This window comes from Lepisosteus oculatus, chromosome 1 (assembly GCF_040954835.1).
Source record: "Lepisosteus oculatus isolate fLepOcu1 chromosome 1, fLepOcu1.hap2, whole genome shotgun sequence".
Lineage (NCBI taxonomy): Eukaryota > Metazoa > Chordata > Actinopteri > Semionotiformes > Lepisosteidae > Lepisosteus > Lepisosteus oculatus.
In genome coordinates, this window is record NC_090696.1 from 27,032,966 (window position 1) to 27,175,449 (window position 142,484).

The following is a 142,484-nucleotide window of genomic DNA, read 5'->3' on the forward strand; positions in this document are numbered from 1 at the left end:
AAACCTACATCCTTTTAAAATACAATTCTTCAATGAATAAAAAAGGACCTGTAATTCAGTGTTTTTGACAGTCGTTCTTCACTTTTATTCTATTTATCAACCACACTCCTCCGTCGTTTCATTTGCAAGTAACTCCTGAACTATAATTATACAGTAATATACTGTGTAAAGGTAACGTTTAATTTTTTTTAAAATCAAAATGTTAGAGATTATAGCACAAAACATTCACATGAAAAAATCGGTTACTTAGAAAAACAGCCACATGCGCATTTTTTTCATAGAAATAAACACGTTTCACATCTGCGTGTACTTATGCATGCACATACATGAATATGCACACATGTCATGTAGTCATGTAATGCTGAGGTCCGAGCAGTCAGAAGTACACCCCCGAAATGTTGGGGGCACCTTGCCCGTTTCACTGCCAGCGAGCTGCGCCGGGGCTGCGCCGCGCTCCGAGCCGAGATCCTCTGTGTGTGCGTCTGCTCCGCTGTTGCTGCCCTTTGATCCCTGCATTAGTGTTAGTTAGGGGCTCGGAGACACACACATACACAGAGAGCAGCCATAGTCAAGACACAGCAACAACAACACCAACCACCTCCTCCTCCTGTGATCCTATTCCCAACAACACACTCTAAACCGGGGACAGCCAGGTGCACGGCAAGTCCCTGCCATCAGACACTCGCATACAATTTCAATGGAAAAAATCCTTTTTTCTTCTTATCCCTAAACAAGGAGGAGAATGTGAAAAAAGGGGGGAAAATGCCCAGGAGGAAGCAGGAGCAACCCAAGCGCCTGCCTTCACGTAAGTCGATTTCTGGTTTCGTATATTTTTAAATGGCTCTCAGTGTGTTTTCCGCAGTAGTTTAGGGTTAAAGAGGTGAAACGGACAAAGACACGGCGTAGGTTATTTCTCCTTTTTTAGGTCTGTGCTAGGCAGCCATGTTGGCGATGAGTAGCTAGCGAGTGTATTATAAGCAGTGTCTTTAACGCTAAATGATCGATAAAGGTCCTGTTCTCCTAAAGGTTGCGGTCAGTTAGCGTGTCTGTTGGCAGTAAATGGCTTTATGGCAGAGCGTGTTTGCGAATCCGTCCATGGAAGTGTCTCTCTCTCCTGGAAGCGAAAGGGGAGGATCTGAGGATCTGGCCGCAATAAAATGAAGGGTCAGTCGGATCAGACAAGCCAGGCTAGACTCAGGCTTCCATGCCCCAGCGTCAGCAGCAATAGTGCGATCCAGCACCGCTTGGTAACTTATTTCCTCTCTCCATGTAAAACATCTAACTTTCTTCCTTACGATCAAGAGCCCGGAATGCTTTACTCGCGATCCGGGCAGTTTCCGATCGGGGATGCGACGGATAGACGGAGATTTTTAAAGCTTATTTTTTCCGTCCAGCCCTCTCGGTTCAGAAGGGTTCATGTCTGCAAGCTGCCTGTGTCAAAGCCATGGTCGGTCACCTGAAGTTCAGGGTATTTTTCCCCCATATGCAGCCATTCATTGCAGACAGACTGCGATCAATAACGCAGGCATGTAGGCAAGATGGCACTTTTCCTGACTGCCCGGGACCTGTGAAGCGACGCAGCCTTTTAAATTAGCAACGCGCTAAACTTAGCTTTGAATGGACCATCAATCGTTGTTTTTTGTTCATTTGACCCTACGTACGATGTTTACATTGTGCTTTTATCAGTCGAAAAATAGAGCCTGCTGTTGCGCTCTTTGTCCACTAGAGGATACCGAAGGTAGATCTCGGAAAACATTGATCAAAAGACTTCTGTGAGGGATGTTTTCTAAGTAAAACAAGGATTGTGAACCTGTACCTGTGTGTTTCCCTGAACATACGCTTATGTGGAAAGCGAGCTGCGCATTTATAATGACGGGTTGATATTTTAAAAACACAAAAGGCATATTATTTTAAATTGTTTTCACTTGTGTTTTATAAGCCACAGAGGAGCACATATATGTGTGCCCACATATTAAAATCTCTCTCCAGTCAGTTGGCGAAGTCGATGAGAAGTATTGTGAATTAGTGTTGACATCGTATTTCCACAGATACAGTGTATGGCGTATCTGATATCATTTGTTCATTGCAAGTTTTGTCTTTCCCAATATAGGAAATTCTTCAGTAAGAAGAATGGGTAAGCATGCTTATAGGTTTGTAAAGGTTATTTGACAGGGTCTTTCTCTGAACTGCCTTCATCCTTACAGTGTAGTTAGCTGAAATTAAATGGAGCAACACCAAGCAGGCGTTGTTCATACACTGACTGAAAATCAGCAGTGACATTGCTGCCAAACACATCACAACACCATTTCAAACACATTTATTTTTAATTTTGACACACAGGACTTGATGGTACAATCCCTTAGAGATTGTGAGCACTACACTGGTTCTTGCCATAGTCTTGAGGTTAGATACATTTCTGAAGAGCTATGCCATTAACTCATAATAATTATTTCTTGTCGGTGAAAATTGGATCTGAATTCTCTTTACTAATGCTGTTCTCAATTCCTTACACATCCTATGTCTTTACAGATAAACTGACAGACTGATTCCTGAACAGTGTTGCCATTAAATAAGTTACCATTTTCTTGTTCCCTGATATTATCACTGTAAATTTAATGTATGTTTATTTTATTTATAGCCAGTATGGATGCAGTCTATGTTTACAGAGCCTGTCTAATTGTTGTTTAGTTTTCTGTATGATTCCAATTGTCAGTTAAATGCAAGTAAGACAATTGGAACCACTTTATTTTTCCTTTTTTGAATGATGATGAGGGTGTACAAACTGTTTTAGAAACGTTACGTAAGACTTTAGACCAACTGATGTCAAAACAGTCTCTTCACCTTTTAGATTTTTTATGTTCTGGATCAAGTGGGTACATTTGTAGTTCATCCACTTTAATTAATAGTCTTGTTGCATTGTGTTTGTTTTTCCCCAAGATTTATTTTTAACACCTGAGTGCCACTTCAGTGTGTTTTCGCCCTGCAGCCCTTATCTGGCTCCTTTTTATGCTCTCCTTAGGTTCCGTTGCAAAATAAAAGAGGGTAGTCCTTGATATAATATATGAAGCACAAAAGTACTAATTAAAAACTCACAATTTCTTATATGATCTTATGTTTTATATGATCTTATATGATCATTTCTTATATTATCCTAATTAATTGAAGATATCGTTTGCTATGTGTAGACCTTGTTTTCCTGTAGTTAACTCCAGATTAGTGTTATTTCCTCATTATAGACAACCTCTGTACTGTCGATATCGCTTAACCATATAGGCATACCAGGGCTGTCGGGGGCTTCAGTACTTTAGTTTAATTAAGGGACTCAAAGTCAGTATCGGGTAATTCAGAGCTTGGCTGAAATGGAGACCAAAAGCTTCAAGACTTCCCAAGGTCCTATATTCCATAGGCATCACCTGTGATAAGATTCCTTAGAACAGCTCGATATCGCCCAGCATCACATAGAAAATACTTCCTTAATACAGCATTGTGAAACAAAAAGGCATTTTCTGTAACTCAAAGCCGTAAATGTAAAACCTTTGGGTTAAGTCTCAGTTCTGTTAACCAAATTGTGATGAACAAACCTTTAGCACACTGCTGTCCAGGGCTGTATTATAGGTCAGTCCTTATTGTATTAGTGTATTCTGTAACACTGTTGGTACTGCTGCTGACATCAGTAGAAGGAATCTACAGGCAGCTGAATTTTCAGTGCTTTCCCATTGTTCTGCGGTATGAGTTAATATTCCAGTTTGCTGTGGAGTTCCTACAGAAACAGAAATGGCATGTACATTGACCACATAGATGATCCTGTAATGATATGGGTCTGCTTCTGAAGTTAGTAGTTCCAACAGCTTAAGATGGGTTTGAGGAAGGTGGACACAGGCCCATTTACTCAACTTCATCATTTTCTTTCCCCACAACATAAGTCTAAGACAGCAGCACAATTATGTACTGGTTCTTCAGAAAACATCCGCTTGTGGTAGTACATAAACCTTAGCCCTTAGGATTTCATAAAAACATTTTTATGGCAGTGGTTCTTAACCTGGGTATGCAACATGTCAGATACACAACATCTTTGTTTCGTGAAACCAAGGTATTTTAAGGTAAATGTAAAAACAAATTATTGTATTCTAAATGTTACTACAACATTTAAATAAATAAATTAAAGGAATAATTCTCTCTCTTTCATTCTATAATTATGATATAGGTTTATAGAACAGACCTACTTCCAGCGGTTTTTGAATGGGTGCAAGAACAGATTTTGAGAACCAAGGGGCTGCAGACAGCAGTTAAGGTTAAGAACCACTGGTGCCTGTGCTCATATCAGTGTAGGCACCTTACTTTTTGGTTGGCAGTTTGATATGGTGCCAGTGTCTGGTGTTGCAGTGCTCACTTGTTGTGGCACTAAGTTACGAATTCAGAGTTTGATAATTCATGTCTCAGTTCAACAGTTCCTTCTCCTAAAGATTATGTGAAGCTGACTATCAACGATTATTTGCAGGAAGACAAATCGCACAAACGCCATATGTGAAGAATTCAAACACACAAAATCCAACATGCCCTGAATAGAAAACATCAAATGTCATGCATACATTGGTCCAGACCTCTCGCCATATTGACGATTGGATTTATATCATGTGATAAACCAGCCTGAATCTATGATGTATACAGTATGTCTGTATTCTGAAGCTATGTATTCTGTATCTGTAAAACAAAGATACAAATGTGTGCTTGAGCTCAGCTCCCCTTTTTTCTTTTCTTTTTCTCAGTTTTTCCTCCTTTTTATTTTATCTGTTGTTATGAAAGAGGAAAAGTTAATAGTTTAAAAAAAAAAACATCAAATGTGGATTCTTTGTTTCTGAGCTGGTGACAGGGGATGAATTAATTAGTACTCTGTTGAACTCTCCGATAATTGTCCTTTTTAGTGTAGCGGTGCAGTCTTTTCTTCAGAATTCACAGTGCCCTTGACAAACTAGAGGCAACTCTTTTCTCACATGATGTCCAAATTACCTAATGTACAAATAAGGGTAATACAATAATTGTATCTTATCCCCCCCCCCCATTAGCATAATAGTATATATACTGGTATTGATTTATTTTTGTGTTGTACCAAAAGAATGTCCAATACAGTATACAGTAGTATACTGATTGCAGTAGGCCCTTAGTGTGCTTACTATATAGGTTTGGATGTAGCATTATAGTATATATTTGGAAGAACAGGCTAGCAGCTATTTTTAAATGATTTTGGCCATTGTTCCTCTTGACTTCCAAAACACAGAGTACCAGCCAAGAAACAAAGAGGAAACAAATCACAAGCTGTGTTTGAAGTGCTTGTTTGAGTCCTGTGCTGTCTAGTGAGCCAGTGCGGCCTTTCAGCTTTATGATCGTAATCTCTATGCAGTTTAAACGAGGTGAGATGTTTGTTCCTAAAAACGGCATTTGCATTTGTGTATTATGATATAGTCACAGAGATGATAAAGTTTACTTATGACAAAGCAGACATCTTAAAAAAACTTAAGATCACATTAAGCTCTCACTCTGGCACATTTCTTGTCACTTTGCACATTTTTATTCTTAGTGTTTAAAAGCCTCACAAATATTGTGCCAACATTATTGTCCTGTTTTGATTTCCAGATTCTTTTACTGCAGGTGTTACTTTTGTCTATTAGTTAATGGGGCAAATTGTGTGACTGGGACCAATTTATTGGACCACACAGAAGGAACTGTAATATAGGAGAATACCAAACTGTTTGTGTACAAATCACCCGCCATTTAGTCTCATGTAGTTCTCTTTGTGTCTGGGCGAACTGTACATTTTTTTGCCAAAGTTGCTGCTTTGTTTGTAATTATCTTCAAAATGTAACATTTTTACACCATTATGTTCTTATGGGTTGTCGCGGTACAGTATATTTTTAACCAGTCTTTCAAGTTGACCTGTTTTGCACCAATACAGTAAAGTTTCATTTAGCAGGAAATATCTACTAGCTTTTTAGATTAGATTAGTAGTCGACTGCTAAAAAAATGTAGTTGAATGATTTTGTTTAGATTAATTTATTTATTTTGTCAGATGTACTCCAGGTATGTATTAATTTTTTTTTATATTCACAAAATATCACCATATCCGTTGTGTGTGCTGAAACAAAGCAGACAATGTTGGTATGGAGTTGGAAATGTAACAGAGACTTTCAGATGTTGGGTGCCATGAATCAGAGCAGTAACCTCAGACTAAGAGATACAATTTGTTTTTGTCACCATAGGTAACAAGTAGGAAGGAGAAAGTAAAATTGTACTTCGAGAAAATATCAGACCTTTCCTTTGAACAAAAAGCCAGTCTTGCCCTGAGCAGTGAAGAATCTTTTTTTTTAGACCTGTATTTTATCTGTAACCTGTTTTCTAAGTGTAAGATGATTGATGTCTGGCGGTGAGTGAAAGGCCATGGTATCTCCTCACCAGGATTTTTCAGTGGCCTTAATGGTACAGAATCTCTCTTTACTAGTGAGTCATCATGGCTCCCCCCGCGACGGTTATTTTGACCTTGACTGGCCTCGGGCCTGGAAACTTTGGATTAAAGGAAGAGGAAAACACAAGGGGATTTTCCATGTCAGCCTTGGCACCTGATCTGCACAGAGGTTCTGCCAAAACCAAGGTGGTCAAGCCGTCACAGAGACTCTGCTGAATCGAGGTGGAATGATTTGTAATCCACCAGCTTTTATGTACAAAACAATTAGAGGGCACCCATAAAGTGGACTGTGTGTAAAGTACCATGTGTTTCTGTACAGCTGTGTGGGTATCAGGCTCGTGGATGTAGAACTGAATAAACCTCTTCAGCATTCTCCAGCATCTACAATACAGAGAGAAATACAATTAAAGGTTATGAGACATCATGAGTGATAAAATCATCTCAAGGCACTGTGCTGCTCTGAAGTTCAGGAGGTTCAATATTGAAACTATAATAAAGTAACTCTGTTGCTCCTTCTAAATCGATCCTCGATTGAAATGCATCATTTAATAAGTACTTAATATGACGGATCATTACTTGTAAGATATCCCATTGCTTTCTGCTAGATCTTTGTATGTCTGAGACAATTTTTTGCAGTGAGAGACACTGCTGATTCTTCCAATTAATTGTACAAAGACACATGTAACGGGGTCAGTAAGACTATGTGTCACCATAGGCTTCTGTGACGGATATTTGAAAGAACCTAAAACGAAACCTAAAATATTTTTTTTTAGACTGGGCCCATGCGGCTGATTGTTTCACAGTTAAAAGTCTAATTTAAAGATAAATACATTTCACAGTAATTTCACTTGCCCACACCAACCTAGAAAAAAGGAAACCTTTGTCACCCCCATGAGTCTTTTCATTTGTCCAGCCAGTGTGAAGTTTATTCCTGAAGTTGTCTGAGTGAAATAGGTGTGCTTTTCCTGCTTGAGACTTGAAACGTTTTGACAAGCCGCAACATTAAGATCTACAGCAGTGAGAGCAGCCCTTTGGCTACTGTTGCTTTACACTGAGTAATAAGGATCTCACAGGAGCAGCAGACATACAGTTGGCAGCAATTCACAAAGCAAGACTCAGTATTTCAGCTGGGAAGAGGTGGGGGCTGTCCACAGCTCCGAGGCCCTTTCTGTGTTGTAGTACTAGAGACCATCCAAATCTGTCCTTCCCCACTGGAAAAGGCTTTCAGCTCCCAGCGACAAGAGGAATGGAGCCCTGGGAAGGTCAGGGAAACCTGTGCTGTCCAGTAGCTAGGACACAGTGCTAAAAAGGGATGTGATTTATGAACCGACAAGTTATTCATACTATGGTTTGTTAAGAAAGAAATGTGTAGTCATCTAGTAAAAGGAGAGAGGGGATTTTAGAATGGGCATCATCATGAGTCAATGTTTTTAAAGCGTTGACTTGAGCTCTGGTTTGCTGCATCCCTTCCAGTTTGGAAATTGGGCCTCCTGACTGATCTTATCCCTGCGTTGTCAGCAGGTACTTTTAGTGCTTCAGTATAAGCTTCCTGAGCAGCTCGCCTGAACGAGGCCTCTTCCGGAAGTACAGGATGAGTCCTAGAGCCCGGAGCCCTCAGGCGCAGTCCTGACAGTGGGTTAACCAGGACTTGGCAAGGTGTGTGTATGTCTGTGTGGGGGGCATCTAGCCAGGCGGTGTAGATTCCTGAAGGACTGTTAGACTGGGCCATACTGGTAGGAGCAGAGCCTCCCTCCTTCTGGTTATATCTGGACTGAGCTGTGTCTCTTCCCCTCTGCCCCTCTGGCTGGCCAGACAGAGCAGTTCGGGGACCACACACACTCTTCTCTGCTGCTCCTCAGTCCCTAATTCCCGAAACACTATATAGAAAGTGGAAGATCTGTGGGAAAAAAAAGGTTCAAAATGTAGGTAAAGAAACATTCTTTCGGTCCAATCTAAAAAGAAATCAATAAAACCAGGAGTGTGCAGTATAATGTGAGTAATATTGGTTTTTTTTTTTTTGGTAGTGGTATCATTTTTCTCCTGCCCTGGGATTTTGAAGCAAAACACAGAAAAGTGTACAAAGAGGACTATTGCTTGTTCAAAGTGCAGTAATGGTCTTAAAAGTTACATTAAAGTAATGTCTCCAGTATGTCCACAGTTCTGTGGTTTTTTTACTTTGGTTCAGCATGTAGTTTCTGTCCAATGTAAATTGTATTCCTTGTGAAAATTAGAAAGGTTTTTAAAGTTGGCCTGCTCACGTATGAGGCATTGAATTGTCTAGGCCCAGGTTATTTTAAGGGATTATAAGGGAGTATAGACTAGCTCTTATGTTGAGATCTGCTGATTCAGGTCTTCTTAGACCTGGCAAAGAGGGTGATAGAGCCTTCTTGAGTGTAGCACTACATCAATTGAACTTATTGACCGGCATCCATTAGAGATTCTGCAAGTGTCAACATTTTTAGAACTCACTTAAAGACCTGTCTTTCACTATTAATATATAATTAATTAATCTTTATTTTATTGAGTCAGTTTTAAAGTGCTCTTTTGGCTCTGTTATGTGTATGATGCACACAATGGTATGTATTGCTTTGTGTGTTTTGAAAAGCATTAATAAAACCATGGTGGTTAGCATTGCTGTTTTGCAGCGCTGGGGCCCTGGGTTCAGTTCTGGACCTGGGGTGCTATCTGCATGGCTATTCTTGTATGTTTTTCTATGTTCGCGTGGGTTTCCTTTGGGTCTTCTGTTTTCCTCCATTTTCCTCACACACTCCAATGACATACTAATAGGTCAATGGACTTCTGGTAAAATTAGCCCTGGTGTGAGTGTGTGTGCCCTGTGATGGACTGGTGTCCTGTCCAGGGTGTATCCTGCCTTTACCCGTTGCTTTCCAGGATATGCTCTGACTCCTCTGCAGCCCTATGTTGGCTAAAGAGTTTAGAAAATGGATGAATAGACAATGACGTGTTATTGTTTTCACTAACTTAAGTTTAACAGTGGTGTTCGGTGTTATGAGAAAGCCTGTAGTTTTTCTTAAACGGTAGATGATATGCAGTGGAAAGGAAGACATTGTATAATTGTTTCACCTAAAAAGTGTTGTTCTTTTGGCCTTGATCTTCTGCAAGTTGAAACCTTGATAGCTGATTGCTATGAGAAGAAACTGTAGTGTGAGTGTACCAACATATAATACTGAACAAGATTATTATTGATGCAAGTTCTGTACTAGAGCTTGAAACTAATTGCATGAAATCAATCCTATTCTGGCATGGTTTTCAAAGGTGTATTATAGTGATTCACAAATAAAGCTACAACTGACCCACAGTTTTTCAAATGTACATGTGTTTGTAGCCCTCTTGATGTCTTATTTAGAAATGAGGAATTGGCCAGTTTGTAGCCCCTCCAGATGTAGAGTTGTCAAGTGTGGTCAAGTGCAGCCTTACAGTTGCGAAGCTTGCATTAGCCCCGGGCTAGGGTCCTTCTCCTAGTTGGCTCAGAATCCTAGCCCTTTGATGAGCAGGTGATACCGTGTCTAATAATGGAGAGATTCATTCGCTCCATTCTTTCACGATGGCACAAGAAATCTTTCACTACATTGAAAATGTCATTATTGTGGCTGTAAGCAGCTTAAGGTGCTTGTCTGCATCATTGACCAAAATGTATTTTTTTTCTGTCATCAGGATATTGTTTGTGAGGGGGAGTTAAAGAACGTTAGAATCTGAGGGCGAAATATCTGTGGACCTGTCTTGAAGTGAAGTGTCAGTTAAACCTAATGCTTTACTTGCATCTTCAATTTAATGGTATGTAGTGGGATACCGACAGGGCAAGATGGGCTGGATGACTTCCTCTTATTTGGAACTTATTTGTAATTCCTATTTTCTTAGTTCATTCTTTATTTGGTAACGTTAAGCAGACACTTTTAATGAAGTTCCTTATTCCTTGAAGCCAGACTTTCATTTACTGGACATGTAGGCCATACATCTTCTCTTATCTTCTGCTGCAAAATGCATATTTTACATGATATGTTTGTAAGTCTGGGACAACGTTACAGATTACACAATGATAGGCTGTCTGTCTGATTACTTGGTTTATGTTTTCTTTTTTGCCTCTCACACCTTCATTTTGTTCCCTGTTTAGGTTCTTAATAATTCTCAATGTACCCCATTGCTCATAATTCAACTCTTCCAGTCTTTAACCACTTTTTCCCCAAAAAACCCAAATTGGTAGTAAATGTATGCTGAAACAATATTTCCGTGCATTGCTGTGCTGAAAAACTTAAAAGTGTGCAGCATTCCCTCTTAAGGCATAGCAAAGTGCTGCTGAGTGCGAAGTGCAGTAAGGTCAATCAATTTGTTGGCACGGCAAAGGAAGAGGCTGTAGCTTCCTGTAAAATACAGTGACAGAAAATACTACACGTGTAGTATGGACACCAGAAAGGCATTGAAATTAGAGGGATTTTGAAGGACAGTTTTTTTACAAAGCAAAAAGGTGGATTCCCACACTACACACTACATGCTGAACTGTTTCTTTAATCCTTACCAGTCACTGGGAAATGGGCAGTATTAACTCTTCCTCCATAAAGTATTCTAGATTACAGTGTAAACCCTAAATGAGCACATTAAAAACCTAATTTGGCCCTTTGCTCAAGATGCATTTTCTCATCCATGATAGGAACTGAATATGTCATTTGCTTGCTTCTGGTTAAAGGTGTTGCAAGAAATGAAGACCTTACAGGAAGTTGTTTATACATTATCATCCTGTGGATTTAGTGAATTCATAGCTGGGTTCCTGCACACTTAATGTTGAGGCCTCACAATGACATTCTTTGATAAGTCTGGACACCTAATCGTTATTGTATCACACCCATGTCTGAGACTCCAGTCGCATTCTTTTCACTTAATTTTCCAATCGCTGCTTGATTGGACCAGTGGTTCAAAAGCTTAGGAGGGCCACAATTCAGGGAGCCAGTTCAAATAGATTTTACTTTGGTTGAATGTCGGTGATAACATTTAAGCAATTGGCCTTTTGCCCTTACCCCTTTGCACTAAAAATCTCAACATCACCCCAAAAAATCGAAATGAAGAAAAAAGACAATTTGTACTTGCTGTAACGTGTTCATATTCATCCCTAGATTACTTTGTGACTTTCTCCATGATAAAAGATGTTAAAAACTGTACAGTGTCTGTGTTCATTTCGCACTAGTTGTATGCATGTAGAATAATCTCGATTATTAGTTGAATTGGTTTAGCACTTCCTCATAGAAAAAAAAGGTCAGATTGAGAATCTCAGCAAATTGTGAGGAAGAACCCACCATGTATTTAGCTGGTCAGAGATGCTAGGATGAAATTTCTTTAGGGAATGCATCACACAAAACACAGGAGGTAATCATAAAATAAATCTCAAGTAGTTCAAGTAGGTAGCTGTGTCAGAACGCGTAGACTGCAGAGGAACAACTAAAGGTTTATTCCATGCTGAAAAGAGAAGAAAAGCGTTCTTCGGTTGTGAGAAAGAGAGGAAAGGAAATAAAATAAATCTGACTTTTCATCAAGCCATGGAAGAAGCCAATAATTAAAGCCTTATACACAGGAGATGGCTGAAACTTATTCAAACATATCCACTTTCCACCCCTGTTCCAAAATGTGTTGCTCATGCTGAATCTGACAGCTTTAAGATAGCATGTTTGTAGCGAGATTTCCTCTCCAGTTTATGTGCATTAAGACATTTCTTTCAGTGAAACAGCCATAATAGCAGTTTCCACATTTGTCAGATCAGTGTCCAAGGTTTTAAGATGTGGGTTGGCTGTGACAGCCAGACCCTTTGAATATTGGTACAAAGTGAATGACCTTAGTCATCAAGTAGGATCTTAGTGCCAAAATTAAACAGTGAAGGGAGATTTCATTTGTGCACCTTGACAGATGATCATTTTTGTGTTCCTGGCTGGAGAATAACACATACTGGGATCCTTCTGATAATTTGTCCCGTGGAATTGGGATTCCAGGTGTGAACTGTCCTCTACCAGGAAAAAAAATATCAGTCAATCCCATAAGGAGAAAACATTCAGGTTATCAGTGTGCTTAAAGCCTTTGAGACGCACTCATTTTGTAGTGTGGTTAATATTACAGTATGTGTGTAAAAGTGTCTGTGGCACCTTTGCTTTAAGTACTATGTATAGAAAATAGTAGTTCAGGTGGGGAGCTGCGTCAGCATGCGTAGGCTGCAAAGGAACAAGTAATAGGTTTATCCCATGCTGAAAAAAAGAAGAAAGAAGACACAACGCTTCGGCCGTGGAGCCTTCTTCAGGTGTGGACTCTTCTTTTTTTTACCATGGAATAAACCTGTTACTTGTTCTCATGTACAGAAAATATTGAGATTATCGGGGTCAAAGGTCAAAATTAATAATCATCCATTTTTGACAGGCATAGAATTTTAATTGGATGATCAAGACTTTACAGTGTCCCTAGCTGGAACTTAATACGTGAAATATTTTTGGAGGTGTGCTGGTTTGAAAGGACTGGAAGTGCAGTCTTCACAAATGATATACTTTCGGTGTCATTGTGGACAACAGCAACCCATTCGTGTTGGAGATATCAACGTTTATTTGAGGAAATCCAGAACAATCTAACATGTGTATTGTTGTTTTAATAGTAAGAGCAACGTATAGCCTATAACTAAGGAACCCCAAACAATAGACATGACTGCAGTCTGCAGTGTAGTACATTAATACATAGCAAACTGAAAACTGGAGTCAAATTATTTCTTTAATGAAAGAGACAAACCCAAATGGTATTTAAAAAGGGAACAATTCTTTCAAGATGTGGGCAGAATAAACTTTTTTATGGTTCCTCATTTACTGAGATTTCAGTTTCCATCCTGTGTGTTGTCTGGAGCAAAAAGAGGATTTGTCAGTTTCCACACACCAGTATGTCTGGGTAGTTCAGGGAACATGCAAGAGGGCATTGTTAGAGATCTACGTGTAGCGCTCATGCCAGTCCTTAGCGGCAAACGGCAAAAAGCTAAGGGTCTGTACAGACCACCACTCAAATGTAAGATGGAGTCTCCTGCTGTTGAGTGACGCTGATGCCCATAAAGAGGTTGCCCTTTCCAAGACTCGCACGGACGGTTCTTGAGCTTCCGGAGACTGACGGGATTAAACTGAAAGAGGCATTGCTGGGGGCTGTTATGATCCAGCGCCTGTCACTCCCATGGTACTTAAGACGGCGATCTTTTCGGGTGACTGGGTGGCCAGTGGTTTTGTTCAGTCATCTCCTCTGCACCAAGGCTCTGCTGTATTTTACTGCATTGTAGACTGGGTTTCTGCATTTCAGGAGCCCCCGTGACCCATCTGTTGGGTATGAGGTGCCTTGTCAAAGTTGAGCAGACAACTGCCCTGCCCTGTACTGTAATTTTATTTAGAAGGTTCTAGACTTACCTGTGTGTGTTGTACCCTTCCTGCTACCATTTTGTTTCAAAATGAGGAGAAATAAGACTGGGGTTCGTTGTCGGCTGTTCTGTTATTGTGCAAATGAGGAAAAGGGGCATGTGGGAGACTATCCATTATTATTCCTGTGCAGTCCCTGAATGTCAGTGACAGGAAGAACGAGACAGAATCCCTGTGGTATTACTGTACTATTACTGTACTTATAAAGAAACACATATGTCCCAGTACACTGTTTTCTAAGATGTTCTGTAGTCAATAAAAGGGTATACTGGGGGTGGAAATGTTTTATGTCACAGCTACAAAAAGGGTGATAGCATACCAGGGATGAATCACAAAGTAATATCAAAAGAATAATTGTTTTTCAATATGTTAGCATTGTCCAACATAGCAATGCAATTGTGTGTGTAGCTGTGCTTATATGAGAAGCTTGAATACTTTTGCTGTGATATACTGTTGGCTAGTATATCATGTACTGATATTGTACTGAATACTGAAAATAACCACTTTTCCTTTTGAAAATATATGGATTATTTTTTCATTTTCCTCCTAAGCTGTGGAATCCTTAATAGAATCACTTCAAAAATGGTAAACAGATGGGTCTACTTTTATGTTGTTCTTCTTTTTAATGTCTATTTTTACACTATTTCCCGTGGCTAATTGGATAGTAACAATTGGCCTTTAAGATTTATTTTCATATAGTTCTACACTGGGTAATTTATTAGGCTTTGCAATTTTCTGGACACTCCTGTATATTCAGTTAATAATGGTTAGAATTTGTAAAGTAACTTTGAAACAGCTTTATTCATTCTGTTTACAAGACAATCCTTCATCTTATCTTTCGTAAACAGAGTTTTAAAACAATTAAATTTAGGAACTATTCTGTACAAAGGAATAAAACACATTTGGGTTCCTGTAGCATTAATATCATGTCTTATTGGGATATGAAAAGGAAAATACTGGTAGCATGAGCATCTATGACTGTATAACTAATATTACAACGTGGATGAGTTTGCTGTATCAACAAAACAGTTGCCTTGAATATTTTGAATGTCTACATGCATAAGCAAAACCCGCAAATACAGCTACTATCATGGAATTATGGAAAACTTCATTACCACATAACCCTAATAATATATGGCATTGGTAGTTATGACCGAAATGTCCCACTCCACTTTTAATGGAAAATAACATTGTCTTAACAATGTCCGGTCTGGTTTCTCAGTTATCCACAGAATTGTGTCAATGCAGTGTTTCTGCAGCAGCATTCAAAAACCCATCCGTTCCTGCCTTGGTAAGAATAATGGCAACTGCATTCTCCATTCTCAAGAAGCAATGACTAAGAATGGAGATTATACCGCTTAACTTTGGGCTAGATAACTTCGCATCTCAAGACCATGTTATTTCCCCTCTTTCAGTAAAAAAAAATGCAAGTTAGGAACAACAATTATAATAATTTAAAACCAATTTGTCTTACACTATGTCAAATTCAATTAATTTAATTAACTTACAAAATCCACTTAAAATACAAAATGGTGAAATCTACGTTTCCCGATTACAAATGTAAGTGTAATGGAAAATCCAGATTATACATTTAAAACAGTTCTATGTGTAATAATAATTATAATATCAATAATATCCTATACTTACATAGCACTTTTCTGTACGCTGTGCTCATAGGGGTGTACAGCTTTTGGGGAATTAAATTTGGCCAGGACACCAGATTTACACCAATACTCCTTTCGAGAAACTCCCTGGGATCTTTAATGACCATGGAGAGTCATATATTAGTGGGGGGCAACCTTAAAGGACCAAAAGCTTAGACCAGTGGTTCTCAAACTTTTTGGACCAAGTACCACCCCTAATCCAACCAAAGCATCCAAGTACCACCTACAAGTCACCATCTCATAGGAACCCCAGAAATTATCAATGACCAACATGAGCGCATGTGCACACACACTCACACATACATATAATAAATATTATAATAATAAACTTTGTTTGATATATTAAAATGTGGCTTCTCAAAGTGTTTTACAGAAACAAAACAACACATAAAAATAAAAAGCACCATTTCAGTGAGAGGGGTGAGCCTGTTTAGTCGAGCAAAGCAGATGTGAATTAATTTTTCGAGCCTTGATACAGTCTAACAGATTTTAAATCGTCAGGCATTTTCTTGACGGCAAAGGTCTCGCGGTGGATGTTGCAATGAAACCACTAATTTCTGGAGCAACATCTCTAATTCGTGCAACTACACCCCTGTGTCGGCTTGTCATTGCTCTAGCACCGTCTGTACAAACTCCGACACATTTTATCCAGTCGTTCTCGCACTTCGTATCCAGTGCCATTCTCTCCGATAAATTCATTCAGAAGCTGAAATACGTGCTCTCCTGTAGTTCCTGTTGGTAGCAGTTTGCAGAACAGAAAGTCTTCATGGGACATGCCCTCAAACTCGTATCTAACGTGAACGAGCAAATTGGCCAAATCGACTACAGACTCATCTAATTGCGGTGAAAAACATCTGCTCATCTTAACGCGCGCTGTCAGCGTACTTGTGATATAATCCTTCATTTCAATAATTCTATGAATGAATGTGTCTTTCGGGGGGGGTAGCAGGTCGAGCTGTTCAGCAGCTTTTTCTCCACACATAATATTGTGGGGCTTACCTGCTTTATAAAAATACAAAATATGAAAACCCGTCCCGATTTTGTCAGCGCACACAGCACAGTTCCAGGGTTATTTGGCGTACCACCTGGCGGCACGCCACGTACCACTGCCGGTACGCGTACCACAGTTTGAGAACCACTGGCTTAGACAATGAAACAGATTGCCCACAGCAGACTTAACAAGAAATTGCAAAACTAAGCACATCCTTTACTGATAACCAACACTGAAAAAATGTAATAAAACAAAACCTGAATGATACGTCCTTGTTATACGCGAATTGACCTCAAGCGGTTTTGAGTATCTGCGCCAATTTTCTGTGTACCGTTTTGCCTTGCGCGACTAATTCTGAGGATCCGCGAGTTCAAGAAGCCTTTGTGCGCTGCAGTGCGTGCTGGCTCGAGAGTTCTTTTCGCAGAGAGAGCAGCCGCGTGGTCAGATCTCGTTCTTTCTCAATAAACCTGCTTTGCCAGTAGATGTGTCAGTCGTTTCTCTCACATTCTCATATTGCTCTCTGAATATTAGTGTACATTATTGCTTTGATGGGTATTGATATGTGATTGTGCAAAGACGTGTTCGTGATAGTGACTTCCTAAATAAAAGTAACGGCCATTAGTTATGGTTCTACCTTGTTATAGATGAAAAACTGTTTGAGAGATTTTAATCTTGGTCTTAATAGGTGGGTCTTAACTCCAGTTACCCTAACCCTTTTTTACCCATAAAGTTTACCAACCGCGAATTAACTTACCGCAAAGGGTTTTCAGGAATATAACGGTGCAAGGTATAACTGTATATATCAGGGGTCGGAACCATTTCAGAAGGGACGTGCGAAGAGTTAGCTCATGTACATATTCTTACAGGTTTGTGTGACACTTTTCTAATGTCAATATTAGTCCTGCTCAAATTTTGGTTAGTAAAAAACAAATATTAACATATAATTAATAAATTGAAATGTTACCATTTGGTCTGATCCTTGCCCTTGCTGAGCTCTCCAGTCTCAGGCTCGTGGTTTGACACTTTAAGCAGCACACAAGCTTCTTGAGTGTTCAGTTGTTGACCAGCTGTGCTTCGCAACTTCATCTGTGAAAATATCTGTCCTTAGAGGTATGTTGATCCAAATACTGAGTGCAGTGAAAATGCAACTTTCTTCAAACAGTCAAATTTTACTAGCAGGGACTTTCAGCAGGTCACGATAGAAATGCTGTGATCATTTTTAGTAGCTCAGCTGTGTTTTGCAGATCCCAGAACTTTGAGTTCCATAAGTCAGAGCACTGTAATTCAATTAGCTGCATTCAAAATCCTCAACACCCATCCACCGAACCACTGAAAAATCCATGTTGCTGGTATCAAAGCTGTCTGGTGTAATCACAAAAGAAAACATTGGACCGGAAAGTTGGAAATCCTGAAATCTGACAGAAAATCCTGATCCTATTTCTCGGACGAACACTCCCGACTCGGCAATGTGGATTGTACAATGTTTTGAAAGTTCTTTCAGATGGTAAAAATGGTGGAGAGCTGAGGTGTCAATGATCCGAGAAAAAAATGGCAAGTTTTGCAAGAAATGTCCGCCATGTTTTGAAAGGGCCTGTAAGAGTTTGACCTGCAACCTGCAGATTGAGGTTCAGTTCATTCATATGTTTGGCGATGTTTGCTAGAAACATTAGTTTTGCAGCCCATTTTTCATCATGTTATTAGAGTAGCTTTAAACTTTTCTGACATAAAGATCTTAATTGCATTAAGACTGTTCACAAAGCTTGTCAGCACCTTCGCATTGTTCCTGAAGGAGAGTTTGAAAGTGCCAGTGCCAGATTAAGCAACAAGGAAGCAACTGTTTTCACATTATTAAAATCATAATTTCGAAACTCTCGGCTCAAAGATATTCCTGACAAGTGATACAATGAAAATCTACCATGGAGTGGCCAGTGAGGTCCAAAACGATCTTTAAGAATCCCTGCTCTTTCCTGTCCATACCAGAGGAACAATCAGTCGGCACAGAAAATATTTTCTTGATGTCAATTCCTCTTTCCTCAAAATGATCAATAAATGTATTAGCTACTGTATGTCTGTGTCTTTCAGCCATTTTACTTATGTGTCTCTCCATCAATCTAACAGACACAGGTAAGTCCTTAATTCTAGTGATGACCATGTCTTTGTTGGGCAAACAATTAAACAAAACATCCGAACAACTAAGAAAAGCCTCTTTTATTCTCCCCACCTCTGAATGGCTTTCCATGTTTTGCAACACATTGTGTGATTTTGGGACTTCCCTCTGTGGCTTGGTTTTTACTTACACAGAAATTAGTAAAGATGCTGATTTGTTTCTGTGCCTCACTGTGGTCTGTTTATAGACTCAGCTTTGGCCACCTCAACCTTGAAGTGTTTGTCGTGTTTTGTCTGAAAATGTCATTGGACTGTTGATGTGCAATAAGTGACAGTCTCCCAACATGGAGCACAAACAGAACACTCTTTATGTTTTCTGTATTCATCTTTCCACAAGGGCTCAAATGAGAAGACATCTAACTTTGCTTTCTTAGCATCCACCATTTTGTCCAAAATGTTTGGCCTTATGCTTCACAGGATTGCAAGCTTTCCTGTGAAAACAATAGGCCATCCCCACTTAAAATAATGCAGTTGATAAATAAATAGCAAAGCAAATAAAGAGCTTTCATTGGATAGCATGTTGTAGTCAAGCCTAGCCCTTATCATTTTTTTAACTTATTTTCTTCTTTAGACCTTTATCGCGTGAGCTGTAAAAAATCCTATTGCTTGGTTTCAGGGGGATCGTGCACTGGTCCTACACAGTAGTAATGCAGGAGGCATTATGGGTCACCCTTAAAGAGTTTAGAGTTTAGAGATCACTTGAAATGAAAATCTGAACACCGTGCAGCTCCTAAGGAGCACAGTTGGCAATTTCCTGAGTAAATTGAAGCAATTAATTTACTAAATTAATCAAAACCCAGGTATCCCATGTCTTCACAAACTGGTGATTTGCGGGTGACCTGTGTGCTTGGTGTGACTCTCTGAGACCAGGGTTCACCACCCCTGTCTTAGTTAGTATTCACCATAGGACTGTGTCAACAAAGGAAAGCTCAACCCAAGGTTTTAAAATCTGCACAGGCCTTGAATTTCAATCACCAGGGAGAGCATGACGAAATTTGCTGTTGGCACTACAAACATCAAAAGTTTGATCTGCTTTACTTTTTATTTTGAAAAAGTATGAAATCCATCATTAAATTCTTGGGGTCTGTGTTGAGGTCAAGCAGTATGAGTTTAGAAAGGGAGGTCGGGACCTGAAAAGGGACTTTCTTGAAAGATTAGCAACGAGATTAAAAATCTCTCTTCGGCCATTGGGGTAGCCAATGCATTCTGATGTAAAATATAAACGAGCATTGCACGCATTTACACACATTGAATTCTTCAGATCTGATTATCAAGACAGACCAGAATACTTTTATAGGTGCTGAAACTGGGGGAAATCAAAGTTTCATACAGCAAATATGCAAAATATTTAGTCTCATAAGTCATGAGTCTAGCAAAAGTTGTAAAATGTTCATACAAGTTTTTGATTGCAAAACTGCCCCATCATAGTAAATCAGATCTCCAAAGAAGAAGGCTCAGCAGCTGAAACCTTGTGTTTCTTCTTTCTACTTTTCAGCGTGGAATTAAGCTTCACTTGTTTACAGTCCTTACTTGGAAGACTATGCTATTCTGCTGTCCTTGACCTCTTTATGACAGTGTCTGTACTGTATATGTGTTGTCTTCCCAAACTTCACTGACCACTCCAGGGAACTGTTCACAGATCTGACCTGGTTGTCGGGGCAATGACAAGGCACAGTGCAGAGGTGCATGCTGGGTCTTTTGGAAAAGTGCAGTGTTTCCTGTGGGTGTTAGATCCCACAGTGCGGGATGAGCCCTCCTCACAGTAGTGCCAGTGATCCGCATGGGAAATCTCAGCCATGTCGTGGGAAGGTAACTGGAGGATTCTCGTCCTCCCGTGGTAACTCAGATTGCTGTGGGTGCCCAAAAGCCAAAGAGTTGAGCCAGTCCTCTGAGAAGCTTGTGACTTTTTTTGCAGTGTGATACAAAAGAGTAGCAGTTCACAGGGACAGAAATACCCAGACCTCCATTGAAAAGGTGCAAACCGACATTGTCATTTTTTCACACATTAATCTTCCTTTCCAAAGGAGCCCAGCCATTGAGACTAATGGATTGCCAAAATGTGAGGTGCTTCTATTTTTCATTTCTTTTCCCCAACCAGTGTATAAGGATACTGGCACGATACGCTGCTTAAATTTGACATTGCATTATTAGTTGATCCTCTTGATGAACAGCTTTACTTTGAAGATAATGAAGGTTTCCAAGGGAGAGGGTGTGCAAATGACAAAAAGTGAATTGTGAAATGAATGCATGATGATAAGCTCGTATTCTGTCTCCTGTTTGGAAAAAAAAACACAGTCCACTTATCATATTGATGTACTATAAAGTAATGAGACAGGACAAATGTGTAGATGTGTTTGTTAACTGGAGAGAATGAGATACTGAGAGTGCCCCAATTAGTGGAATTACCTTCCCTTTTAACATGAGTACAAGTCATTTATAGAGACATACCCATGCAAGATGCTGTTTGCCCAATGTATTTTCCATTCAGTGTTAACGAGGCAGACTGCTGTATGTGCTCATTAGAATTGCCTGCAGTCTTGTCAGGGACGCAGTGCCTGACACTGTGTGGACGTTTAATGGCCTTATTTCTTAATTCTTATTTCTGACTACTCTCTCATTATGATGTAAGTACCTGAGGGGCTTATGGCTTTGCAGGTGTGAGATGGTAGTGTGATGGTGCCTCTGTGTTTTAAGAGGAGAAGATAAACTATAGGTGTCTGCTGAAGCTCCTCCTCTGTCTTGTCTTACTAAACACTAGAGTTTGTTTTATTTGAAACAAAGATGTTTCCATTGCCTTTCTTCAATGAGGAAATTATATTCTTGTGTTCTGTTTTAGTGTTATGCCAATGACTCACCCAGTCCTCCAATTTTGAAGTTAGACCATCTATTTATGTCTGTATGAGACACTGTAGACACTCCGTATGAGTTCAAGAAGTGCAGCATGGTGGCAAGGCCGTTAGTACTGGTGCTTTGCTTCTCTTGGGTCCTAGGTTTTTTCCAATCTCGGGCACCTTCTGTGTGGAGTTTGCATGTCATCACTTTTTAATCAGTGTATCTAAATTGTCCCAGTATGCTTGTATCCTTTCTAGAATTCAGTCTCCATCTCGCGGCTAGAGGCTTTGGGACCTGGGAATAAGTACCTTTCAAATAGTAAAAGTAAATTGGTAGCTTCAATTTTGCTGCATTCATAGGCAACATTGTAAATCCTGTGGCATTTGGCCTTCAGAGCATACTGAATCTTTTAGTATTAATGTATCTGTAATATTCAGTATTAATGTATTGTTAACATTAGGAGGGGTCCATGGAAGGAAATAGTGACTTTTTAGATATGTTCTGAACAAGTCAAGAACCCCGTTTCTTGTGTCATGTAAAACATTAAATCACTCATACTTCAGTGTGTACTTAATCTTCGTCTCCACAACTCTCAGTAGACCCATGTTTTTTCCCCACAAAAATCATTTCTTTTCTAACACAGTCTTCCTCCCGGCATACAAAAACTGAACACTCAGCTTGGGTAAACACACATTGTTTTAGTACCCCTGTTTGTCATTTGATAGTGTGCTTTTCAATTTATTTATAATCAAGCAGTCTACTAGATGTTTAAGTAGAAAGTTATATCATACACAGCCAAAATGTCCTAAACCACTTTTTCTCCATAAAGGAGAAGAGCAAGAATTAGAGTCTCCTCCGATCTGGATTTTCTTCCTATTATGTAGTAAACATTTCCATTTCAAGGAAAAAATTAACAGAGATAGTGCTCTTTACAGGAATGCGGCCAAGCCTTTCAGTGTGTGTTTTTTCTGCTCTTTAAAATCGATTTATAACAGTGATTTACTGCATTCACTAATCAAAGTAACTAATTCACCCTCTCCTGTACCCTTGTTTGCTTAAAAGACATTTTTTGAGATGATCGAGTCTCAGGTAGTTGGCCAATTTGGCATGTAGGAGAAAACATGGTGATAGGGTTCAGAGCGAAAGCTGTACAACAGGCAGGTCAAGAGCTCTAACCTTATGACCATGTGAATCTGCCCTGTCAGCTGCTGTCTGTGTCACAAGTGTATCTGAAGAATGATGGCACTCAGAGAGTTCAGGCAGAGTGTGTTGGAGGCCTCCAGTCTGGTTCACTTGAAATGATTGTTGTCATTTGGGTTTTAAGTTCTTCTTTTTCATCTAATGTCAAAAGGAGTGGTATTGTATTTTTTTTCTTTTAAAATTTAGAATCTCTTGTTGTCTTCTTTTCTATACCCACCTGATTTGGAACAGCCGAGTGTGGGCTTTCTTCATGTCTCCCCTTGCAGCTGTGAACCCTGTGACCGCACATGGGGGGACAGTGAGGACGTTTCTCTGACCCGCCCTCATTGCGGCCTGTCACGTTTTAACCCATTGGAGCAAATACTCAAGGTTCAGTGCTGGTTGGAAGACAGACATCGCACATGAAAGCTCTGCAAGCCTGCAAGTGCCCAGGAGGCCATGGGTGTTACTATGCTGCTGAGAGCCAAAAGAGTCCTAGCCAACTGTTACCAGCTTCCCTCGGCGGCGCTCAGCCAATAGCACGCCGCCACTTGGGGGTCACAGTCAGCTAGGTTGTGCTCTTGTTTCTAGCCTGGAAGACACTTTTTGATACAGGCTCATAAAGCACATAGCACATGCAACAGGATAATGAGCCTGTGCTCAGGTTAACCAGTTGCGCCCTTTATATGGTATTTTAAATTCAGAATGATGAAAGTTTTGAATGAGAAAAAGCTTTTTTTCTGATTAGTTCAACTGTGAGGTAAGATGAAATCGAGTGCATTTAAAAATCGTTTTATGCACATATAGTACACAGCACCTATAGAACGTCTACACACCCTTTCCAAAATGAAACAAATTGTGACCTAACAGTCTGAAATCGAGAAGCATTAAATCAGCATTGTACCACAAAACTTCCATGTGAAAATCCAAATTTCAAATATTCTGCAAAGTAGTTACTTTTATTCTCCAAATAAGCCATTTATAATTGCACTTAATTAAAGTATTTTCTCTTTATCAGCTGATATTTAAGGTTCAACAGACATCTGTTGTATGTCATGGAGGAAAGCCTCATGTAAATATCATTTGAATAGCTAAGAACTTTAAAATTTCTTAAAGTATTGCCACACATGCAGTAGGCCTGTTTGTGGTGTCATCCATATATTGTCCTCCTGGCCTCAATTCTCACCTCTCCAGGGCATGGTGACCCCTGCTGGCCAGAAGTAGATTGACTGTCCTGATCCCTGCAGACCAGCATGTTTCAGTTGCTTGGCAACCAGTTGTGCTTCTTCCTTAAGGAACACAATTCAACCAGAAGACAGTCATGGTTCACATCAGGGGTGCCATGATAAAGCAAACCTTCACTCCCAAAAAGGGGTTAAATATATCGCACAACATTAAAATACAGATGTTCAAAAGCCATGCCACTAAATGTAATTAATGAGCCAGTACTGGTGTTTGGAACACATACCCGAATCAACGCTGCTTTTTTTTTCTGTGATTGCCCCTGTCACACTTCCATTGTGTGCTGCTCAACATTTTGTTGATATTGGATAGTAATGTAAAGGAGTGTGAGGAGCAGCACAAAGCAGGTTGAAAAGTTTGAGGTGTGGCCAAGCAGCAATACAGACCCTGTTGCTTTGACAACATGTTCTCACAGGTTTGTGAATATTAATAGGTTATCAAGAATATTCACTTTCTTCTTTCGCCCTTGTCTGGCTGGCAGTTATCTGAGGCTTATGAATATTGATATATGAAGTGTATATTAATGACCCACCGTGACCTTAACCCTATCCTTATTGCCTCCCTGGTGGTAACCGCAGGCTCATGAATATTTATTAAGCTCTGTAACCTCCATTACCCTAATCTTTGCTGTCTAGCCTCCCAGAAGGGCCCGTTGCCATGGTTACCCCTTTACTAAACTCTTTTCAAACCATGGGAAAAATATGGTTAATAAAAGAGTTTGATAATCAAGTTGTTCTACTGTACTAGAACTAGTTCCTTTTTTTTGTAATTGCTGCTGTGTCTTGCCAAAGGTATTTACATATATCTGTGCACAAGTATACTGTTTATATTTGGTAGAATTTGCGCCCTCCACGTTTATTTATACCCTCAATGAAATAGGAATGAAAACATCGTGTAACAAAAAGATTTATGGATTACATAATGTGTCCTGCTGAAAAACAAAAAAGTAACACTGTAATCTTAACAGAATTCCACAGAGCAAAGTCATTTTTGTTATAAATTATAGGAAACACTAGTGTCACTTTTATTAACACGCCTGTGGTTAATATTTTGTAAATCCTCCACTGGCAAGGATGTAACTGACAAGACACCTCCTGTAGTGTGCTGTGAGGTTCTAGTATTTCTGAGGGGGGATTTCTGACCATTCCTCCAGGCAGAAGCACTCCAGGTCATTCAGACCCTTGGTTTCTCTTTGAGAACTGCATTCTTAAGTTCAAACCCAGATATTGGATTGGACTGAGTTCTGAAGATTAAAATAGCTGGTTAACAACATTTATTTTGTGCGCAGAGGGAATCAGATGTTTGGAGTTCATGTTCCGAATGAAATTATCAAAGGGCTGTAGGACCTGTATGTGCAAGACAACCCCAAAATATAATAATCACCCAGCATATTTCACAGTGGCCAGGAGCATTTCCTTCACAAGCCTCACCTTTTTAATGATCATACGACAGTGATGGGCACGGCTAATAAACTCCATTTTCATTTAAATTGGACAGTAAGACGTGGTTCCAATTGTCAAGCAGATGTAGTTTGGCAAACTCGCGAGTCGCCTCTTTTTGTAGTTCGCCCTCAGAAGGCTTTTCCTTGCAGCCTGGCCATGCCTGCCGCATGCGGGTTTGAGTCTCTTTTCAGCTCTTTGCATCCTGAAGATGGCAGTTTGTGTTGGCGTTCTCCAGCTGTTACATGTGAGTTTACAGTTACATTGTGAACCACTTGTCACACAGACTGCGTTGGCAAGATACTTGCTGTTTTTCTGGCACGGTTGCCACGATCCCAGGTTGCCAGTAGATTCCACTTTTTGCATATTCTTTTACAGCGATTTGACAGTGCGATATCTTTTGCCTCCGTGAAGCATGTGGCAACTGAAAGTCTCCTGTGTGTTATTTCTTTATATACCCCAGTGAAACGGGAAACGTTTGGAGGTTCCTGAATAGTTCAGAGGCTTACACTGCAATCCTAAAAAGCACAATGTTACCGTAGGTTTGTTTTTCTTGATTTGTTTTTTAAAATAATACTTAGAGGGATCTAATTTGTCCATTTTCAGGAAGAATAATAAAGAATTTGGGTTTAGGAAGTGTTCTGTAAGAAGAGGTGAAAGTAAAATTATAACTTGCTGTCAGATCAAAAAGCCTCTATCCTGCTGTTCTTTAGATTAAGGGTAATAACTAATGTGTCAGAAGTCTTTCCTAATTGTTTATACCATACAGTAGGTGGTATGAAAGACTGTAAAAGCATGAGACACACATGAACATTTGGAATTGTTCTATTATACAAAGGTGTTTATCAAGCTCTTGTATTTTGGAACATTTTCAGTGGTATTTTTTTATGTTTTAACAGCTATAAATGACCATTTAACTATCTGAACATGACTATGACTAACCCAAGTGTTTATCTGTCTTGAATTTTATTTTGAGCTTTGTTACTAGTCAGACAGTCCAGCCTGGCTCTAAATGATCTCTAAAAAAACACATGCAAGTGAACATTGAAGGCCATATCAGAAGTGAGAACATTGAGGACAATTTGGGGTATCTGTATTTTTACTTGTTAAAATTAAATTTTACTGGTGGACCAGTAGGTGGCACTCTATACCCTGAACCACAATTTCCAAACAAGGGTCCCAGTATGGCGATGGAGGGGGTGTGTTGTGCTTTAAAAGTGCCATAATTTGGATGAAACACTTTGGTTCTTTGCCTGTTAGTGTAAAGCTTTTTGGAAACCTGACGTGCTATGTGAATGCAATTAATTATTATTAAAACCAGCTGTCAAAGGAGACAGTTGTTTCAGTTTTGCCTTTGTACCTGAACAGTCTTGAGAGATTTGTAAAAACATAACAGCGACTAAGGTGAAGACATCCAATCTGCAAATTTTTATGAGGTCGTTGCCCATATAGTTTTATACTCTTATAAATAAAGACAAGGCATGCAACAGAAATTGAAGACATTAAAAGTGCCTGTCATGACTTTGATTTGAAATAATTGTTCGGCACATTGTGTGAGAGGTGAAAAGTTCTGTAGTTCATGTTAGAAAGCATTTTCAGTAGCCACTTGTCCTTTCTTCAGACTCAACGGTTTTTGACATTTTCAATTGGATGTAAGAAAATGTGAATCGTGAGGGCCTTCCATACTGCTGTTTCAAAATCCTCATTATTGTAGGACACAGTCTTCCTCAGCAAACGAAAAGCCAGGAGTATGACAGTATACCATACAGTATGTTCTGTGTGTGATGTTGTGAATATAATGCTTGTGTATCTCCAGTGAATTCAAAGCTTTAATTCCTGACCTGTTAATAATTGTTACTCACATACCTGGCTTTCTCTGTCAAGAACATTTTCAGCAAAGAGAACTGGCTTTGCCATCATTTCTTGCTTGGGCATAATTCCCTGAAAACAGTTTGACTGGGACATCACAAATAAGCTTTGAGATGGAAGCCCTGCTGTAAATAATTTATTGGAAAGCAGTTTTTCTTTTTCTCACTTCAGGGTTTTTTTGTTTTGCTCGTCACTGCAATGCCTCCCGAAATCCTGTGCATGTTCCCCTGTTGAGGCACCGTTGAACTAATTTTAGTTGTGTTGCCTTGCAGATGTGGACAGAGTTGAGGAGGAAGAAGCCGAAGGAGAGACGGTCCCAGAAGACAGCTGGTTTGGGAATGCTTCAGATACTCGCTCCGAGTCCTCCTATGGGGATGTGCAGGATGAACTTCGGGTGTCTCCTGATGCGCCCCAGCAGGATCAGGAGACCTCCGCCGAGAGCTCCCTGGGCTGCCCCACTCCGGTGCACGGGAACTCTCTGGAGCTCTTGGGGCTGGACAGTGAGTCCTTCAAGACAGGGAGCTACGCTGCCAAGGACGCCCTGTCCTCTGTTGTGTCTTCTCTCTATGGGGACGCCTCTCAGGCCCTTGGAAAGCCGTTGAGCAGCAATCTCAGGCGTCTCCTCGAGGCAGGCTCCCTCAAGCTGGACACAGGTGACCTAGCAGCCAGAGGGAGAGGAGGGGACTCCCCTCCAGTAAACCTGGCCACCAGCTTGGCTCTCTCTCCCTCCTCCCATCATGCCCAGCAGTTAAGTGCCCTTGCCCGGAAACTGGTCAACACCGGCTCCACGGCTGTGTCCCCCGCTTCCACGGCACCTCCGAACATCAAACAAGAGCCATGTGACCCCTTCGCCCCCAGCACGAGCAGCAGCGGCAGCAGTGGCAGTAGCTGTGCCGGCAGCTTTGTCTGGGTGGGTGGACCAGAGAAGTGGCCACCCACCAGCTGCTCGGCCCCCAGCAGCAGCAGCCTCTCCCCGGACTCCGCCATCCAGAAGCTGAAAGCGGCAGCCAATGCCGTGCTCCAGGACAAGAGCGCTGTGGCATCCTCCTCCTCCTCGTCCTCTTCCTCCTCCTCCTCCTCCTCCGCCACAGCTGTGGGGTCCAGAAATGAAGATGCGGTGCGCTTTGACGCCTTTGCCTCTCCTTTCAGCCCGCAGTCGGCTAGCTCCACCCTGGCAGCCCTGTCCAAGAAGGTGAGTGAGAGGGGTCTCTCTGGGGGCCAGACAGAGCACCAGGCCCCTGCCAGTTCCTTCCTCTCGCTGGTCTCCATGACCTCCTCTGCGGCCCTGCTCAAGGAGGTGGCAGCTCGGGCGGCTGGGAGCCTGCTGGCTGACAAGAAGGAGCCACCACTGGTGCCAGGACCACTGGAGGATGTCAAGCCCCTCCTAGACAAGAACCAGAAAATGCCCACATCCTCCCCGAGCCTGGAACTGCTGCTTCCAACCACTCCTAAAGGAAGGACTAAAGCGAGCAGTCAAGGAGGTACTGTATCTTTTAGAAGTAATAATGTGCAGTAGAGAAGACTGGGAAGGGTCCTCAGAAAGTCTCTGCCTTGATTATCTCACTTGATTGTTGTCTTACAATTTCTGGTTTGTGATTGTTCCATTCAGGTGCACTTCATGGTGTGCAAGGGAAACGCTTGGTGTGGTGTAAAAAGGGAGTGCAGGCCTAATATTGGGAAACAGCGTGAGGCTTTAGGCTGAGGGAGTGTGTCTTTGAAAGAGGCCCAGTCCGATGAGCTCCATGTGAGGTTGGACGTTTTCTGTGGTGGAGGTTCCAGATAATTTATTAACGATTTATTTATACCAAGTACAGTGTGGTTTTGAAAATGTTGGTCTTTACTTGGTCCTTTGCAATTTATTTCCACAATCTCCTCTCCAGTTAATTGTTTCTATTTTATATGTATAGCACTTTATTATTACACATAAAAATAATACTAATAATAAGGCTTTTAAGTTAATACATTTAGCTAGGTAAATAAATAATATGTTTCTTTATTAGCAAAGCTTTAGTCTTACCTGTTCTTTGTACATCATGAGTGGAAATAACATGTCATGCTTCTTAGTCTCAAAGGTGAAGTTCAAGCCTGTTTCAAAAGTAAATCCTCTTACAGAGATCTTGAATTTTAAATTAATACAATATCCTTGGCAACCACTGCATTAAAGAGACACGGAGCTAAAATTAGTCTCATTCGAATTTTTTTCTCGGCTTCATCAGTGGTGTGTGTCTCTTCTCATCTCAACACCACAGAGCGGCTGTAGAAGAGAGCTCTGAACTGGCTCTGTGGTGTTCCATAGCGCAGCAGCTACAGCAGTGCGTTCCACTGTAGAGAATAAACCACAGTGTGGATCACTGTACTGCTCCTCCCAGGTAGTCCTCAGGGTGACAAGCCTGCTTGTGAAACAGCTATACTCAAGAGTGCAGTACAGCAGGAGCTCTAAAACTGAAGGGCAGCACAGCAATCCGGCTCGAAAGTCTGCCTGGCTCTTGACATGAACATTGTACCAAAAGCCATTTGATTCACTGTTAGGCTGTGACTTTCACCACCTGTAGCCAAGTCAATTCAAGCCAGGTGCCCTAAGTGATCGGTACCTGGCGGACGCCTACCATCAGCTGGAACATGAGCGTGCAAGGGAAATGGTGAGACTGGAAAGACACATTGCTCACAGGCCTCGGTGATGCTCCTCCATAAACTCTGCCAAGCAGAGATGTTTCTCGGCTTGTCCTTGAGTGGGTTAAGGCTAGGCCAATGTGGTGAACCAGTGTGTGTTGCCGATCCTAGAATGTCACAGGAAGTCTTGAATGGCTCTTGCCTTGGACCAGCAGTATTGCACTGAAAGACTCTAGGATATATATAACATATAAAAATAAATTGCTGTTTCTTTAATGACATTTGGAGCTCAGCTACCAATAGCTTTTTATGATGTGCTCAAAGAATCCTGTAGACAAGAAGTCAGTTTCTAAAGTTGGCTTTAATGGCCCACTCTCAGTTCTCATATTCTAAAAGATTTCATTACTGAGCTTGATTTATTGAAAAGATCCAGAATAGAATCTTTTTTGAATGAGTTATGTGCAGTACTATTTTCAATTCATTTAAACTCCCTGTTGCTTTGGTGTTTTTAAATGCATTTCTGAATGCTTAGCTTCTTCTATGACTATAGATCATTCTGATAATTCGACCTGACCCTTGTTACTTTCCTTTTTTGCTGTGTCAGTTCTTTTAATGCTCCTGTAGAAACGTATTCTATTGAGTTGACTTACATGTTGGTTAATGTAACCCTTATTTCAGTGCCTTTGAAATTAGAAAAATAGATTACCATTAAATTCCAGTGGCTTTTATAGTGTCTGTTTCTGTCTTTCTCCACAGCATCTCCTGAGGATGGTGGAAAGCCCTTTCAGTGCCCGGTGTGTGGCTTGGTCATTAAGAGGAAAAGCTACTGGAAGAGACACATGGTGATTCACACAGGCCTGAAGAGTCACCAGTGCCCCCTCTGCCCCTTCCGATGTGCTCGCAAAGACAATCTCAAATCGCACATGAAGGTAGGGCGGGCTGACCTGTTCACAGCACCCGTACTTCAAATAAGGTTCTGCATAGTCTGCTGTACTTCCTTGTCGTGCACTCAGAGTCATTTTAGTAAAGAGATCCTAACCATTTTTTATTTTAAATCACAAGGATATAAAAATGGGTACAAAAGAGAGGAGGCCTTTCGTCCTGTCTAGCCTAGCTGGTCATCAGTAGCTGATTAATCCAGGATCTCATTCAGGCGTTTCTTTAAAGAAACCAGGGTCTCGGCTTCAAGTACATGGCTTGGGTGGGTTGTTCCAGACTCCCACAACCCTTTGGGCTTCTTGTTCTCAGTTTTAAATATATTTCCACATAGTTTCCCTTTGAGCCCTCTGGTTGGTGTGTTACTGTGTCATATGACATAGGCGTTATAGATCATAGGTCAAATCAAAGGTGTCTATACAGCACATACAGGTACAACCTGGAACTCTGTTTTAAACCACTTGTATGCCACAACTTTTAAATATATACTGTATTTTTCGAGATTGGGAACACTTTAGGTTCTAAATTGAAGGATGACATTTCTGTCATGGCAGTTTTGTCACGTACTTTGGGTGAATTCATGTATGGATCTCGTAATGTATATAGCGCGGGCAGGTGACTCTCCTGACCTTCAGTGACATGGCGCAGCAGGAACTCTTTCAAGGGGAGATGTGTGCTCACTGAACTGGGTCAATGCTGTGCCCTTGTGCAGGTCCACCAGCACCAGGACCGAGGGGAGACCTTCCAGTGCGAGCTCTGTCCCTTCACCTCCTCCCGGCACTTCAGCCTCAAGCTGCACATGCGCTGCCACCAGCACTTTCCTCGCACGGAGGTCAAGGTCAAGGAGGAGGTCACCACCGACACGGAGGGAGAAGGCTCTGTGCTGGGCGACGCCGCCGCTCTGGGGGACCTGAAGGGCGCAGGCCAGAACTCCCCCCAGCCGCAGGACGCCAGGCTGGGGGCATCTCCTGCCGAGCCCCCCAATCACATGCACATCAAGGAGGAGCCCCAGGAGAGGGACGTGTCCACGCTGTCGCCGTTCTCCCTCTGCAGGGAGCAGACAGCCGCCAGCGCCAAGCCTCTGGACCAGCCAGGGCTGAAACCCAGCCTCCCCTCTCCCGCCTCTCTCTTCAGCCCCGACATCACCACCAAGACAGCCACCGACTTCCTCATAAAGCTCTCAGGTAGGCTGTGCATTGCTTTCGCACCTGGAGAGATGAGAATGCGCAAGCTAACCACCCAAAATACATAACGAAAGGATATACAGGCCAATCCCGGTATACATATAAAGTCCCGACATGTAGCAAAATTATTTTTCCCCATACGAACAAATTAAATGTGGAGGTTCGGGACCCTAAGTTTATAAATTTAAGAACAAAGCTTTTCCCATAAGAGTCAAGACGAGAATTGAGTTGAGTTAAGAGATCATAAGGTACAGTAGATGGATGGTGTGTCTCACGTGAAGCTAAGCAAACACAGTACGGAGGGTCCCATTATAAGTCCAGGTTAAATTCCTAAATAGTACAATTTACAGTAAAATTACTTGATAAAGTGAAATTAATATGTAATTAGCCTGAGTTGCGCTCCCAACATACAGTTCAATAATGGATATATACAGTTAATGTACCTAGAGCCCATAAAAACAACAAATTGTTGTTCGCTGTTTCATGTTAGACTTTTGTTCTACACACTACATGCATTTACCATCACACTTTAATCCACTCTAATCCAATGAGAGACATATTGCACGGTGGTGGTAAGAAGTCAACTTTTAAAATGGGGCATAGCGATTCATAATCTTAAATTATGTGTAACGGCACTGTCTACAAGAACAACAATGTTTAATTACGATACTGGGTTATTGTGCCTTGAGAAACGACATTTGTTTAGGGAATCTTAATGTCGAGTTTCTTAATCGATTAAGTGCAACAAAGCATATACAACTTTAAAGTATTGTAACGGGGACCATCTGTACCAAAGACAGCACTGAGTTACACTTGATTAGCATTGCTGGAAAATGCGCTTTGGGATTTGTATTAAAGCAAAGAAGCTCTGGAGTGCAATTTGTTAAAGATGAACGGTGCGTTTGTAATTGAATGCAAAAATAAAAATGGGTAAAAACGGAGGGCCTTTGCTTTTTATCTGCAATGTTGAGATGAAACATCAGGATCATTCTGTCATGTAGTTGAACATTAGGTTAATTAGAAATTCCTATATAATTCAAAATTAAAAAATGAATGTGAAATTAGGAAAGTTCTGGACCCTCATTTGACCCTGTCTTGGGACCCTCTGACTCCAAATCTCTCTGTATACAGTGTTTTGAGATGCTTTAATTCAGCTCCTCCTGGTGCAATAATTCAGTTCCTCTTCCAGTCTCCTAATCAAATATAAATTACTCTCGGGACTTGCCTTCAGGGGGTGAATTCTAAAAATGTCACTAAGCCTTAAAGAAATCAGAGCAAGAAAGTAAATGTTTTGATCCTGGAGAATTGTTTATGTCTAAACACTTATTGATTCAGTTTAATATACATGCATTTCACACGTTTAAGATATGCAATGTGGTATCTCAGCGTAGCTGAGAGCAGTGTGTTCTAGCTATGTTATGAAAGGTGGGCGTGTGTGTTACGTTTCCAAGGTGCAAAGAATAGAATAGCATGTTCGTTTTTTGCAGAGAAATTTATAATTTTGAGAAATTATGAATGTGGGAAAAATAACTAGTGAATAAAAGATGGTCTCCTCGTCGGGCCTGAGGGGTGAGTCCACAGTGATGAAGGAGATAAGGACACTGCCTCCAGTCAAACGGCCTCCTCATATTTACCACTCAGTTTTGACCTGGAGCTGAGCTGACACCCTTAAGGTTGAAAAGCGGGTTGGGGGAGGGGAGGGAAGCATCACATGGAGACATGTTAGTGAGCAGTATGGTTCCTGTCCACATTCATGCCAACAAAGATAGAGCTGGGCAAGTAAGTGACATCTCATTTCTCTGGCTGTTAGTGTGTTAGTTCATTAAGGAGGGAAAGAGGATGTGTGAGTGTGGGTTTGGTGATAAATGGTCCTTGTGTCCACTGCTGTTTTACTTCCAGCCACGTTTGACTTGAACTGAGATGCAATTTTGATTGTTTTGAACTTCCTGAGGTGAAACAGGAGGATGGACTTTACAAGATCTTTGACATAATTGGAATTCCAAGCTTGGGTTCCCATGGTTGTTTCTGTTTGAGTAAACATTTCCCACTCTGCTACTTTGACTCTACTACCATGCATAAAACATTAAGATGAAGGGCACTAGTGAAACACAAACTAGAGGAAACAAATGGACACTATGTGGACGTGCATTTAAAAACTGACAACAGGAGGCATTTATTTTCCCTAAGGGTTGTGAGAGACGTAAATGGTGGCAAACAACATTTCAAAGATTAAAAAGTTACATTCACAAGTCTGAAATTTAAGAATCAGATTAAGGAGAGCAAGGCAGCATAAGGTATTGTCAGAGTTTAGGAGTATAAATGTTTTTTTAACATCTAAGCATCTAAGCAGACGGTTCTTGATCAGAGTCAGCTTTCAAATGATCATAAAAGTAGGTGTCATCAGCATTGAAATGAAAATAGAAATCATACCTACAAATAATCAGTAGTCAAATAAACTTATTGGAATGGGACCATGAACACAGCCCTGTGGGACACCAGGTTGTCCAGTTTTGTCAAGAGGTAAAGAATACACAATTTAGCAAATTATTTTATATCATTAGATGAGATTTAAACCATGACAAATTGTGTTCATGGTATCCACTAATACCGGCAACCCTTTTAACCAAAAAGGTATGATCAACCGTTCTTAAGTCAGCACTGACGTTCCTCAGGAAAAAAATAGAAAAAAACCAGACATAAGCCACAGGTAAATCATTAGAAATCCTAACAAAAGCTATTTCTGTCCTGTGCATCTGTCTGAACCCAGGCTGAAATGGCTGACAGGGCGTATTTGTAGCTAAGTGAGCTTGCAACTGAATAGAAGCAGGCTGCTTTAGAATCCGTGCTAAAAATGTTAAGTTAGATATCGTGTGGTAATTATAGTCAGCTGTAAATGAGTAGGCTCAAGTCTTATTTTGTTTTTTTAGTACTTGGTTAATATCTGTATGTTTATGGGCTGAGGAAAATTCCTGATCTTAATGATCCCTTGAATATGTTTGAAAATCAAACAGAGGACTACAAAATGTTACCAGAGCAAGCTGATGCTCTTCCTGTTATCATTCCAATTCCCCTTGGCATTGATCGGAGCAGAGCAGGAACAATGGGAACTGGATCCAAGGAGCATGTGTTGGGTTTTCTTTAAGTGATCATTTCAGTCAGCTTCCAAAGAGAGACTGCATGAAACTCTGTGAAGTGAGATGCACTAAACGTAAAAGTATGTAAACCTTTCTTAAAAGTGAAATCACAACATACAATTTGTCTTGTGATGTTGTCAGCTTCAAATGTAAAAAAACTCAGACAGTGGATTGCAGTTTCAACTGTTCTGAGCTGGAATGAAGAGACAGTGATTTGGGGAAAAAAGTTAACGTCTTTGCCAAGTACATTACTCTATTCAAGAAGATGGATCCTTGCTGTTGGCTTTCATACGTTTGTGTATATATATTCAAACATATAGGAAATATAAAAAACATTCAGTAGGGATGTGTTTTTTTAGGATTAAAATTGGGAGTCATCATTGTACTTTTAAACTTTTCTGTGTTAAAGAACAGTGATGAAGAAATGTATTATACTGCACACAGTGTAGCCTCTGCACGCCACCCTAAAACTGCTCATGGAAACTGACGTTCACTTTCACTGCGTAGGCAGTCTTTGGTGTCCGAGGTGGAAAGGTACTGATGTTATTCCAGCTCAGAGAGTAGAGTAAGGGGTTGAGACAAGTAGACAAGATGGATAAGGAAGAAAAAGGCAGTAGCCATATCTGGCCTGCGTTCTTACCACAGTGAGCAGGACTCTGACCAGGCCTCTCGGAAAGAGGCCTGGAGGTTGGAGTGAGCAAGACAGGTTGCTACAGAGCTTAAGTGATGCCTTCTGTGTCTATGGCTGAGCTGTTTTGGGTGTTTTGATTTGTAAAGGTGTTTTCAATGTTAGAAATGTGATATAAGTAAAACAAATCCAAAGATATTCCTTTAAATGGCCCTTCTTTGACTGAGACAATATCACAAGCTCTTTAAGCTTTACTAGAATAAAGGGCTGAAAACCAGAAATTCCATTGATAGCTGTTTTGAATGTATTCCACATCTCTTACTGTAACTGAGGGACACAGAAAGATCGTCTACTGCAAATTTGGCCCAGATTGCACTGAGAATTTTTGCACATTTACATTCAAGACCTGTTTGGCTACATTGAGGCTGTTTTTTTTATATTTTGGAAAGTCTGGTATACTCATTACTACATGTTCAAAACTGCAACGTAATCATATGGATGCCCCCAAAAAACATTATCTTACAATGGAAAACAGTAATGCAGATGACGGTACATGTACAGTATAGTGTTTTTTTTAGAACAGCAGAATAAAGAGTATTTTATCAGAGTTAACAGTTCCACACCTTTTCCAAGAGGCAGCATTGATTCAAACAGTAGCTTAGCATCTCAAATTAAAGACAAAAATGTCCCACTTTCTGATCCAACAAGGCAGTGTGTGATCTTTATTAGGCAAACAGCTTGCAGCTAACAGACAGGTTGTGCTTAGCTTCTGACACCTGAGAAGACAACATTTCAAGCTGGTCCAAAATCAGAGCTAAACCAATGCACAAGTCTTCAGGCCTTTCCCACAGCACCTCCTCTGCCTCTGCGGCCCTCTACTGACTCCCAGTTGCAGGACTTGCCCACCTCTCTTGCTGTGGTCTGGTCCAATTAAAAGTGCTCTGACTAATGCACATCACCATTAATCAGCACAAGGTGGCTTTGCAGATTGATGACATGGTTGCTTAGTTCTGGGCAGCGGAGTCTGTCAGAAGGAGTAGGAGGTTAGGGCAGCACGGATCCTGGCTGCAGTTCCCTCAACTGGAACATCATTCAGCCACAAAGTGATAACCTCTGGTGTCTGCCGCGCACAACTATTAAATATGTGCTGCAGAGAGGCAGTGGCAGATTTTGTTCATGCCTTGGCAGCGATCGTAAGTTTTTATGTGTTTAATTATTTATTCTTCACATAAACTCTTTGAAATATGACCCATTTTCACAAATCATCTAGGGAGGGCAGCGCCATTTCAAGAGGCACATGCATTCGGCATTCACCTTTACACTTTTAACCACATTTAGTCTATCCTCGGCGTAGAATCCATTGTGTGGTGCGAGCATTTTTTTCTGTGGAGTGGCAACTTTTAATGCCAATCTTTATTAGAATAAATGTAATTAAAGTTACCCAAGTGCTCTGTTGGAAAAGGCACTGACTGCCTAGTGCAGAAGAGCAGCTCATTCAGGGGTTAACCTGAGCTGCTCCGAAGACCCAGGTTAATTTAATCTGGTTCAGCTGTGGGCGCTGTAGGCGGACAAGGGCAAGCTAAGTGTTTGCATCTCTCCAGCAGTCTGTTTCATCGATTGCTCAAGGTTGTAGTAAGAAAGTCCTGGCTCGCCACTAAACTCTCTGAAGTTGTTATGTAAACCCAGCCTCTGGACAAGGGGGCAAAGCTTGGGCTGGATCCATGAGTCAGTGCCAGACCTGTTTAGGCATAGAGCTTCTCACGGGGTAATTTTGTTGCACCTAAACAGTCAACTCAGGAGGGTAATGTCACAACAAGAAATATGGAATTGATCTCAAGGGGTCTGGCTGTAATGACCTGATTCTTTTTCATTCACAAGGTCAGGGCCAGCTGTGCTGGATTGAATTGATACAGGCATTCCTTTTCATTCTTTCTTTACATGGCTTCATCAGAGCTTTTGTGCAAGCTATAAAATTAAGTAAAGAAAATTCTATTTGCTTAGAAATTAACAGAAGTTATTTCTTTGCTGGTTTATTAGAAAAACATAACCGACACACCTGGGCATGTCGAGAATCAGGCAGGTTTCAGTCAGAACAGATAGCTATTTGCAGTGTAAAAACAAAACAAAACGGTTTAGCTGCCGGCTGGGAAGCAGGTACAGCAACATCACAGAAACAGACCAGAGGGGAGAGAGCGCGGCTCCTCTCTGCTAGCTAAAGGCCAGGAGACTGCAGCTAGAGCAGTCAGTTCCTCCAGGGAATCCCCATCTTGCTCTTTTGGCTGCCATCTTGGCAGGGGGAATGAGGACAGGGGGACTCTTTTTCCCAGAACCCTTGTGCAGAGGCGAGACCACTACTCCGGGATTGTTAGTTACTATGGGAGGTTGTCACGAGTGGGGAAAAAATTGAATGCTAAGTTCCTGAAATCTCAATATGGGATTTGTTTTTTTCAAATCCAATGAAGCAGTAATATTTTTTCAACTTTCTTGTTCTTTTACAAAAATACAGAGAATGGGGGACTGACACAAACCATAAAGAGGGGTGATTTCAACTGGTGATAGAAAAAACAACTTTGCACCAGCATATTGCAGCTTAACCACAATTCTCTCCCCAAGAGCAATTGGGAGTGAATGCAACCAAGAGGAAAAACAAGGGCATCACAGTTTCCACCCATAGAGAGATTTGTTTTAGCTGCCGTTAGCTCTGCCAGCAGTCGGTGTTATACCTGAAGATTGATAGCAGTCTGGGAGCTATGTCATTGAGGAGCAGTCGGGGCCTTGGTGGCACAATGCTATCTGAGAACATACGGTAACATGTTTCCAGGAGCACAAAATGTGTTCCAATGTATCCCCTGAGGGCATCTGTGACAGAGAGGGCTGCCATTTTTCTTTGCACCTATAAGAGGTGGTACATTATTTTCCTGAGAGTCGATGATAAAAAATAAAACAGGATGTATCAGTCAGTACTATATATCCGTTCGTGTTCTCACTGTTTTATCCAGTACGGGGCCAAGGAGGAGCTGGAGCCTACAACGGGAAAGTAACAGTTCATAAAGAATCCATGCAGATAGCACACCAGGTCCGGAATTGAACCCAGGCCCCAGTGCTGAGAGACAGCAGTGCTAACCGCTGTGCTGCTATACTGCCCTAGTGCTATATTATATCCACGGGGAATTTTGTTTCATATTATCGTTACAGTTGAAAGTGTGTATGACGTGTTTCAGATGATAGGCTTTATGGAATGGTGTCATGGGGTACTCCTCACGTTAGGTTTGAATATCATAAAAACCCTCCGGACATCATCTGGAAGTCATTTCTTGTGTAAGAGTATAAGCTTTGATTTGGTAAGATTTCATTCATCAACATACTTTGACAGCTTCTGCTGGCTGAAAGGCAGCTGAAATGGAAATCCATTTGTCTTTTTCACAAGCTGTTTTACATTTTTTTTTATCTTATCAAGGGGCTTGTAACAGGATGTAATAGGCTCTGTAGGATAACATATCATTATCTTACAGAGCCTCTTATCCTATAATAAACATAATATTATTGTCCTCCAAGGGATAATGCCCACCAGTAATAAACAGTGCACAGAGTGTGGTCTTATAGCTTTACGTTAAAGCTCACTTATGGGTGTAGGTTCTGTGGTGAGCTGAAGACTTACATAGGCCTATGGTAAAATTCTGATCCCTGAACCCCTGGGTTGTGTTTCGATTTGAAAACAGTCATGTCAGTGTTCTGTTTGGCTCATCCGTGGCACAGCAGACGCTAGAGAAAGCCACTCCAAAATCGCATTCCAGTAAACCGTGGACACAAGCCATCTGGCTGCGCCTTGCCCAGGCACCAGCACGGACAGAATTTCCCATTGATTCTCAGGGATGTCTGGAAGCATTTCTGAGCGCATGGAAGAAGCTGAGTCAAACCTTGATGAACTGGCCTGACACCCAGAGGGGAGCTCCCACACCATCTGTGTTGGCCCTGGAGTTACAGAGCAGAGCGTTTGCCCACAAGGAAAACAATGCTGCTTTGTGAATTTTCGTTGGAATTGTAGGCTCAATGTCATTCCAGGTTCTGACATAAGTAAAGAACTACTAATTGGTGTGTTTGTGAATAATGCTGTGTGAGGTATGCAAGCAGTGTGGCATCGTCAAGGTTTTCCTGGAGAAGTGAGCTCAGCCTCTCCGGGAGAGAGCCAGACGTGTACTCGGGAGGCCTGACGAAAGCCAACATCTGAAGAACGCTCTTGTCAGTTTGTCACTAAACAATTATAGATAGTATTCTCAGAAAACATTCAAGCCAGGAGCATAAGGTTTTGCCTTTTGTTTAAATGAATATAGTATGTAGAAATAAGAGTCATTAAGTCATTCTTTTGTCATCTGCTCAGGGTGGGAGTGCTGTTTAGTCACGTGAGTGTTCTGTATGTAATCTGACTGTGGTTTAAATTCCAGGCCACCAGGGGCAAAAGCAGTGACATACAGTAAGTTTGGATGAATGTCTTTAGAAGCTTCGCTCTGGCATCACTGCATTGCCATACACTTTAACATGTGCATTCAAAGAATTTCTAATTCTATTTCTCTCTGTTCCCCCCCTTCAGCCGCAACTCAGAAGGAGATGATGAAGCCCCAGTTCTCCGTGAAGGAGGAACCCCAGGCAGCGGAGCCCCAGAGCCCACGGCTGCCGCAGACCCAGCCCAGCTACGTGTTCTGCCAGGACGGGCCTGCGGGGACGGCGGAGCGAGCCCTGAAGAGCAGCGAGGGCAGCCCTCTGGCCAAGAGCAGCCTACTCAGCCAGGACATCAACGTGAAGGTGGCGTCGGAGCTGCTGATGAAGCTATCAGGTACCGCTTCCCTGCAGGGCCCCAGCATCTGCGAGCTGGGTTTTCATACCACGCTGCCCAATCTCCCCAGTGATTCTGTTACTGACATACAGACAGAAGCTCTGTACACAAGAAAGACCTTGTCTGATTATTTCCCTAATGCTGACTTGCAGTAAATAGCCCTGATATATTGTTTTTATCTGTACTGTCCAACCTGACAAGTAACATACTCAGATTTCAAAAACTGTTTTTGAATTTGTTATGAAATTCCTGATGAAAATGCACCTTTTACCTGTCCGTTTTGCTTCACGTAATAAGGACAGTAAAATGCACAAATCATTCACCACGTTTGAAGCAAAGAACCCATCATTTTCATTAAAAACTGCTTGTGGATAAGCAGACATATTGGGATCCCGTGGGCAGATGCAGAGGGGGAAAGCACTGCATCCAGTCTTTCTGATGGAATTGAAAAGCAGGTTAGTGTTGCCTTGCCTGAGTCCATCCTTGTTTGCAATGAATGGTACAAGAAGTGTTTTACACATGTGCAGTTTGGCAGACTGCCTGCAGGTCAGATTTCACAGTGTGTTAGAGAAAGAGAGTGAGCATTGGTGTCTGACTACTGATACAGTGTGTCATGTGCATTTTTTTTACCTCTGGGATATTTTTAACCAGCTTTTAAAGCAACAAAGCCTTGGGCTGAATTAATTAGCCCGTTTATTGTCATGTAAGAGAACACATTATATGACAGCAAGCTTTGGGATTCTTATGGTTGGTTTGGAGATCAACCAAAGCAATGTACAGAGACACTTAGGTGTGATAAGTGTGATTGTCTGGCATACAATTGCCATGGAAACTTGCATCTTAAAAATGAAACAGGAATCCGCTGACTTGTCTTGATATACGGTACATTCTGCCTTAAGACCCTGATCACTCACATGGTCAAAATATCTGGATGGCAGAGGCTGTTTAATTTGTGCAGCATTTAAAGTTGTAGAGAAGATCAATGCAGAAATACTGTAGTTAGGAGAATGTTTCTGTTTAATTGTATAGTCTTTATGGTGTTACTGTGAACTACAGCTTCATATCCATCATGAAGACCCTGGTTACGTAATGGTTTAGTTTTTTTAAGTAGTACCCTTTTAGAGACAGAGTTTTTTAGTTTTCTAATGGGGTTAACGTAGAAACTGATTAGCTTTTCATTTGTGCACTGCTCAAAACATGCGCATTGTCTTGCAGAATTATTGCAACATCTAAAATACAAGGTATTTTTTGTGTAGGTGTTCTTAGGTAGAGGAAAAACTATAACACAACTTTGACATATGTATCGGAAGAAGCTTCTATGAAATGATCATATTGATCCATGTAATCGTGACCGTACAAGCTCGTACTGCATTTATAAGGTTTTGAAGATTGAGACATAAAGAGTCACCATGATGCATATTTTATTTTTTGGGGAAGACAGAGACAGGATGGCAAGGTTGTCATCAGGGGAACAAGATGGATTTGTAAGTGTGCTAAGAACCAGATGTTGCTAAATAAGGTGGAGGAAGATTATTTTTTGAACTGACGACTAGTACAAGTCTGTAAGAACATCAGTAACAGACATATTGGATTTGCCAACCCTTGACCCATGGGATGGAGAGTTATTGTGGGGAAGTACATGCTATTCCTGTGAGAATATATAAAAGGACATGGACAGGTCTGTATCAGTTTCGTATCATGTTTTGACTTGGATTGTGGAACAGTTTTTACCAAATTCTGAACATCTTCCAGAATGAAGCAGTACAAGTTTGTGTCTTTGTCCGCAGGGTTAGTTTCTGTGTCCACGGGGTTAGAGTTAGGGTTAGTGTCTGTCTCTTCAGGGTTGGGGTTCGCGTCTGTGTCCGGAGCGTGGGGGTTCACGTCTGTGTCCGGAGCGTGGGGGTTCACGTCTGTGTCCGGAGCGTGGGGGTTAGCGTCTGTGTCCGGAGAGTGGGGGTTAGCGTCTGTGTCCGGAGCGTGGGGGTTAGCGTCTGTGTCCGGAGGGTATGGGTTAGCGTCTGTGTCCGGAGCGTGGGGGTTAGCGTCTGTCTCCAGAGGGTGGGGGTTGGCATCTGTGTCCAGAGCGTGGGGGTTGGCATCTGTGTCCGGAGGGTATGGGTTAGCGTCTGTCTCCGGTGGGTGGGGGTTAGCGTCTGTCTCCGGTGGGTGGGGGTTAGCGTCTGTCTCCGGTGGGTGGGGGTTAGCGTCTGTGTCTGGAGCGTGGGGGTTAGCGTCTGTCTCGGGAGGGTATGGGTTAGCGTCTGTCTCCAGAGGGTGGGGGTTAGCGTCTGTGTCCGGTGGGTGGGGGTTAGCGTCTGTGTCCGGAGCGTGGGGGTTAGCGTCTGTGTCCGGAGCGTGGGGGTTAGCGTCTGTCTCCGGAGGGTGGGGGTTAGCGTCTGTGTCCGGAGCGTGGGGGTTAGCGTCTGTGTCCGGAGGGTATGGGTTAGCGTCTGTGTCCGGAGCGTGGGGGTTAGCGTCTGTCTCCGGAGGGTGGTGGTTGGCATCTGTGTCCAGAGCGTGGGGGTTGGCATCTGTGTCCGGCGGGTATGGGTTATCGTCTGTCTCCGGTGGGTGGGGGTTAGCGTCTGTCTCCGGTGGGTGGGGGTTAGCGTCTGTCTCCGGTGGGTGGGGGTTAGCGTCTGTGTCTGGAGCGTGGGGGTTAGCGTCTGTCTCGGGAGGGTATGGGTTAGCGTCTGTCTCCAGAGGGTGGGGGTTAGCGTCTGTGTCCGGTGGGTGGGGGTTAGCGTCTGTGTCCGGAGCGTGGGGGTTAGCGTCTGTATCCGGAGCATGGGGGGTTAGCGTCTGTGTCCGGAGGGTATGGGTTAGCGTCTGTATCCGGAGGGTATGGGTTAGCGTCTGTGTCCGGAGGGTGGGGGTTAGCGTCTGTGTCCGGAGCGTGGGGGTTAGCATCTGTGTCCGGAGCGTGGCGGTTAGCGTCTGTGTCCGGAGCGTGGGGGTTAGCGTCTGTGTCCGGAGCGTGGCGGTTAGCGTCTGTGTCCGGAGCATGGGGGGTTAGCGTCTGTGTCCGGAGGGTATGGGTTAGCGTCTGTATCCGGAGGGTATGGGTTAGCGTCTGTGTCCGGAGGGTGGGGGTTAGCGTCTGTGTCCGGAGCGTGGGGGTTAGCATCTGTGTCCGGAGCGTGGCGGTTAGCGTCTGTGTCCGGAGCGTGGGGGTTAGCGTCTGTGTCCGGAGCGTGGCGGTTAGCGTCTGTGTCCGGAGCGTGGGGGTTAGCGTCTGTGTCCGGAGGGTATGGGTTAGCGTCTGTGTCCGGAGGGTATGGGTTAGCGTCTGTGTCCGGAGGGTATGGGTTCGCGTCTGTCTCCGGAGGGTGGGGGTTAGCGTCTGTGTCCGGAGCGTTGGGGGTTAGCGTCTGTGTCCGGAGCGTTGGGGGTTAGCGTCTGTGTCCGGAGGGTAGGGGTTAGCGTCTGTGTCTTCAGGGTTAGGGTTAGTGCATGTGTCGGCAGGTTTGGGGTTAGTGTATGTGACTAAAAGGAGTGTGCTTCCTGTTCATGGTGCATCAGAATACCCCAATGATACCCTTTTCCAGGTGAGGGACCAAACACGGTTATTGGATGCATATTGAAAAGCTCCAGATCCTGGCCTCAGTATCATTCAGCACTGCTGAATGTAGGGTCATTTAGGGGCTACTCTTGGCCAGGAGTGACGGAGAATGCTGTAGTTCTCATTCAAATGCTCACTCAGTCAATTAGGCTGCATTGTACAGCCAGTATTGCCGTCATTATTTCTGAAAACTAACCCTCATATGCTGAGTTGATTAACATTTGCTATTTCATTCATTTTCAAAATGTACTTCAGGGAATTAAAAGCGATTACAGTCTTGTGTGATAGATTAGTACAGTGTCACCACCCTCAAAACGACATGGTGCGTTATTAAGGATGGCCATTGTATGCACTGCACTAGTTTTAAAAGTAGGTCACTTTTCACCATCCGTTTACAGTGAGTAAGCTTTTACACCTTTCACCCACCACATCTGTTTAATTTATAACATAGCCATCCCTGGGGCTAATTAAAGCGCATAAACAGACTTTCTGCTTATGGTGCTGCTTGAACAGATGTGCCATGATACAGCAGTATACTGCACACATTAACCCAGGTGTGAGCTACACGGTCACATGGAGGGGATTGAGTCATTGGTGTGGGCTGACTTGCAGTGGAGTGTCCTCCTGACTGTTACAAGTGCCTTTGGTGTGAATTGTACCCTTTCTCAGGGGAAGCCTTTTGAGTGCAGACCTCCTTGCCAGGCATGTCCTTGATAATTAAGTTGAGCCAGTCAAAAATGTGACTGCACCCTGACATGCCATGCAGGCTTTTCATTATGCCAGTGAAACCCTGATCTTCTGCATTTGCACAGAGTGGGAGTGTATGCTGGGGTGCTTTAAAACTGCAGTTTTGCTCTTGCAGTACCGTCTAACTTGCTGTAGAAAACTGCAGCCAGACTAAATAAGTAGGAAATGACTAAATTTCCTTTGTGTACAAAGTGTATAAAATGTGTTGGGCACAACAACGAAGAGCAGGAAATAGCAATGTATTTTATGTAGGTTTTATCTTTGAATTCCTCCATGAAAAGCCCACACATGACCTGTGAAATACAGGGTGCTGTCAGGCTCCTCCCTGCTACATGAAGTGACAAAACCCTTCGCCTGTAATGAAAGGTCAATTCTGATCCTGGGATCTCTAAACAGTAAGACAAGAGTCTGGAGTTCGCAGTCTGTAAGCAGATGTGCAAACGGGAGCAAAGGTAATACACACCTCGAAATTTCATGAGACATGCTGTTTCTTACAGCTATCTATCGTATGCTGTTGTATTTCCAGGGAGAACCCAAAGAAGTACCAGGACATTATGTTGTTCTTTTGAGCCCTAAAAGGTAACAAAAAGTAATGTTCATAGAACAGATACATTTTCTGGATGGTAGGGGCTGAAACATCAGTACTGACGTGATTAAAATGTTGTGTGCTTAACCAAGCAGCTTTCTTCGAGGTCACTTGTGAGTCTAGGGCCCGGATTGTGTTAACTTATAGCCTTATCTGGAGTGTAGATCTTCGTGTCCTTTTCATGACCTCAGCTTGTGGCTTTCACAGTTCTGTATTTGCATTTGCTGTGGGGGCCTTATTAAAGGATTACTGGGCTGCTAGTTTTCTCTGTCCTGGCGTGGCTCAGCTCTGGACATATCTGGCACCTGTACCCTGGACATATCTGGCACCTGTACACAATGTATGTCAGCCTCAGACCAGATGAGCACTGCTCACCCAGGGACTGAGAGGCAGGCTTGCTCAGTAATTTCCAAAGGGATGTTCCCCTGTGGACTGCATCACTGCCCAGGCACATAAATGCTCTCCTGAAAGGTGGGAGCTAAAACACAGTTCAGAGCGTGAGCCGTTGCTCAGAATCCCTAGAAGCTGGCTCTTCAACATGAATGTACAACTGCAGCTCATTAAACCGCCCTTCTTATTTCTTTGAAGTTTCAGCATTTTACCTGTAAGCCAGAATTAAGACATTTGGCATTTTTGCCAAAGAGTGTCCCAAGTTGCCAAAAGTTGAAGAATGGATTCTTAAACATCTTGCAGATCCTTTTAAAATGGAGAAGTTAGATCTTACAACTCCACAATTCACTGAATCTTTTAAGTGTTCTTCAGATAACTAAACAAAAAAACACCTGGATTTCAAGAAGTTTTCAGTATTTTATATTTTTTATATGGAATTCCAGATTTTAATGTAGAATTGATCAAAGTAAATGAACAAAAAATAATTATGCCCAGTCTTTTAATATTTTGCTAAACCTAAATTTAACAAGATACATATTTAAGCTTGAATTCTGATTTGGACATGTTAACATTGTTAACAAAATAAGTTATATTGGTCCTATTAAGCTTAGAAAAAAATACTTTTAAAAACATCAGTGAATGGTAGTTTCATTGTGAAAATTACAGTTTTAAGGGAGTGATGTCACCTTCTGCAACAGGCTCAGTTCTGGTGAGACCTGGTATATTCATCCCCTTCCCCTCCGTGAATGTTCACACATCAGTCACTGTAATCCGAGTTGCTACTTCAATGTGTGGCTTGGCACCTGCTGGGATTCCACCTTCAGCATTGTGAAGATTTCTGCTTCACCACAAGAGTGGGTCTCCTGCCACAGGAGAGCTCAACTTTATCCAATTTCCAAGGAGGTGATGTCACCTTCAGTAAGAGGCTCAGTGCCACTGGGCCCTGCTGCACAGCTTCAGGAAGAAAATAAGATACTGTTTTCTTTTTCTTATATTCAGTCTGGGAGGATTTTGTTTTGTTTGCTTGTTTTTTTGTTTTTTATGACTGGTACTCTTCATTTACAGTTGTTGAGCTCTAATTGGTAAAGATGTGGAAAAAACTAAACAAAACTATTTTCTGTTTGAAGAGAACCTAGACCTTCATTGTGTTCCCTACTTTTGACAAAAACTTTTTTTTTTCTGAGGTGAAAGCTAATCAAGCTGTTGCAGTGCAGGTCTTTTGGGTAAGCTAGCATGAAAGACATGCTGTAAATTCTTACTCCAGTAATATTGGACCGGTAAAAGTGGAGCTTGTCTGGAGGTTTTGGTCATCCGTCTGGGTTGGCTTGCTTTCAACAGAAAACAACAAAGAAACGCACCTACAGAAGGCCACAGTGAAAGCAGAGCCCATGGAGATCGACACCCACGATGACCTTCCGTCCTCTGCTCGCCTGCTAGGCTTCTGCACTTTACCAGGACGCGAGAAGAGCGAAGCACTACCCAGTATTCCTGAGGCCTTGATCCGCCCTCAGAAACCACTCTTTTCCCAGGACATTTCGGTCAAAATGGCCTCCGAACTCCTCTTCAAACTGTCAGGTATGCATCCCAGACACAGAAAATGGGTCTGAATTAGGGCTTAACCCTATGGTCTAAGAACAATGACCCATCATTGAAACATTTAAGTTTTGGTCATTTTCATTTATTCAGTGTAATGAGGCAGTGTGAGGATCTTCCATGTCAATTGCAGATAAATTGTATTTTCTTGGAATAACTGTAGAGTCCTTCCTTGGTTGATAGGGAACAGTACATTCAGTTTCCCTTGAAATGGAAGCTGCAAAACACACGCTATCACGACTTAAATATGCATCCGACATAAAGTGGAATGTTTCAAGGCTGTATAATAAGCTCACAGACAGATAGGCTACAAATAGCAAGTGAATTTTTCTACCTAATTTTAAGTGTAAGGCATTACGCATAGTCGGTTGCACACTTTTTTCCCATTTGTAATTGTCATGGCAACACATACGGAACTCCATCCTCCGTGCTGCCCTGTGCTGTAGCAGTGTCAGGCTTTAAGATGAGGGGTGTTGTGCCATAAAACACTACCAAGGGAGCAGTCACTGTGAAATGAAGTCATTACTCCACTCTGAGAAAGTGTGCAGAAATCCCAGCAATAATCTGATGTCTAATACCGATTACATGCAATGCTGCATAGTCCAAACTGACACCTGACGCTCTTGGATGTTGTGAAATAAATCAGTGTGACCATGAAAAAGCATATATCTTCTTTATCATATTGGTCTTCTTTTCTGAAATGCACTAAACTAGAACTCTTGTGTGTCCCCTTGCCTTATATTTCCTCTCTTTCAGAAAAAGTAAGCAAAGCTAACGATCACAAAGACAACAGCATGTTAAACATGAACAGGTAAGTCCCCACAACAGATACCACTAACGTCGCATGTTGATAGCTGATGTGTAAAATACAAAACTATCTTTTTTGCAAATTGCAACACATCCCAGTGTCTGTGTTCCACTGACACCTTTACTGGTCAAAGCAAATTTAGATTCTTCTGTCTCTCTGACCCTTCCTAGCCCTTTCCTTGAAGATGGCTTCAGACAATCACCCTTTGACACCTGCTCCAAGGATGCTGTTCCCAACGAGGCTGGCTCTTCTGCACGAGCTTCAATGCAAGGTAAGACACAGTCCCTTCCGACAGCCCTGAGCTCTGGAGAGATCCCCTCCACAGTCCCAGCTGCCTCATTAACACATTGCGCACACTTGACTCCCAGGGACAGACTCCTAATGAGGGAGCGCTATTCAGCCGAGTTCTGCTTCCGAGTGATTGTGCTTCAGTCCCTGCCTCCCACTGGCTAATGAAACCTTCACTTCTCATCTCGGAGTGGTTAAGGGATGCTACAACGCAAAGGGCAATTAGCATCTGCCATTCTCGTATCCCATGTTGACGAAAAAGTTATTGTGTTTCTGGATGTCAAAGGTGTCCTGAGCGTTAATTTGCCTAAATGCTTTCCTTCTCGCTTTGAATTCTGTAGACCCCTTCTGTACAATCCAGAATAGAAGCTTAACTGGGAAATATTTTGACATATTCAGTATTGGAACATTTTTTTTTCCTTACTATAACCTTAGCATAAAATTAAACCTTACAACCTCCCCAAAATCGAAAGAGAACCGTGACTTTCCTAAAATCTCCCAGAGTTACCAAACACATGTATTGTATTAATTACCTAGAATTTTCTTTTGACCATTTTCGCTGCTCATTGCCTTCGGTTTCCACGATTCCTGCTTTCGGAAAGATTATAGACGAGGAAAACTAGTAGCAAACTTCAGTTGTTTTGCAATGCAGTCTGTCAGCTGTGAAAGTAGCTGTGCTGGAGGAGGATGTGTTTTGCTCCCAGAAGACGTGGTGCTGGTGGTGACTGGAAGGGGCAGCAGAAGAGAGCCCTCAGTGTGCGTGTGCAGGCTCAGCATGGCTCCTGACCTTACCTTCCTGTCCAGGGGCAGAAGCATACTGACCGCAAGAAGCCAAGGCACTCCAGCTTTAATAAGCGCAATTAAGCCATTAACTACTTCAAGGCCTGCAGGAACACTTAATTGGCTTAATTAAATATTTAGGTCATTGTTCGAGTAAGACACCGACTTGAATGACTCCTCACTGCTTCCCTCCTTCACATCTGCTTCATAAATATTTAAAGCTCTGTATCAGACTTGATTCAAAGAGCAGGGTTCACGCAAAGAAATCCAACCAATTTTGTTACTTTGGGTGATTTTATCCCAGATTGGGGGTGGTTTCTTCCAGCTGCTTGTACAGATTGGTCCAGCTAATTTCTACCACTCTCACAGTTGCTGTCAGTCTCAAGACTATGACCAGTGTTACGGAGAAGGAGTGTAGATTCAAACCAGTATAATGAGGTGTTGTGATCTAGACACTGGGGTCTCAGAGGAGATCTAGTACTGCTGGTATTTCTATGATGTAAGTCCATAAAAATCTTTAGTACATAACGCTTTGAGAAATCCAGGCCATAATTAAAATAGATCCTATACTATGGCTCACAATTCATTGCCTTTTCATTGGATTTGTGGAAAGATCAGGGAGGTAAACTTTGTTCCTGTTTGCACTGTTATATTTTTCTTCTGTACTTTTACTGTAGTTTGGTTCCTAATCCAATACAAAAAGATGGATTGGCTTATTTCAACTGGGCATAGTTACACGCATGTAGAAATTAAAAAAATATATAAATCTGCTTGGTTAACACGGAAAAGAGACAGGTCTCAAATGAAGAACTAATCTGGTCTTTGAGCTTAAAGCTCGGTCTAGTGACAAGGTCTGGCTGTCCATCCAAGAAGGGTATTATGTCAATGTATTCCTGCTTTCTTGTTACAACCCCAGGACAACATTCCCTGGCTTGAATGCAAGGCTACTTTCTAAAACTTTTTTTTTTTTACTTTGCTGACACAAAACTAAGCGAGTTGTTGTCCAAGAGCCTGACATGCTTGACAGGCACTTAAAACAGACTGTTATGGAAAATGGGCTTAATTTTTCTGCCAGTGCAAGAATGAACCGGAAACCCATAGGAATGTCCTTCAGGTTCTTTCTCCAGGGTGAACACATCTGGTCCATAATGGATTCTGTTATAAGTATTGATACTGTATGTGCCAAAAGAGGACTGTTTTTAAATCTTCTATTTCCGCTGTGCCCCCCTCCCCCCATCAGTCCCTCACTCCTTATTGGTTCTGATAATATTCTGAAAAATTTGTGCTTTTTGCTCTTGGCATATTCACTGCAAGAGCAGTAGTAAAGGCTTTTGCTGGGGAACCAAAGGCTATTATATTTTTCAGTGGATTGAAAGCCAAAATACCACAATTTAAGTTACTTTAATTTAAATCTAGAGATTCTGCTTTCTTTTTGGTGATGGTTTAATGTTGGCTTACAAGCAGTGTGTGGAAGCTGTAAGCTTTATTTTGCGCATATAAATAGAATTACGATTATGGCACAGCGTCACAGATTGTAAGAGGCATTCTCCAAAATACCAGTACAAATACAAGATTTGAAAAAAAGAAAGAGAAATCTTCTGCTTTTTGGGAAATCTGCCTTACAGTCATCAAAAAACATTTTTCTGCTCTCCTTTTCGCTTTTGGCAATAAAATCTGATGTAGCCGAGCAGCAAAGTATGAGAAGCGAATGTCAGTGCACGAGATAATCCATTCTTATGCCACGTACAGCAAGGAACACAATGGCAAAGAAGTAAGAATGTTTCCAAGGGAACGTTTCAGAGTTCAGAACAATTACGTAGAATATCAGGGCTCGGAGCGACAGAGTGATGTTCTACACATTGTCCAACTTTTCCTGTGGTAGCAAGAGAAAAGCAAACTGCAACAAACACACAGAGCAGTGATTTCGGAAAGGCACATATGGAAAAATAAAATGTCTAAATTAAATGTATATTAATATTTTATGGAGTAAACAAAGTGTCAGGGTTTTGTGTCAGATGAGACACAACCAGCGCTCACATGGGAATTAAGTGTCACCCTTTTCAAGTCTGATGGACATAAAAATGGAGAATGTCTGAGATGAGCTGAGCAGGAGTTTTGTGTTTCACTGTCTTCAGTTTCTGTTATGATAAAGGCGACTTAAGTATAAAAATTATTGTAAATTTTGTTAATAATGTGTTTCGGTGATTTGCACGTATGTGGGAAGGGGGGCGGTGTTCTGGAAATCTTTCTGCTGATGTAAGTGTGCCTTGGGATCGAAATGACTGACATTTGAAACAGCTGATAACATACTAGCTGTTTACTTTAAGAACAGAAGAACACATCTATCGTAGGACTGAAGCGTACCAACTTAAAAAATCTTTTAGCACCACTAGCATTGCATTACTTGTCATAGACTAGTATTTCCCAACCGGCTGTGTACCAGGGTCCAGTACCCTGGGCTTCACCTTTGAGGACCACTTAGGCTGAAAAGCAGTACAGAGCAGGAATACAGTTCAATCTATCTTGTTTACAAGGTTACATGAGGGACCAGTGTCAATCTGCGGACCAGAAGTTGAGAAATGTGCTTTTAGGCGACCCTACTGTGGAAAAGGCACTGAAAAACATGGGTGTCATACCCAAGTTGGGCCATCACCAAAAAGCTCTGTTAGTGTTAGTGTATTCATCGCTTTATATCAATCCATTTAATAACTGCTTCATCAAATACAGAGTCGTGGGGCTGCTGAAGCCTATCACAACGTGCAAGAGTGGGGTACACCCTGAACTGTTCACCAGTCCATCGCAGGGCACACACAGACACACACACAGCGAGATGCACACACTACCAGTACGTCTTTGGCCTGTGGCAGGAACCACACACAGACATGAGATGAACCTGCAATGTTATTATTTTACACCCTACACATAACCTTATCAGTATAAAGTGGACAAAAATTAGAACAGGGAAGAAGCGATATAGACTGGATCAGATTTTGAAAGGCAAAATTTGAGGTGCTGTAGGTGCATCCAGGAAGATAGATCAGTGGCAGTAGTTGTCAATGAAGAATTGCCAGAACTCAGAGATGGGAAGCAGAGGAAGATCTGAGAGGATCAGCAGCACATAAGAGACAGAGAAGACATACTTGGTATAGTTAGTGTAAAGAAAGTTTCATCCTGGGCAACAGCCACAGAGATCCAAAGAAGAAAGATATCATGAAACTCAAAGGAACAGGTGGAGTTCCAAGCTTAGTGACAAAGGACGAGAGGATGGTCGATTGGGAGTGTCCAAAGCTTCTGAGAGGTCAAGGAAAACTAAGAATGTAAAGTAGTTTAAACAACAAGTGGAGAGTCAGTTATGTTAAGATATCGATATGGCATAAGAGTAATAACGGCATTTAGACATTCTGCCAGAATCATGTATTCCCACATCTTAGCAAAAGCCAGAATGAAGGTGACTGTTTGAAACATTCGCTTGGTGGCAGTACGTGGCATCAAGGTTAATTCAGGAAAATGCTTGTCTGTTCCTTATTGGAAAAGTCCTGGGCACACGGCAGCGGCTGACATGTCGATGCGTGTGTGTTACAGACCCGGAGAAGCCAGGCCTGGAGCCAGGAAACGGGATGCCTCAGTGGAGGCTGAACGAGCAGCTCTTGCCGTGTACTGTGTGTGGAAAGGTTTTTGGGAGACAGCAGACACTGTCTCGGCATCTCTCCCTGCATACTGGTAAGTACCGACACACAAGCAAATGCAAAAAAGGAAAATAAAAGCATCTGACAGAAATTGTAATGTGTTGCCACCAGTTTTTCATGGTTCTGTTATCCAAAGTTATGTAAAAAAAGTATGATTCTAAAGCACTGTACATTTGCGGCCCACTGCATTTGGTTTTGCATTTTAACAAAATGACAACAGCATAGAAATATAAAGGAAATAATGTTAAGTATGAAAACTAGACACATTTTTTAAATGTTTAATCAACGGTAGTTTTCTATTTCTTACCAACCATTCCATAATCTATTCCGATATGGAATCACCTATTGTATAGCTTGACAGCCGCTGTACCCACATGGAAAGCTTAAAAAAGTGTGGAACAGGCACCTCTGACAACCCCCCCCCCACCCCCTCATCGAGCCATACAGCTCTGCAGCGACCTGCAGGAGAGCCAGCTCTGACTGGAGGAGGAGCACGTCTCTCTCTGATGTCAGCCCTGCCGCCACTGTCTTCTGATTGTTTGCTTTTGTCTGTTGGTTTTTATTGCGTGAACATGTACTATAAATGCACCAAAACTACACACCCATTCAAAGGACATTAGATCATGTATTACCTGTGTTTGATGTGTAATGTATACTGTATATATCCAATGGTAATTCTGTATGAAGAAAACAAGAAATGATTTGGCTGTAAACAAATCTAGACAAAGACACTTCTTTCCGTTGTTCATTGCTTCATGATGACTCCTGCACCCTGTATACTGTATAATTGATTGTCCGTTTTGTGTTGATATAATAATAATTGCTTACACTTACATAGCGCTATTCTGGACACTCCACTCAAAGCGCTTTACAGGTAATGGGGTCTCCCCTCCACCACCACCAATGTGCAGCATCCACCTGGATGATGCGACAGCAGCCATAGTGTGCCAGAACGCTCACCACTCATCAGCTATCAGTGGGGAGGAGAGCAATATGTAAAGAAGCCAATTTACAGATGGGGATTATTAGGATGCCATGATTGGTAAGGGCCAATGGGAAATTTGGCCAGGACACCAGGGTTACACCCCTACTCTTTACAAGAAATGCCCTGGGATTTTTAATGACCACAGGGAGTCAGGGATGGTCTCATCCAAAGGATGGTGCCTGTTTACAATATAGTCCCCATCACTATATTGGGGCATTAGGACCCACACAGATTGCAGGGTGAGCACCCCCTGCTGGCCCCACTAACAGCTCTTCCACCAGCAACCTTAGTTTTTCTCAGGAGGTCTCTCATCCAGGTACTGACCAGGCTCACACCTGCTGAGCTTCAGTGGGTTGCCAGTTGTGAGTTGCAGGGTGATATGGCTGCTGGCAATATATTTCTCCTACAATTCAAACAGCCTGTGGAATTTAAGATGCTTAGAACAGAGACTGCATGCCTAAGGACAGGGGCTCCCTGCACAGTTTTACTCTGTTTGCTGTTCCAGAAGAGCGGAAGTACAAGTGTCACCTGTGTCCTTACGCAGCCAAGTGCCGTGCAAATCTCAATCAGCACCTCACCATCCACTCCGTCAAGCTGGTGAGCACTGATGCTGAGCAGATCGTCAGTGCTGTGACTGCGGAAACCAGAGAACGCAAGAACTGCCCCTACTACTACAGGTAGTAGACACGCCCTGGACACATAGCTACACTAAGACATTGCCTGGACAGGTGGCTCACCTTAGACATGTCCCGGACAGGCAGCTAACCTTAGACATGTCCTATATAGATAGCTAACCTTAGACATGTCCTATATAGATAGCTAACCTTAGACATGTCCCGGACAGGTGGCTAACCTTAGACATGTCCCATATAGATAGCTCACCTTAGACATGTCCCGGACAGGTGGCTAACCTTAGACATGTCCCATATAGATAGCTAACCTTAGACATGTCCCGGACAAGTAAGTTATAGCACTGGACTTGCTAATGCTGAACTAACCTCACATGCATGCTGTGTACAACTAACAAATATTATTAGTACATCCCTTGTGACTAAATTGAGAATCTTTAAACGTGTCAAATAATTATGGCTCAAAAAAGCAGTTATTTAGCAGAATTAAAAAATAATAAATAATAGTATATCATTTTACATATCCAAGTACATTTTGAAATAAGAAAGCTGCGTTGTTGATTTGCACAGCAATCTAATGCTGCTAACACATTGTTACAGCTATGACACTGAGCTGTAGAATACCACTAACCCTATCATCATCGCCAGCGACCTAGAACTAAGCTTATTCAAATGTAACTGCTCTAGTAAGGCGATGTCTGTAATCCAGGACGCTAGTGTATTGTAAGTCTGCTTTTGATTAGAAAGTGGCGTCTGCTTTTGTTTGATCAGAAGCAGCAATCTCTTCAGTTTGTCTGTAGCTGTCCGATGCGAGGCTTTGTGACTGATGATTTAAATGATGTCTGTGCCCCCTGCAGCTGCCATGTGTGTGGGTTTGAGACGGAGCTCAATGCCCAGTTTGTCAGTCACATGTCTCTTCACGTAGATAAGGAGCAGTGGATGTTCTCTATCTGCTGCAGCACTTGTGAATTTGTGTGCAGCGAGGAGACGGAGATGAAGACGCATGTAAATACAGGCCATGCAGGTAAGCCAAGGGTGAGGGGAAGGCGATCTCTGGGGCCCTGCTGTGCCTGCTTGTGTCTCTTCTGCTCCCTTCCCTTTGCCTTTTTCTTTTTTTGCCACCTCTCTTCTGGTGATTCATGTGACATTTTGTACCTCTCCCTGTTCTGCCGAAAAAGATTGCTTGCAAAATGTGACATAAAGGCTAGTCATGCTCTGACGAGTCCCTGAATCACGAGCAAGGAGTATCAGCAGTCGCTCTGTACACCTGAGGCCAAGTCTCTGTTCTTATCCTCCCCAGCTGTATTGAGTTCTGGTGAACATTCATTAGAGCTGTTTGAAAATCATGATCTAAATGAAATTATGAAACTAAACCACTTTAAAATGTTCCCTCATGAAGTTGTAAAATACATATGACAAATCATGTAGTAGCTTATTGTGTCCTGAATCTCTTTGCACCACGAATTCAACTAATACCAGTTTCTATTTATGAACATATAGTTGGAGTAAGTGTTTCTCAACCTTTTCGGTATAATAGCCCAGTGATGAATGAAATCTTTGCAGAGGGCTGATAATTACCAGAGGGTTGGTGGAATCAGGGCCAGAGAACATATATACAAAATGGTCCTGTTCTGCAGTGTTTTAGCTAGCTGCAGGTTACAACAGGCCAAAGAATCTGCCCAGTTCACGTCAAAGCTTGGCGTTTATGACTGATGGCGCAGTTGCAGAAATGTACTTTTTAACGAGGAACAACACTGTCAAGGTGAGGAAAGGGGCCACGTTTATTTGTCAGTGGAGATTCAGTGCTAGCAATAGGACATCTCCCTGAAAAGCCAAAAATCTACCGCGCTGTGTTGTCACTCATGTAGTTAGGCAGTCTGGCACAAGGATGAGGCTGTTTGACAGACGAGTGTTTAGATCCTCTCATCACCCTGCAGCAGGCTGAGTGCTCTGCTTGTTAGGACACAGGGATTCACAGTTCCTGCAACACTGTCCACAGACTGCAAACCCCAAGTAACAATATTCTGTAGTTAGTCTCTGTGGTGATATTATACAGAAAAATTGGTGCAAGTTATTTCACTCACAATGAAATATATATAAATCTATTTAATCATTGCTTGTCCTGAATTGTCCAGATTACAACCTCCATTTATGTCACCCCATTCAGAAAATAAATCTAAACAGAAAGAACTGCTTTGGGTGCTGTATTGATCTCCAGACTGGCTGGGTGTCATACTAAAGTATCTTCATGACACGGTTTAAGTGTAAATCTTGAATACGCCCAGTAGTCAGTTTCGGAAAGAAAAGCACCTCCAGTATGCTGTGCCAAGTCTGCCCACTCTCCCCCGGTCCTGGAAGCTCAACTGTGAAGATGTGAAGACGTGATGAGTGGACTTTGTCAGCCCGCCTCCATGTTTTTAAAGGCTTTAATCAAACCTCCTATTTCCAAGTCTAAAAATAATCCTTACTCTTAACCTGCAAGTGTGATTCATAACCTCAAACCCCCAGATTAGTCTAGTTTCTTTTTCTCTGCTTTGTTCAACTTCCATGAGGGGCTGGTGTTGTCACGTTTTGTGTAAGGAAAAGCCAGAGGTTAAACAGTGCTTTGTACAAATATCAAAACTTTTTAACAGCAGCTCTTGGTTAACTACCAAGGACTTATAACCAAGTCCTGCTTATTCGCAGTAGATACATTCTTGAACTGAATGTGAATAAGAAAAAATGCAAATAATGGGGAAAATCTGTTCTTAATCATATATGTCTACACCCTGGGTATAACTAATACTCCATGTAAATTAACATACATATGCCAAATAACAAGAAGAACACAATAGAAAATACACTTCTGCATTGTTTTTCATTATAGAACTGAACATAAAGCACATACAGTTATTGAGCGCAGTAATCTTCAGAAAATTGTGATGAAGCGGGAGAGATGCGATGGGTAATGAGGTGTAAAAACATTTGCTGGCCAATATTGAATAAGAATCTGTTTGATCTGAGAAGCTTTCCACCTCTGAGAATGTTCTAGAAACTTCAGGAATGACTTGTCCACAGGTCAGTTTAATTCTTTTGGACTTTTGTCTGAAGCCAGAAGTTGCACAGAAGTCTCACAGATTTATTCATTTTATCTGTGCGGTCCTCTCTACTCACTGTTTTGTGGCGTAAGATGATTTTTTTTAAAAAGTGTCTTACCCTTTGTTCACAATGTAAAAAAAAGACTTTAAAAATCAAAAAGACTTTAAAATTCGGATAGCAATTGTACATTTTAATGATATACTGCTAAAAAATCTTACATTATTTCTTTTGACATTTTAAATGATTTTCATTTTAATAAGGCTCATATCAGACAAAGGTCAAGCAGTTCAGTGTGATAATGAGTTTCTGCACACTAAGCTGTTATTGTCGTATATATTCTGGCCATTTCCATTAGGTTGTGTTTTGGGTTGAATGAGGTGCTTAATTAAAAGCGATATTGACCCTAAGTGTGTGGTGTCCTAAAAGCTGGGCTCTTTTTCATGCTGGATATTTTTACCATTAAGGTTTCAACTCTAAAAGCCCTCTGAGTGAGACTAAGAGCACGTCCTCCTCGCTGTCAGCTCTCAGCGACTCGGTCAACGGCTCTGAGAGCAGCGACATCGCCCATAGCAACGAGGAGCTGAAGAGCCTGCTGGCCCCGCCCTCTTCTGTGGGCAGCCAGGCCAGCTCCGGCAGCCACTTGGGATCTGGGGCAGAAGAGAAGTCAGAAAAGGGTACGTCCTCACCTCTGAGAGTCCCGCTCTTTTCAGTCCTCCAGAAGTGCACACCTAAGGTTTCACAAAAGATTGTCTAAATCGGGAAACATTCACCAAAAGCGTCAGTAAATATTGTTTTTTTCTTTAATTAAGCACAAACCTGCTAATCCGTAAGAGGAAAAAGAAAGGTGCTGCAGTGTTATTGCTACCATGTAAACGCAGCACTTAGAACATGGCAATTAATAAAGCAGTACTTGTGTGGTAATAATGTAGTTCCCTACTGTTGTGTAACTGCAATACTTTTGTGTAAGGAATACACTGAGCACCACAACAAGAGTTTACTGATCTCTTCACAACTGTCTCTGGTCATGTATAAAGTGCCTCCCTTATTTATATCTGTTTTAGCAGAGTATCACGGCATTAGTCCAACATTTCAGTGGAGGACGTGTCCCTTCTTGCTCTGACTGCTGCCTGTTGGAGGCACATGCTGAGTTTAATGCAGTCATCTCCAGTCCTGGTCCTCAGGGGTCACTGTGCCTGCAACTCTTCATTCCAACAGATCTCTTAATGACTGCCTAGTTGCACTCATTATGGGCTTAATAAAACCAGTTTTTCCAATTCTTAAGGTGGAGGTGATGTTTAAAGCCTGCTGGACTGCTGATCTCCAGAACCAGGATTGGACTCTCCTAGATCATAGTGCTGGATCCTAGAAAACAGCTGTCTACAGCTGCCTCAGGATGAACTCTGCTACTTTGTATGACATGTAGTATTACCATAGCTGATTCTTGCAAGAGTTGAGAGATAAAATTAATGTTTTCTTGAGAAAACTTACCAGTGCGGTTTAAAAATGGAAGATTCGTCTTAGGTTGTGATGTATTAGGAGTATACATAGGACACAAAAACATATTTCTGGAAGGGATCAGTTGTCAATTGCTCGTTGGTCACATGTTAAACATGAAATTAGCTGCAGAATAGCTCCTATTTGGTCATCTGTTACAGGGCTGTGTCTCATTGTTTATTCTTTGTAGTAATTTCAGCATTTGGTTAATATGCAGTTTAAAATAGAATAATACTGTTAGAGTGGGATTTCCAGGCTTTTTATCTACCCAACTATAAATGTCACTTTCACAGTCCAGACATCATAAACCATATTTATATTTTCCTGGGGCAACATGTGGCAGTAAATTTGACCTTAACCTCCTGGCTATTATGCAGGCAAACTGCAGTCATATTGATTTTTTAGGAAGATAAAAAGAGAGCTTTTGAAATATACTTGCTACACAGCTGAGTGCTGTTCTTTGCTCTAGCTAGTTTAAGGAAAACTGTGATGGCTGTGGTTTAAAACGTGCTGGAAACTCCAGAGGGTCAACTAGAGGAGGATGAACTCTTGTCTGTATGAGTGTAAGAAACCCACTACACCACAGATTAAGAAAAACAGATTTACAAAATGACAGGGCCATTTTTACTGTGGTGCATTCCATGATCCCAGCGTGGAATATATACCACCCAGAATACTTGGTACAACTCGTCATATAATGAAACAAAGAAATGAGCATATCTGGATTTTAAATCCCTTCAATTCAAACAAAAACATGCAAAATAAATATGATAAACGCACGAAAGCCTTTTACTCTTTTATGTGAGTTTGTGTTTATCTTAAGGCTGTTTAAAATTCTTGATCATTTGGTTGGTATCAGGTCATCAGTCAACAGATCTGTGCATTTTTTAAAATAATGATAGTGGCCTTAAAAAGTCTGCCTTTCATAAACACTAGGAACACTTAGGTGTCTTAAGAAAGTACAAATGAAACATGTCTGATGCTTAATGTGAACTTATTTTCCTATTTATTGGAACATAATACCTCCCTTACCTCAAATTATTCACCAAATCAATCCGATTCATAAAGCATATTTCTAAAATAAAGCTGGTAATGCATAATTATGATACTAAAAATCTCACTCCCTTCTCCTTTTCCCTATGTGTTGTTGACACTGTGTCAGAAGGTTGTCAATCACGTGACGTGTGAGCAGCACAAGGAACACTTCCAAATGTACTTTTTCTGATGCCCAGAGTAATGTTTCGTGAGCTGTGAGTGGATATTGTTTCCGTTTTACCTGCAGTGTTCCACACTGACATGACATCCGCATTGTACAGCTGCCCGTCTAATTCAAAACCCAATGAAATGCGCAACGGCTCTGTTTGTACGTTGGCATGGCAAAGAATGCGCAAGTATTTCATGCGTCCTGTTCTGTGAAAACAGGACGTGATTTCCGTTACGGGTTGGCCACTTCTAAATACTGGAAAGAACAAGAGATGGTTTCTCTCTGACGAGTTCACGCCCTGCCTCTCGCTTGGAATCGCCCGCAGGTTTTGAGTGCGTGTTCTGCAACTTTGTCTGCAAGACGAAAATGATGTACGAACGCCACCTGCAGATCCACCTGATCACGCGGATGTTTGAGTGCGACGTCTGCCACAAGTTCATGAAGACCCCCGAGCAGCTGCTGGAGCACAAGAAATGCCACACAGTCCCCACTGGAGGGCTCAAGTAAGGAAAGCAAGTACAGCGGAGGCCTTTTCCCCATTTGTCTCTCTGAGGCAGCGCACTTGTTTAATGTAGCTGGATCATCCACCAGACAGCACCTGATTTTTAGAGATCCTCTATTAAGCATGCAAAAAACACACCCTTTTCAAAATCAATAAGGAAATATCATTGGTGAGGAAAAACGAGGTGATTTTGGCTGCAGCGTTTTCTGCTGTATTAACATGGAGATTGAACAGATTGAGCAGCTGTGGACCTGTTTCAATTCCCCATCACATTCCCATTTTCAACCTGTATAAATGTAAGTGTTTCAGCTCTCCTGCATTAGGGAATAGAGAAGGCTGTATTGGGTCAGCTACATTAAAGCTTTGTGCAAAGCCATTGTTTTATGTTTTTTGTAACCCACAGTCAAACACCCTTGGATGACTACAAATATACATCAATCGTAATTTTGTGTGCTTTATTTTTGCACCTTCTGTAAAGTAAAGCATACCACTCCCTCCAAAAGTCAAAAAATGCATTTTCACTTTGAACTCTGATTGTAATCATTTCTCATAAAACACTTGACTGATTAGCACAACTCCTTAAAGTGAATAGGTCTGTCCTCTTAAGTCCATTAAACTGGTAGTGTGGAACATTTTCATTTTGAAGGAGCACAAGTATTGGGACAGTTGACTGACAGTCATAAAAGAGCTGTGAGCGTCACGTCAATCTATCATGATTGCCTTCATTGTTAGACCAGGGAATTTGGTAGCTGAAGGAAAAAGGGAGCTCAGTCAGAATCACTGCACAGAAACTGAGCATACCAGTATCAACAATTTGAAATGTATTGAACACGAACGAAACCACAGGCATAATTACCAATCAGCCAAGATCGAGTCAGGCAAAAATAACGTGCAGTTGATGGTCGAAGAAAGTCTTGGAGCTATGAAGGAGAACCCTGAAGCACCCTCAGGAGAGCAGGGGTGAAGGTACCACAATCCACAACTGGCAGAAGAATGAAACGGGAACTTTTTCAAAGATCATACCACAAGATGTTAACGCTCATCAGACTCTCCATGAACTGAAAATCCAGATTATTTTTTCATTGGTAGTAGAAAGGTGAGCCGGGGGTGTTTTGGACAAATGAGACCGAGATCAACCTCGGTCAGCCTAGGCCATGACATCACCTCACCTCGCCTGTGAAGCATGGTGGGGTTCCGCCTCAGGAACTGCCTCACTCCTCTTTATTGATAATGTAACTAATGGCTAACGAAAGTCAGTCTCCTGATTTAACTCCATCTGAGTTCATGCTTTACATACTGAAGGAAAAAGTAGCCACAGCACCCAAGAACAGGCAAGAATGGAAAGGGAATGCAGCTGGCAAAACACCTCAAATGGTCACACAAAGAGTTTAGTGGGTTTAGTAAGTCTTCATGCAGTAGCTCCCGCAAAGGAATTTGAAATTACATACTGACCTTTACACTGTGACCTTTTTGTAATGGTCACTGAAAATCAACTTGTTCAACTCAAAACTGTGGCTTTGTTTAATATGGCACTACTTATGCTTGCATTACCTAGTAATGAAATGTTACTGTATATTGTGCTTGTCCTTCACATTAGTCGTGTGATCACAAATGAAAATTCCTCGATTTTAAAACAAAAATAACACAATAACATGTTTTTCCTGTCCCACTACAATTTTAGGGCACTGTAAGTATATGGATATAAGATAAGTATTATAAAAATCAGCATATTTTCTTATTATTCACGAAAGATGTACCAAAGTTTGCCTAGGACCGTACATTTATTGACTTGTTTCAAGTAGTGTTTAAGACTTTTGTACAACCCAGTCATACAGTACAGCATGTGTTATGAATGGAAGATGGTAAACCAGACACACCTCCAAGAGCAGCTGGCAAAATAGAAACAGAAAAAACACAACAGGTCTTATGTACAGTAGTTTATTCAACATATTTTTTTTCTTTCTAGTTTTCAGCATGGAATTTTGCAGACTCAACTAGAAACCTGCTGTACCTCACAACAGTGATATTATCTGTAAATCTGTAAAGACTGCTGCGCCTTCCAGGCTTACGATGAGTTTTGAGAGTTCACCGTTTTTCCAAAGTTAGAATAATGGCTTGCCTTACCACTCATTGTGCTTCAAAATAGTTTTCAAACCCTAGTCCTGGAGGGCCAGTGTATCTATGAGTTTTGAATGCAGAAGAACTCTTAATGTACATCTGCGCATTTGTGACTTAATTGGACCTGTGTATCGTCTTAAGCCAGCTCTTCAGAAAGCTCTGTAGAAAGACTTGAACAACCTGCAGGCTCACTTGACTCCAGGTCCTGGGTTAGATATTCCCTGGATATTAGATATGGACCTGAAAGGGACCCCCTTCTGGGTATTTTAGTAGCTGGCCTTGGCTCACATCTCCTAAGAGCGAAGGAAGCACAGCCGTCACTTCATTCCTGTTCCATTTCAACACTTCGCTACTTCTCTGACCTTGACATGAACAAACATACTGACTTGGCAGAAGACCCTTCCTCCTCAACCCACTTTTACAAGGCTCTAACAAGGCCTGTTTCAAATGGCACTACATCAGTGATTTGGTGGCTGCACATTGGAAGATCGAGGGTCTAGCCTTTGAGTGAAGTGTGAAGATATGGGATAAAGATCTGTTGAGTGTGGTTATTAGCTGTATGTGTGCAAGTGCTGTTTCAAGAAAATAAATGATTCCTTCTTGATCTTTTTGTTGCGAGAGTTTCTCGTTTCTATCTATAATACAGTGACCATTTCAAGTTATATTTTGTTTTAGAGAGACATTCAGTATTGTAATAACAAGAATCATCCAGCTTTCAAGTTAAAAGCTGGAAGTAGAGCTTGAAAGCTCTTTTGTACCTCTTTTCCTGTGCGCTGTCATCTGCACTGTATGGAGATCGGTGGGCTTTCTTACTCAGTGATGCTCAGGCAGCCAGCTGGGCTTGGGCGCACAGGGCAGGGCAGTGTTTATCCTCTAGCATATAGGGGAGTGCAGGATAAAGGGGCTACACCATTGGTTTCTGAGGTGATTCTGTTCTGCAGGGTTTGTGAAGCACTCTGGGGTCCTGAGCAGATGAAAGGTGCTATATAAATGTAAGTCTCGTTCATTTATTCATTTACCTATGTACAAAATAAAACCTGGAGAATTAAATTATCTGCATCACAAAAAAAACACTCACATCAACAATATACACACACCAGCACTTTTTCACTTTTCAGCTCTTACCCCCTTCATCACGCTTTAGGGAGTGTGTTTGCGTAATAGTTTTTAACAACCGCTCCTGCCTCTTCTTCTTCCCTTTCCAGTCTAACACCCGCTTCTGTCTGTGTCTGTTCTGTCCCAGGTGCCCTTTCTGCATCTACTCCACCAACCGGCCCACGGCCATGGAGTGCCACCTGAAAACGCACTACAAGATGGAGTACAAGTGCCGCATCTGCCAGGCGGTCAAGGCCAACCAGCTGGAGCTGGAGATGCACATCCGCGAGCACCGGCTGGGCAACCACTACAAGTGCGAGCAGTGCGGCTACCTGTCCAAGACCGCGAACAAGCTGATCGAGCACGTCCGCGTGCACACGGGCGAGCGGCCCTTCCACTGCGACCAGTGCAGCTACAGCTGCAAGCGGAAGGACAACCTCAACCTGCACAAGAAGCTGAAGCACGCCCCCCGGCAGACCTTCAGCTGTGCCGAGTGCTCCTTCACCACCACGCACCCCTTCGTCTTCAGCCGCCACGTCAAGAAGCACCAGAATGGGGAGCCGCCCGATGAGGAGCCACACCGCCAGCTGCGGAAGGGCAAGGAGGCCTTCCTTGTGGGCAGCGCCGGCAGCGCCAGCAGCAGCAGCAGCGAGAGCAGCAGCAGCCCCCTGCTCACCATGTCCGCCTCTCAGGCGCTGCAGTCCGTGGCGCTGTCCGTGACGGGCAAGCAACAGGAAGCCAAGCCGACCCTCCACTACCTTTCGGCCAATGGCACGTCCTTTGCCTCCCGCTACGAGAAGTACAGGAACTGCGATCTGGCTCACCTCATCCCCCTCACCACCCTGTTCCCCCCGAGCCAGTTCGGGGGAGGCAGCACATTCCACCCGCCTTCCTCCTCCTCCTTCTCCAGACTACATCCCTCCTTCTCCCCCTCCTCCTGTTCCTCCCCCTCCCTGTCCCTGTCTCCCGACGCGCTCAAACACTCCTTCCTCGCCTACCTGGGACTGACCGAGAAGGCAAAGACGGTGTGATGCTGCCTCGCTTCCCTCCCTTGACCGTTGCGGGAGCGAACTGTGCCGCCCGCTGCAATAGGACCTGTCCGACCAAGTTACCATAACGTGCTGGATATAAAAGTAGTCGAGGTAGAAAATTCAAAGGCTGTATGTGCTTAATGCATTTATATCAAAGCTGCTTTCTTTTCTGTTGTAATTTAGTTTCTTTGCTTTTTTTTTTGTAAAGAGGAACCCACTGCACTACCTGAAACGTTTATAAAAGACAAGAGAGAGGAAGAAGTGCTGCACACGTCCTACTAGAGATTGCTTTTCTCAAAGCTTTAGGAAGCATGCTTTTCTGTCCTGACTTCACAGGTGTTAGTTTGGTCTTGCACCAGGGACGCTGAACACCACAGCATCGCCAGTAGCCTGTATTTGTCCGTGTCCCTCTGGCTGTTTGAAGGCGACGTTGTCGTGGGTTTTTGAACCGTCTACCAGAGCAGACCCGGATTTATTGTGAATGTCTTCTTTCAAAGGACAGCAACTATTTTTGATTCCCATTGCCTTCTTTTACCTGAGAAAGCACTCTTTGAGATATACACCTCATTTCCACTGCAAGTGGCGACAGCAGGTACAACATAGGTGTTTCAAATCATTTACGAAGATCTACGTCCAGTCAAAGTTGAATATAATAATATCATTAAGAAATCATGAAATTAATTTGGAATTTAAGTGGAATTACAGAAGATGGTCTGAATAAATTATGTATCAGCTGGTTCAGTCTGGGTAGCTGTGTATTTTTTAATGACTTTTTTTTAGCCAGAAATACTCCCATTACTTTTTTATTTTGTATTTAGAAAAGCTGAAGAAATTAAGAATTGCAAATACTCAAACATGAGCGCCTGTAAATTTGTACTATAGCTGTAAAATGTGATGTATCTGAATACCGAGAAGTGAAAACATTTTCACTCAGTGTTTTACAACCACGTGCAATTTCCTTCCAAATGTGCTCTGTCTCCTGCTTTCTGGATAAAAGGTCATTTGGAGGATGACAGATAACAGCTATTTAGTCCTTAAACTCAGTTTTATTGTAGAGTTTAACACATAATGGTTGATTTGTTTAATGACCATGGCCTTTACCTCCTATCTAATGCTGTTTCCAGGTGCCCATGTTCAGTTTTTTGTATTATAAAAGCTGTTCCAAAAGGACTTTGTTGAATGTAAATGTAGACGTGACACAAAGATAGGTATAAAGTTCCAAGATTGGTTAAGATTTAATGTAAACAACAGAGTATTTGGTGGCCTTTTGTGTTAGTGTTTAATACTTGTTTTTATTATCATTTTATTATCAGAGATCCTGTCATGACATGATATAAATCACACCTTGAAAAAGGCTTATGTGTGTAGTGAGAAAGTCACCATTCATTTTCTATGATGTATCATCTCTCTTTTCTTTGTACATTTGCCATGGAGACATTATATCCTCTTGAGCTTTTCTCCTTTTTATTTTTAAAAACATAATTGCACTTAATAGCTTCGAAATTAAAATAAAATGCACTTAATATTCCCTTTACATACTGTATAAAGATACAAGAACCAGGGTTTATTGTACAGTAGAACTGATTTTGCCTGTAAGGTAGTCCTGTAAAGAAACACTCTCATTCATATATACTATGTTATTTTTTTTGTATTTTTTTTTAGATGCACATTTCTGGTGGTGCAGTGGTTTCCATGTGTTAAACCCTCTAAGGAATGGAGAAATACAATGTTATGTACAGAAAGTCCTCTCTTCTTTGGTTATTTGATAAATAGATGTTAGAGGTCAAACTCCTGGGCAAAGGTGCTCAGGCTAAATGAAAAAAGGCAGTTTTGCACAGTGCTTTAGTCTTGCACTATTTTATATTTGTCATTTAGAAAAACAAAGTATACCTGGCTGAGATTTGGCATTATCTCTGTATACAAAAAGGAAAGAGGCAAAACTCAATGATTTACCCTCATAGGTGAGAGGAAGTTCCTACCTATGGCACTCATGTTTCCTAAGTGGTCTTTAAGCCAAAACGATTTACTGTTTGCAAAGGGATTTTGAATTCGCACCAGTTTTTTGTGTCTTGTTTTTTTATTATTTTGTTTTTGTAATGGAAAACAAAGCTAACTTTTAAAAAGGCAGGTTTTAAAGACCAAAAGAAAATTGAAAAAAAAATTGGGCTGCGCGCTGAGGAATGAGTTTGTTTGGTTCTGGAAGCAGGGGGAAGGCAGTGTGCCTTTGCTCCCCCTGCAATTTTGCTATGTGTATGTACAGCATGCAGTCCTGGTGCTACATTATTTCAATATGGGGTGCTCTTGAACAGTCAAGTTAAGAACTCCCTTCAAATTTACATTATCTTTTATACTCTAGTGCCACTTGGTGGAAGGGAACAGTCTGAGATAGCTGAGAATGAGTAAAACTGATTTTCAGTGTCAACTCTGAAAAAACGTGTCTGCTGACACTTTTTGTCTGCCTTTGAATTTATCTAAAATGGCTGCACTTTCATGCAGTGTTCAATGGAAAAAACTGACAGTGATCAGGCTGTCCTTTCTATACCAGTATTTCTAAGCACTTGTTTCAGCTATTATTTGGCTATGTGTAAGCAGCACAGTGATTTAAAGTTATTGCGTGACTACCTTTAGCACTTGGGAAGATGCATGATATTGCAAACTCTAGTTCTTAGCACTTACTTTTGTTTCTTAAAAACAAACTTTTTTTGGATTCCATTTAATCATGCTGTTATTTCTCTGCACTCTTTTCTGTTTTGCTTTAAGTTTGCTGTATTTACTTCTCAAAGAAGCTCAATAATACTTTAGTATTTTCGTTCGGCACAGTAAAATGTTATGTACTGTATAAAGCTTTTTTATTACTTCATCTTTAAGGCTGTACAGGGTTGTTTGTGACAATAACTGGTAATTAGTTCATTTTGTATTTTTTTGTTCTGTTTGGGTTTTTTTTTTGCATTATTTTATGTTCAATTGCCAGTTCTCATTGTAACAGGATTTGGAAGTAAAGCTTACTCCAGATATTGTTCTTGTTTTGTCTTCTTTATCCATTTTTGGTATTGTAATATGTTAATTTCATTTCCTCAATGTTTCAAGATTGTACCTTAAGGGAGCATTCTTCAGTGTTTTCAGTGTGATTTATTTTGTGTTTGACATTACATTGATAGACCCTTTAAGACATGTTTTGTCCTTTATGGAGGTGATAATACTGTTATATTTTGGTGTTAAATACTACTTCTGTTGTAAGACCGAAGTATTAAGTATGCAACAAGTGAAGTTCTAAGACTACAACAAAATTAATAATTAGAGCCTTAGAAGATGTATAAAATTGGGTTATATGACAAATTATTTTTTTTATTGCTACTTGTTCTTACTCACCCAAATGGAGTAATGACAGCAAAACCACTTTAGTTGTTTGCAGGTGTTAAAAGACATGTTCTTCACTGTTAACTAGAGCTAAAGACCACCTTGGACTATGGCTCCCCTGCAGTAAATAGTGTTTCAGATCTTTCCCAGACTCCTACCTGAAGTCTGTTTGGCTGTAATATTTTTTTATTGTTTTATTGTTGAATAAACAACTTATTTTTTTTTAAAGATGGAACTTCCACAGGATACTGCCACATTGTTATATTATAATAAAAGGATTAAAGAGGTCAATACCTCCATGCCACTTAAAGTGCAGTGCCAAAATGCTTTTCTAACAGCACTACTGGGACAGTTTTTCTAGCAGCACTACTTGGACAGTCTTCTTCATTTGCAGCTGTGCAAGTTAATGTGGTCTCTTAATAGGTATGTTAGGCAAAATAGGAACACCCCTTTACCAATGGGGTTTTTTCAAAGATGCATAGAACACAATATCCATTTGCTGTCCGTCTTTTGGTTGGGTTTGGTGGGAAGGGCATACGAAATAATGCACTCCTACCTGGATCTGCCTTTTGAGAAGGTAGAGATGCTCAGCTGTATATATGGAAGTTTCACACATATCCCACCCAAAAGCTTTCCCAGGGCTTCCTATTAATTAGTATTTTTAATGAGCTTTTCATTACAATGAGGTTCAATTAGACTAATCATCTAAATAACAGTCCATCACCAGTCAGTGAGACCACAAGCACGGTTTAAACACTACTTTTCACAAGCTAGTCATTTGAATTACGTATGAAAGGGTGTGAGGTCCATTTTCCTCCAAGAGGCCATAACTAGCTTTTAGTGTCCACATAGCTCACAGACATTAACAGGTTTGTTAAGAGCTTGGCTTGATTAAATCATTGTAAACATTGTAGTTTTCATTACCTCAGACGCGCTGTCCACACCAACAAAGTATTTTTCATCTGAATTAAACAGATCCAGATAAGGAATAAGATCAAAACTTATAGACAAGGACCCTGGGATTTGACTGAAGTGATTTAGATGGAAATCTGCCTGATTTTTCTGGCACATCTTTTACTTTTACAAATCATAATGTCCACAGAGAGCAATCATTTCTAAATACATCTTAGTCCTGAAGTCTTGTCACATACACTAAATCAGCTGTCTTGTCTCTGCCTTTATGCAGCTGCTAAAAAAAGGATGCTTCATGGTTGCTGATTGACGTGTTTCCCCGCACTTTCCTGTGAGTGCCGGTACTGACTGTGCCAGGGCTGAGTCACCCATTCTGGGTGGATCTGGAAGTCGGAGGCTCTGTGTCCCAGTGCCTCGCGCTGGCCCGGGCCCCTTCGCTGTGCTCTCTGAGGGTCTGTGGACAGGGTTTTTAACAGGCTCGCCACAGCCGCAGTTTCTGCAATAAATCAAGAAGAGGGGACAGACAGAGAGAGGGAGAAAATAGCTATAACCCTTCTGAGAAAGAAAAAAATAGACATATCATTCACTTTGATAGCCCTGTCTTACCAGCAGCCTTCAGTTTGTGAGACAGCACAACCTGTTGGAAAATCACCTCAGATGCCCCCCAGGCAGTCAGGAAATGCAGAATGGTTCACCATGACCCACGTGCACAGTCGCTGCACAATGTCACAAGAATTGCAAGGCTAGCTAGCTAGGTTAATTGGCACAGTAATAATGATGTTTAATACAGTATCTTAACCCAAAATGGTAAGTAAAATCTATAAAACTAGTGCTTGATAGAAAGGAAGAAGCACTTGAGACTGCAGTGAGGTACATGTGGTGTAAGCACTCCAAACATGAGTCAACAAGACATCCATTCCTCAGTATTGGAACTAGGATCTTTTTATGGAAATTGTTTTATATAGTTTTCAACTTTTTGTGTGACAACTGAAAAAATCCCCCCAACTACATCAAAATGTATCCTTTGAAACCATAGAGATAATATGGTTGTTCCACAGCTTTCCTGTTCACCTGCAAACAGATTGATTTACTTTTTATTCCTTTTTTAAAAGTTTGAATATTACAATTCTCGTAATCAGTTGAGCAGAGGAACTTGAACTGGAAACATTTATGCTTTTACGGACAGTACATGCAGTCACTTGAAATGGAAAGTTCGGTCCTGTCCAGGCTTTTCGATGTACCTTCTTTCCCTGCCCTCCTGAGCCACTGGTTCATTGGCACAATGCACTCTGGTCTGATGTGTTTGGACATGGCCTACTCACAAAAGCAACAACAGAAACAGAAATTAAGGATAAAAAATGACATTATGTCAGACCATATACAGTACATAATACAGAATCAAGTAATGATGAACATTTAAGTTGTTTTAGAATTTAAAGTTTTGTTTTTGGCAAGACTCAAGTCTTAAAATTAGATTTTTATTAATGTCACTCAGGGCACAGACATCACCCTTACCTGGCTGATGTAGCTGTGTGCAGGAGAGCCTTCTTTTAGTGAGCTCCCACGCTCCTGAAACATGCTCACAGCCAAATCCTGGACAGCTTTGCTCTCTACCACAGAAATGAAGCATAAAGCATTCAAAATGGAAAATCTTAATTTGTAAAGAGGCTTCCTATAGAAAACTGAAGAAAAAGCTAGATACTTAAAAGCAGTGTTAAGTGCTTTTGGAATTAAGGTAACAAACATTTAGTTTTACAGAACCTTATTGCCCTCCTAACGCTTCTATTCCCTATTCAACTCCCACCTCTGCTCTTTAGTTTATTTCTTTTTTTCCTCACTTCTCCAGCCTGTTTTTTATATTTGATGTTCTTCTGCCAATCCACACTCAACAGTGCACTGCTAATTGATAACCAACATTGTGATTGTTGTTTGAATCCCGTGCAGTTGGTGTTGCTGTCATTATGCCTTTTTAGGCATATAAACTGTAGAGAAGGTGACTCTTTTAAACTGCTCGGTTATTTTCTGTTTCTATGGCCATTGTGACTTGGTGGGACAGCTGCTTTTTCAGTCTTAATAATTCTACAGACGTTCTTTTAAATTAAGAGTGAGCTATTTATGTCCTGACGTGTTCCCAGAATTCTCGCTATTACTCTTTTCATCACCCTCGTTTCCCACCGAGCTTCAATCTGCCTGCAGGATGATCACTAATCAGCTCATCATGCCATCACACTGTTCATCACTTCAACGGCCAAAAAAGGATCAGAATTCAACTACTGCGTTTGCTGTGTTTTACCCCATCTACATGTTAATTTGAATTAAAAAAAATACCAGAAAATTACAAGATCCACTGAACTTATATGTACTCCACAAAAAATGCCAACAATTACATAAAATGATGACGTGCTTAATGATTTTCTCTTTTTAGCTAAAGGAACTACAGCTACAAGAGCATAACAACATTATTCAGTTAGTGTTATTCCTAATTCATTGAACAAAATAAATGTTACACTTCAAAATAAAAGCTTTTGTTTTTTTAAAGAAACTTGTCTTTAAACAAGTCATGTGACTAGGTTATTGAAAATTATTTACTTTTCACTAATCCATCTTCATTTATTAAGCGATATGTTATTCATTGCCTAATCCAAAATTGTTCTACCAAAGTGGTAATATTTTATCAGGCTGTAGATTAAGCATAATTACAGTATTTCTAATGAAAGCACTGGTAATTGACTTTAAATTAGATTGCTGAAATCTATACTCATTTTTCTGAAAAGGGAGCGGTAGTACAATTTGTTACAATGAAAAGAAACGTGGCAATGCATGACAAAAGACGGAGAGACTGTCTCAAATCTATTCTTTTTAATTAGCAAGTTAACAGATACAAAACAAAAATTAGGGACAAGGTGTACTAGTGTAGTGTGCAGTATGTAGAACCACTGAGAAATAAGCAAGGATTTTTCTCTTTTTAAATATTTAATCTAGATACGGGAAGCATTTTAAATACCTGGAGTGAAGAAGTATCTAGCACAGGGTACATGAAAAATCATAGAAAATCATCTATAGGCTCCTAGGCCATATAAGCCCCAGCACTAATAATAAACACCAGATCTAGGGTTCCACTGCGAATATTATTTTATCCAGACATTTTTGCTATTTTTTGACTCCACAAAGTTTCATATGACAAATACATTGCTTGGTTCAAGTTATCAATGCAAGACAGAGGAAACCGCAGTCCACCTGGTATGGATTAGGTGTAAGGCTGCCAACTCTCCTGGAGTTTACCTGAAATTATCACACTCTCCTGCACAGCACTTGGTCCAGTCATGGATTAGTTCTGAACAGAGACATTTTCGAGATCACCCGATCCAAGGATGCAAACTTCTGACATGAACTGACAAAATCAACCCCATGGACTTCTTCAGACTCAACATTGTAACACAAAGCAGATGGCACAAGTGGGAACTACTTGTATTAGTAGGACTCACTTTACTGAAAGGATTGTAGGTGTATGGCACTTGCTGAGATCCATTCATCCATTTTCTATCCACTTTATCCAATACAGGGTGGTGGGGAAGCCAGAGCCTATCCCAGCAAGCAACAAACACCAGGAAAAGGGATGACAGTCCATCATAGAGCACATTTTTCACAGACACAGCACATACAGTACACTCACACCAGGGCCAATTAACTTACCAGCATGTCTTTGGAATGTGGGAGAAAACTGGAGCACCTGGAGGAAACCCAAGTGAACACAGGGAGAACATACAAACTGGGCGAATGGCTTCTTCTGCAAAGAGTCTGTTTTTCAGAATGTTCCAGTCAAACATATCCCAGATGTTATCACACCTGGGGAGGGCTCCACGGCCGAAACGTTGTGTTCTCTTTCTTCTTTTTTTCAGCATGGAATAAACCTATTACTTGTTCCTTTGCAGCCTACGCATGCTGACGCAGCTACCCACCTGAACTACATATCCCAGATGTTTTCACTTGGGTTCACAGCAGGCAAACATGAACTTTGAACGTTGTAAGCTCAAAGAAATGCTTATGTTGCGTGTGTTGCAAATGCAAAGAAATGCTTAAATCCTGGCAGTGTGGGTTTTGCTACGTAAGAAACTGAGGTCTGTCTCCGCCAGTTTATACTAACAGCGGACCGAAAATGTGTGGAGACGTATGCTGGACAACAGCTTGTGACCAAAGTTCTGACTAGAACTCAGCATTCACTGCACGCCACACCATCACTCCTCCATCACAATAATCTAATTTCCCATAGTCTGCCACACACGTTTCAGCTGTTCCTGAGCTGTGGAGAGTCCCAGTGATGACGTTTAGTGTGGCAGACTGAAGCCACTTGTGAATATTTTGAACACAAATGAAACAGTGTTGTCTTGCTGGAGTGAAGTGGAGTACCAGGACAAGGGTCATGTCCCAACCCTGCCAGTTGTCCCAGCAAGGCCTAACACATGAGAAATGGACATTAAGGCCTTGGGCAACCATATTCAGTACTGCGAGATTTCAGCATCCTAAGCCATGATTCCTCTCTGCGTTAGTCAATCATGGCTTGCATCTTGCAGAAAAGTATTAGAGCTTATAAATACACGAATTAAAAGGGCTGCATCATGACATCATTACACCAAATAATGTTCAATGAAACTTGCACACTGGTGTTTGTTACACCTGTTACCAGCTCGGAAACAGCACGGAAACAGTCCCCATACTGTTATCTGTAACTCAGATTGGTGACCTGAGGATTTATTGCATCATTTCCCATAAGAGGAAGCCACTGCATTTTTATTGCCTGTAGGTACTGTATATACCAAATCATTTAACTTGAGGTGAAAAAATATAAAACGCATTACTTTTAGGGTTTGGAGAGCAGAGTACTGTTATTTTTAAACTGTGTGTTTAAAGTGTGTTTTTCTGAATATTGCATTTTTCCATGTACTGGATTTATTTTAATTGTGTTTACTTTTTGTAGAAATGCTAAAACTGATTTATATGAGTGGTTATAAAAAAGAAGCTGCTTCAAACCCAATCAAGATTTGGATAAAGAATGAATTCGTTAAATGAAATTACTTACGGATTACCAAAACCTCTTTGTACCAAACCTTCTAAAAATGACCACTAAAATCTATAGAATGACTAAAACAAAACGGCTTCCTAAATTGTGATTTTTTCTCTTTTTCTAAGAAACAAAAGCATTTTTTTTCACCACAATATTGTACAAGCTTTTCCAGTTAAAGCTGTCTAGATGGCCTTAACCTTCTTAGCCTTTGACCACATCTTAGGAAAACTGGCTTCAGCACATCAATAGTTTTGGCTTTTTTGCTCGTACTTTAGTCAGTTTTGGTTTTATTACATCTGGTTCAACTCCTGGGGGAACAGTCTGCAGATTCACAAGAGGAGCTGATCTTGTTGCCAAAGCTGTGTAATCCCACAGTGACCTCTCTTGACCTCCTCAGCAAGGGAAGCTGCTTAAACAGTGTGTGTGTACAGGAACTCAAGCTGCAGAATAAAGACAGCAAGACTTCCTGTTCGTCACAGCCTCTTTCTGAACTCAGCATCTTCAAGGAAACCTCAAACTGTATATACCCCTTAGACTTCACAATTGTATATCACACAGGAGCGCGAGAGCCGTTTCCTGAGTGAATGCAGATTCAGAATAGAAACAGGCTTGACTTTATTTTTGCTTTGAGGCCAACTTAAAGGTGTGCAAACATGCTGATTTCATAAGCAACATGCAAGGACTTTGTACATGAAGATATGGAATCATTTAGCTAAAAGGAAGAAGACCAGAATTCCTCCTCGAATTTGTAGCTATGAGCCACCTTCTAAATTTATCTTGAAGTGATGTTGAGACAGAAACATTTACATGGAATAGATGTCCCATGGATAACATCCAAACCAAGTGTGCTTTGACACTGTTTCTTTGATATATGCATTTTAGGTTCTCACTAATAGTAGAGGTAGCAAGTTGTAGGGCACTATAAATGTGACCATTTACTGTAATCTGAGAATTCCAATTTAATCTCAAATAAAGTAATATAAACACTGCAACACAAAAAAGTGCAAAGAAAGTCTTGGCAGGTGCTGATAACTTCAAGACTCTGTTGCAATTTCCTCTAAGATATGAGATGACAGAACAGGACAAATTAAACAAAAAAAGAATGCAAAAAAATGTCTGGATACTTCAAAGTCTAACATTTTCAGGTCTCTGGGCATTAAAGGGGGTGTATAATGTAAATGATCAATCAGATTGTTACCCACCAGCTTCTGGAGCAAGATTCATCCAGGCCCTAGCTGCCTGAGCCAGCTGTGAGCTGCAGAACACCATCTCAAGTACCTGCAATACCGAGAGTCAGATAAAACCCAGAGCACTCTACAGTGAGGCTTGCTGCTGTATACAGTATATGTCCACTAACTTTTCTGCAATTGCAAAATACATTGCAATGTTTAAAAAATGTTAGTGGACAATGCACTGAACATGTTAAACCAGAAAAGAAATGGGGTTGTAATAAAGTATCCTAAGTTTTCATACAGATTAATATTCTCCAGTAATAAATGATTATCAAACAAAGAAAACACTTAACACTGAAAATACAGCACCATAATTAAATAATAATAATAATAATAATAATAATAATAATATACGGTATGGTGTATCTGCCTCTGTATTGATCTCAGAATAAACGGTTCAATAAAAATATGCTGTGGTGCAGAATTACATACTGTAGGTACTGTATATATTTATAATTAGATTAAAATCAATTATGAGCTCATTAACACATAATTAATAAGAAAATTCAATCATGTACATATATTAATTTATGACAAAGTCAAGTTTAATATGTCCTCCAGATTCAAGTTTTAAAACATCAGATTTGTTTACGTTTCTAAGTAATTCAGTGATCCGTGTTGATAAAAAGATACATTCTATTATGATTTCCTTAATCTGTTATCACTGAACCAAAAATAGGTAGAGTTTTTCCAGAGAGTGAGAGGGGGGGGCATTTCTGCATCATCAAACTACCCTATTCAAACTGACAAGGTAAACAACAAAGCAGAATGTCAATGTTTCCCTTAGTCAGACAAGATGCCGTTCGTTTGCTTCAGACACAAGGTTTCCACAGCTACCTAACCATGTCAACCAATCACAAGGGCTGTTTGATCTTCATAGGTCTGAATTCAATCATCATCAAACAAATTATAATTACAATAGCACATAATCATACCCATCTTATTAAAACAGCCCTGACACTTGACAGGCAGAAAGGAAGCATTATGTTCAATAAATCTGTGAAGATACTAGGAGGAATTATAAATATTCTACAAGCCCTGTTTCTTTAAAATATCATTAGATTTGTATAAGAAAAGACACCCAGCATTCATTTTGACATGTGCAGCAAAAGTGCTAATAAAAGACACCTTGCAGTACAGGTCCTGTGCCTCCTGCCTGTGTACTCTGCTCCTTTTCCTTAAGCATTTTGCTTTCTGTATCTTTTCCTACAATGTATTTTTACGCTAAATGAAGAGGTCTGAATAGCAGATTTCACAATTGAAGCTAATGAGCATGTATGACATAGCATGTTCAATACCCTGCTTTATTCAGAGTTTAACGATGTTCTAATACTGCTGCTAATGTCTTTCAGTACAATGACATGCTTCACTGTCCTTTCTTATAAATTGTCTGGTAACGTAATTTGAACATAGTACCATAATACATGCATTCTAAGTCGGAATATCAAAATGTATTTCAATCTTGAGTTTAAAAACTTTGTACTGTACCTCTCCGTTTCCGTCTCGCTGTTTTTTTAGAGGGCTTCTGAAGCTGGTACTTGGTTCGGTATAACTATTACTTCCTCCTGTTAAGTAGAGAAATAATTTACTGTACTTATAAAAGTCAAGAGGTAAATGAATGAGAGAGCACTGTTGCCGACCATATTACCTTTGTTTTAATAAGTGCTCACAGTTTGCATTAAAGACACATCTGCTGTGTCCAAAAACAGAATATGAGTACACCGAGTACCTGCAGTGAAGCCATTTCTATGACCTTTGTTTATAACATAGATGTAGATGGAGGTTATGCTCTGTAATTTCAGCATACAGATTGCTTATTGGGGATACCAAGAGACTGTACAGTTCATTTATCCTATATTAATGGATTTTTGACGGCCTGATACAAGACAACAATGTTCTTGAACCTACTGTACTGCCAAAGGGAACATGGCTTTGAAAATAACTAATTGTATATACAGTAGATTCTAAGCTTCCTAGAAAGTGAGTATTAAAATGATGGAGCATTTGTAGAAGCTACATAACTGCAAATGTCATCCACGCTCCAATGAGAAGGCCCATCCATTGTCAGTCGCCTCTCATCATGGCGAGGGTCACAGCAAGCTAAAGCACTCCTGGGAGCACTCTTCTGTTTCCACTGCAGTGTCATGGAGAAAGGCCCAATTCAGAATCGCTAATCAAGCTTGCCGGCATGTCTCTGGAAGAAACTGGGAGCACTCTGCTGAAAAGTGCAAAATCCACACAGACTAACCCTCAAAACGTAGATCAAACTCTTAAGCTGTCCTTGATGGGACTGTTAGTATATGTTACTCTTTGCTCCAAAGACAATTTAATGACCTGTGATCAGTGTTGCAAAAGCTGAATTGCATGCTTGCCATAGAGCTAAAAAGTGAATTATGTTAACCTTGTTTAATATAACCAGCTACTGTACAAAGGTGTACAATGCTTAATTTTATGTTTAGTCTTTCAATAACAGTACATTTGAAATAGACAGTTAGTATCCTGCCAATATTTACTATAACACTGGGAACCAGCCTGACCAGTCAGCAACAGGGGTCACCAATGCATCTGAAACTGAGGACCATTCCTCCCATTTCAACCAGCTCAAGAGCAGCAGAGCTCAACAAGGTGTCCCTGGATGCTCCCAGTCCCATTTAGGTAGCGGATTCAAATGGATTTCTCCTTAATATTCTAGAGTTCAAGCATCATTAATCAGGCAGTTTCACTGGCTGACTACTTTGAGAACCTTAAACGTGATGTTTTTGCTAGTGTTACTGTTTTGGTTTTTACCATTACACTCTATCATATTGCTGATGTGATTCCTTTTAGATATGAGATTACAAGGTCAATCATGGTTTCAATCTGATTTAAGTGCTTCTTTCCTCCTGTTTGAGAAATATGGCCAAACTGCATTAGGAGGAAATTACATTACCAGCCTTCATCTTTATTGACAGAGGAAATGCCTGGTTTCCCAAGACAGAACAGTCCCAATTAAGCTCAGTCTATGTGCACAGAATTTTCACTTTTCTATTGGCCATGCTTGTATAATGTTTGTGAATAGGATCATTGGCTATTGCATTATTCACCCCACCTAAAGCACACAAAACACTTCTCAGTACCCAACCTAGCATTCATACACTAAAAAAGCATCATGCAGTATGAATACGTAAACTGTGGCAAAATTGCCATTCTAGTATGCAAATCTGTACAAATATGATATTGTTTTTTGCGTATTTGTCTAGTGCCCAACAATCACTCAAGTCAACCCTCTCTTTCAGACATCTCCCTTTTACTTTTGAAAGTGTGCTTGTACATTTTTCGCTACTCTTGCAAATTCCCCAGACGTGGGAACTTGTTAAAGTAAATGAGGTTATTATTAGACAGGTCAGGGTAGATGGGTGCACATAGGTTAAGTGCACCTCTAATATCCTTATTTACCTTTCATATAGTCCTCCAGACACCCCCACCATGCAAGCTCCCCTCACAACTACTGCTTCTCTGCTACAGAGTCTTTGAGCATCTTTTCCAGTTCCATCTTTCTGTGCTTTCTTAGAGACAGCAGGCCTGCAAGCGTTCCTTCAGTCCTGACCCTGCCAAGTCACCTGTCTCTTTCTGTTTCTCCATACGCACAGGACACAACCACATTCGCCACTGCTGTACCTGTCCACACACCTGACAAACCATATGCCCTGTTTTAGTTCACAAAGCAACTTCCATCATATTAGGAAAGTGGATTATGCGATATCATGGTCACTGACAGTGTAGACAAGCACTTAATTTAAAGTTTAAACAATCTGAAAAGGAGCTGCAACCAGAATTAGATTACACTTGATGACAACCACCTCTGGGAAAAATTGCATTCTTATTCAGTTTTGCGGTATTCATAACTGATTCACTGTAAGAAACTCTAAGATGGTGATGAATAGGAAAAAGACACCCTATATAAGAAAATACCGATTGAACCAACTGGAAGGTTGTCATTAATTCAAATGAACCTCAGTTATTTTCAATGAGGAATGTAATTCAGCTGCACGTGATATGATAAATAGCTTCTTGCATAGAAAAACACCAGCCCATAAATTAGGGCAACATTTCTAGGCAGATTTGAAACAACCATACAGTGCTATTGATTTCCCGTGATATGCTGTGATCAATCTGTAGAATCTACATTTGTGCTCTACTCCTTCTTTAGCATTCTTTTAAGATGCTGACACCTGCAGTATGACAGAATAAGGGCAATTTTTTTTAGCTCTGGTTGGATCTGTCCAGAAGGTCAAATCAGTCCATCTGTGATTCAATGAAGAGCACCATCTTCTTGGTCCTGCTCTGTAGAGCCTGCTACGTTTTGGGCCTGCTACAAGTTGCAGGAAGCTGTAAAGTGTACAGTCCACAGAGGCTAGGAGCCCCCTCACTGGCAGGTGAACATGTGACCTTCCTCATGAGCCTGTTTTGCACAAATGCCCACTTTTATGTGCCTTTCATTCAGCTTTTCAATTTTACACCAAGGATGTCTCACAAACTGCACTGCCAAACCTGTGCAGAAGAATGGAGTTCAATTCATGCCTACAGTAAATACATGTGTCAGTAAGTGAGCATGAATGCTATTCTATTAGTGGACAAAGGAAGGGAACAAATCAGAGACCAGTGACATAGTTACAGCTGCCCTCCCAACTAACAACTTTAACAAGCTTCACATGAATTCTGGCTGTTAAACTTGTTATACAATTTCTAGATTGGCAAAACTGGAACATTTCTAGCTTTCCATTTCTGCTCTGAGGTACAGTTATGCTCACTATGCCACCTCAGCATTGATGGCCTGAAAATGTGTGCACAGTTTCTGTTGAAATAGTTTTTTGGGGGAGATTTCAAATAATTGGTTGTTAATACAAACCTTTAAGCTGAAAGGCACTTCCAATGTCAGTTCCATTTCCGAACAATTAATCATTAAGAGGGTGGCTTATGTTTTTTTAATGCAGAGACTTACTTCATAGATAAAATAAAAAACAATGAATACTGAAAACATGGCATCACTTTTTCTTACTATAAAACTTGGCTCACCGTCCTGCCTTAGGGTATGAATAACAACAGCTCAGAATTTCCATCTCTTACTGATATTGAAATCAATACGTGACATATCAGTATGTTTCCAGTCAACATGCTGTGTGTGAGGGAAGGTTAATGCAGTCAGACACCCAGGAAAAATGACATTCTGCACTGAGTGTTTAGGAAAAAAGGGAACTAAGAAAAATACAAAAAGCAAAGAAAATGTATATGAGAGAGAGAGAGAGAGGAGAGAGAGAGAGAGATCAGGAATTTGTCTTTTCACATACCCCAACTTGCTCTCCATGAGACACACAGACAGGGAGAGAAGTTTGGGGTCAGAGTGCAGGGTCAGCCATTTATACGGCGCCCCTGGAGCAGTTGGGGTTAAGGGCCTTTCTCAGGGGCTCAAGGGAGTAGGATTCCTCTGCCAGCCACAGGTATGAACCGGCAACCTTCCAGCCACAGAGCCACCGCACCGCCCCTATATGAGTATTTTAAATATATATATATGCAGTATTATATCAAAGGTTTGAATCTTTAAGGACTGCGCAAGTCAACAGAATGGCCAAATTGTACTATGCTGAAAAAAGTGACAATATAGGTGTAGGCCAACAGGCATTGGGGGCTATACTGCCTTCAAGGTTGCTTTGATTGGCCAGTAAAGGAACAAGTAAAGGTTTATTCCATGCTGAAAAGAAAAGAGACATGTTTCGGCTGTGGAGCCAGTGTCTCTGTAAGACTCTGTCTTCCTTGTCCTCGGAGCGTCCCATTGATCAAAGGTCCTCCTTGTGCAGACACAGCTCAGAGGTGACATGTGGGATTGCAAGAGAGGTCTAACTGGGCCTCAGACTGAGAGGGGGGCTCTGGAACAGGGCAAGAACAGACAGAGCATCGTCACATCTGGCCATCTGCAAATAGCCAGTTCATTAACGAGCCCCAAGCCATGTGTGAGCTCTGCCCACACTCAGGGCATCACATTTCTTCTAACTTTTCTCCATTCATTGGAAGTTTCATTTCACACCTCTCTACACCTATCCTGACTTCACACCTCTTGATTGGCCTCTCTTTCTGTCCCCTGCTCCCGCCTCTCACTCCTCCTCCCTCCCAACCTTTGTTCTCCCACTGCATTACCTTTGCTTACTGCCCTGTCTCTCTCACACCTGAAGAAGGCTCCACGGCAGAAATGCTGTGTTTTCTTTCTTCTTTTTTTCAGCATGGAATAAACCTATTACTTGTTCCATCACAGGGACACCTCCCTCTCCCCAATAACGAGTTGTGACTCCTGGCTAGAAAAGGGCAGGACAAGTCCCAGTCAGAGTGCAGCAGGCTCAGAGTAGAGGGACCGACTGCGCCACTGGACACTGGAGAAGGTTTGGACGCCAGAGGGGACTGTACAGACAGCAGGAGAGGAAGGCTCTGGCATCGTCTCCCTCCCCTCCTGCCCGATATCGATCTCGGAGACACCTGAGTGGATTGTGTCTCCGACCCAATCAAAGAGGTATCACTTTGATTGGGTCGGGTCAAGACTGAAGAGGATACCTAAAACCACCGAATGACGACAGAGTTTCTTTACTGTGGCAGTAGAGAGTAACTAGGGTCCATGAGTGTTCATGTGTTTCTGTGAGTGAGTCCCCTGGGGATTCTTATTTTGTGTGTGCTCTTTTAAGAGACATTAGTACTCTTGACTGTAGCTGTAAAAACACTACCTGTCTTGTCTGATCTGTGGCAGCGCTGATGGTTCTAAGACATAAGAACCTGTTGTGGGGGGAAAGGATCCTACTACCCTTATAATTTCTAGTTGATATAGCCAGCTACAAAGCAGACGAATCCTGCAATCTGGGGTTCACCACCCATGACATTTGTTCACAAACAAAAAAGGAGGGCAATATGTCAGTTCTCTCAAGCAAGGGGGCTCTTACCTCTGGCATTCCCAACAGCATGGTGGTCCACAGAATTAAAGTATCCCGAAACAGTATGTAGCTTGGTCACTAAAAAAACTCTGGAACACAAGGAAAGTAAAACATTAATATTAACCATTGAAAGGTGTGGAGGAATCTGAATGTGGCAGAGAAGAAGAAAACGTAATTCCAAAACATTTTTACAATACGTACAGCATGCTATCCTGCCAGGTATCGTTTAAAAAGCATAAAATGAGGTTAGTGGGTTTTTGTTTCATTGCCACAATCTAAGTTTCTTTTTATTTTTCAAATGCCAAGCTCATACGATCTTTGGGGAGTGACGCGTTTTGGGCAGCACTACAACATAATTTGTCTGACCTACAATTCTCACAACTGCTGAAAATAATACTGCATTTATTTATTCCCGCTTTCCAAGAAACCCAATGCGCTGGTGGAAAGATGCGATTTCATTGCTAGTTGTATCGCGTACAACCAAAAACGCCATAAAAACGACGTTTTCAGTTGCACCTGTTAAAATATTAACTTAGCGGGAAGCTCAGCGGGAAGGCGGTCGGGTTCTTACTCCGACGGATGGGGCTTCTCCATGCGAGTTGGAGAGCTCGGCCTGACCCTGCACTGCGTTGGCTCGTCCAGTGTTTTGGTGCAATGCTGTCCCCTATAGGTAGTAAAACTCTCTAGCCGTTTTCGGGTGTCAGCTTCCCACGACGATCTGGCAACCCTCCGAATCCTCTCAAACTCGTACGGGTCCAAGGGTCTCTGAAGAAGCTCCCAGTCTTCGGTGTCAAACCACCGTTTTTTGAATACCTCTTTTCCGTAGCTAGACCGGGGTGCTGAAGATGTCATTTCTTCTTTAAGCAAGGCAGCGCCTGATCAGTGATGTCAGTTTAATTCGTCAGTATTTTAATTTACGTGGCCGTGCCGAGGGAGTTGAAGTTTCACTGCATTTGTTCCACAAAGAAATAAACGCCAAGTCGGCAGCCTACTTTTCGATGTGGTTGGTGCTTAAACAGGTTTTAAAGAGCTCCTGTGTTGATTCTGTTTGCTAACCAACAGACAGCCGAAGACAAGCAATGATTAAGGCTATAAGGGGTACCCTGGCTTAAAGCCTTGAACCATTGTACGTTTGTTCTCTGCGAAGGAACAAAAGAAAGTCGCGCCCTCCCCCAGGATCACTTTAATCGGCCGACTTACCTTCTGAAAGAGGAGACAGGTGAGGCTTGCATCAATCAGATTCCTTTAGGACCATTTTTCTTAAAATCAGAAATGTCATCACATTCTCAGTATAAAAAGACGTGTAATGTAACACGAGTATTCAGTTTTTCAACTTTTTCCTTAAACCGCTTCTTAAATTTTAAAGAAAGGGGCGTTTCATAAAACCATTTAGATTAGTTTAGATTTTATTGTGCCTTAAAAATACTCAAATGATCTAGAGATGTTGCATCAAACTCACTTCCTGCAGGCTCTACTTGGTTTCTAGGATTTCGGTTACACAGTGGGATCTAACTATTTAACTGCATAATTGTAATATTTCTAACCTAATTTCATAATGTATTAAAACTGCAATTTTAATTAAGTAATTTTTTGGAGTTATGAACTGAAAATATATCTTAGGAAACATACTATAAATCTCTAAACGACAGGCTCAAAATACACCATGTGCTCCTGGAATTGAGCCTCACCCCCCTGTCCTAGAGATTGCCTTGGATGTGTATGAAAATCAATTTATCTGCGGTTTAACCATTAATTAGCCAGATGTATGTTTTAAAATGAGGTTGCCCAAACTGTCCTGTGGTATACTTCCTGAAATACAACAAGGTTCGGTGTGAAGACTTCTTAAACACATACAATTAGGAAATATCTAAGATAATACGTTTTCAGGTAAACATGAAGAAAACTAATTGCCAAGATTAGGACTTTATTTCTTCGGAAATGAAAAAATGGTTATAAACGTTCATTACAATTTTCGTTGTCAGGAAACACCTTCAAATAGGTCAATACAAACTAGCTAACTACAAGACATATCTACTATCAGATTGTTTCCAATGTTCAATGCACATGTGCATTATGGTGTTCAGCATATAAGTTTTCAGCATGGTCTCTCTTTCTTATAAGAAAACCTGGTTTACAGAGATCATGTATCGAAAATGGCAAAAAGGCAGGTCTGCTGAAGAAATGCTTGTGAAAACAGACATAATAGTCAAAAGACCTTGCACATTTTACAAAGCACAAAGTAAATGTTCAAAGTAAAACATACACTGGTGTTTTACTCATTTTAGGTCCTATCAAATAATAGCTAGCCGTTTTATGTTTGCATTCTGAGAACAAGATTGCAGCCCAAGACTGCGGATTCATATTCCTGTACTGTAAGTGCACGGACACAACTGAGATCTACGCCCACATCAGCAGCACTTCAAGCAAACAAACAGATCCTACATGACAGACTTGTACAGGCTAGAGATCAGATGGTTCAGAGTATCTCGAGGAGCAGCACAGCGATTGTTGCCAAGGTGTTTAGATAGTCATTTGACCCTCACTCAGTAAAAAGCAGCTGCCTGGAAGAGGTTGATATCTAAAGGCAGAAATCTGCGTGAGGGGAATAAACACAAGGAAGGCAGATGGCCTTCAACCCTTTTCTTTTGATGCCAATTATTCAGCTTTTTAAATTACATAAATATGTATGTTTTGTAGGATTTCACCTTCTTTTAAATGGAAATGTAAAATGCCTGCATCTCTCTCTTTCATTCCTCAAAATTCCCGGGCAACCACATGATGAATGCAGTGTATAGTCATTTTTTTTATTTTTAAAACTGGCAGTGGTTGGATCTTTACACTGCAGAGCCTCTTATAAGGAGGTATGGAAGGGGCTGTGGATAAGGAACATGCTCAAAGTTGGTAATTTGCTGGAAGGCACGATGTAAATAGCACAGCCTTCTAACTATAGCTCCTAATGGTTGCATGTTCAAGTAGGGGTGCCATGTGCAGGGGTTTAGGGCACATTCATGTTCAACTTTCTCCATCCAATCACATCATCAAATCCAGGTTCACATTTAGCTCAATTGTAAAGGGAGAGATTTATTCACTTCCCTGTAAGTTCAATTGGACAACAGTCCTTGCCCATTTAAGACTAGCAAACAATTTACAAAATCCCCATCACACCACCTTCACAACCCCTATTTCCTTCAGGACACGGTTATTGAAACACTTTCACAGGGGTATTGTGTTGAGGTTCACACTGCAGTTGAATTACAATATTTATAGACTGAAAAACCTCCTTTTCTACTGTTTAGAGAGCAGAAGAGCTATGAGTCCTAATCAATTTTTTATGCAAAGTTAATTTGCAAAGCTTTCTTTTTCTGGGCACAAGAGAGTACTATCTGGGGCCCTTGGGTAAAGCAGATGAAGGGAATGAATGTTTCGGAAAATAGCTAAGCAGATGGTTTTTTAAAGCAGATACTTTGGGATTTCTTAAGCAAAGCTGCCTCAAACCATGGTACTCCCATCAGCAAGCTCGATGGTCAGGATAAGATTGTTCTTTTGGAAGGTAGTGTTTGGTGTGGGCCACACGAAACAATTCTCATGGAGACCCTAAAGTCCGACTTTTGACTCGTCTGTCCAAGGAACCCACTTCCTTGGCTTCTGTCTCATCTGGGTGCTCTTTTTTGAGCTTCAGATAGGCGGCAGCATTCTTGTAATTGAGCAGTAGTTTCTTTTGGCTACCCTCCCATGAAAATCCTTTTCCATTCAGTCTTTCCCTCATGGTTGAGACATGAAAACTGACAGTAGCCACAGAGAGAGAGAGGTCACCAGATCCTCTGATGTTACTATTGTGTTATGCCTGATGTCCTGGATGAGTTTCTGTGCTGCTCTTGGAGAGATCTGGGCAGGAAGACTGGCCTTTGGTAGAGTCACAGTGGTGTTGAATATTGTCTATTTGTAGACTGTCTGACAGTGCACAGATGCAGCCCCAAATGTTAAGGAATGATTTTTTAACCCTCTCTAAAGCAATGAGCAATAACTGCTCTTTTTCTGAGATCCTCTAAATTTTTGGTGATCGTGGTTTGACATGTTTCCTTTAATGTGTATGGAAAACAAAAAACTCACAAAGCTTCTGGCCAGTATACTGTACAGGACAGGGATGCACAAACCCTGCCCTTTTTTACCTGTCACCCAATTGTTAAACCACTTGATTCTAATTACCCCCTTAACTGTGCTAATTCTTATTCCTTTTTCTACTTCATACACAAATTTATCTCAAAAACATTGAATCGGTCAATATAAACTTGTGGTTATTTCAGAAAAGACTGCTTTTGATTAAACAAGGATTGTAATTCCCATTCCCATAATTATATTGGGGAGCGACACATATTCTTTGACACTGTACATGCATTCTAACACCATAGAAATAGTTAAAACAATCCACTCTCCTTTGTCATTTTTTTCCCCCAATGTCACCTTCTTTCTTGGAGTAAAGGAACATTTTAATTTTAGAAATGATCCGATCACTATACAAATTATACAAATAATTATCACCTAAGGAGTCTATCTTTCTGGACTATGCAGAATATCATTACTGACCAAGACCTACAGTAAATATTATAGAAGCACTTAGTTTCAGCTTTAAATGAGCAGCAATATTTCCTATCTTCCATCCGACTGAAAAGCGGGGAAAAAAAGGCTTCTGTAATTCCTAAATAACATGATCTGAAATCGTCCAGTCCAAGGAGGTAAGCTCTACCCTTCCGTCGTGTGCGAGAAGCAGCAATGATGAAATCATTAGCGCTCTGTCCTCCTCGCAGCTTGCAGCTTGCAGGAGGGACACCTGGACCTTCTTCCTTCTGCCAGCAACCTGGTGCTGTGCTGTAGGTCTGTTGCGCTGCCAGGACAGCGGCCTTGTGGTTGAGATGTTAAAGTAGGTTCCCATCTGCTCCACTGACACCAGCGCTCCTATGGCTCTTGTTGTACAGAGCGATGGTAAGAGCTACTGCAACTTGGCAAAACTGCTTTAAACATCAATCTGGGAAGACCTCAAGCTCAGAAGATTTACCTTCTGGTCAGGACAAAACACGGTTTTCTAGGATTAGAATGAAGAGTCACATAGAAACCAGCCAGCTCGACTGTTCTCCTCTGCATTTTGATATTTTCAGTTACTGTATGTAATGTCATTCTTTAAAGTGAATTATTCGCTGTCCCAGAAATGGAAATACCACCTTTTCTAACTTCAGAAGGTTTCTACCCATGTCAGCGCTCGTTCTGGTTTTCCTGAATTACATTACAAAGCCAGAAACAAACTTTTTGTACAATCCAATATAAAAGAATAATAACAAAATATATTCATTTGATTGCAGGATCATGAAGAGCCACATGCTTGAAGTTTTATGAGATTACGCTAAAACACCAATATCAAGAGATTTACAGTCAGTGATGATATAACCAGCTGGGTAATTTAAAATCTAAATTTCCGGCAGTACTGTCAGAATGACCACCTTTTGCATTAATGTTTCCTATTGGTATTCATTTTAAACTAGTTCATAATTAGAATTGGGGAAAGATTGTAAATGTGTGGAAATACTTGGATTGTTTAATGGAAAGAGCTCAGTGTAATATTTTGTCAGCATTAAATTATCAGTCTAAAATGATTTTAGTAATACTAGTTACTGTACAAAAAGCTGCATAATTCAATATTGGACATTTTAAAAGGTGCGTACACATTCTTTGTGGTAGATTCATACAGTAGTTGATTGGACAATTACCGGGTGTAAAAAAGGAAGCAAGAGTACTCAGAATTATGCTTAGAAAAAAAGAAGAATCACATTTTCAATCTAATCATTGAAGGTCAGGCGAAAAATTATGCCAACCTGCTTTATTTCTCACAGCTGACGAAACGGAGACATTGCCAGCAACAAACTGGCCAGAGTAGAAAAAAACTGCTTGCAATGAACTGTTACCAATACGTGCCAACTGTATGGCCACTCTTACACAAACCGAATTCTCAGTCTCTCTGGACAGGCGCTTGGCAACCTAAAAACAAAATGTCACGACCAAACATTTTCTGCCCTCTTGTGCGTACTTCTGTGTTCTCAAACACACACAAAAATAGTACCAGGAAATCTTTCCCCCTTGTTTTGCTCTCCATAATTCCCATGCAGATGTTACTGGGCAGATAAAATTTTACTCTCTTTTACAGGAATGCTGGTTTTAGTGCTGTTCTGTGGAGAAGAACAGCGACAGATATGACAGTTTTAAAGAGTACAAGGCTAAGTGTGGCAGCCAGATGCGTCCTGTGTCCACTGGCAGCTGGTCTTTCTGTCAAAACAAGGCCACCTGGATCTCTGCCCAAGGAGGAAGAGGGCATGTGGAAAGAATGGGCACAGGCAAAGAGGGCATCTGGACTATTCAAGAAAACACGTAGGCCTACATTTTTATCTAGGACAATAATTCTCAGAATAGACAAGTGAAAAAAAGTTCTCTTCACAAACTCAAAGAAGGGCAAAAGATTCAACAGCTTTCGTTTCACACCTGTGCTCAACTGTGCTGAAAAGGGCAACTTGTTCATTCAAAGGCTGAAGTTTAAAGATGTCGCCATCGCAAAAAGGAGGTGCTCTAACCCTGGTGTCCTGGTTAAATTCCAGTTCAGAATTTGTGGATCTGGCTTTTGTGATCCTCCCCGTCTAGTTCAGTCAGCCAAGCCTGGTGGAATTTTTCTAAAGTATTCAAACACATGAAGGATGTCACACGCGCACAACTCAGTAGCATCCTTCAGCAGGAACTGAAAACAGGGAATGCTGGAATGTTACAGTTTATCCGTTCACAAAACGGGACAAAAGAGAAGAAGGCAATTATAAACCAGTCAGTCTCACATCTATTTGTTGTAACCTTAGGAAAATACCCTTCCATGATCTGAAAGCTCTTTTCTCCTGGTAAAGTTCAAGGCACCCTGGAGCCTATCCTGCACAGGGCGCAAGGCAGGACTACACCCTGAATCAGGTACCATTTCAACTCATGACAAACACACACAAGACAATTAAGAGACACCAACCAAACTGGACTGCATGTCTTTCAAAGGTGGGGGATAAACCAGGAGAACAGAAGGAAGGTCAGAAACGAGAGGAGGGTATTCTGTCTATGAGAGAACTGGAACTGGAGCCACTATGACATAACCTGCGGCACTGGAACCACTATGACATCCCCTTAAATATAAATCTGAAAGTTACAATGTGCCACTAAAATGATTAAAGACAGTGAGTACAGCAAATGGTATGTCTCGTTGAAATAGCTTGCTATATGGCTTTGAATGCACAACAGCAATAATAATGGATACAGGTAATGCTTATGAAATTGTATATTTAAATTTCCAGAAAACCTTTGATATGAAATGATTAAATCTCAGACTGAAAGTTGTGGGAATCCAGGGAGACTGTGTGGATTGTGAAAATGTGACAACAGATTATTTCATTTTTACGGGGTAGATTCAACATAATTTTGGCATAATCAAATTTGTCCTAATAACAGTTGCACGGACATACGCTGCACTGTTACAGAACACTTTAATGCTAATTTAAATATTTATTCTATAGGAAACGGACGATGTTGTCACAGTGAAAGCAAGAATATATTGGCATTCGGTATGATTGCATTCACACAATCCTGACATCACAGCAACCATCAAAAGGCATGTTATGAGCCTTTGGACAGAACGCTAAGTCACTATTGTGACAGTGCAGCTGTGACTTCCTCCCACGTATAGGTATTATTTACAACATGAGTTAGGGTAGTGACTTCAACAACATGGCTGGGTAGCTTGTTCCCACAAACATCTGTGTAAAAAAGCACCTCCTGGTGTCCTGTCAGTAAAGGACAAGCTAGAGCTGTAACTGGGAGGTGATTAGCACATTACCACAAGGATCCAACGATCAATTGTGCTACAGTTAAAAAAACGGATAAAATCTGCAGATGACAGGAAGAAATAGGAGCAGCACCAAACATCAATTGACGCTGGACAAACCACTGGCAAAGAAATAATCATAACATAACTCATTGTTCAGTATCAAACAGAGTATCAGAAAAAATATAATTATGTGCTGTTTCTACCATGAGCTTTGAATGACAATATATGGTCAGAAATAACACCCAGGCTTCTAACTTTGATTAATTTCTCATTTTAGCACCATCAACACTGATGCCAAAATCCCCAACAAATCCTCAAATGTTACATAGCCAAGATTTACAAATAGGTCCCTATTAGGTCAATAGAATCCAAACAAGCAAAAGGAAGATCTAGTGACCATTAAATTTACTTTCTGCATGGTCCAGTAAAATGTCTCTATTGACATTATCAAAAACTGTGCTTAAGGTTACAAGGAGGAGATTACATTAACCAAAGTCAGAAATCACCCATAAGTCATTCACTAAGTTAAACAAAGGCTGTACTGTATCAGTACTGTTCCTCTGCTATGTCTTGTCTACTGGCACCCAAATGACCTTAAAGTCTATTACCTTGTGCTCTTCTCTTGTAATTTCTCATGTTTCCTCTATTGCATGCTGCTGGACCACAATGGTTTGGCACACTTTCCTAGAAGTTGTTACAGACTAACTCTGTGAGACTCTTGCATTGATCCAATTGAGACAGAATACCTAACAGATATTAAATGCTGGAAGATAGTTCCATCCATTCAGAGGCAAAGAGAACTCTCAGTCAGGTAGAAATATTACACAGGAAGGGAAGAGACCAACCTCGAATTTCAACAGGGCTCCTAGAGTACTTTACTGAAGTTTGTTCATTTTGTTTGCAGCCAGTAGGATATTGTAACAATAGTCTCAGGATTTTTTTTATGGGATGCAGTAATTAAACAGCTGATTCCAGTTAGTGAGACAGCTCAGGCTATTTAAGTTTGGGCTAAACTGATTCAATTTTCTGTCTTAAGGAAAAGCTGAATTGTTTTTGAATATTTCATAATCGTGGAAAGTGAAATACTTGACAGGACCTAAGTGGAGTTTGTAAAACAATAATGTTACAAACAACTTTGAAAAACCCAAGCTGATTTGTTATGAAATAACTCAATTTTTAAATGTTGAGGATGGATCTATACCCAGGCATTCATTTTCTAAGGGTAACTGGGGAAAAGCTTGACTTACCCGGCTCTGATTTCTATTCAGGAACACGCCTAGCACGAAAGTCACTGGAGAAGCAGCTGGATTTCATTTCTTTGGAGCTGGCAGCAATCTTCCCTATAGCAGTGAGTCACCATGCAGGATTTATCCTGATATCATCTTCCAAAATGTACAAAGAAAGGGATTTGGTAATTATTCACATAAATGCATTAACAGAGGTCAATCAAGCTCCCCTCTTCGCAATAACTCTGGTGATTATCTCAAGAGCCTTTTTTCTATTTCCTGTGAGGCCTTAAATCAAGGAGAGCCAAGTAAATCAGTGATGGCAAACAGCCAGCATTGAACGAAAATGATTTTCCTCAGTTTTGTCAAAGTTTTGACTCCTAGGAATATTGATGTTATGGTCTTTACAAAGGGCCACAAATATCACACTATCACTGTATTTGCCTTATGGGAAAAATATATATTTTAAACTGGTTTCACATGACACTACATACTGTAAAATAAATAAAGGATGGCTAGAGAGCCAATTGAGCCCCAAGGTTAGCAAGTCAGCTCCCAGGAAGATGTGGTGTAAGTGACGAAAATTAATTGGAACGACATCCACAAAAAGAAAAATATTTCATATGGGAATAATACTTTAAGTATGAACAATACAGTGAGCCACAAATCCTAATCACAAAAAAGCATTAGACAGAGTAAGAGAAAGCACATTGTCAGAACAGTTAAAGATGGTGTATCAAGAAAGAAGGAGTTAAATAGAAGATGGTAAATAATGGAGCAAAGTAGCATTTTCTCTCATAGAGGCAAGTTAAAAAGGTTTAAATCAAATATTCACAATTTCTACTGACAAAAATCAAGACCAGGCACTTGTAGAAGCTCAACCATGTGAAACAAGGACCTGGGGTTACAAGTGGAAATTAAGATGGGAAGCATAGCGGACAGAAACCAGTCCACCCTGTGGATGCTGACTGTTTGAGATCTCATGAAATGGCTCCATGAGATTCTAGGATTCATTACCTATTTGCAACCAAACAATCAAATTGTGGACTCCTTATACTCTCAATGCAACACAGCAAGACTATTGCCTTTAAAACAATGCCCAGGCCTCTTGCAAATTAACATTGTTTCAAGTGAAATATTATTCTAATGTTGATTCAAGTTCTCATTCAATATGTATGACGTGAGAAGCAGAATGAACCTAATTCACAGTAAAACTCAGTTACAAAAGCACATTGCTGCTCCAGTATATTAAATCTAGTTCATCACGTGCTAACACCTTTAGGCAGTTAGCTCAGTGGATCACCAGGGGACCCATGCCGTTTGAGAAGCATTCTCCAGTTTAATTATTCAGTTAAATGCCAGCCTGTGTTGGCAATATAATAAGGATCAGTGACAAATAGCCGCTGAGAGCTTCTGAAGTGTTCTGGTCATTTGTGTGAGTTAAAAGTCCCCCAAACATTTCTCAGGATATTGTACTCTACTTTAAAGCCATAAAGTTAATCTCCATAATAACCAACTGTTTCTGTAGTCCATGAGGTTCAACAGATGGGCACAAATACTACAGCCTGCTCTAACAAATGAAGTCCCTTCAGGGCTTGAAGACACATGAAAGTCAAGCAACTGAGGTAGAGACTAAAGTTCACAACCACTCCCTGTGCTAGCTTGTGGTCCAGGTGTGGTCCTTCAGTCAGGACACATTGCTGGTTCATCGTGGGAAACGTGTGACATGGGTACTCAAAGGGTGGTGCATTATGGCTGATGCTGTGGCAGGCATGGGCTGGGTAAACTGCAAGCTGTGCTGGCATCGACACCAACTGTCCCACAAGGCACAGCGAGTCTCACAGTGGTGTTAAAATGGCAAGCTTGCACAACAACACGAGTCAGGGTTCACTTCCGTGAGCCAACTTCATCAATAATCAGTGAGGGGGCTTAATACACAACCTGCAACTTCAAATTAAAGAAGACCATGGACAACTGCAATAACAAAAACAAAGTTTTTCCAAATAAGGATGTTTTTCATTGTGGCTCTACCCTTCTGAAGACAGAACATGGCGATGAACATCACACCGATACAGCACACAGGTCCAAAGGCTGAACGTACGAAGAGGTATAATTAAAAAAAAATAGGAGTCAAGATTTTAGATTCAAAATGGTACAGTCATACAAGTGCTTGTTTTCAAAGTGGTATTTAAAATAAAGCAAAAATTGTAGGACCACTGACAGTTTCCCCAAGAGCTCAGGTTTAATACTTTTTTATTTATTCATTTTGATTGAAATGATGTCCTCAAACTGGAAAAAAAACAAGACAAACTGAGTAAAATGTTGTTTTTCTCCCCCCTGGTTTCTAAAAGATGCCAGAGAACCTGGCTGCTCCTGAAGTAAAACAAGAAGGTGTTGTTTCTGGATAGAAAGGAAACAGCCCCAGGCTGCCGTTCTGCTTGCAGCTCTGCTTCCACTCCGGCCTGTCAGTGCCCTGCTGAGAAAGCCTTGAGCAGCATATCTGCCGCGAGTCCGGAGGAGAGGGCTCCGCTGGTGACCCTGCGCTCCAGCTCGGGGATCTGTTCCCGCACGGCCGGGTGCTCCTGGAAGAGTCTCAGCACGCTCTCCTGGATCACGTTCCACATCCACACCTTCTGCTGGCCCTGCCTGCGGGACACCAGCTCACCGCTCCGCAGCATGGCTTCCTGGAACTCGGTCAGCAGAGCCCAGAGCTCAGGAACTCCCTGCCCCGTACGGGAGGACACCTGCACCACCTAGCGGTGGACAAGAGAAGACACTCACTGCAACAGCGGGATAAACTGCCTGTTGAGAATTTCATGTTTGCCAAACACTGCACGAATACTGCCTGTATTAACCTGCTCTCCTACTCCCTAACAATAGACCTCTCCGTAGCCAAAAGACCAAATCTGATTTTTTTCTCCACTTGAACTCAAAATTTGTGGAATTACGTAACACTGCTTTTGCGCTCCTTGGTCCTGATTGTCAACGATTAATCATGTTAGCTCATCTTTTATGTTTTTGCTGCTACTGCTCAAATCCCGTTTTTTGTCACAAATGTTTACAGACCCTGGAAGACCATGTAAATTTAGCCAGTGTTCTCAAGCCAAATGTCATGCACTTGAAGATGCATTTCTTTTATTTAATTTAGAATCGCCAATTAATTGTGTCACACTCACCTCATGTGGAATAGCCAATTTCAACTCGAAACATTATTAGTGACTGAAGCTCACTACACCTTTTTTGTGCATACAAATCATTACATACAATGATTTGTAATGCACTCTTAAATGCTGAATTATCAGCCTGTCCAGATAATGCCTCTTTATCTAAGGCAGCCCAGTGATGGAGAGCAAAAGTAAACGGAAGATTTAAAATCTGTGTGGCAACCGCAGTTTCGCAGGGCAGGAACAGCACACTGATTTACTGATTCAAGACAAAAGTACTTGCAATATTTTGTCATTCCAGTTGGCCTCTAATAAGAAAAGCACAACACTACGCTAACCTTGTACACTATCCATCACACTGCCTGTTGTGAAAGACCCTGCTGAAGGACCATAATTCCAGGTTGCACGCATGACGAAGATTCCAAACCACCTGCTTTGTTAGGGGATGTATTAGCGTGAAGTGTTAGCCAAGCCTGACTGAGATGCAAACGTCTTGTATGTAGTAGAGTAGTCACAGAGGAGTGCGAGTGAAGTAGTAATTCTAGTAGGAAATTAGTGTGGTAGGAAATTATCTGTTTCTTGGAGTAGTTATATCTTTGTAGTAGGTCTATGGCAGAACCAAAAGAAATATAAAAGGAGAAAAATAATCATGCAAACAGCAGTGCGGTAGTGAAGGATGACTACCGCACAGGTATACATTTGCTGTCTGACGTTCGCAGCACTCAGCATTAAGCTCAGCAGGTGTGAGCCTGGTCAGTACCTGGATGGGAGACCTCCTGGGAAAAACTAAGGTTGCTGCTGGAAGAGCTGTTAGTGGGGCCAGCAGGGGGCGCTCACCCTGCGGTCCATGTGGGTCGTAATGCCCCAGTATAGTGATGGGGACACTATACTGTAAACAGGTGCTGTCCTTCAGATGAGACGCAAAACCGAGGTCCTGACTCTCTGTGGTCATTAAAAATCCCAGGGTGTTTCTCGAAAAGAGTAGGGGTGTAACCCTGGCATCCTGGCCAAATTTCCCATTGGCCCTTACCAATCATGGCCTCCTAATAATCCCCATCTATGAATTGGCTTCATCACTCAGCTCTCCTTCCCACTGATAGCTGATGTGTGGTGAGCGTTCTGGCGCACTATTATTATTACTACAACATCACTGGTAAAGATGCACGTCTATCCCGTGAAAAGACTACAGGGGGCTGTGGAATGACACAACGGAGTAAGGGACTTCCTCACACACTAGATGAGCTCTGTGATCTTCGAGCCTGGGCAACGTCACTAGCCGACTGTGACTGAGATTCCCAATTGACCGAGTGTCCCATGCCAGCCTCCCAGGTGCCTGTTGCTGGACTGGGACTCTCCCCTCCTCCAGTGTGTGCTGAACATCCTGTATGGGGCTGCGTGGCCTGGGAGGCATCAAGAGGCGAAGCATCAGAGACCGTAGGGGTTTGTAGATGCAAGCCAAGAATTGAATAAAACAGCTATCAAATCAGGTGGGTATAATAAAAAAAGCTTCTAAAAGTATTAACGAAAAAGATATATTATACTTCTATTTCATTTGCGCTACAAACTCTTGAAAAAGCATCCTATCCAGGGTGCACACCTCCACTGTGTAGAAGTGCATTTAAAACCAAGAACAGGAGGCCCTTCTTTATACAACGGGTGGTGGAAGTGTTGAACATGCTATCCAACCATACTGGTGAAGTTTATACGTAAGTCTATATCAGTCTCATATGACCTCTTTCAAAAAACAGCTGGATGAGATCAGTTACTACCAAATGGGATAGGTGGATCAAATGGCCTCTCATTTGGAACTTTTATGATGTTCTTATGTTTTCATGTGTGAAAACTTGAGCACTCATTTCAAGACATAATCTCTTAGTCCCAGCACTTCACCATAATGTCCCCTATTGTTTTTGAACAAGCAATTTCACATGAATAATGACAAAACCTACGTTTGTGCACCATCTCCCTGGAGATTAATTAAGGTCCTGTACAGGAGTTATAGCATATTTTAGGCACAGAGCATAATGCTCCTTTAATGTAACCAATTAAGCAAATTGGAGTTGAGAGTAAATGAGGAATTTACTGTTTTTTAAATAAAAACGGAAAAGAGAAGCTGACAGTGCCACTAGGTGGCGACAAAGGACAGGTGAGCAGATGCTAACAGGATCCTGATGACGATGTGCAGTGTGACAGGTGTTTACACAGGAGCATAAGCTAACACAGGCCCCGCCTCTGTCCCATCACTTTCTCTTGATTGGTTTTCCACATCTGTGATCTCTATTAAGTAAATACTTTTCTACCAGTTAAAGCAAAATCTATCCTAAAGCACAAAGTTGTGATTAAACTCTTAAATGCATATGGTACATAGTATATCTACATTTCACAATGAATAAATCACCCCTTTACTACTATAACCACCTTGGGTTGCCACGTCTTGGACTTCTTCCTGAGCAGTTTCAAAGCGCTGGTGTACTCAGCTTGTATTTTCCGCGCAGGAACCAGCAAATCTCCGTCTGCCTTAGTCACAACGACCAAGTCGGCCATCTCAATGATCCCCCTTTTGATGCCCTGTGCAGGTCAAATTGTCAATGGAAACTGGTCAGGTATGTTTTTCAGAACATGAACATTAAATGCAATACACTCAACCTTCAATTTCCAAGCACCCGGTTAACGGATATTTGCGACAAAGAATCTGGCATTTTCATACACGTCCTTCGTCCACTAACAGAAGAGGTCACCCTCATGGTGTGAACACCCCACACCTGCCTACTACAACACAGGTCCCCAGTGTGTCTGATTCTTATCTTTTTTACACATTTTATTTATATCGTTAACCAAGGTACTTGGCTCAACAGGGCAATTGTCGTCAACAAGCACAACAGTGCTTTTACTGACGACCCAGTCCAACATTAGGATACAAATAAATAAGTGATTTTCTAGACCTTGGAGACATTTTGGAAGGTTTTACATGAAAAGTAATGTGAATTTCTTTGGGGGGGTTAAAAATTTTAACGTTACAAACAGGTTTTCTAGAAAGGAGCTACATTAGTTAATCAAGGCATGGATGTACTGTATTGGGTTACGCTGCTTTGAAGTAAAGATAAGGGCTCTATGTAAACAAACATTGCCTTGGATACCCAGGATCAAGAGCTGTGTGGCAAGCAGTGCTATCTGCTACTCAAACAAGCTATGTTCAATAAATTCGAATTTATTATTTAAGCACTTATCCTTTTTTAAAACGGCTTATAGTGGATCGTGACCCAGGTATCATTCTAGAAATTTCGTTTTTTATCATTGCGCTATATGAAAAACTAACAGAAGCTTGGAAAATTACACATCAATTTAAAGCTAAGATACTGCTGTACAGTGAAATTTATTAAATTATTGAATAGATTTAAATTTAGTTCCAAACTGCCTGGTCATACAGCTGTGATCAAACTTGAGTTCCAGCAACCTCCTGTGTAATTTCTGTTCCTCGGTTGACTGACCTGCAGCTCATCGCCCCCTGCAGGTGGAATCAGTAACACAAACATGTCTACCATGTCTGCCACAGCAAACTCGGACTGCCCCACACCTGCAATAAAAGAGCAATGAGAACAGAAACTGGCCTGTCGTGATCCGTTTTTATCCAAAACATAACTCAATGACTCTGTAGTAAACAGAACTGAACTTATTTCTGAATGGAGCAAAGAGGATTTGGGGTTTGTGGGTTCTCTAAACCCTAAAGATGGACAGCAAACTCAACCCAGTTGGTCACTTCTAAGCTGACAAATACAGCTAGTACTATTTGTGCTGTTACAGGAATTATACGGATCAACATCTATACAGCTCCAGTGAAATGAAAAGCTTCATCTAGTAATCATGCAGGTTTGCTAAAGAAATTATAACCAGAATAAATACTATTTATTCTAATACACATGTATGATTGTTTATGCCTGTTTTTACACATATCAATATATATTCATTCATAATTCATATAGATACTCACCTCTTGTTAAACAAGCACTTTACATCTGATAATGAGCAGCACATTTACTGCATAGACCTATTTTTGTTATACGAGTAAACTTCCCTTGCTAATACAATCTCCAAGCATATACTGTAGCTCATTCTTTATGGGCTGTCTTCTCTTTGACAGCACAAGATTAACCATTTTTATTCTGAAAGGTACTTAATCTCAACTGGTATATGTTCAATTATGAACACATGGAACAAATTGGACACTTTTACTTGTATTTTAATGTGAGCTTCGTGTTGCTTTTATGGGTTTTCACATTTATGAACAAAAAATTCTGGAACCAACTGTGCTCATACAGCGAGGGATGAGTGTATATATAATTTGTTTCCAACACCTAGTGACTGACCATGAGAAACTATTTTCATTAAGCAAACATCGACAAACTGTAAGTTAAAAACATACCATAAGCATATAAAATAAGAGTAAACCCTTGCACATGCAATTCCTAGTTGATATTTGTCAATAAATCATTAATTGTTCAAATAAATAAATTAAGCTCTATCAAAAGCCATTTCACTAACGTTTAATAATAATAATAATAATAATAATTGCTTACACTTATATAGCGCTTTTCTGGACACTCCACTCAAAGCGCTTTACAGGTAATGGGGACTCCCCACCACCACCACCAATGTGCAGCATCCACCTGGATGATGCGACGGCAGCCATAGTGCGCCAGAATGTCACCACTCATCAGCTATCAGTGGGGAGGAGAGCAGAGTAATGAAGCCAATTCACAGACTGGGATTATTAGGACGCCATGATTGGTAAGGGCCAATGGGAAATTTGGCCAGGACACCGGGGTTACACCCCTACTCTTTTCGAGAAGCACCCTGGGATTTTTAATGACCACAGAGAGTCAGGACCTCGGTTTTACGTCTCATCCGAAGGACGGTGCCTGTTTAAGGTATAGTGTCCCCATCACTCTACTGGGGCATTAGGACCCACATGGACTGCAGGGTGAGTGCCCCCTGCTGGCCCCACTAACACCTCTTCCCTTCTTTAAGGGTTTACATTTGCTCCTCTTTTCAAAGCAGAACTGTGTTTAGGTCTGGCTTTGCTAACCTGGCTAATCTTCCCAGTAGAGTTCATCTGCCAGCAAACTTGAGGTTTTATTACAATACTGCAAGTCTTACCTACTGTCTCAACCAGCACTATGTCATAGCCTGCCCCCTCACACAGTACTATTGCCTCATTGGTGGTCCTCGTCACCCCTCCAAGTGTCCCTGAGGTGGGAGATGGGCGGATGAAAGCCCTCATGTCCCTCGACAGCTCTGTCATGCGGGTTTTGTCACCCATAAGAGAGCCTAAAATGGAAAAAAAATGGGGATAAAGAAGTATTTTCCCCAATACCAGTATGAGGCTGGTCAGCTGTAGAAGGGTTGTAATTGCAGCCACACTGAAGGGGAATTTGTTAATTATCAGTTAACTGGTGTGGTCTGGTATTTAAGATAAGATTAGCTCACTTTATTAGCCATATACAATTTCTTGCTTCAGGAATTCATCTTACACATACCCCAGTTTGCTCTCCATGAGACACACAGACAGGGAGAGAAGCTTGGGGTCAGAGCCCAGGGTTGCACAGCACCCCTGGAGCAGTTGCGGTTAAGGGCCTTGCTCAGGGGCCCAACGGAGTAGGATTCCTCTGCTGGCCGCGGGATTTGAACCTGCAACCTTCAAGCCACAGGCGCAGATCCTTAGCAGTGCCACCACTCCGCCCCAGCTTAAAGGGTGCTAATGATGCTTACAATACAACAGCCTTTAATTTAATAGCCTGTAGTAAGACAAGTTATAATGAACAATTAACAGGTTTATTCCTTGCTGAAAAAAGAAGAAAACACAACATTTCTGCTGTGAAGCTTTCTTTGGTGTGACACCTGAAGAGGGCTCCACAGCCAAAATGTTGTGTTTTCTTTCTTCTTTTTTTCAGCATGGAATAAACCTATTACTTGTTCCTTTGCAGCCTACACATGCTGACGCAGCCTTACACCTGAACTACTTCTAGTTATAATGAACATTAAAATCCATTTTTAAATATAGGTTTTAAAAGAGCAATGTGATAAAATTATAACATAACAGATCACAAAATGTCAAGAGATAATACATTATCGTAAGAATGCAGGTCAATGTCTACAGTCAGTGTGAAGTGGATGGAGCAATCAAGTTGTATTCAAACACAGACCCATCACTCCAATGCATCTGAGGTACAATTACCCCCAGAAACACTCCCCGAACGGCACCTCAGTCTAGGTGTCGCAGACTTACCACCAGTGGTGCAGGACGAGGGGTCCACTGCCAGAACTGACACCTTGTGCCCTCTTCCTGTAAGCATCTTCCCAACAACCTCGATGAAGGACGACTTTCCAGCGCCTGGGGGACCAGACAGCCCTGCACAATCACAGCAAACAGTTTCAGGAGCAGCAAGAGGAGAACCAACCACAGTGGTTTCACTTCACAAACACTCCCTCTTCAGAGAACTTGCCTCCTGGTTTCCGGAGGGGTGTGAGTACAATTAGATCAATAATAATAATTGCTTACACTTATATAGCGCTCTTCTGGACACTCCACTCAAAGCGCTTTACAGGTAATGGGGACCCCACTCCACCACCACCAATGTGCAGCCCCACCTGGATGATGCGGCGGCAGCCATAGTGCGCCAGAACGCTCACCACACATCAGCTATGTGTGGGAGGAGAGCAGAGTAATAGAGGGGGATTATTAGGAGGCCATGATTGGTAAGGGCCAATGGAAAATTTGGCCAGGACTCAGGGTTACACCCCTACTCTTTTCGAGAAACACCCTGGGATTTTTAATGACCACAGAGAGTCAGGACCTTGATTTTACATCTCATCCGAAGGACGGCGCCTGTTTACAGTATAGTGTCCCCGTCACTATACTGGGGCATTAGGACCCACACGGACTGCAGGGTGAGCGCCCCCTGCTGGCCACACTAACACCTCTTCTGGCAGCAACCTTAGTTTTTCCCAGGAGGTCTCTCATCCAGGTACTGACCAGGCTCACACCTGCTTAGCTTCAGTGGGTTGCCAGTTGTGAGTTGCAGGGTGATATGGCTGCAGATCAGGTGCTAAGGAAGCCTTAAAGCTTAGCAATCCACTGAACTGGTCTGACATCTTAGCCCACTTGTGTGAAAAGTCAACACCTGTGAAGGGCATGTTGCCCACTGTATCCCTCTTTAACAAATCAGAGCTCTAACAAAGGGGTTACTGCGAGGAGTCTAGCAGATGTGCTACACAATGAGCCCCCAGCGACACCCAGAGCTGAGAAGAAACGGGCACCTCACTGACCCACTCTGAAAGCTAGAGGCTTTCCTCCGTTGAGCTCCTCTTGACGTTTTCTGTAAGCCAGGACCTGCTGGAGCAGGACCTGAGCCAGTTCCTTCTTGCGGGGGTGCCTGGACTCCACCAAGGTGATGGACTGTGCCAGGCAGGCCCTGTGCCCCTGGATCAGGCCTTCATACAGCTGGGCCAGCTGCCTCCTCTCCCTGGCCTCCAGCTCCCCCGCCTGCTGGCCCAGGGCGGCTTCCACACAGTACCATCGCGGCCGCTCCGCGCTCACCCAGGCCCCGCTGCCTCCTCCGCCCGGCCACAGAGTAACGTGAGCAGCACCGCTAACACACCAGCGCCGGGGGGGCCTCGTCTGTGACAGGGAGCCAAGGTGGCGAAGCCGTGACAAGAGACCAGAGCAGCCCATTGCCCAGTTCAGTCTGCCCCTCCTCGCTCATTCACAGGGAACACGCCTGAAGGACATGGGAAAAACAGCATTAACGAATAACAAGCTCCTGGATTTCACAGATAAAATACGTTAATGCTATTCTAATCGTCATTCATTAGCCACCATTTTGTGGGCACCCCGTGTCAGTAATAACCATGCACTAATTATACTAGTTCCTTGTATTTATTTTAGCGCTTTTCAACCCAGAGGACCTCTAAATGTTTTATGTTGAGAGAAAAACTTCATTCAAGACTCAGCTTTCATTTGGAGGTCCCCCTTGCCAGTACTGACCAGGCTCTGTTCCTCTTGAGCTCTGAGGAGATCAGGCTTCAGGTTGAAAGTGTTGTATGCTTAAGCGATACTGACTGCATTGCTTAAGGAACCAGCTGAAAATGACAAACTATCCAACCCATACTGAAATACCATATCCCTTTCTGAACTCCCCAGTTAAGTCGAACAAATACTAACTACCAGTTCTTACCCACAAGAAGACATTCTATAACTAGCAAACAAGGAAAATAGGGGCTGTTTCTATAGGGGGTGGACAAAATAATGGAAACACCACATGAAAAAGGAGTTTAACTTTGAAGTAACTAAATCACAATTACAAATGCAGCTGCAAAATGTTAGGTTGATTGCCAATTAGCAATATCTGTCAGCTATAAAAGAGGTCTGACAATTAGCACTCCAATATGTGAGTTTTCAAAGCAACAAAAAGTTCCAAAGAGGCCAAATACTCTGTGGCACAAGTCAGGGACAGACGGACACTTCACAGGATAGTTGCTAAAGTACGGAGTAGAGTACAGCCTCAACAATTACCACAGAACTGAATCAGCACCTCTGTGACCCTGTCACAATGAAAACTGGATGTCCTGAGCTTCACAAAGATGGAATTTTTGGCAGGGCTGCCATTCAGAAAGTGCTTGTATCCAAGGCCAACGCACAAAGACACATAACCTGGACCCCTGAGCAATGGAGAATAGTAATATGGTCTGATGAGTCATTTTCACCCTAATTCCTACATCCAGACAGATTTACGTTTGGAGAAAGCCAAAGGATGCCTTCAACCCACAATGTCTGTTGCCAACTGTTAAACATGGTGGGGGACCCGTAATGGTATGGGCAGCCAACTTGTGGGAGTCATTAGGACCGATGATTGCTCTGCATGGTCGTATAACAGCCAAGCAATATGAGGCCATTTTACAGGACCAGATGCACCCTATGGTGCAAACACTGTTCCCTCATGATGCCCCCATACACACTGCTAAATAAGTTCAAGAGTGGCCAATCACCAGATCTAAACATCACTGAACCTTATGGGAAGTTCTGGAGTGCAGAGTGTGAAGTAGATTTCCACCTCCTTCATCCCTCAAAGAACTGGAGGCTTTCCTTCTTGAAGAAGGGTGCAATATCCCACTACACACAGTTCAGGACTTGTATGACACCGTTGCAAGGAAGATTGAAGCTGTTCTGAAGGCAAAGGGTGGCCCTACTCCTTATTAGGTCCTTGACATTAATATATTGTGAGGTGTTTCCGTTTTTTTGTCCATCCCCTTGGTTACAAGCATTTTGGGGGAAAGGAGCAATCTTTTCTAGTGATGTTATGTTCACAACAAACGAGATTAGCTGCAAAAGTGAAAATAAAAATAAAGGTAAACAATAATGAAACGTTGTTCTTCCCTTCATTTTAAAAAGAAAATGTTTAAGCTTTTTTTTAAATCACAAAAATACTCAGTTTATTCTTTATAGTTATCACACCAGTCGTCTTTTTCTAATGCCACCTGCAATGAAATTCATTTTAAATGGCTAAAATTAAACCATAAAATAGAACAAAGAACTAAATTATTACGAAAAAAATGAAACGCCTTCCACTACAGGGCTTGCTCGAACATAACAGATCCACATCTTACCTGGCTGTGACAAATATTTTGTAAATGCATTGCTAATCATGCGTTTTCGCCCGTGTACATTTTCTACAAAGCACAATGATTATGCACCAGCAACAGAAACGAACTGGAAAGAACATTTGACCTCAGCGACGTTCAGCTGACTTCTGTACTTCCCGCTTCCTGTCACATTGGGAAAGACAACCTTTAGAGAAACAACAGAGAAGTAAACGAGGTAGAAAACATAAACCCAAAATTATATTTTATCGTGATTTTCTTACAATTCTTTTGTGTGCTTTAAAATGAATCTCTCTCTCTCTTAAGTAAAAAAGTGACCGCGCGTAATACTAATCTTTAAAAACTACATCTCCCATGGTCCTTCCCCCTATACTCTAAATAGGTTGTTTCGCATAGATTGTATAATGCTGACCCCTAGTGGGTAAGATCTCCAGGACATTTGAATGTACAGTATGCCTGTTTCTGGTTTGATGTTTAGAAAAGTGATAAAACTGAAAATGAATTAAATTCTGGGATGTAATAGGAGCCGTTTGCTTCCTGGTCTGTAGTGGCTGTATAGTGCTGGACAGTAAAATTAGGATGTACGAAACTGAAGATTTCTTTGGTCTTAAGACGTATTTGAAGAACAGTATTATCCGCTTTTTATTATTTTCAGAACATTTTGTCAGCAATGATAATCAAAATAATGAATAACACAACTTGATTGTATGTACTCTCTCTTTAAATTACATATTAAATTTTCTAATTATATTTAATTATGATTGGACAAATTAATAATTAAATATTTCATTATAATTGGGCAAAAATATTAGGTTGTACTTTATCACGCTCCGGCTTGTCTGGCGAGACTTCCGTACATTGGAGAAAAATACTTCACTAGACTGAAGTCTTTTTCTTCATTAGACGATAGAGACGGAAATTAAAGCAATTTTTACCAACTGTTTACGGTTCAAAGCGTATGTATTTGGTGTGCTGTGCTATTACCTTCTATTGGATTAATAATAGCAAATAAACTCCCTCATCCTTTGATATCGTTATTAAAATCACGTTAGACTATCGTGTTTTTAAGAAAACTACTTATATTTGCCAGTGCTCTGCAAACTACCTTCTCTCTTCCCCAAATGAAAATGTTACTTATAAGGCGCCATGCAGCTGAGCGTTAAGGTCTAGACGAGCTTCCTGAAGCCACGTGGCCACTGCTCGCAGCAGCAGGTGGGATACAGCAGCGCTCAAGGCTGTTTAGCGCAGGTCCGGGAGACCAGTAGGTGGCACCCTTTCCTTCCCATTGCAAACTCACCACTTCAGCGCCCGGCACCTCGGCGCGCCTCACTGCATCCTCGGGCCTCGGGCTGTTGAAAAACATGACTCGAATTCGAGGTTCAGATCAACTGAAGGCAAAAAAAAAAAATCTCGAAGCACTACTGTCAATGCCTTGGACTTAGGTTTGCTTCTCACTTTTATTTAATACTACACTAAAAGTATGACTTGAGGCTTTTATTTATTTGCACAGTTTAATATTGAAAACAATAGCATCTGTAGTGTTTTTTATGTTTCTTTATAATCTGTCGTTTTTCAAGAATTCTGTTTGCATAGGTGAAATATGCAATACTATTCATGAAATAAACTCAAAAATATTTCCAAATAAACTATCTAGTGTTATTGTATGGAGTTTTGCTATATATGATTATAAGATGTAAGTTAGACTTACTAAGTTAGGCTGGACTTACTCAGAAACTATAATACTTGTCATAACATTTCTTGCATTTATACAACTGTCTTTATCCCAAAGGATCTCAATGTGTCTCACATAGAGAAAGAAGACCAGCTCCACATGGGTGACACACACACACCAGACCTTGAGTTAACATCTCATCTGACGTCTTGCACCTTCGCCATCACACTGTCCTCTGTCACCATCCTTGGGCACTGGTTTGGAAATTCTGCAGCCACCTACCAGTACCAGTACCAGCCAGGTTCCCAGTACTGACTGCCCAGCCTTAGCTTCTGAGAACTGAGAAATCAGATCAGCCTAGGAGACAGGCAACAGGCACAGTGCTGTCGTTAAGAGATTCCAAAATACAGTAACATATCCATGCCCTGCATGTAGGTGAACTGATTAGGATTTAAAATGTTTTGTTCAAATGTGGAAAAAGACTCAATTTAAATACACAAGTATTAAAGAGAAAGCTTTTCCCCATCAGACGCAAGAGCTGGTTAACATGAGAGTCCAATGACAAGACGTGAGATTTAGACAACGAATAATCCGAGTCCTTGGCAGATTCCTGTGCAGGAGGACATTGTGGAGCTCACTTTGATTAACCGAATGTACATTCAGCTTCAATTTATTGCCTTTTACCTTGTGACCAGTGGGTCCTACAACCATTTATGAAAATGTGCTTGTTGTGCATTTATGAGTTGTTCTTGTAAAACCATATAAGGTTAAATAAAAAACTTAATATAAGAGCGATGACAGACACACAGACTAATACCTGAAAAGCAACTGCAGTTTTGCCTTTCCAGAACACGCACATGTATATATTCCTAATGTTTTCACAATCTTTTACTAGCAGATCAGTACTGTTGACGCAACACTGCAAAATCCCTCCCTCATTTCTCTTTGATGGATACTAGAATTGATAGTTTCAAAGTAAGATGTCAAAGTTTTGAGTAAAAATAAAAATATGAATAAATTATCACTAGACAATTGCCAATGGCATTAAATAAGCTCACTGGCACCCAGTAGTAGAGTTCAAAAGTATACAGTATGCTTCTGTGAACTAAAGATGGCGGTCAAAGAAACAAACTAGAAATACATGCTTGGCACAGCCCTTACAATTAAATGTATATGTTATGTTGGTTGGGGTGTTGTACAAAGATGGGCAAGAGAGAAAGCCACCACATAAAAGAGCAGCGTTGTACAGTTAGTGGAACAAGGAACAGGTGCGTGCCCCGTTCCAGATGACATAAACAGACTATCGAATCGCTAGCAGACGGATCTTGGATGAAGGAGACTGTACAGAGGGAAAGAACAAAACCCACGCTGTGTTGAGAGGAAAAGCAGACCTGCAGGCCAAGTAAAACGTTAAACTACAGAAAGATTCTAAAGCCAGTGAATGGTAATTACTGCCAGTGGGAAGCTACCCCGGATAAACAAAGTTCACTATATGGCAACTGCTGTGCTATATTAAGCAGGAGAAGGGAATCAACCTGCAACCGAATTAAAGCTAAGAGAGGAAGAGAAACTATGACCAGAGCCCGAAAGCGAAACTAAAACAAACAAGGAATTCCAAACTATAGACCTGCATATAGAACTAGCTTGAGTGTAGAAAGCGGCATCTTAATTTTTCCCTGGTTTCTAACAACGGCAGTTTATGTGTATGAAATTCTACCAGTGGCAGCTATTTAGACAAGGACTGTTAAGTCAAACAGGAGTTCAAACAAAGGTTTGAAACAAAGCTCGGTTTATTTTAGTGTACTTTATTTTTGATTTCCCTTCTGTTACAATAATTGCCATTGAACTCTGAAACCATATGGGGTGTGTCCATGTTGTGAGCTCTGCTTATTTCAGTGTCCATTCCCCCGTGGCATCACTATACAGTAATACTATATATAATGGTATACACTGTACATACAGTACAGAAAAATTAAATGTCTGTTTTTGTGCGTGAGAAACTCCAACATCTCAATTAAAAAGGTATGCAAAATCAGGTGCTCCAAAATGTGCAAATGATTCATTTATCTGCGATTCCAACTGTATATAAAATCAGAAATCATTTTGGTCTTAAGCACTCAAGTTGTTAGTAATACCTGATGGCCAGATCAAAAGAAATCTGCAACAGTTTTAGCGAAAGAATTGTTGCTGTTTATCAGTCTGGGAAGTCCATAATTTCATGGCAAGAAAATTTACAACTGGAGAAAATTCAAGACAGTTGCCAATCTATCCAGGAGTGGATGCCCTACCAAATTCTTTCCAGAACTTGGATGTATTGCCGTCATCAAGTCTACCATGAATTCCAGACTGCGCCGGAGTATTCTGAAGGAAACTGCAAGACCACTAAAGGTGAACCAAAAGTGAAAATTAGTGAATTATTCAAAAGTAACATTTGTTAAGACCGTATTTGGCCTGGAAGTAAGGTGATTAGCAGTGCTAGAACACATGATAAAAAATAAAATACATTTAAATTCAGGAAAAGAAAAAAGAACAGTGGTAATGAAACCATTTTATTGAATCTTCCAGTAGAGACTTGATATTCATGGAATAAAACTGCTTTCTGGTAATACTAAATCAGCAAAAACAGCAAAACACAAAAAATAAAACAAAAAATACAGGGGACCATTCTGTAAAAGTGTAGTTACATGAAAGAAAACCTTTTCAAAGTTAAAATACAAAAAGTTAAAATTAATTCAGTCTTGTACAGCATTTCAAAAGTTGCCAGGGATTTCTACGCATAAAAAACAGTATTCAATCAAAAATCTACACTTTTGAAAATGATATTTTATAGGGCTGCTATTTATTCTGTGCAGAAATAATCACAGCCGTCTGTTCAAATCTTTTTAAAAAACTTGGCTACCAAACTCTCAAGCAGAACTAGATTTGATAGTCACTTAGCAATCACTCTGAGCTGCAACTCAGGGAAAACAGCATGAAAAATGAAAAGCATTGTCACTGCAGGAATGAACATCAGCTGTATGATGTGTGTTGGGGCATCTGCAGCTGTGCTCATTTCTGTCATCACATTATCAACTACCTGCAACCCCCTGCATGCTAACCTAGCCCAACTACATTTCCAAGAGGATTTTCGCAGGACTAATGTGGAATAAATCTAACACTACTTTAAGTCAATTGAACACTTGGAAGATTGTTACACAAGTAGAGAAAGATTATGAACACTGAGTTCAACACCGCTGCCTCCCCTTATTGGGAGTCCCCTTGAATGGGACAGTTTTCACAAGTAACCAAGGGGCTTCTTCAAAGTTATTTCCTAGCCCCATCTGTGCAATTTTCTGACCCTACAACAGAACATAGTTATGTGGGTGGGATTTTACACTAAACATTTTTACAAATATTGACATAATAGAATAGTAAGCTAATAAATTGACAAAATAGGGACTAAGATTTGATTATTATTTTTAAATTGGTCACCTTCCATCTCCTCCCCCAGCTCCTTATCATCAATGTAACAACCCATTAACCTGCTTGGGTATACAATGGAATACTGCAACGTAAACTAGGAACAAAGAGAAATTCTCAAGACCAGCGTAGATACTTGTAAGGAGTATGATGGTCTGATTATTACAGTTGGTCACAAAGATCAAGTATCTTCCAGTTGCCCACACATCCCCATGTCATTATGCAATGTGCCCAATTCAGACATCCTTCAAGTAAAATGTACCCCCCCCACCACCCCAAAAAAACCCAACCCAGCCTTTTGAAATCCAACACTTGTTTTCAACTGTGTCAGGCACGGAAGCAGTTTTGTCTAGGACACTGATGAAATGGGGTTATGGGGGGATCCCATCTGCGTGAGAACTTTATCCAGCCACTGCAGGGGACCATGCAAATGAACCTCAATCCAGCACGGGGTGCTCGTGACATCCTGACGGTGATATTCAGCTCCCCAGCCCTGGAAAACAACGACAAATAGTCACTGAGCCGCCCAAAGTCCAAAAAAGCAACTGCAGACAACAAATAACATTTACTGCATTATGTACAAAACAAATAAAAAAGCCAACATTTATCTATCCACTAATCTTATCTTTATCCATCGTCACTTAATAGAGCAATTTCAACTCGCATTCAATCTGAATATATATAGGGCTTTACAGTGGTAAAATTCCCATGGCTTCAAGTTATATTGCCAGTACTTCGGATAAGCGCTTCCTAGTAGTGTTTTTTCCTCAAACTGGCTCAGTCTTTTGGAAGAGACATTCAATAAACATGGATGATTTTAGCAAAGGACGTTGCAGAAGAAATGGTCAGTGCGCTGGTGATCCTTTCATCTTGGTAGAAAGTGTTGAATGACTGATGGTTAGAGTTTCGCGCTTGACAGGCAAGGCAAATTCTGATGCAGTGAAGGAATTTAAATGCATTGCTACTCTCTTATATTGGATAAATGGTCCAAAGGTAAAGCAGACCGGAGAAACCGACAAACATTCTGTCTTATAATGTAACAAGTCACGCTGGACGTGCTGAAAAAGTGCAACTTGAGCAGAAGACTCAAGATATTTTGTTTCTGCATTTTGTGTAAGGATTAAAGACAAATTAAGATATTCTTAGGTTAAAACAGATTTCAAATTGGTTTGTCCAGGAGAAAAGTAAGCACTGTACTCAAGAAAAGAAAATTGTGCTTGATACCTGTAGGAAGGTGAACACGGAATTCCAGTCAGGTGCAATATTATTAACAGTCAGAGAACATTAAAAAGCACGTAGGAGGTCAGCCTCATTTTAAAGCAGAAGGCAGTTATAATTGGTTAATAAGAGGCATTAGATGGGTTCTATATGCGAGTAATAAAATTCACGGATCCAGAAGTTTCAAAAACATTTGTAAAGCAATTAAAATAATAAGATATGTTTCTCAAAAATGGAAAAAAATCATACTTCTTGGATTAATTTACAGCACTTTAAGACATGAATATATGGACTACTCTTCTGTAGTGCCCAAGTGAATTTGCTAAAGAGAGGCAATACAGCCCAACTTGCTCATTTGGCAGTCAAGTAGCTAAATGAAACGAATTTGTCCAGCTGTTTTATGAACTGCAGGGAATCTTTATGTTCTCCTCGTGTTTGCAGGGTTACTGCCAGGTGCTCCAGTTTTCATTCACAGTCCAAAAACATATTGGTAGGTTAATTGGTTTTTGGGAAAACTGGGCCTGGTGCGAGTTTGTGTTTGTCCGTGAGTCTGCTGTGTGGATGTACCCTGCCTTGCCGGGATAAACTCCACAGCTGCCCCATGACCCTGAATTGGAAGAAGCAGTTAGAAAAATGATGGCTGTTTTTTTATAGTACCCTTTTGTGGGGTAGAGACCAAAACAGAACACGACATACTGTTATAAATAAAACTGCCCTCTTCATTTAATTGGTTTCGCATAATTTACGTGTTTTATAATGAGCACTTAGCAACTTAAAATGTTCTTATCTTTTAACATAAATAAGATATGTGATGTATTAAGAAATGCAAACAGCGTTTTCAAAACTCAGATCTACAGTATATCACCCCAACTACAAAATAGTGATATGAGACAACTGTTTAGACAGCAGTTCATTAACTTAAAAATGAACTAAGTTTGTGTTCTTTAGGTATTAATAAAAATAAAAGTAATTGTAAATGGAGACGTTCCCTAATCCCCAGACTAAGAAAGCAGGTTGTGTTAAAAAGGAGCAAATTAATTTTTACTGTCATAAGAAAACCCACTAGTTGTTTATGCTGATTTTACACTTCTGTATTTCAACACATTCCACTTGAAACTAAATATGCAGATCTTATAAGCTCTCATGCTAGCACTGCATTTCTTTCAACAAAAACAAATCCAGTTATGTCACAAAACATTTCAGTTATGCATAAATACCGTGGGGTTCTGTTATTTATAAAATTGCACAAATGAAACGAAAGTAGATTAAACTTTCAAATGGTGAAATGATAGTTTGTTTCCATTATTTACTGTTTGTGAATTTGGCATGAGAACATTGTAAATAAATTCCGAGAACAAAAATTCCAGTACCCGTTAAGATATTCAGCACAAATAACATGGCCTCACTACTGTACAATCCAGGAGTCATCAAGAGTCAAGTACTTCAGTCTCCAAGCTGTATTTACAAGACCCAGTCACAAGCTGCTCAGCAGTGTCAGTCTGAAAGAAGAGGGTATTCTAAGGACACTGCAGACCACCTTTAACCAGTGCCTTTCAAACAATCTATAGCTCAGCCTTGGACATTCGCAGAATAAAAGACAATGATTTCAAAAGGGGTAAAACCAGAGCCTTGACCTTTTCTTTTTTTAGCTTTCCCTGTACTGCAAGGCTTCTAACCTACCTTCACAAAGCTCATGCGAATGGTGCACATCTTCGTGAGCTCGTAGACGGCCTCAAAGCCATGGTTGACAGACTGGGCCAAGAGTTCTGCAAACTCCTGGTTGTTAAAAATCTTCAGGCTGCAGCCGCTGGGGATCTTGCACACTGTGGTTGGGTGGAAACCATGATGGTAGTTGCAGTTTCGACTCTGCACAAAAATGCTGCTGTCACTGAGGCACTCAGCATATACTTCACCTCCGACGTAATACAGATGAACTCCTAAGGAAAAACAATGCATACCAAAAAATGAAACCCAGTGAAAGAAGACATCACAGCTATGATCAACTACCTAGCAGCAATATTTATTTTCTGGTGTGTAAAAAGTTCAATAAACAGTCACAGCAACATGGTTTTTTGAAAGAATTAGACCATTAAAAACTCATAAGAGAATCCACTGGCTTGTTTTCTCAGCTGTTCCAAGTTCTCGTCCTTAACATATCCAAGAGATGCTGCTACTATAATTTTATTGCTGCAAGAACTGAAGGCTGAATAACATCAAAGGGGACTACTGAACATGCGTTTTTACAGGTCTATAAAAGTCTTCGAAATAATTAGGAATTCCAATAAATATATTATGAGCATCAATGTTTTGCTCAAAGCTCATAGTTTTGCTCATTAGTGCATTTCTCTGATATAAATATGATAACTATTTTGGATGTAAAGTAGCCAAACTTGCCCTTTAACAATCTGTAATTCACATCGATCAGAATCTTCAAAAACTCAATGCAAGGTGTACCTGTATGTGAACAATCAATATAAGGCACTGTGGTAGATAATCCTTCACATTCACCAACCAAATCTAACTGACTCCTTGTCCTCATTAATTTCATGTGTTCCTCTCTACACATCCACAAAGGTACACGGCTACACTTTTTATACTAAGAAACGTGTTGGGATTACCATTGCAAAAAAGAGTTTTCTGGATAAGACAGTAAAAACTGTTTCACAGATAATAGATGGGCTCAAAACATCCGAGACTGTTGCACAGCGGTGTATAAAGTGATCAAACGAGGCGTCCTCGCTGAAGTACCTTTTCCAATGTGCCGCCTAGTGTTCTCAATGGTGGAGTTGCGGTTCACGTTGGATAGGAGCCCGAGGCAAAACCGGTTCCTGTTGTTCGAGGGATCAGTGAAGCCGTCCACCAACACGCTTGTGGAGGAGGCGTGAAAGGCCTCTCCCACGCGATTGTTGAGCTCGTAGTAGACAATAGAGCACCAGTGTTTGGGCTCCTCATAGGCCACTGGCTGAACATCTGCAGAGGAAATACAAAGTCAAAGGGCTTCGGAAAGTAACAAAGAGCCTGTGTCACGGCCACAGTGCCCCGACAATTACAGTAAACCTTTCTACACCCCGTTTTTAAAAAAACTCTTCCCCAACTCCTAAAATTGTGCTCCTTTCCAGTTATCGCACCTTTGCTTCAATTAGCAGTTCAATTTACTATTGAATCTATTAAAGGATTTACCCTTACTCACAATTACTCATTTTGTAAAGAAGACATATGCATCTTTAAGCAATAATAAACAAAATATCGAGGATGTTAAAATATTAAATATTACTTTTTTTAAATGCCATTTAGTACAGAAATTAGGAATCAAATTAACAGTGAAGTCTTGCACACAGCTATTAAAAAGGGAAAATGAGTCAGTATATCTTTGTTTTTCTACAATACTGATTTTAGAATCCAATCAGCAATAATCTGAAATGGTGAAGTCTCTCTAAAATACACCCCAGGTTTATAGGAAATGTCCCGCACTGATGAGCTAAAAACAGAATATTTTTGGTCTTGAACAGAATGACTACAAGGTGACTGGATTTAAACCTTCAAAATCGTCACAAAAACTGACAAAGACAACCATCAGGCCTCTTCAGAATCAGAGAAACATGTACCAGAGAACAGAAGAAGACTCAGAACAGGGAGTAAGGAGCTGTGGGTGTGTGGAACAAGCTGCTCAGCCAAATGGCCCCTTCTCGTATGTGACTTTTGTTTGCGCTTATGATCTCAAATGCGCAACATAGAAAGATCAGCCGTTCTTAAACTTTTGAAAAAGATTTTGCATATTTTAAGTAAATATCAAGGACTAAACGATGCCCACTTTTTGGTTTGACAGAAGAGATGCCAGTTGGCCAGTGTCCTAGAATAAATTATGTTTATCTTGTGCATATTTCTTGCAAACATCCTTTACAATGCATCGTGAGCAGGTGTGTTTTGTCTCTCCATTCCCAGAAAAGGCCAACAATGGAAACTACCGTACTACACAGGATGCAGCTTGTTAAATCTAATCTCTGAAGCCAACTTCCACCAACAAGTTCAACATTTGCGCAAGTTCCTTTGATACCCATGACTGCAATTTGTTGACATATTTTACAGGAATATAACAGTTTGCAGCATAATTGTTTAAACATAACTTTTCACACAGGCATGCACCACAATGGGGAGGTATGACACTGAAAAAAAGCCCACTACCCACTTCTTATGCAAAAATGCAAAATTTTCAATGTTATAATGTGGGTAAACATGTCATGATCCATACAGACAGCATTTTCATTTAAAAAAATAAATTAAAAAAACTTCATCCTTGACATTTTAGCTTAAAAGACTCATTTTAACTCAATGCAATGCATCTTTCAGCATGCCATTTCACACGGTCTGTGAACAGACCCTGGTGATGTGTCCATAGGGATGAACACACTTCAAACACAGATCTCCATGATATACGAAAGGATCTTGTCAAGTCTGATATTACGATGGTTCCTAAACACACTTAATTTAGCTTGCAAAGCAGTAGAGGTGCAAACATGTGAACAGACCCTGGTCATGTGTCCATAGGGATGAACACACTTCAAACACAGATCTCCATGATATACGAAAGGATCTTGTCAAGTCTGATATTACGATGGTTCCTAAACACACTTAATTTAGCTTGCAAAGCAGTAGAGGTGCAAACATATGCACACAACCTTTTTATTTAGGTCTAATTCAATATAATTAATCTAATTAATTGTAATTATGGAATCAAGACTATTAACTATGTACAAAGCTGGCATCAGCCAAATGTTCTAAGAGCTACTAAGACACAAAGCTAAAACAATGTTGTCCTCAACATTAGGCATTTATCCTGAAATTATTCAAACATCACCCCAGTTACTTTAATTCAAACATATTTCCATCACTTAAATGTATAATTCAATTAAAATAATACCTCTAATGTACATATTGTCTGAATAATGCTTAAATAAAATATTGGTTCCGCAGTTTGCAATTTCACTTTCATTTTGAAATGAGAAATATTAATTCCAATCACTTTAATGCAATTTTGTAAAGGCCAATATCAAAACTACAGCATTTTTTGGTGGCAATATATTTAAAGGATATGCAACACGTACAGAAAATCTTGCAGTTCCAAGTGAATTCTTAACTGAAGACAAGCATGTCGGCTCTCGCCAGATCGCAGACACCTGGGCCATCAAGTCATGTCCATCAGGAGGCCATTAGCCCTAGTTTGAATGGTGCGGTGAACCACGCTAACTGGACAGCGCTTGTGGTTTTAACAAACAGTACCATAACAAGAACAGAAGCCCAGCTTTACTCAGCGTAACACCAGAAGCTACCCAGTAACCGGTTTTGTTTCATTCTGTGATTGTTGTTTCTCACCAGTCGAGTTTAATTACGCTGATCTAAAAGCGTGCAGCTCAGCACAGCAGCGCTGCCCTGTTTCCAGTGCTCTGTTGTGGTTACCTGGCCTGTTGTTGATTTCAAGTGGCAGGGGAGGAACCAGTAAATTAGATGTGTCCATAGGCTGGGAGCAATCCTGCGTCATCTGATCCTCGGGGGGCATGTACGCAGGTGGCGGAGTTTCAGCTGAAAGGAGAAGAAAAGTCGGTTCATTCAGATTGGAGGTACTCCTTACACTACAGCCGGCCCATTGCCTCCAGCATCAGGTCACGTCCGAACTGCAAGGCCGGGCCACGTTCTGTACAGCAGCTCACCGCCTCCCCAGTCACAGCATCAGAAACGAGCTCGAGAAAGACAGACAGGAGGTGGCCCAGGCGTGCCGCTGAGGGGCGAAGAGGGGCGAAGGGCCCGCGCTCACCTGGCATCTGGAAGGGGCTGCCGGGGTCGGAGCTGCCCGGCGAGTGCGGGAAGGTGCCGCTGCTGCCGCTGCCCGGCGAGTTCGGGTAGCTGCTGTTGGGGGAGTGAGGGAAGGGGTGGCTGTTGGCCGGGGGGAAGGAGTCGGGGAAGGTGGCGTTGTGCGGCATGTGGGGCTCGTTCTGGACCGGGTTGCGGAACCGCGGCAGGAGGCTGTGCTTCGCGTTGAACTCGCTATTTCTGGGTACCAGGACAGGGGGGAGCACTGAAAGACCGGGAGGGAGAGACAAAAACAATAACTAAGCCATTACTCACGCCATCCGTTAAACTACATCGCGATTGCGCACGGGATCTTTTAAACATCACTGAAGGAGTGCTGGAAACGCATTACAAGCGGCGGGTTTATCCAGGAACAGGAACGTTCCCGAGAAGAGAAACGCATATACGTGTTATTTATACAGAGCTGTACAGAAAACAAAATGCACTCTTCTGATACAATACAGTATGTGACCCCAGGAGCGCTTCCCTCAGATTGTCTGTGTGTCAATAAGCCCCTGAGACCAGCTGGCTGGAAAGAGTGTGAATCTGAGCCAGGACAAGCGGGGCGCTTTAATTACTGCATTAAAAATGTCCCTGTCTCCGAGCTGGCAGCAGATGCTCTGAATTTTTGGAATTACAGCTTATACATTGTTATTTCAAAGGCATTTTGCCTCCATGCCAAAAAATCTGTTCTGAAACAACATCTTCATTGTGTTCTCTTTTGTTTTTTTTTTAAACTTCTGCAAAACATTCTACAAATAAAAAAGTGAAATATATTGCACGAAGCTGAGAAAAAGTTTTTGAGGCATTTCCCTTTCATGAAGAAAGAGATCTAAAAAAAATTGAACTTCAAAGTTGTAAACAGGTCAGGGCTTGTCTGTTTTAATTCAAACGGTCTTGAAAAATAACTTTACTAACTGTGCCTGCCTGATGTTTCCTGAAAGGCTTTAGCAACTTATCTGGCAGGGATTTTGCTCCTTTCAGAAAAAAAAAGTGCTACTATACTATGGAGTGAAGGCTTTTGTCAATTTCGAGTAGCGCATGGGAGAATACGAATCACAAACGACTTGTTTTACTAGATGCAATGCCAATTTAAGTGCTCGAGTCACATTTGCAAAAAGCAAAGGTGAGTTAAGCTACAGTATGTAAATGATTACAGTCTATGTAGTGTATTATGTCTGTAACAATCAAGGTGCCAAGAGTCGACACACAGGGAGAAAAGATTAGCATTTAACTTACAATAGAAAACTAGGATTTTTATGGAAAATAATTAGTTGAGGGTGGTAGGATATTATACAACCGTATTAACTGAACAAATTCACAACATGTCCAACAGAGGGTAAATTACCCTTTAAAGACATGGAACAATTCATTCCAAATCTAATGGAAATGTATAAATGAAATTATTGTGAACAAAAATGACAAAAGAGTTTTTTTGAGGGGGGAACATTTACTTCACCTGATGAGGTTCTTTGATTTTGTGGCACTCCGCAGTCATAAGATAAGATCACTTTATTGACCATATACAATTTTTTGGATTAGGGATTTTCGTATACCCCAACCTGCTCTCCCTAAGACACACAGACAGGGAGAGAAGCTTGGGGTCAGAGCGCAGGGTCAGCCATTTACATGGCGTCCCTGGAGCAGTTGGGGTTAAGGGCCTTGCTTGGGGGCCCAACGGAGTAGGATTCCTCTGCCGGCCGCGGGATATGAACCGGCAACCTTCCAGCCATAGGCGCAGATCCTCAGCCATAGAGCCTCATACAAGTGTTTCACTTTTGCAATCGGTATGCAGAAGAAAATCCCAGTGAGCTCCTCTCCACTTTGCTTAGGATGCAGGGCTTACTAGGTACACAACCACCACATGCTCACACTGGCGAAGCACCCTAAACGCAGTGATGAAAGTCTAAACTGCTAGCACTCCACCATGCAACTAACTTTTTACCACAATGCACAAGTTGTCCACATTTTTAGCAATTTTTTTAAAAAATCACAGATCGGGTGACATGAAAATCCTATTCAAGGTCAGATCCGAATAGGACCTTCCTTCCAGAGACGTATTCGAGGGCTCTCTGGCCTGGTGCTGTCAGCGATGAAGACCGCATTGCGTCTCTCTCTGCAGCTCCAGCTGGAGGCTCTCAGGAGGTGGTATGAGGTTTCAGGGCACGTGCAGGTCAGGGTAGTGTCCCATACAGCAGTGGCAAACAAAGGGCTGCCTTGCTGGCCGAACCGCTGAGCCTACACAGCACTCTTCTAGCTCCAGCTGTTGAGGGCTCCCAAACGCACACACACAGCAACACAAAACAGCAAACATTACAACCTAATTGGGATGCTTAGGCAGTTAAATACTAAAGAAAATGAAGAGTGTAAAAACGCTCACCTGAAAACACCCAGTGGCCATAAATAAAAACAGAGTAAGGATTTCCTCTCATTTTTAACTTTCAGCATATCTAATCCTGTTTCTCGTAGTTAACTAATCTGAAGATGCCATTCAGCTGTTAATTAAAAGAAGCCAGGGTGACGGCTTCAACAACATGGCTGGACAGCTTGTTCTAGACTCCCACCACTGTCAGATCTGAAAGAGGTCTGCTGGGCTGACTGTCAGTGCCTTTGAGGATTTTGAATCTTTACATCAGGATCCCCTGTAGTCTTCCCTGCGCAAGACTAAAAAGCTTCAAGATTTTACCATGTCTAAAAAAGATGTTTGTTTAAGCCCAAGGTACTGAATGTACCTGGTTGCTCTTCTCTGGACTAATTCCAGAGCAGCAACAATTTTTTGTAACATAGTAACCAAAACTGTACTCAATGTTCTAAATGAGGTCTTACTAGTGTATTGCAGTACTTTAACATAAGCTCCATTGATCCGAATTACCTGCTGTTAACTATGTATCCTACATTGGTTGCTTCCCCATAGCATTTAGAAGATTTAACCGATGTGTCAGCAATCAAATATTTGCAGAAGTAATTTCTTCAAGCTCAGCATATCCCATTTTGGACATAGTTTATGTCTTTGCCTCTAATGCTCTGCAATTGTCAACACTAAACATAATTTGCTGGACTGCCCAACCTTGAAATCTACCTGACTTTTTGTGCATTTCCCACGTTAGCTACCCTCATATTTCGGCATTGCCTGCAAACTTGACTAGTTTCTTAACAATACTAGAAATGAACCTTCCTCTTCAATTAACTCTTCCCCCCCAGAAAAGTATCTTCTACGTCTATAAGAGTTAAGGCAGATGACGAACAGCATCAGATGGGCACTGACCACAATCATTAAAAAAGAGGGACTTGTTTTTTTATTAAAGAAGAACTTTAAGATTTCACTCCGTTTTCCTTCCATTTATAAAAGAATAAATTATACAAAAAAATCTCCCAGTCATAACACTGGAAAATTATAATTGCTGGCCTTGAAAGATTCGTTTGTTTTTTTCCTTGTTTCTTGGCTGGCAAGAGAGGGACCTTAGGCACTGTTAGGCTTTGATCAGTTTGCTGGTTCAAAACACTCCCAGACTCCACATGTACCCGCACAGTGCAGCTCTTGTAATGTGAGCCTCCAAGCATCACCGTTTTCCTCCTTGCTTTCTTTGTACAGGACAGCAGGAAAGAGCTAAAAGACAGGCAGGTGCTGGGGGTCTTGCTGAGATCTGGGAGAGTACACAAAATGTAAACCGAGCACCACTCTTTCCTACAATTGTGTGGGCAGGCAGGCCAGATGACAAACTTCCTACTCCACTCTTCGCTCTTCCTCAAAGCGGCAGCATGTTCTCTGCAGCCTGCTGCACAGAGCATGCCCAAGACAAAGCTCTTAGTCTCCACGGCTGGAATTTCCTGCTCACGCTCTTAAAGAACCCCCTCCCCAGCTCTCTCAATGCAGCTGTTTCTGTCTTGTCAGCTGACCCCGTTCTTCTGCTTACTCAACAAAAAAGCATTTGATGGCTTTCTTGCCTAGGAAAAGAAAACTTCTTTTAATTTAGGATTAATGTACCCACACAGTACACTCTCTTAGTTTCTAACTGTACTGAAAGAAACAATCGACTACTAAGTGGCAGGATTTCCAACAGTAAAACAAAATCATTTCTCATACATCTGGTTTCCAAAAGATAAGCACCTGGTTGACTGAACTGGGATATCAAAGACAAAAAGGATTAAACATCTGCCCAACTCCTGGGAAAAGAAAGTTTATCAGGAGGATTAAGATATACTAACACATGGTCTGATAATCCAGGTTTTCTAACGCGATTATGTTCATTCTTGCGTAGGCTACTTTTTGGCGAGCTTTTTGATTTAATTCAGCTGCAAGATGAAGTACAAAGATGAGTAGGCAAACTAGCAAAGTCGAGGAAAAAAAACTCAAAGGCAAGAAATGAATTTAAAAAATGCTGGTCTCAAAGTAAAAAAAGTACATAAAACATATGAATCCTTTCATATGGGAATTATACAAGAAAAACATTTAACCTGCATGTATTTAAAAATGTATTAGATAGACTTTAAAAAGAACATACACTAGCATTTATCTGATGATATTTAAAAGGTGCTTTTCTTGACCATTCCAATTGATTCCTCTTGCGTTTGGTATATAAAACAGCACTGCCAGCTTGCTGTACCGATCATGATCCAACTCGATTCTTATTTACAAAGTGAGTGCTTATTATGGACTATATGTAAACTTCCCACATAATGCAGGAAAGTTAAAGAAGTCATAAAACAAAGCACCTGCAATTATGAATCATACATTTGGAGAAAAATTGAGAAAAACTGAAAATTGTGAAACTGCACGTCCTGATATGACAGGTCTCATAATAAACAGCTTATGGGCACAAATTTGACAGCTGGGTAACCAAGTATTTTGGTGATTAAAAAAAAGATTGAAATTATAATTTAATGGTGGGCCATGTTACACTGTATTCTATAACAATAATTTCAATAAAAAAAGAAAATGGTCTGTAAATGATTCACGTGCTGTATTAATTGTGGAACAGAGCGCTGTCTATCCAGCCATTTTCTAACAGCATCTTCCTATTCAGCGTCGTGGGGGAGCCAGAGCCTACCCCAGCAAGCAACAGGCTCACACAAGACAGGGTACACCCTGGACGGGACACACACACTCATTTAAGGGCCCATGTTCCCTGAAGCCAATGAACCTACCAGGATGTTTCTGGACTGCGAGAGCAAACCCACGCAAACACAGGGAGAACGAGCTCCACACAGATCACGCCCCCTGTCTGGAACTGAACCCAGGGCCCCAGTCTGCAGGGCAGCGGTGCTGACCACTTTACAAACACACCGCCACAGTGTGATCTCAACGTACCGTTTTAGAGGCCATACGCTCAGCTGAAGACAAGGGACCCTGCAGAAGGGCTGAAGAGGAAACCGCAAAACCTGTCTCTTTGTGCTCCCGCGGAAAACCAGACTATTGCACTCTCAGAGCCTGGACAGGTTATATCGACAGTAAGTGGTAACTTCGGGAGGCTTGGAGGGACTGCTTGACTCCAGCCTCAACAACCACTTCCCAGATGGATCGATTGATAATGGGCAGTCATTATTTGAGACTAATTCATGAACTGTGGAAATTGTAATGCTTCTAATTGTATTGCTAGAATTTTATTCTTTGAAAGAGTTGTATACGTTGCTGTTATAAAGTTTATTGTCCCAAAATAAAAATCCCAAAAAAGGCAATACTTAAAAAATACCTCCTGTGGAACAAACATCGACTAAGCTGTTTGATCATGAATTGTTTTTCAACCAGAGCATTTACCCTGAATCCATAGTTCCACACAGAACACTGCCCATTTTAAAGGTCTAAAATCCCTCTCTCACTTCTCTGATCTCTTGTTTTAAGCAAACACAGGAGCAAAATTCTTATCTACCCAGTCTGATCATTTTAAAGTAGAGCATCAAAACAGCAAAAAACTTCACTTCATGTACATTTTAAAAGGGATCAAGGAGAGCATCTTCCAAACACTTTGACATAATTATGCACTCCTAACCTTAAATCATCAATGCCACATTTAAGAAACCTACCAATCTGACTAAACATACCATACCAGAAGTCTGGTTTTGCACTGTATGACAGAAATATTACATTTCTAGTCTTAAAACTGCTACAATTCTCAAGCCCTTGTCTAAGAGGACATCTTTCACTGAGGTCTAGAAGGGCAGGAACCCTAACCCTTCTGTATTTTGAATGGTCGATCATCTTTGTGGAGCCGCTGTATCCCCAATGCCCGTGGGGCGACAGAACCCGGTCCCTCGCGCATCTCGAAAGCCTCTCGGAGGACATCGGCCACCTACCGGGACTGTCCACGCGCTTGTAGTGGTAGGGGTTGATGCAGACCTCTTTCTGCTTGGAGCCGAAGGGGTACTCGCAGCACTCCAGGGCCTTCAGCTCGTGGTGGCTCTGCAGGTCGGGCCAGCGCCACACCCGGCAGTAGATGACGTGTGGCAGGCCCTTGCGGTGAGACACCTGCAGGCGGCCGTCCAGGGAGCGGGGGATGGTGACGCAGTTGCTGGGCTGCCCGGGGCAGCTGAGCGCCTTCTCCAGCTCCTCCATGGCCCCCTTCTTCTTCTTCAGCTTCTTCACCAGCGCGTCCACCGCCTTCTCGGCCCACTTCTCCTCCTCGTCCCCCTGCTTCCAGCCCAGCAGCCGTTTCACGGCCGGGCTGGTGAAGGAGAACAGGCTGGTCACGTTCATCTCTCCTGCCGCCTGCTGCCGACGCCACCACACTCCCACAGCCCGCAGGCGTCTGGAAACCACGGGGCCCCCTCGGTCCTTCAGGGGACTGACCGCTCCGTGCCTGGGGAAAACGGGGGCTCAGGAGTCGGATTCCGTCTTCAGGAAGGCACCCTGTGCCCGCTGGATGCACCTGAAAAACACAGAAGCCGGGCTGATCATGAGCAGCCGCTCACGGGAAGAATGCTGTCCAAAAAAAAAAGAGCATTGATGGTCTTGGGTGAAAACAGTAGCACGCCCACCCGGAATGGAACCCAGCTCAGGAAGCAAAAGTTACAATTGGCAGAACATCCTGGTCTCGGGGAGGAATGATGTCATTTTAGTGCAGCTTCTCGGAACTGATGGGCTGAAGTCACGGTGGTCAAGCTGCCTGTTACTGCTGCCGTGCTTGTACAGCGCCAGCACAGTCTACAGGCCAGCAGCCCGACAGCACCAGGGTCTGGAAACCAGAGCTTGGCCCCTCCTCGTCTCCAGCAGCCTTTTAAACGGGCTGTTTTAAGGTACAAGAAGGGATGTCAGAACTGCAAAACCTATTATTATTTCTCGGGCACTTCACATTTTACCAAGGTGAACTATGAAGGCATATAGAAAATATTTGTCGTTAACCAAATTTGATATGCAATTACATTTTAATCGAGACTTATTGCTGCATGGCCACCTGCAATGTGCAAAATGAAAATTACGTTCATTTTTAATATTGTTCCCAAACAAAACTAAACAATTTGAGGTATTATAATACCACACCCCCCCCCCGCTCTGGAGTTTTACTGACACCTCCGTCTGGAAATCCCAACACAGTGAAATGTATAGGTTTCTCAATACTGTGATCACCGTCAACAGTTTGCGAATGATTAACAAAACGCTGGATATCGCTTGGGATCCTCCACAATGTGCAGTTGAGAGTCAAACCGAACTAAAATGAACACTGCTTTTTAAAATTTCCAGAGCTCAGTTTTCCTCTTTTGACAATGACCACATGATTACCTATTCTTACAAATAAGGAAATACCAGATGTGCAATAAAGGAAATTAATATGGACCATTTTTACCACTTCCACTGTGGTCACTTGTCTTTTTTGGATGCGGAAGCTCCTCTATACTAGCAATTATGGTTACAGTGTGCTTAACCTGGCTCATACGTCTAAGGATATATTTTCATTCGGGAGACCTGAGCTTCTTTTAGTCGCAAATTCTCCTTTAAAACCAGTGTCAGGTGAAATTAAACTTGTACTGAAGGTTGTGTTCAACCACAGATTTGAGACCAACCACAGATGTGCACGAAAGTATGAAAAACTATTTTAGAACAAAAATATTACTTTCTTCATGCTATTTATAGAAGTCATCAAAAAATAAGTTTAGAAGCATCCTCAGTCTACAGTGAGACCCCACCTTTCACATATCATTCTGATACTCAGAGTTGGGATCATAAACGTTTTACTTTGGAGTCAGTTGGTAGACCTCTTACCGCAAAACATTGTGGCACAAACTGAAAAAAGCAAATAAATCTGATTTTACCAAAAGTAAATGGTCACCAGGAAAAAATGAAATTTTCCATTTAAACACACGAATCCCTGAAGCATTCGATTTGACTTTATGCCCACAACGCTCAGAGAAGCATCTCCGAACGTTATCACTATAAACCTGATTTTTTTTCCCCAACATCTCATAGAAAAATACCAAATTAAAATCTCCCTCTTTCCAGTTTCTAATTTTAACTTCTTTGTTACGCGGTCACTCGTCGGGCTGAGCTCCAAACATCAGCTTACGGTTTCTATCTATCTATGGCGAGACAAGCCCAGCTCCGCAGGCACACGGAGATGTTCTATTTAAAAACAGGTGCTGTTTACAACACACTGGAGAGGAGGCCATCGACATCACGAACCCCAGGCACAGGAAAGTTAAAAGTTACTCCTATATTTAGCCCCCCCCACCACTCCCACTGTTACAGCTAATTTAAAAATCAGGGGACCTTCTGCAACGGAAACACATCCATAACCAAGAGCAGCATCAAAGGAAACATCTTTACAGGAGATATCCTTCAAGAGGCCCGCACGCACGCCCATGCCCCTTTCCACATTGTTGTCCAACTCCTCTGGGAAGAGCAGGGGATTTATTTCTTTTTATTGCGGCAGCACCGTCACTTCCTGCCCTCCGCCAGCTCCGAGCTCTCTACAGGTGGACCGCAGGAGCTGGGGGAACAATCGGACCCTCCCTGAGACCGCCTGGCCACTTCCTCGCTCCGAGCCGCGGCTCATCCGCGTCGTTCTTAACCCCTTCGTGGGGAGAAGGGCAGGAGAGGAGTCCCGCTCCTTCACTGCGGAACTGCAGCCAGGGGTCTGGATTAGACCACACTGGCTTCACTGTCCACTGCTGCACACGTCTGCCTTAGGTTTTGCCCACTGCAGATAATACAATCCACTGAAAAACAACAGCAAATTCATCTGCGAATGTAAAAGGATATTGTCGTATTTTTATTTTTGTTTCTGTTATGTAGCTGTGGATGGGGAGGGTTTTAAAAACAGCTCCTGAAAAAAAAATCAACAAAAGACACACCTTTAAACAAGAACAATTCTGAACATTTCTTCCTGACTTCCATGAACTGTTCACATGGTGGAGAAGAAAAAATGTAGTTAAAACGGGTGATCCAGTTAGCTTTTGATTACACACTATTTCAGACAAAAGCCCCAATTTCCAAAAACGTGACGCAGCCCCGAAAATTCTGCAAAAAAAAGCTTCATATAGAAATGCAAGTTCATAAACTTTTCACAATGTTTTCACAATCCTCAAAATGCTCAACCAGGTTTGACTATTACTGACTTACAGAACATGCAACAAAACCCTTGTCTCGCAACCTTCCCTAAGCTACATTAAAATTTCAATTCAGTTCAGTCAGAAGAGAAACAGATTAAATTAACAGTACTAAAATGTTTCCTTAAAGAAGCCATGGCCAGTTGTTTGATCTCGATAAACTCGAACAAGACAACACAGAGGACTTGAGCAATGGTCAAAAGCAGAGGATACGCATTAACCTCCCAGATTTCAGAAAAAAAAAACATTTTAAATATGATGTACCAAAGTGGCTTCTCTGGCAGCAACATTATCCGTTAACTGTGAATTAAAAGCAAATAACATTTTCCTTAAACAGACATGGCTTGCAATACCTGACAGCAGAAATCACGAACTTTAAAAAGGATTTTGAAATAAGTACAGTGAGAACTGAAGCACTTTGAACCATCTAATTCCAGTTGATCACTATCTTGGCAAAGTTGATGTCTCTTTCTAATTTGAAAAACATCCCACGACACGTTTTCAAATGTGAAATAATCCCCTTTGAAGCCTACACTCTACCTCCCTTTCCCTGCCAATGGCTTGATCCAATGGGCTATAAACTCAGACGGACAGATCAATGTGGGGCGCAAAAGCTGGACCTCCTGTAAAATAAGCAGAGAGCCTGTCCAAACATTATCTAGGGTAAAAAGAAAACATTTCTCATGGGACTATATTTCCCACAAAGTGAATTGCTGATCTTTCAAAGTCATTAACGGCCGTTCTTCTAATTTTCTGGCTGCTGGTAGGATCCAGTTGTGTCTCGGTGTATCACGCGGCTCCACGTGACCCACTGCTGCATTCTGACAATACAGGCCAACATTCAGATCAAATGTCTGCCACTGCACAGAGATACTCCTCTCACCCTGGCCCAGGGGCCAAGCGCTTACTGGGTTTGCCAACGCCCCCAAAATACATGTATAACAGGCACATTGACGGGCTGTGTTACTTTTATCAGAACCCAAAGTAAGAGCATTTGAGCACCCTAATTTACAGCAACCCCGCAGCGTTATTCACAGCGTCCTTCAACTACGCCACCTGTACAAGACACTGTGTGACACAGTTCTCCCCAGGCCACTCAGAGCTTACCCATACCAACAAGTATGCTATTTGGAGGCCTCCAGAGCTGCTCTGCTCCAAATACTAACAGTGTAGGCAGAATAATGACACTCCACCCAAGCTGCACTGTGTAGACAACTCACCCATCGCACAAATCAAGGAAAGCTTGTTTCCCAGCTAGTCTGACTGCCATGTTTGTGTTTCAATTTAGTTGAACCCAAAACCAGAAAAAAAAAACAGTACTGGCCGTACTTTGGTTCATTATCAGCTGTTATTTTCGGCAAGTACTTTTGGTTTTCCCCCCACACTTTTGATCAGCTCAGCAACATTCTGAACCTGACCCTGGCTAGGTAACTGTGTCAAAAACATTTTCATTCTCCTCCCACCGCTGTCCTTGTTCTTGGTATGGCACTCCAGTACAGTGAGCGTATCAGCGCTTGCAAGGATACAGATTACAAGGCAGTCAGTGAGAGAACATTCTTGTTAAAATCCTTTTATCATCCTTGCGTGCCTGCCTGCCTCTCCTGTGCGTGTGTTTTGCGCGTGTTGTAGAGAGACATCTGAACTTGCAGAGGCTTCAGCCTTTTAACCTGGCTGTATCTGTTCCCTGAAACCAACCCCCAAATGTGTTTGAAGATAAGCGCAGCTGTTTGCCAGTGTGTGAAGAGTATTAAATATGAAACTGAATACAATCCATCCTTCATCCTAAGCCGAAACTTTCAACGCCACTGTAAACACTCGACGAGAGTCCTGCTATAGTGGACCCCACTCCTGTTCTGTGAGTGCCACAGGAAACGCAGCTTTCCCCTCAAAATACATCGCGCAGACTGATCAGATGCCTTTCGAACCCTGTGTCTCCCTTTCTCCGCGGCTGTTCTTCCTCTCTGCAGGTTAATTAATCTCTCAGCTCCCAGACTCTAGGCCAAGTCATTTGAAAAAGCCTAATTGTCAATGTAATGTCTAAGAACAGCAACAACCCAAACATCTGCTTTAAGAACTTTTGAGAAACAGTCCATCTAATGGAAACATGCGCACAAGAGCCTGTTCACTATGATAGTGCACACAGCCAGGGAGGGAAAACATACATCTGTTGAATGTGTGTCAGTACCAGAACCAGAGACATAGCTTACATATACAATAGATAGCAATCTCCAATATATTTTGAGAATGTTATTAAACCACATTCTAAAAAAAAAAATCACTTGAAAGTTTCAATGGTAAATGCAACATTTTCTCTTAAATTGGTGATAAGGGGAAAGTATGTTTTTACATGAAAATGTCTTCAGTGACATGTCTTTTGACTTTAATGACATTTTGCAATGCCTTTCAGCCAATCTGAAAACAAGTGTGGGAAATATAAAAAAACTTTTTTAGACATCAATAAAAAACAGATGTCATAAATATGATGTGTGTTTTCTTAATAACTTCACAATTCGTTACACTTTAACAATAACACCACAGTAACTTTAAATGGTGCTTAACTACAGGTGATTTTAAAAAAACACCAGCATTCAACATTCAAAGACAGTTGATGTGCAAGGAATGCTGGCTAAATACCCAATTCTTCCACAGCAGATACTAGATGAGTTTACAGTATAAACATTCTAATACTGCTTCAGCTTTGGAAATAGGAAATGTTCTCCACTCTTTCTATAACACCTCTGCAAACAAAACACACAGGTGTCTGATTTCTGCTTACAGCTTCTTAAAGAACAGTGTAAGGAACATGCTGATTAATATACCAAATTCAAATAACCATGGAGGAATATCATTCTAGTACCATGTCCCAGAGAAACAAGCTGGACATTTACGCAAAAAATCTGTTTTTGAACACAATTTAAGTCCAGCTAAAAAAACAGCCGCAGCAACACTGATGTAGACAAAAGATCACAAAAGGTAACTGAAGCTGGTGAGAAAATGATACATTTTTCTCATTTTCTGACATATAAAAAAATACATCTGACATCTCATTTAATTTCCTCAAGTTTAATTTTCAGATTCCAAAAGAATTTTCCCACAAACTGAGTCTAAGGACAACCACTATTAATGAGATGAAACGGGAACTGGAATAACTAAGTAGAGAGCTAAAATCAACTTTAAAAAAAAAGGAGAAGAAATATCTTTGGCTCAAATACCGTTGAGTCTGTAGATATAGCAATTTAATCAGTGCCTACTCATTATTTAAAGCTCCGACCCTCTATAACTTATGAAAGCTAGGTACGTCAGGATGAATTTTAAACTATAACTCATGGAGTCCATTAATTAGTGAGATAGCACTTCATTCAGTGGCTTTCAATTTGTTATGGAATGACACTTAGGCACGTCCAGAAGCAGATATATAGCTCAATATAGCCTACACCCAAAGACAAATTCAAACTGATTTGCAGAAGACCATATGGAACACAAGAATGGGAAAGGGTACTAATGCAAGAGGTGAAACTTAAGAACATAAAGTCAGTGCGCACAGGTCTCTGCAACAGGTCAAAGATTTAGTGTGCTCAAAAGAGCTGGTACACCTCTGGTTCAACAGCTTGGCCTACACATCAAATGAGCTCACTTCTGAACTGGTCTTAATTTACTGCCATGCCTGCGAGCACTACACAATATATCAGTTGCAAGATCACCACTAAATGTTCAGACTAAGTAGAAAGGTTAAAATTAGTTAACTGATGAGACATTACACAGTGAGTGTCGTCTTACTGCTTACGTTATTGTGTCTTGAATCACCTCAAGTGTGTCAACTTTCGATGACATCTACACATATGGCCATACACTCAGGTTTCTGTGGTAGAAGAAAATATACTACACCATTAAAATATTTGCATCATGTTTATTGGAAGTTTCAAGAAGTGGTGAAATAAAGGCTATTTGTAAAACAAGGCTATTTGTAAAATGGAAAAACTCACTTTGACTAAAAGAGTTTGAAACATAAACATCCTTAATAGGAAATCCAAATAAGGAAAAGTGGGCGGGGAAAGTGCTCATTCATTATATTATCTGGTAGACTATCTTGGCATGAACAACTTTTCTGAGCTTCCTCTTTTAATATAGATACCATTTTACCTTGGATGCTGAATTACAACTGATTTGTCATGACATCCAACTGGTACCATTCAGCTGGGAGAAAACCATCGTTCCAGCTGTACGATTACTGCCAGGGGCAGAGGAGTCTGTCTTTGCATTGACATTTGCTTCTAGGCTGCAGCACCACGTGCCCTCATTAACCTCGGAAAGGAAGGCTATTAGGGTTAACAGAGTTTCCATGGAAAACACTTAAGCATATCAGATCTATGCACCATCTGAAATCAACCGTCTGTCCGTTTTGTAGCCGTTCCACAAAGCACTTTATCATCAAAGAAGAACAGGAGAAGATAAAAATACATTTCATCCCAGCGAATTTGAAGTGAACACTCCACCATCACAGTATGCCATCACTAATGGGGTTTGAATCCTATGGCATTAAAATGCCATCGGTGTAAAAGGAAAACCGAACTGCAACGAGCGTTCTCCTTTGCAGGCTTCAGGATCGAGCCAGAGAGCTTTTATCCCCAGCCCAGGCGCCACCTACTTGCCAACGAACAGACTAGAGAGGCGTGGTCACCCGCCACACACGCCAGAGACGGAACCGACCCCTGACATGCAAGTGCTCTTCAAACGGTACGGCCACTTTACTCTGCTCTACTCAGCAAGTCGAAGGCTGGTAATCCGTTTAAAATGCCTGACAACCTTGCAAACGCACTGCAGGCACACAGATATTTCTCACCTGTCTTTTAATCGCCTGGGGGTTCACAGGGCAATAAAGAAAGAAGCGCCCGATACAAGTGCCTGGTTTAACTACCTGAGGTCTCTGCTGGGAAGACTTCAGAGCACAACTGCAATATCCCAGATCACACACATAATTATTTGAACAATAAGTGATATCAGCTGTTTCACAGATCGATGCTGAAAAAATGTGCAAGATCTGCCACTCCCTGTCCTAGAATGTCTAGCTGTATATTTTTTAATGCTTTCAGCTATGAATGAGTCAATTTTTATTTTTGTCTGCATCCGTTATGGTTAACCTTAACAAAGGTAAACGAAGAGGACCCCTACAGCGGCAGGAGCTTCCTGGGTTTCCCTCACATGATATACACCAACAGATGTGCAGGTGGACCTTAAAGGGCTGACAGGTCTCCTACAACTGTTGACCTGAAATACCAGTCAGTGACTAACTGAGGTCTGCGAAACAATGGGACATAGCTCAGGGGGATTCTCTCAAACTGCTTGCAATGAATCACATCACTTTCAATACCTGCTCATCCAATTCAGGGTCATGGTGACCTAGTCTATCCCAAGAAGCGCTGGGCGCGTTAGAATGCCTGTCCATCACAGGCCACACACAGACACAAACACACACACACACACCAGGGCCAATTTCACAGAAGCCAATTAACCTTTAAGTATGTCTGTGGACTACGGGAGGAAATGACATGGAAGAACATGAAACTCCACACAGACAGCACCCCGGGTTTGGAATTGAACCCAGGGTCGCAGCACTGCTAACAACTGCACTGTCGTGCTACCCTGTGCAAATGAATATTTAAAAGTACAATCCTCCAGCCACAAAAAAATACAAGATGCACATCTAAACAATTACCTTACAAAAGCACCTATTTGAATTCACCTGGCAAAGAGAGTCTATGTTTTTGCCACATTCTTCCATGACATCCAGCCAGCATACTCATCAGGATTTCCTCAAAACAGCAACGCGATCTCCATCATTGTCACGTCAGTGGACATGGACAGGCAGCACTCCACAGATTCAAGACCCACAACTCTTCTGAACTTTCAGATACGGAAATCATTCCATTATAGGGCACAACCTCCCTCCTCCCCCCAGATACCACTCCAGGCCCTTTACAATAAGACGAGTGTACTTACACAGTAATGACTGTTCTGTGGAAGTCATTAAACACTTGGCTGCAAATTTAATTTATGTTATCAGCAACAATGATACTCCCCCTCTCACACAACAGTGTACACATTCCCTGCAGTACCACAGTTCAACACCCCAGACATCAGTGACGAAGAACGAGTTTACCGAAATATTTAGAAAAATATTTTCTGTATTTACACAAAGACTTACTTCCTTTTTCAAGGGAAAAAAAAACAGTCTCCTGCCAGAGGCTTGTGACTTCCTGGCCTGTTCATGTGCTCCAATGACCAAAGCTTAAGCTAATGGGCTCAGATCATACGACTCTGACAAGCTGACCCCCATGCCATCCCCATGTATCATTTTGCACAAGTTCTGAGCTGTAAATCAATTTAGGATCTCCTGCAGGTTGAGGAGGCAGTAATGATGCTCTCTCGCGTGTCTCTGGGGACCGTGCATTACACAGAACTTACAATATTTATAAAGGCTTGATGGTGTCTCCATTAGTCTCAGCACAAATGAGCTTCTCTCTGCCATCAGGCAGAAGCGCAGATGTTAGAAGCATGTTTAAGCCACAGAACTGATTTGCGTTACGCTGCCTCTCCGCCATTTGTCTCACTGCTATGAAAGTGTTTACATGGAGCCTAGCTAAGCAAGCACCAATAACAAGAGCTAAAACTGTAAGCACATCATTATACGACCCTGCAACCCACAACAAGAACATCGGCCGATCCTTTCCAAATCTTCTCTGCACTGTGGGAAAAATAACACATCAACCCCCAAGAACAGGCTGGCGACTGAAACCTGACATTTGCCTCAGCACTGAGGGGAGTCCCCATGACCCATGTAAAGTGTCCAGAAAAGCGCAGTATATAAGTGTAAGGAATTATTATTAGCACTGTTCCACTAGCAATGGGATGGCTGGAGCGAGTCTGTACTCCTAGATGTGGACTGTAGCACTGAAGCAAGGAGGAGGGGAATAGTGGAACCGTCATTCATTCAGCCAAATGGCTCTTCCTGCTGTCTGAGCTCATAAGGTACTGAGGTTAGTTAGGTTAGTGTGTTACCCTCAAAAAGCACCTTCTTCCGAGACCTTTTACAACTGAGCTGTAATGAGTATCCCGATACTGAGGAAAGCCAGGTTTGCCATCCATGACGCTTTACATAATACTACAGTACACTAGCACATCATGCACTCTCAGCACTATAAAACAAATGCAGAACTGACTTCATTTCATGGGCACTTAAGTATACGGATAAAATTTCGCATTAAACCTCTTCCGACTGAATCTGGTCTTAGACCAGCAATAAATCTTGAAGTATCTCTTCCAAAGGAAAAAAAAATGAGGTTATCCTCGAGAGGTGTTAAGACTGTATCGGATAATTTCGACAAATTCCTATTTTTACAAGTAAGCAATTGCGATACTGCCTTTACAGCACGCCAAGAGAAAAACGGAACTTTATGAAACGCTATTTAAAGTATTCTACATACACAAGATCGTAATGGATGCATTGTTGTATAGTTTTGCGAAAATCACAGAAAAAAGGAGTCGACTGTGAACGAAAAAGGGGGCAGAGCACGTGAAACCTTAAAGGTTAACACCTTCCTGAATGAGGGCTGAAATCCTTTTCACATACATCAAAGAGAGGTGTTCACATCTCTAAGGACCTTACATGGACACTGAACACCTCCAGTCTCATCAAGAAGGCACAACAGCGGCTGTACATCCACAGATCCTCACCAACTTCTACAGATGTACGGTGGAGAGCATACTGACCAGCTGCATCACAGTCTGGTACGGCAACTGCACCGCATCCGACCGTAAGGCACTACAGCGAGTGGTCAAAACTGCCCAACACATCATCAGCAGTGTCTTACCATTCATCCAGGAAATCTACAACACCAGGAGTCTGTAAAAAGCCACCAAAATTATGCCTGACCCCACTCACCCCAGTCATAACTTGTTTGTTCCCCTACCATCTGGCAGGAGGTTCCGGTCAATCCAGTCGCACACAACTAGACTCCAAAATAGCTTCTTCCCCAGAGCTGTCAAGTTGGTGACGCCCCCACTCCCTCCCACCATATTATGATCTCTCCTAACATCTTCCTGTACCCACAACCACTGTACTCCTACACCACTACACACACATGTAAGCCGAAATTGTACTGTCCCCTCGATAGCCCAGTAAAACTGTACCGGTCATAATAATATTTAATATTTATTAATTAACCATACTATTATTAACCATACTATTTTTGCACTGTTCCAAAAATTACCTTGCACTGTTTTTGTCCTGTTAGATTTTATGTTTGCGGAATTTTGCACAGTTTTGATTACATGTTATTTATGTTATGTTATTACATGTTACTGTTATTGCTATTGTGTAACTGTCTATTGTCTTATCTTCTGTCCTATTTATATACTGCACCTGAGTGACTAATGAGAAACACTTTTCATTATACTATGCACCTGTGTAAGTTTAATGACAAAGTTTAATTGAAGAGAAACATTTTTGAGCACGCAGAAACGTTCGCAGTATGTAGGAAGGTTCTGCACTCTGGTTTCGGAGTTGACATTCAGAATCCACAGCACCGCCGTGAACTCCGCAATCTGGGCACAAAACCACCTGCAGGCCGCCTTTCCCACACACTCCCCAGAAACTCAACCGGAACAATCTGGAAAATCACTCCAACTGATCACCATCATCAACCCAGAGAGATCACCCTAATAGAAAAGGGGCGAATACAGCAAAGCGCGCAGGTAAACAAAAACTTAAGGGAAGTCAGAAAAACGTAAAATCAATGGTTATTTAATCCTTCAAGGGGTGCTAAAATGATGCAGCGAACGTATCTGAACTATTGGAAAACATAAAAAGGGTCTGCAAGTCTTTTTCCCCCCACAGTGTACCTGCAGATTTGCTTTTACTCCTCGACAGAGAGAGAGCTGCCGCTAAAAAAAAAAAGCGCTCCCAGACGTCAAAGATGTACAGCAAAGAATCAAATCAAACGCAAGGACGAATGCCTGCCCTCTGGGTCATCCGATCTCTCCCCGAAGACAGCGAGATGTGTTCCCGGGTCTTTGTGCGTCCAAGAGCATCCCCGAAGCGTCTCGTGCCGGAGCGGGGACCCCTGCGCTCACACCCAGGCTGGGCGAGATGATCAAAGCCCTTTCCTCTTCGCGATTTCTTTTTTTTTTTCCCCAATTCCAAGTGCCCGGGTTTTGTTTTGTTTTTTAACGATCTTAAACGGCATCGAATTGCACGGACGGCGGCTCCGTGTCCCTTTCACGCGAAGTCCACGAGCGCTTGGAAGCGCGTCCGAGCCCACTCGAGCTCCGGGAAACAGGGCGAGTTCGCCCGGATCCCGACCGGGTAATGACGTCAAGGCACCAAGACGACAATGGAAACGTTCAGACATCGCTTCTGACAGGTCCATACTACACTAAACTAAATCTACAGAGCATTCATAGGAGTCTTCATTTGCTTGTCTGCATTGTCACCCCACCCCACACACACACTTTTTGAAAATGTTCTGAAAGATTTTAATGAGCCGAGAAACTCGTGTGTCAATCCAAATGAAGAATCACCCTTAACCCTTTTACAGTTAGAATGAACTTTTCATCAGCTTGGCTAACAAAATCTAGCTAATCACACATTTGAATACCACAGAACTACCGAAAAAAACATCACCCAAAGACTCAATTCCAGTTTTCAAACGAGGAAAAAGGGGGTGACAACGTTTCGGGCTGTCGTCTAATACAGACCCCAGCACGCTAAATACAGCAAACTAAACCTTTAACGGCAACACATTTCAACATCTGACAACTTCACATAATAACACACGACCGCTGCCCCTGTACCAATACACCAATTTTAAAAGCAGCATGTCGGCTGGCGAACGGCACTTCAAAACAAACGGATGACACGGGTTTAAAACGCAGTTACTGGCAAACCTGAGAATAAAGGTACGAGCTCTCGTTTCAGAGAGAGACAAGCGAAAAACACACATTTATTAACAGGGGTTAAATCTAAAAGCCAACTAAAAAGCAGAATCCACCAAAAAAAAAACAAAGCCACTCACGTTAAACAAAAAAAGAGAGAGAAAAGTTTTCCGCGTCTCCACCGGCCGCCCGTCCGCGGCTCTTCAGCTCCGACACTGGGAAGAGCGAAACTTCTGCCGCCGCGCAGCTCGCGCGCACCGCTGCCTGGATTGATCTCGCGTCCCTGGCGTCAGCGAGTCGAGGACCACCGCACCCTCCGCGCCGCGCTCTGTATCATGCCGCGGGGCTGCGCGGCTAGGGGCCGTCTCAAAATAACCCGCCCCGCTCACCGGGGAAAATTGAGTCCTCTCTACTCCCCCCGTGCCTTCCGTGTGTCAAATAAGAAGAGGATCTCGGTTGCTGTGCAATACTGGGAGACGCGGTTGGTTGTGCTTCGCAGCTGGCTTTTTATTAACTGGACGGGGTACTCGCCGCCCTGACATTTGGTGATTTGAGGAGGACGCTTGGCTGTCAAGTGAGAATCTCTTGCCAGTTAAAAAATGTCCGATTGCGCCGACCTTTTCAACAGAAGTTAGAAAACGTCCTGTAGCTACTAGTGCATATTTTCACAAGAGCATTATACTGTGAACTGGTATCCTATACCGTACAGTGCTACATAGAACACTTTTGCCTGGTTAGAAGCTACTTTATGCATGTAATACAAGCAGAATCGCCGACAGACACGTCTTAATTCATCCTGGAATTATTCGTTTAAAAAAATAATCTTACACTCTGTCCGTCACGCATGTATTGTTGGACAGGGCGCAACATTCGGGCTTCAATACCAATGTTCCTTTCAGCGTGAAACACATCTGGTCTGGTCTTGGGGAAGAAAAAGTCGGTAGTGCTGACTGGTGTGTTATTTGAGCAAGATGTACAGTACATCTCTCAAGAGGCAGAAGACACAGCAGAGGCCTACTATAGTGCCAAGGTGAACGTCTCCAGCCACAGCCTGTCAGCCCCAAAATCAAAGGAAGTTTTAAGTGGGAATGACAGTTCAACCATTTGCATTTGAAGCACCTCTTAGAAATGTTTTAGGAATAGCTCTCTTTAAAACTGGTTAAAATCAGTCAGATAAAACCACTGACCTGCCAACCTGGGCTAACTATTAAAGAGCTGTTTGAATGCATCGGGAATTTTGTGTGTGCTAATTGAAGATACTCCGGATCATAGTGTAGCTCCTGCCCTCTGTGAAGAGAACTGGCTCGCACGGAAATGACTGGATTTTAAAGGCTCTCCTGCTCACACGTGAAGCCCTGCGTGTTTCAATTGAGCGTAATCTGAAATCTTAATCTGAGATTTTACTTAATTGTTGAAGAGGAACATGTTCCAAATCAATCTGTGCTCGTTTCTCCATTCTTTCATTTTACCTCTGATCTCTGTATTACATGGGTAATATTGCACAGAACATTGAATTAAAAACAAATTGTGTTCTTCACGCCTGCAGCGTTAGGAGCATTAGGACATCTGCAAACAAGAGAGGTCATCCAGGCCATTTAGTAGTTGGTAGCTAGTTGATCCAGTTATCTCATCCTGCTGTTTCTTGAGTTTGTGTCTCAGCCCCTGTCTAGGATTCCTCTTCCACCTTTTAACAACTCTTTGTGTAAGGAAGTGTTTACTGTTTCTCAGTCCACCCTAAATGAATTTAGCCTTTTAGCCTCTGATTTTGTATCCATGTCCTTGTTTCACAACTGAACTAAGTAAAAGTAGCCCCCTGAGTTTAACCTATCTCTGCCCTTTAGGCATTTACATGTAAAATAAAATGTACTTTTAATATTTGATACAATGACTGCTACAATCACGTCTACTATTAATGATATCAATGACATCAAATCGAAGCACTGCTCAATGATGCAGTTACTGATAGCTCTCTCACTGTAACTTTTGTGGAGACAGAACACTAATGACCCATTGCAATTAAACTTTTGATCGTATTTTGCTTCATGAACACAGTATATTATCAGATAACGATGTTAAGTAGTTATTATAGATAAGTAACGTACAAACTCCACATAGACAGCACCCCAGGCTGAGAATTGATCCCTGGGCCCCGGCACTGTGAGGCACTGTGAGGCACTGTGAGGCAGCAGCACTAGCCACTGCTCCACCATGCCGCCCACGGGCAGATCATGTTCTGTGTAATTGAGACTGCTGTGGGAATGACTGGCACTTCCAGAGTTTTCTGTGCTCCGAGGTGTGTATTGCTCGCTGAAGTGTTGCATTACTAGAAGATATTTTGAGACATTTCGGAAAAGCAATGTCATTTCCAATGCTGGGCCAATGCCATGTGGCATTCCCAGAAGCTGCAGATCGTAGGCTGGGGTCAGGGAGGTCTCTGACTGCTATGATAAGGCAAGAATAGGAGCTGTGGTAAGGAAACGAGAGCAGACAGAGGGGGAGAAAAGCTGCAGCAGAAAGTTTCCCAGGCAAGAGGAGAAAGGCAACAGTAGCCTCACAGGGATTTGTAGTGGACCTCAGACAGCCTACCCACAGTTCAACAGTGACACCAGACTCAATCTTCGGTTGATAAAGGGTTTAATACTGCTGGTACTGAAGGAGAACCTCTTGAGAACACCATCTGATTCCCTATCTGAAGCACTCTTTCAATGCCTCGGTGGTAGGGATTGTTATGGCTGTAGCTTTCTTTAGTAAGATACTCTATAAGCTTCTTTAAAGCCGAGTGGGACAAGAAGCAGCTACAACCACAGAGAACAGTTAGCAAGACAGCCAAAGGCTGTGCAGCATCATCCCTGGGCTGCTGTCTTGGTTTTCCACAACATCTTGCCCAGTGTTTGTGTGTCAGAAGGGCCCGAGCTCATACATGACCTGCATAGTGTCGCTGTAAAATGGAGGGATTTTAATGTTGTGATGCAGGCCATCCAAGAAAGCAGAGATGCCATAATGGCAGATGGCAAAGGTTTGAGTGCACTCATGAGTGTTAATTTCTGACACCACAGCAAGGTGAAAACCCAGAACTCTCAATGCCCACTAAAGAAATTAATGAAGCTGTCAGCTCACCGAAATCTTCTGCAGGCTTTCACACCCACATGTTTAAAGCTGACAGAACGTGAACTTTGACCACTTTGACCATGAGATCAAGCAGGACAGTATAGGTATCCGAGTTCCTCTCTGCAAATTAAGTTCCCTGCTCAGCCACTAGCACAACCACGACGCTTGTAACAAGCAGTCTGTTTAGCCTGAGTATTGTACCGTGGTATTTCAAGTAATAATAAAATTTAACTTTATATAGCGCCTTCGCAGTAGGTGCAAAAAACGTTTTAAGGATAGCAAATCACAAAATAAGTACGTAAAAGAAAAAGTTTAGAAGTGCATCAGAAGTTAGAAAATGGAGAAGACACAGACACTAATTAAGTTAAAGTCTTTCTGAAAAGAAACGTTTGGAGTCTGGACTGAGACGCACTCAGGGCAGGTGACTCTGATATCCTTGGGGATAGAATTCCAGAGGTTTGGGGAGCAGATTGGAATGTAGTACAATATAAGTATGACAGGGGAAAACCATGTCAATTTTAAGAAGAGAGGAATAGCCCCAAAGGTTGGTTTCTTCTTCCCAACCACACAGCTGTGCACCAGTCCTGCCTCAGCCAAGCCTCCATTCATCAAGCTAAAAGCTGAATCCCCCTTCCACCAGCCGGACCCAGCCGTGAACGCTAGCTTTTTCGTCATCTGAAGACTCGACGTCTGCTGTGTGGTCTGCAGAGGATGAGTGGTGCCCACTGTGGTCTGCTTGAGGGGGGATCCTGAAGAGAGCTGCTTTGCTAGCAGAGCGCTCGTTTGAAGGAGAAGTGGACTGAAGTCACATGTAGCTTTATTTAAAAGGTGATGTAGACTCTGTGTGGTCAGTACCATTTGAAATATCTTGTTCTACTCATTATTTGATCTCCCTAAGACACCGAAATGTGATGTAAAGATTAGTCTCATTTTTAACTCGGCATTAAAACTTCTGTTGCATTAGTTTGGAGGTGCTGCTGTCTCTGTTATCAGTGTACAGTATATGTGTTGTACGTACAGTACAGCTGCAAACGTTTGGCTACCAGGTGTGCTGGCTAGAGAAGAAAACCTCATCTAATGTCTGAAAAAACAAGAGCATTGAGCGTCCTTAAATCCAAAGGGTTTTGAGATGGAAATTGAAAACGTTTTTTACAAAGCAAATTAGACACAACTTTCCCTTCTGGAAATGTTGGATATTAAAAACCGTTTTAGCTGTGTTCCGCAGAATTACAGTTGTATTCAAATCCAAAGGGGCAGTGAAAACAAAACCATTTCACAACATTACAAATGAAAACGGTATTGTTGTCATTAAGGAATAAAAGAAACGTGCAGGTCTACTTCGCTTAAGAGACCGATGTTCGACGTATAGTATTATGCACTATCGGGCTGTCGTGATGCCCGAAGACGTCTCGCTATGTCCGAATACTCGAAAGAAGAGCTACGTTACAGTATAAGCTAACTCATTCATATTGCATCCCAGTGCGTTACAACACTGTGCTCGGGAGCACCGTTAGAACAAGAGGAATTTAGAGAATGTTTCCGATGTGCAATAAAGCCCTTCAAATCCCACATCCTCCAGAACCTTTAAACACGCGCTGTAGAACCGATCTCGAACTTCCAGGCAGCACGTGTAAGGGGGCGTGTAGCCTGTCATTATTGTCCTTATTCAAGACTGACCATGATCACGCTTCTGTTTCGGACAGTTTTTTACACACGAAGTTACACGGTATAACCCAATCCTAGAGCTGTAGTTTAATGACAGGCTGGTCCACTCATTTCCAATCTTCTCTTCGCACTCAGAGGGACGTAGCTGGATCCTCGGACTGAAGGAAGCGTAATTTTTTTACACATCGAAGAAAACCTTTATTATTTTGGGTTTTTTTATGTTCGCAGCTTTCCGTGCTATGTTCATTACGTTACTCTTAAGGAGCTTGGAAACAAACATTAAACAAACCCCCAACGTTTAAGTGTTTATTCTCCAAACCTCCCTGACTTTCATTTTTTATTTTGTTAGAAATTACTCTCTCCACTCACAATGATAACAGCGCTATGAAAATCTCCGTAGCTATTGTTACATTTCAGACCCTGTCATTGGCCGTTGTTGAAACCCCGGCGTGTTCAAGCATTCTTTCTCTCCTATCTTGCCCGCAACATGGACTTGAACGTCGAGCTGTCTCGCTGCCTCTGGGACTAGTTTATCCACGACCCTGTTGCGCCGGCGGAGGAAAACAATCCAGCGTGTGCGCTGTAGCGCGGGTGACGTCACGCGGCTGGCGACAGAATGTCTGAGTGAGGCGCGAGCAGGCTGCACGTGAATGTGAAATCTGGGAAAACAGTGCGAGTCGGGAGCGTGCGGAGAGGGAGGAGGCGGAGAGGCAGCGGCCGCCGCAGCTTAATTTAGACGTTGAATGGCCCTGGGACTGAGGGCTTTCTGCGTGTGTTGATGTGTGGCTGTGTTAACTTTTCTGTTGTGGCTGTATTTTTAAACAGTACTTCATTCAGTCTGCAATGGGAACGTGTCTAGTATCACAAACCCCTTCTCAGACACCGGGTATTGGCAGTTCGCAAAACATTAGCCGCTGTCTGATTTTAATTCCAATTTTTTATTGGACGAGCTCCCTGTGTTTAAATAAACGAGCTGCAAAATGTTACTGTTCTCCAGCATACTAAATTCATACGGCATTTCTAATGGTATCTTGTTCTAAACAGTGAACAAACTTAACTTTAAAATTTAAGGAATCAAACGTTTGAATTAAATTCCTTGAGGTGGTTGTTTTTTGTCTCGGTGGAACTCGACCATACCCTGCCCTAGATAACACAAAATCTGAATAAAGATGATAATATACTTTTTGTGTGACTCTGTCTTTGTTCTCCTTCAAAAGGTGTATACTTCATGTTGTTCACAACGAAAGTGAGTGAGAGCTTTGTTCATTGTACCAGTAAGGTCAATGTGCCCAATGAAGCCTCCAGCTTCACTACCACACCGGACCCCGCTGATCCCAGGTCTGAGGAGAGAATCGAGAAAAGGCTGAGGAGTCCACAAAGGAGGGTTCAGACATCCTCAAAAACATACTAGGAGAAACAGCAGACGTTT

General features: G+C 41.7%; 4 protein-coding genes across 11 annotated transcripts; 1 reads left to right on the forward strand and 3 right to left on the reverse strand.

Moving 5' to 3' along the window:
* The first annotated feature begins 441 nt into the window (after positions 1-441).
* znf827 (zinc finger protein 827) lies at positions 442-68,183 on the forward strand. Of its 3 annotated transcripts, XM_015344684.2 has the most exons (15): positions 442-805; positions 27,545-28,753; positions 30,639-30,811; positions 31,531-32,002; positions 40,353-40,595; positions 47,219-47,455; positions 48,230-48,284; positions 48,452-48,552; positions 52,932-53,069; positions 54,526-54,697; positions 55,507-55,673; positions 58,192-58,401; positions 60,751-60,928; positions 63,987-64,037; positions 64,289-64,377. In XM_015344684.2, the coding sequence occupies exons 1-14, from the start codon at positions 763-765 to the stop codon at positions 64,033-64,035; spliced, it is 3,447 nt and encodes a 1,148-aa protein (XP_015200170.2). In that variant the 5' UTR covers positions 442-762; the 3' UTR covers positions 64,036-64,037; positions 64,289-64,377. The 3 variants fall into 3 exon arrangements, with proteins under 3 accessions (XP_015200170.2, XP_015200168.2, XP_015200169.2); XM_015344682.2 differs by lacking the exon at positions 63,987-64,037 and having other exon boundaries at positions 444-805; positions 64,289-68,183; XM_015344683.2 differs by lacking the exon at positions 63,987-64,037 and having other exon boundaries at positions 444-805; positions 54,565-54,697; positions 64,289-68,183.
* A 307-nt stretch (positions 68,184-68,490) lies between these two features.
* LOC107077082 (uncharacterized) lies at positions 68,491-83,813 on the reverse strand. 2 transcript variants are annotated; one of them, XM_015344685.2, is made up of 7 exons: positions 83,256-83,813; positions 82,694-82,773; positions 77,223-77,299; positions 75,705-75,780; positions 70,956-71,050; positions 70,682-70,754; positions 68,491-69,936 (listed from the first exon to the last, which is right to left on the reverse strand). In XM_015344685.2, the coding sequence occupies exons 1-7, from the start codon at positions 83,534-83,536 to the stop codon at positions 69,734-69,736; spliced, it is 885 nt and encodes a 294-aa protein (XP_015200171.2). In that variant the 5' UTR covers positions 83,537-83,813; the 3' UTR covers positions 68,491-69,733. The 2 variants fall into 2 exon arrangements, with proteins under 2 accessions (XP_015200171.2, XP_015200172.2); XM_015344686.2 differs by lacking the exons at positions 75,705-75,780; positions 77,223-77,299.
* A 10,227-nt stretch (positions 83,814-94,040) lies between these two features.
* mmaa (metabolism of cobalamin associated A) lies at positions 94,041-104,778 on the reverse strand. Of its 3 annotated transcripts, none has more exons than XM_069188771.1 (8): positions 104,629-104,778; positions 102,292-102,743; positions 101,252-101,374; positions 100,123-100,293; positions 98,457-98,542; positions 97,387-97,536; positions 96,199-96,368; positions 94,412-94,557 (listed from the first exon to the last, which is right to left on the reverse strand). In XM_069188771.1, exons 2-8 carry the CDS (start codon positions 102,695-102,697, stop codon positions 94,500-94,502), a joined length of 1,164 nt encoding a protein of 387 aa, XP_069044872.1. In that variant the 5' UTR covers positions 102,698-102,743; positions 104,629-104,778; the 3' UTR covers positions 94,412-94,499. The 3 variants fall into 3 exon arrangements, with proteins under 3 accessions (XP_015199994.2, XP_069044872.1, XP_069044883.1); XM_069188782.1 differs by having other exon boundaries at positions 94,416-94,557; positions 96,203-96,368; XM_015344508.2 differs by lacking the exon at positions 96,199-96,368 and having other exon boundaries at positions 94,041-94,557; positions 104,629-104,774.
* Positions 104,779-108,827: 4,049 nt separating this feature from the next.
* On the reverse strand, positions 108,828-136,680 carry smad1 (SMAD family member 1). 3 transcript variants are annotated; one of them, XM_006629496.3, is made up of 7 exons: positions 136,423-136,671; positions 123,107-123,678; positions 116,781-117,041; positions 116,426-116,548; positions 113,720-113,941; positions 112,652-112,908; positions 108,828-110,246 (listed from the first exon to the last, which is right to left on the reverse strand). In XM_006629496.3, the coding sequence occupies exons 2-7, from the start codon at positions 123,504-123,506 to the stop codon at positions 110,103-110,105; spliced, it is 1,407 nt and encodes a 468-aa protein (XP_006629559.1). In that variant the 5' UTR covers positions 123,507-123,678; positions 136,423-136,671; the 3' UTR covers positions 108,828-110,102. The 3 variants fall into 3 exon arrangements, with proteins under 3 accessions (XP_006629559.1, XP_069044908.1, XP_069044917.1); XM_069188807.1 differs by lacking the exon at positions 136,423-136,671 and adding an exon at positions 134,292-134,328; XM_069188816.1 differs by lacking the exon at positions 116,781-117,041 and having other exon boundaries at positions 136,423-136,680.
* Between the last annotated feature and the right edge of the window lie 5,804 nt (positions 136,681-142,484).

What these genes read in the sequence shown, in the direction of transcription:
- LOC107077082 (XM_015344685.2), bottom strand. Translation starts at nt 83,536, where the DNA reads ATGACATCTTCAGCACCCCGGTCTAGCTACGGAAAAGAGGTATTCAAA. An exon ending in AGCGAGACGGAAACGGAGAG is followed by an intron (nt 75,781 to 77,222) that starts GTACAGTACAAA and finishes TCGGTATTGCAG; the next exon opens with GTACTTGAGATGGTGTTCTG. An exon ending in GAATCTTGCTCCAGAAGCTG is followed by an intron (nt 71,051 to 75,704) that starts GTGGGTAACAAT and finishes TTTCTGTGGTAG; the next exon opens with AGAGCAAAGCTGTCCAGGAT.
- znf827 (XM_015344682.2), top strand. Translation starts at nt 763, where the DNA reads ATGCCCAGGAGGAAGCAGGAGCAACCCAAGCGCCTGCCTTCAC. An exon ending in ATCTCAAATCGCACATGAAG is followed by an intron (nt 30,812 to 31,530) that starts GTAGGGCGGGCT and finishes GCCCTTGTGCAG; the next exon opens with GTCCACCAGCACCAGGACCG. An exon ending in AGAAGAGAAGTCAGAAAAGG is followed by an intron (nt 58,402 to 60,750) that starts GTACGTCCTCAC and finishes AATCGCCCGCAG; the next exon opens with GTTTTGAGTGCGTGTTCTGC.
- smad1 (XM_006629496.3), bottom strand. Translation starts at nt 123,506, where the DNA reads ATGAACGTGACCAGCCTGTTCTCCTTCACCAGCCCGGCCGTGAAACGG. An exon ending in CAGCCCCTTCCAGATGCCAG is followed by an intron (nt 116,549 to 116,780) that starts GTGAGCGCGGGC and finishes TTCTCCTTTCAG; the next exon opens with CTGAAACTCCGCCACCTGCG. An exon ending in TTCGCATGAGCTTTGTGAAG is followed by an intron (nt 110,247 to 112,651) that starts GTAGGTTAGAAG and finishes GTTGTTTTCCAG; the next exon opens with GGCTGGGGAGCTGAATATCA.
- mmaa (XM_015344508.2), bottom strand. Translation starts at nt 102,697, where the DNA reads ATGGGCTGCTCTGGTCTCTTGTCACGGCTTCGCCACCTTGGCTCCCTG. An exon ending in GCCTCTAGCTTTCAGAGTGG is followed by an intron (nt 101,375 to 102,291) that starts GTCAGTGAGGTG and finishes GTGATTGTGCAG; the next exon opens with GGCTGTCTGGTCCCCCAGGC. An exon ending in CCAAGACGTGGCAACCCAAG is followed by an intron (nt 94,558 to 97,386) that starts GTGGTTATAGTA and finishes GTCCACCGCTAG; the next exon opens with GTGGTGCAGGTGTCCTCCCG.